The sequence below is a fragment of the Centropristis striata genome, chromosome 10 (genome assembly GCF_030273125.1).
Source record: "Centropristis striata isolate RG_2023a ecotype Rhode Island chromosome 10, C.striata_1.0, whole genome shotgun sequence".
NCBI classification, from domain to species: domain Eukaryota; kingdom Metazoa; phylum Chordata; class Actinopteri; order Perciformes; family Serranidae; genus Centropristis; species Centropristis striata.
In genome coordinates, this window is record NC_081526.1 from 31,252,819 (window position 1) to 31,396,997 (window position 144,179).

Consider the following 144,179-nt stretch of genomic DNA (forward strand, 5'->3'; position numbering starts at 1 on the left):
CTGCTGAAACATAACTTACTATTTTTACATACGGTCAAATTTTAAAATAACAAAAAAATGCTTAAAATGGGTCAATTATAGTCTGTTGATACATATTATAGCATAATATGGCCAGAAATGACAGAAAAAGACCACATTATGGGGATGTCCAAAAATGACCCCCTCAAAAAAGTAAAGTATGTTGATTTTTGTCAAAAATGGTCAAATTTTTAAAATGGCTAAAAATGCTTAAAATGGGTCAATTATAGTCTATTGATACAGATCATAATGTGGCCAGAAATGACAGGAAAACCCCATAATAATTATGTAATGTACAAAAATGACCCCCTCAAAAAAGTCATAATATAGCATGGCAATTCATCCAAATGTCAATTACAGAAAAAGTCAGAATTACAAAAACCATAAGGATGCATATTCTAGGGACCATAAACCATAAAATGCATCCAAACCAACTTGATTGATTGGCAAGCAGTGTGTTAAATCTCATGTTCCAAAAATTCAAAAATACCATTTGCCATCATTCATGAAAATGTCTCCTGAATTTGTAAAAGACAGATTAGGTCGAGACAAAGTACAGCAAGATGGAAAGGTTGCCTCTGCCAAATATTTAACAATGTATATCCTACTGTATAACAGAACACCTCATAGTGCATTATTGCCCTGATATCATTTGCACCAAACTAGAATGGCGATTATCAGCCACAATCAATTTATTTTCACAGGGTAACAATTTGTGTGTTAAGCCATAAAGCAATCCCTACTAATGTTAACCCATAAGAACCCAGACCCAGTAATCCTTAAAGGAAAACTATGGGGGATCTACCACAGACCAAGTGAACCACATAGAACACATTTATGATGTTTTAATTAAAAAAAATTCTACCCCTAAATGTCAAAGATCTGAGATATGACATATATGTTACCTTGAGCGTTTATGGAAGTTATGTTTATGATATTTCTTATTTTAAAATAAATAAACTAGACACCTTTTCTGCTTACAGAAACACAAATTTGCCTTTTTCTTTGCATCTCCACAACATATATCAAAAATGTGACAGGATAGGATCGGATTATTTTTTGTTTATATTTGGTCAAATGTACTTAGATTAGAATTTGAATTGTTAAACGGGTTTAAACTTAGCCTCGTAACAAAAAATAAGCTTTTTGAAATTAGCTACTTTTTTCACATTTCTGTTTCCAGTCACACACATATTTTGGAGAAGTCACTTCTTGTCACAGTCACACAGTCAAACAGTCTTGCTAAGGGATTTAATGAGTTAAGGTGAAGCATAAAGCTGAATATGGGAGATTCTAGAAGTGTTTGTTACACACGTGTCACCATGGGTTCTTATGGGTTAATGTTGTTGTACTGTGTTGCTTCCTGGAAAAGTATTTTAAACAGGCCTGTGCATCAATAGAGAGGACAGTTGCAAAAACTTTGCTGGGGTCAGTTTCTTCTAAGTTTCACATTTCAATAAACTTATTCCAAAGTGGGGATTTAACACTGACAGCCTGAAGGCATCATCTTTAGTGGCATGTCATTTAAGAATCAAGCACAGCTGAATTTATCCATGTACCCACCCAGTAATAAAATGCGTGCATTCCCTAAAAATAATCAGTAAATACAGTCACTTCCCACTCAATTTCATCAAATCTGCCTCTTAAGCATCTCCACCCGCTGCGCAGCCTTACTGTAGCTGTAAGGCTTATATTAATTGACTGTGGGGGCTCAGTGTCGCTGCAGTGTCCCTGGTTGAAAGAAAAATAAACTAGCATCATAACTCCTGTCCAATTCCTCAATGTCCTTGGTAAATCTTCAGGAAAAAAAAAACACAACTTACTGAGTGGCGTATTATCCATTTAAGTCTTCTTGACTGAGTGAGGTTAGAGTGGGTGGGGGGTGGTTGGGATGTAATAACCCGCAGCTGGCTTTGCTGCGATGTGCTATCACACTGGCTGCCTGAGGAAAGCTATATTTAGTGGGTGCTAAGTAACAACTAAGTACAGTGAAATGATCCAGCCACGGTAATGATACAACAAGGCGACAACCAGATATTGGGGGGGACTTAATTACGTTCGGGGCGGAAGCCAAAAGCCACAGTTGTCAGATCTCTGGTCGGTGTTTATTTGACGCTGGTGACTCGCTGTCACATTAACCCAAATCTAACAATACCTCAACACAGAGCCACTGTGCTTTGTTCCTTTCTACTGTGTTTTATCGGAGAGAACAAGAGCAAGTATATGATAGTGTAACTTCAGCATATAACTAGGAAAATAAGTCATCAATCATTGGTGAATGTCTTCATATCACCATTTTAATGTATTCTGCCTCTAACTAGAATAACATGTTTCCCATCAAAGTAAAGGGTAACAAGGAGGCCTAAAGCAACATTTGTGTAGTGTCTGAAGTACTTAAGGCTTTCACATTTCACTGACATTTAGATAGATAATGAGTAACAATCTCCCAGTCTTTAAATCCCCTTGTGGATCTTATGGCATTTAAGTCTATTTTTTTCCCTCCTGTCTTTAAATATTTGATGAGGAGGATGTTATCTAGAGCGGATATTCCTGGCATTGGCTTTGACCACTTTATCATACCTGCTCCCTCCTGCACAGTTACCAATGTATGTGTATGTTATTCAATGTCTTCTATCACCTTTGCATTTGAGACGTATAATTCAAAGGCAAGGTAAAGCATCTTTCTTTCAAACATCAGGGACAGAGGGGTAAAGATCATGACTGAACCATAGAATGTATTATAAAAAAAAAAAGTGGATGTAGCAACCGTGATGTCACCCATTGGCAGAGATGAACTGGGAACAAAGGCCATGGTAACAAAAGAGCATTCAAATCCTAGAAATAAATACATTAATGTTACCAAATGGAGCCGTTCAGTTGCATTAGAGCTGTTTGTATCGCTGTAGCATGCAGTCAGGTGTGGTGTTGTTTCTTACTGAACTTCTGAATAAGACATTCACCCCCAGGGTCTCTATCATAACTCTCCTATAGCATACATTAATACTTATTACACTATAATATTGACCAATATAACGTTTACCTGCATATGAAATGCTGTATAATTCCTTCAAAACACAATGTTATCACATTATGTTTAATGCTTGATCCTGATTGCTGATGCCAGTGTTACAGCTTATAGAATACTTATTGGAAAATGTCTATTGTTAGCCTGTTTATCAAAGATAATAGGCCTTAAATTAATTTATTTTTTATGTGGCCAAAAATGAAATATATTTTCATGCATCCTACATTATGGAACAGTTTCAGACCTTAATTCAGTTCATGAGTATAATGTTTAAATGTCAGTTTCCAGTGTAACTGTGGTGTGCAGCTGTCAGGTTGGAAATCAACACTGGGAGCACATGGAGTTGTTCAATAAATATATTAACTCTTCGCATGCCTGACTTGCAGCAACATAATTGCTTTTTGTTGTGATAATTATTCATATTCTTCATAGATATGGGAACATGATAATTTTTTTGTTGTTTTTGCTGAGTCTAATGATGCTTCAGTCGCCCTCCAGAGCCTGAAGAGGAAAGCCTGATTTAACTAAGAAAGCTGATGACCACCTTTGTGATACCACTTATCCGAGATTGCAGTCGTTAGGCTTAGTGAAGCGAGATCACGAAAAGATATCCTGAGTATGTTGAACTCGCTTCATAGTATAGGGCTCTGGAAGTCTTGCATTACTATCTCCAATCTCTACAGCACTGTATATAGGTCTGGCTGCACCATTATTGTTCAGGTGTAAAGGAAGAAAAGCTCTGCCTTGATTGTATTTCCTTCAACCAATCACACTCCTGCAAAACAGACTACGGAAGGGGAGGACAATCCCATCTGCTTCTACACTGTAAAAAAAAAAAAAAAAAGGATTTTGGAGCAGGAAAAATAAACTATCCATTCAAATTGATTAAAATGTACCTATGTCAGCTCTGCTTATGATTTAGTCATTTGTTTTATTGAAAGAAGTACTGACTAATTATTACTTATATTTATTAAGTAGATAAACAAAGGCCTATACATTTTCAACAGTTCATATTACCCATTTTTTTATGAGTAATTAGTTGTATAATATGATGACAAATTTTAGGTAGACTTTAACTGATTTCTTTTAGTTTTTCATAGCTGCTGAATTTAGGTAGTCTTTAATTAAAATTTGGAATGAAATCAACCCAAAGAAGATGAGTGCAAATTGTTACCTTAGATTTATTGGGTAAATTCTATAGGTTTTTTTTACAGTGTACATGGTCGCCCACGGTCGTTTTTTTTTTTTTTTTTACCTCTTTCCATGAAATGATTGTGACAGTGTGATTTATTCTTGACAGATAAAGTGTATACCTTCTCAAAACTTCATAAATCGATCTGAACCCACAATTAACAGAGGATTGTGTCTGAAAACTGAATTATTCCAACTTTATGGGTAGTATTTTTCTCTAAATGGGACCTACTTTCAAAAATGAACATCATGCTTTACTGCAGAAGACTTAAAAGAAGTAGGGTCATTTTCTCATAGACTTCTATACAATCAGACTTTTGAGCAGCTAGTGGAGTCGCCCCCTGCTGGTCATTGGAGAGAATTCAGGTTTAAAGCACTTCTGTGTTGGCTTCACTTCTTCTACAAAGTCTTCACGTTTACATCCACTTCTTCTACAGAGTCAGTGGACTTACCACACAGGCCAGTAATGATTTTCTATCACAGATTGCCTTTCCCATAATTTATTCAATTTCATTAATGAAATGTACATTTGGTTAATGCACATTTTATGCATTTTCTGGGTGACAATTCCACTTAAAAGCTCTGTGAAAAAACAAACAAATCCTCCAGCTCTTGCCAAAATTCGGAGCAAAACATAACAGCTCTTTGGCTGTTGCTGCTGTTTGTTACTTTTCATCAAAGAAGAAACCCTAAAGCCAGTATATATAACACGTTGTATGATAAACTAGCAAATAGTCAAATATCTGCTGATATTTGTCATGCTTCTGTTTTTGCATCTTAAGGATAAGACCTCTGTGATGGTGTAATTCTGAATTCCCCCAGGTCAGGTCTACAGTACTGTGGCAGTTCACGGCTACCTCACCAACCTTACACAGCTCACTGCTCATGGTCATCAGTGCAGCTGGTTACATATTCGATGTGACATCTCCTTCCATCTTCTAATGAATTTTTTATGTCTCTTCCTCTCCTACTTGCACGCAGACGGAGCTCGTATCAACCCCGTTCTGTAAAACTATGCTACTGTAAATGACAGCGTTGCCATTGGAATCTGTGACCCCTCTGCCCTGCTATGCTGTACATCACAATGCACAGTGTTGGCACATTCCTGAGATCATTTTCAATCATTGCATTGTTGAGATAAAAAAAAAATTGTGCATGCAAGGAAGGGCAAAACCATGCCCAACATAAATCCCCATGAAATTATTCTGCTGATAAGGAATCATGCATGTAAATCTATGCCATTATGCAAGCAACACTCCAGTAAGGTGCATTTTTCCTCATGCATCCCGTATCTGGAAATATCAATTTCTCAGAAAGACAAACTTCTGGATTTTACTGTCTACTAAACTGACAGTTTGATGCCACACTTGTGCTGTGCATATCCGTCCATGTTATAATGCACTCAGGTATTGACAGCCTCATTGATTTTCAGGGCTTCTGCAAAGGATCATTCAAAGGGGAGTAATGTGATAATCTGCACGCTCTAAACATGCTACTATTTTTACCTTGATGGAGAAATAACATATTTAATCTGCTCTTTTCATTCCTTCTTCTAAACTCCTCACACAGCTGATGATGTAGTATGTACTGTATAAAAAAATGTTTATGTCCAATATTTAGGATGGTGGATTTGAGCTGTGGACGACAATTATTGCATAACAGGAATGTGTCATCTAAACCCAAATTTTAAAAAATGAAAGATTTATGTAAAGGCTGCAGCAGCACAGTTAAATACAGAGAATACAGAGAGAGAGAGACTAAATGAACATTTTCAGCTGTGTTTTAAGAGTACTATAGCCTAATAATTTTGTCACTCGGTGAGAACTAAAACAATTACCTGATTACAATGATTGATTAATTGGTAGACTTACATAATTATAGCTATACTGATTATCAACTGATTATTTTTAGGTATTTTTTTTAAAACAGCAGTCACAAATAGTCCCTAGCTCTAACATATTGTGTGACATTAGGCTTGTGAAAGGCATTTCTCACCTTTTTTTTTTTTTTTTTTTACAGATTTGTGAAAGCAATCAATTGAGAAAATAGTTGATAATTATTGTAATTGTTAGTTAAAGCCTTACACCTAATTATGATTTCCTTTGAAGAAAGAAAAGAAATGCACCCTCCACACAGTCTCCACACCTGCACCTGGACACATTAACATTGTGGTTATTTCTGGAATGGTCCTGTCACTTCTGGATAAACATTTACTGTGTAATGAAAAACCATGTTAGAATGCTGAAAAGCCATCCCTTAACAGGTACATGAAGCCAGCAATATTCCACATGAAAAATGCACTTATTCCATGTCTGAAATTGGGAAAATTGTTAAAGAAAGTGTCAAGCCAAGAAAGCAGAGAAATCACTTTAGTTTGTATGGCAGACTGTATAAAAGAAGGTGCCAACTTGATGTCATTTATTGGTTTGTGGACTCCCATTCTAAAGACCCTTCACGGAAACATCTAACATAAATCTAGCCCTAAAACAAACCCTGCTTTATAACATATTTTTCTTTTTATGGGACAAGTCCTCAAAACCATTGACCAAGAAGGTCATTCGTTCCTGTTCCCCAATACATCCACCAGTGGTGTTTTCAAAATTTGCATCCCTAGCGAAAATCACTGACATGTCATCAAGTGGGGATCCTATGTTGATGCATCAAATTCTGAATTTGTATATTAAGTGTATATTTACAAGAAACAAAAGTGTATCAATTTGAACATTAGATATATTGTCTTCGTGCAGTTTTTAATAGATTGTATGTCAAAAAGGATTGACAAAAAAATCGCATCATCTTTGATTTACGTTTGAGACATCATTGCAAGTTTTTTTGCAATCTGGGTTGTGGGTTAAGTACTTGCTCAAGGATAGGTAAAAAAAAACCAAAACATGGTTAGGCATGACCAAAGACTGTTACAAAACTAAAATAAAATACTGGAAATGAGGTTACGCAGGAGATGTAAAGCGTAATGTTACAGTCTTACAACCGGACTACATACCAACAAGATCTGCAGCCTAAACGAGAGAACAGACCATTTGCCAATACCTTCGATAATGACACATATGACACCGGGATTCCACTGGATGCGTTACGACTCCGAAACGGGCCCATCCGCAACGACTGTGTATCTCCGCAGTCCGTCAACACACACCGGATTCGTTTGTGTCGAGCTGTTGCAGACAGCGGAGTCCCGAGGACGCACAAGATCTCGCAAATTCACGGCTAATCAAGTGATATAACCTGAAGAGAATCAACAAGCTGTTAACAAGCCGGCCGACCTCGTTAGCGGCAGTTAGCTACAGTTAGCTTTGTAGTACATTACATTACATTACATTACATGTCATTTAGCAGACGCTTTTGTCCAAAGCGACTTATAATAAGTGCATTCAACCTGATGGTACTAGACATAGACCACAGGAATCAAGTAAGTACATAACTTTAAGAGCTAACTGTCATTGCTAAGGAGTGCTATATGTTAAAGAAGAAAAGAAGAGAAAAGAAGAAGAATTTTTTTTTTTTTTTTTTTTTTTTTTTTTAAATATATATATCTGTTAGGTGACCATGACTTAACCGAGGTATTGTTGGAAGAGATAGGTCTTCAGCCTGCGGCGGAAGATGTACAGGCTGTCTGAGGTCCTGATGTCGGTGGGGAGTAGTACAGTGTGTATGTGCTGCTGCTGCAGGAGGTGTTCACTTAGCGATCTCTGTTTGTTTACAACAAGCACCGGAGTGAGCGGTGTCAGTGGGGTGAAAAGACGAGTGAAAACCTCTAGCCTGTTGACTTCAGGTCTGTCCCCGCCCATCATGACATCTTCAAGTTGTGAAATACGATCCGCCTTGAACCTGAGGTATTTTATTTTGAAAATATACCGGATGTTTTCTTTTGTGTCTGTGCACGACTTCCTGTCCCGAATGATCTGCTCTGTGCTGAATTGATGCGCCGTGCTCCATCGTCCGACAAAAATAGAAGCTCTGCGCAAATGTTGCGAGGGCTGTCGGATGGCCATGCGACGTTGGACTCACTACGCAGCAGATCTGGAGTCGGTGGAATCTCACACATTGATTATAATGAGTGCGTAAGGCTCCGGCGACGGATCTGCAGCCGTTACGCATCCAGTGGAATCCCCCTGTGAGCGTTTGTCGCAATTAGCGTTTTGCTGCTCATGGCACCGTGGAGCGTTCTAAACATAGCACACGTCAAAATTCATACATGGTTCACCGTTGTAAAAAAGGCTGCAGTTTGGTGAATTTAGGCCACAAAACACTAAGCTAGGTTTAGGGCAAAACACTTCTTCCTGGTAAGATGTTATCAAAGACAGTAAAAAGTAAGAGAGTGACATCCGCCATTTAAACTCGTAAATGCATCGCCGTCAATTATTACTACTATGTCAGCAAGATGTCAGCGTGGGACAGCCTGAAGCGTAAATATGACTCGTAAAATCCCTAACCGTAACTTCTTACCCTAACTCTTAACCCTAACTTCTTACCCTAACCCACACTCCTAACCCAAGCTCTTAACCATAACTCCTTACCCTAGCTTCTTATTCTAACCTTAACTCCTAACCCAAGCTCTTAACCCTAACCCTAACTCCTTACCCTAGCTTCTTATCCTAACCTTAACTCCTAACCCTAGCTCTTAACCCTAACTCCTTATCCCAACTCCTTACCCTAACCTTAACTCCTGACCCTAACTCTTAACCCTAGCTTTTAACCCTAACCCTAACTCCTAACCTGCCTGTACAAACACCCTATATTGTCGTTTTTGAGGGGAACAATTAGTTAACAATTCACACGAACACGGTCTCCTGGGTCAAAGTCTTGTGTTTCACTGACCCATCCACCACCCTTCCTCTTTCCACCTTTGCCTTTTCACTCTGTAACATCACGTCCATCATAATTGCTATGGCTACTTGATGTCACCACTAACTACAATTGAAACATAGTGACTGAGATAATAAACCAATTATAAAAATGTCCACTGAGGTAATAAATCAAGTGGGCCTGCTGGCCATTAGAAAGGATATAGGTATAAGGCACTTCTGCATTGGCTTCACTTTTCAAATCCAAAGGTTACCCCACGTCTTTCATGGCTTTCACAACTCTGCATGGGAATCCTCCTGCGTCCCAAACATGCTGGTTAGTGCCCATAGGCGTGAATATGAGTGTGATTTTGTTCATGTATGAGTGTTAGCCCTCTAATAGACTGCCGACCGGTCCAGGGTAGTCCCCCGCCTCTTGTCCAGTGCATACTTTGTCAGCCTGTAGCGCCCCGCCACCCTGAGCAGTGGGTTAGCAATGGTTGGATAATTTTCCTTCGGGACTTTCTTTCTCACAGTGAAGACAAGTTATTGTTCAAGCTTGTGAACATCACAAAGAAAAACCTTGAGTTTCACAGCAAAACATAAAAAAACCTTGAATCCCCCACAGCTGGCGGCCCCTGAGAATTCCCTCCATCCCTCACAGAATCTACCTTTCAGCAAGTCGCCGAGCTGACAAAAAGAACGGAGAAGTGCCGCTTCTTTGCACTGGTCTTGCTTTAACTGTATAACTGGTGTTTTCCTTCACTTCCCTGTGCAGAAGGAGGAGTGGAATGGTGATGTGCCTTTCATTCCTCAACCTGACAGTTCACCATTGATCATTTATCAAGCTGGGTGCTTGCCAGAGCCATCGATTGAGCGGGGGGGAAATAAAATAAGACTTGTGGAAGTGAAGTACGCTCCTTAGTGAACACACGGGCAACAACACTTGATGAAATCTCACATTTTGTTCCTTCTTCTCCGCTCGGTGCTGTTGATAGGGGAATGCTCAGTTTAAATGTACTGTACGTGGCAGAAGGGAATTGATTATGTGGGTGTGTGTGAGATCCTGTGAATGTGAACACATGCCTGCATGTGCCATCATGTGTTGCTGCCTTTGTGCATGTGTGGCTCTGCACATGAGTAATACTCCAACTCCAGCTGACTGAAGCCTCTTTTTCAGTGTGGCGGCAGGGTTTCTGCCAGGTCTGCAGAGGAGCATGCAGTGATATTGTGTGCCGGGTTAAGTGGCCCAGAATCTAATCACTCTAATGTCTGTGGCAGCGCTAAATCACACTCACTGGCTGGACTGCAACGCCTGCTCTGTCCTTCAGAAAAAGGGAAGCTTTTCACCACTCCTTCCATATTGTAATTATTTCAACTGGATATGAGCTATTGCACTTATTGGCTGGGGCAAGGCACCGGCTGCCTCGCCTCCCATTGGCTGCCTGGACACCTCTGTGCAGCCTCCCATTGGCTGCCTGGAGGAGAGTGGGAGGAGAGCTCACCCCATCCTCCCCCTGTGGCAGAGCGTGTAAATGTAAAGACTCTTTCTCTGCCTATTATCTGAGTGACTCGGGGTTTTGGTGTCTGCCTCCGAGCGCGTGTGTGTGTGTATGTTGGAGGGAGAAAAGAGATAAAGAGAGAGAGAGTAAGGGAGGGAGAGGCAAGCAGCGTTTCTTCTCCCCCCTTTAGCCTCCCCATCTCCCTGCTCCCTGTCACTCCATCCTTCCTCCCCTCTCCTGGACCACCCTCCAGCCCTGCTTCGAGCCGGACCGAGACCCCCCCAACCACCCAGACCACCCCGGGACCCTTTGACTCTCCTCACTTCTCCGTCCCACCAGCCGTAACCTCTGAACAGGTAAGACTCTGCTTATTTCAGGCTTTAAAAAGTACTTCCTGCCTCTTCTTCTGCTCTTGTTTTTGTTTTCTTTTCACTCTCTTCTCGGTCTCCCTCTTGCATATTTCAAGTTTTCCCTGCAGCACTTCTGTCCCTCTTAAAAAAGTGACACAGTTGCAAGAGATTATATCAGCGAGGTCACCGTCTTTTTTCTTCTTCCTCTGATATCCTGCACTGATATCAACTTCCCCCTCCCTCTCTACCTCACAATCTCTTCATCTTCTCCTCTCATGTCTTTTGCAATCTCATACCCTCGGGCTTTGTGCAAATTCTATGGGAAAGTGAGTCAAGTCGTGTACTTCTAAGTCTGCCCGGAGCACAAGTTGACAAGGACAGCATGCTGTATTTTGGTTATGGAAAATGCATCTCTAATTGATTTTTGTAAAGTGTTTATGTTAGTTGGAGATAGCTATTTATAGGTGCTGACGCGCCACGCACACGTGCTTTCGCTAGGCCACTTCCCTAATGCCGGGACAGAACACAGGACTGTCCACTGGCTCCAGAACGCATGACATTGCACAAAGTGTAATGACTTTACAAGGCAGTGACTTGCTTGATTGAATCAAGCAATCTTTCCAGCAAGAGAAGTCCAATATTAACATGGCCCATAAAGCATTCCTGGCAACAGCAGAGGAGACAAAAAAAAAACTGCTTAGTTCTCCATCCGCACATCCTGTACTTTACCAGGAAGGGGAAGTGGAGTGTGTGTGTGTGTGCATGTGTGTATTTGTGAGGGAGACAGAGATACTGCTAAAGTGCTTTAGACATCAATACTGCCAGCCTGGAGTTTTTAAAGCCACTCCATCATATCTGAAGATTGGACCTTACAACAATGTCAGCAGCTGAGGAAATGCTTCTCCTGCTGTGGTGTTTTGTTTCTTTGGAGGGTTTTTTTGTGAGGAGAGATGTTTAAATGTTTAAGTATGACTTTAAAGTAGAGAACAACTGATATGGGAGAAGATGTATTCAGTGTTTAGCAGAAGATATAGTGATTTTTTTATTGCACTGATTTGACTATGCTAAGGTATGAAGAATGCACCTTTTTTAACTTTATTTAAGAATATTTTTCACTATTATATGTAATACATACGATATATGTCAACCAATTATACAAAGGAACACTGGGAAATTAATTAAAAAAATAAAAAGATGAATAAATGTCAGGACTGTATGTTCTGTATCAGAAAACATTCTGACAATTTAAATAGAATAAATAAAAAATAAATAAATAGCAACACAATTTCTAAATAACAGAAAGCATAGTTATTTACATTATATGTTCTGCAAAAATTTTTTTTCATATTAGCGCATATCCAGAAAAATACACACCAGTATTGATGAATAGCGATATGTAATGTAAAAGGCTATTAGCTGATAATATTAGTCAAATGATTGGTCAGGCTTTATTTAAGAGAAAAATCCAATGTTTTAAATCACATATTTATATAATGTCATATTATTTGAATGTGTAAATAGCAACTACATTGCAAAGATGATCTACAAAGCTATGAGAGCTCATTTTATTCTTCCAAAGTCTTCAGATAATTACATTTAAGACATTTTATTATAATCCAATCACAGGTCAGGTGTCCTGCCTGATTTAATGCATCTTAATTTGCATGTTTATACTATTTTAAGTATGCAATCATATTGAGTTTGCCTGTGACTTTAAACTTAGAAAAAAAGACAAAAAAAACTGGCCTTCCCTATCAGACAGTTTGACCTTTCTTTCTATGATAATCATTTTCTAATTTACACAAAAAGAGCATCTGTGACAAAGCATCTTGGGAATGACAGTTCCCCAGTAGGGTCGCCTCGGGGGAGAGCAGCTTTCACTGAAAGGCTTTTATTGTGATAGTTTGTGGGTAGAAACAAAGTAAGAGAGACAGAAATTCTTGACACTTAAAATCCAACTCTGAACATCACTTTGATTTAGCATATTTATGATGTTTTTGACCATAAATATGTCAGTGAAAAGCATATTTATGATGTTGCTGGCAGCAGTCACATATTCATGCATTCAGGTGGTGGGTTGTTAGTTTCTTAGGACGTGTAAATTGGATGTCTGTATTCATGAAGAAACATGCAGGTGTTTGTCTGCACTACCCCTCAGATGCTCAGCTGGCTCTGGGCCAGATGCTAAAGCAAAGTCACAACTGCTCATCCTCCCTTTATTAACCAACACTCTAATTTCCATGTATCATCACAAAGATCCTGTTGATAGGAGGGCTTTAAACCCTAATAGAGTCCAGGCTGGTGACAAGTTCTATTCAATAGAAATACAAATGGTGAATAATGTGCATCAACAGTTAAAGTAGTTTAGCAGGAAGAACTTTTGTTCTTTACGTCAAGCACTCAGCTGAACTCTGTAAACAATGTGTTTTCATTCATAAATAACTGATAGATTATCAATGCAAAATTATCAGGGTAACTACTCTTTAAAAATATATATATTTTCAACTTAGTTACACAGGAAGAAAGCAAAAAAAAAGAAATGATAATCAAATGTCATACTGTTACAATTATTTTTGCCAGAAATAATTGCAATTAACGATATTGTCATTTTAAGACAGTTTAATATCACAGAATTAATGATAATTTGATAGCATAATAATGCAATATGTCCATTTTAAAGAGCAGTTAATTGTGTGTGTGTGTGTGTGTGTGTGTGTGCGTGAGAGAGAGAGAGAGAGAGAGAAATTGTGATAAAAGAGCAGATGAGAGAACAGTACAAGCGAGAGCAGTGCAACAAGAAATTATAACAATACAGGTCAGCATTAGGGCTTGAACTAACAACTATTTTGATAATTGATTAGTGGACCAAGCGATTCATTAATTGCACAATTACTTACTGGCTCTTCTTTAGCTATCAAGCTTTTAGATTTAGTTGGAGGTTCTTTAAAAGCAACTACCAATAAAGAATATTTATGACTTCATTATTCACAAATATGTATTTTATTAAATGGCTGCGGCGGACCCGGGTTCGAATCCGGCCTGACGTCCCTTTGCCGCATGTCCTCCCCTCTGTCTCCCACTTTCTATCACTTTCAATAAAAGCAAAAATGCCAAAAAAAATTATTAAAAAAATAAATAAAATTGCTGCTGATTTAGCTACTACTAATACAGAAAATAATAATAGAGTAATATAATAAAAATAATGAAAGTAAATAGGAAGAGATTAGGTGAAGTAATACAATTAAAAACAAGGTGAAAGCAGCTTTTAACCCTCTGATGGCAAGTCCCAATACAACTCTATAGATAGCTGACGTAGCTGAGAAGCTAATCATTTTACATGGCTGAGTCTGCGTCAGCTACAAGTCCGATGTGTCTTCTTTTCAGATGTTCGTACATGACCGAATTTTCCTGTTATATGCAAGGTCTGCTTTACAAATCTTACGGCTGATCCTCTGAAATACTGCCATACTTTTGAGTTTTGGGACGCGACGCTTCACTGTCTGGCCCAAAACTCTCAGCAAAGATAGTTGCGATGTACGATGGCTCACCCCTCAACAGCTCCGCTCCTGAAAACTACATTAGGTGCAAGAAAAGCATACTTGATGATGTAACCGACAAATAATAAACAATTAAAATAATCAAAATCTAACTTTCTCATCAATTTTTTTGAGAATGTCGACCAATAATTTCACCCTTACTCAGTATAGTATTTTTTCTGTTATTTCGGCTTTGGTGCTGTAAAAAACATGTTTCGATACTGTGCGTAAGTCTTATAATGATAGGCCAAACTCTTCTCTGGCATCTTGTTGGTGAATCTCACATAAACAAATATGCATGGAAACACTATCGTATGTAATATGGACATGACTTCCATGCTTTTGCTGAGCTTGGGAAATCGATATTGTATTTATTATGGCCGGCCTCGTCATACTTTTCCATTGTTTTTCAGTTGGTTATAAATTGTCTTGAGCAGTGATGTGCATATAAAGCTTCATGAACCATTCTTTACTTTTTAAGCACACTAAGTGGCGCTCTGTTCAACAAATGGTGGAAATTACTATTATAGCTGTTTTTTTTCTTTATATCAAGAACGCCATCTAGTGGTGCTCAGAATAATAAGGTAAATGAAGCTTCATTTACACATCACTGCTACCAAATACACACCTAGGTTTATGTATGCATTTTTATGTGTCAGGGTAAAATAGAAAATTAGAATATTTCAAGGATATTTCATAATTTCTGTGAACCAATTTTCAGATGTTTCGAGTACTTGAAAATGAGTCACAAATTTTTCCCTTGGGGACACTTGGGGAATCTTAGTATTTCAGAGAGAATCAGTCCAGCTTAAAAAACAACAACAACAACAACAAAAATAATATGTCTCTGGTTAATAATGTCACAATCCTTAACCATCTTCTCAAATCAGTTAATTTTATAAGTAACACAATACAGGTATTTTTAAGTTAATTATGAAAAAGAAAAAAATGGTCTTAATCACACAGACACAACTGCTTTTTCTCCTCACCACAGTGGCCCAGCAGCTCTCAGGCAGCCATATTTAATGCACTTACTGCACGTCAACACTCAGTGTAAGCTCTCATAAGAATGCATACATAAAATCCCTTGTAGAATGAGATATTTATGAGCCTCGGTGACGTGTTTGCACACTCCTGCCGGTGCACTTGCATGCCTTCATAAGCCACTGCTCTAAGCTTAAGTTGAGCTGTGTGCAGTTGATGCAGACAATGAGTGTGGCTCACCGTGTCAGAGCAGTTTTACACTTTCGCGTCACATAATGCCACTTGTCAGTTAGGGGCACTAGGTGTTGTGAAGGTTTTGGAATTGACTCGAGCAAAACACGCAAACGAAGAGTTGAAGTGGCAGCGTGTGAAATGTGAGTGGACAGTCTGTTGTCTTTCAAATAATGTCATTGAGAAAAGACGGGGATGAGACTGAGGACTGCTAGCTGATTGTGGACTGATCATAATTAATCAATGAGTGAATCCAAGTGGTGGAAGAAGTATTCAGATCTTTTACTTCAGTAAAAGTACTACTTCCACACTGTGACATTACTCCACTACAAGTAAACGTTTTGCATTCATAACTTATTGAAGTAAAAGTACATTTATTAGCATCAAAATGTACTTAAAGTATCAAAAGCATGGTTAGTACGGATGCTTGAATTTAAATGTTGTATTTTCAAGGTTTAAAAAGTGCTTTGATTTTGGATAAAGTGCTTCTAAATGCTTGAAATTCTTACTGTATTTTTCTTGCTATCTGACAATATCCATCTATAGACCATAGAAAATCACATGTTCCTATCTGTAGCCTATCTGAAAAATACCCTTTCTCCTAAATGTGTAATACCATCGCTGTTGGTATGGTTAAGTGAATTCTCCCCCTTTTAGTATGTAAGTACTCATCTAAAACATGCAATTTACAAAAGTGTACAAACCCTGCAAAAGTAAAAGTACTCGTTATGTAGAATGAACCCACTCAGGTTGTTTTTATATTCTAAATATATTATTAGATTATTATTATTATTATTATTGATGAGACCACCCTTTTTCTTCAATGTCTTGTTCATTTTAATGTTTGGTACAACTAAAGGTACATTTGTTTGGACAGATATAATAACAACAAAAATAGCTCATAAGAGTTTAATTTGAGAGCTGATATCTTTTCCATTTTCCATGGTTTTCTTAGTAACCATTCTGGTTATTAACAAGAAAAACATGGAAAATGTCTAGATATAGCTCTCAAATTAAACTCTTATGAGCTATTTTTGTTGTTATCATTAAATTTGTCCAAACAAATGTGCTTTTAGTTGTACCAAACATTAAAATGAGCAAGACATTGAAGAAAAAAGATGGTCTCATATTTTTGCCATGACCATGAGCAATGTTATTATTTTCTCAAGGGAGGGCTCATTTCAGCTTATTAATATACTGTTATGAAGTAATCTATTTTTTGTCTAAAATATTTATATTAAATCTCGACCTGAAAAGTGACTAAACCTATCAGCTAAATGTAGTGGAGTAAAAAGTACAATATTTGCCCCAAAATGTAGTCAAGTAGAAGTATAAAGTTACATAAAATGGAAATACTCAAGCAAAGTACAAGTACCTCAAAATTGAACGTAAGTACAGTACTTGAGTAAATGTACTAAGTTACATTGCACCACTGATGACACCTTAGTAATTATAATCCATACATTCTCCATAAACATCATCAAAATGTATTCTCAATAAGTTCCTGTTTCCACCGCTAATTTTTCATTTGGACCGAGGACAGAATAAAAAGATGATCCAGTACATTCAGTAAGCCCTGCTTCCTTCTATGTAAAGCCAATGCTCTGCAAGCAGCTGGCCCTTTGTGCCTTGGCCCTTTTGAGCCGTTCCGGATCTCCCGCTGGCCTGGCTCAGGGCACAGAGTGTGCCGGGAGTTGCCTGGGTAGGGACTGGCTCAGTGTGAAAAAGGCCACTGACACTGACTGGCTGCAGTCTTGGTGCCTGTCGCACAAAGATGGAGGGCAAATGGACGCAGACAAAAGGGATGCAGAGGAGTTAGTGTGTTTGCTCTGCTGGGTGCTGACTTCAGAGCCAATATAATGGGGCACTAACTGTATATTGACGTTTATTTTTATACAATAGGAAATACACAAGTTTCATGCTGTGTGTGAATTGAAATTTGGTGAAATGGTTTTGTTTGTTTGCTTGACACTTCTGTCACATTTCAATGGTTATGACGCTAAAAAATTACAAATTAAACATTTTGATGTGGCCATGAAAACTTGTTTCAAAAATATGTTCTGAAAAGAACCACATGCAGTTCTTTGTATTGTGTTTAACAAAGAGCATTATTCATTGCACAAGTATTTTACAGGTTGCTTATTTTTATATGATTACAAAAATCTGGGATTTTTTATTATTATTATTTGATTATAGGATCAAAACAAAAACCTGCTTTAACATTTTATTAGCTTTTTAATTATTTTATTATAAAACCATTCTGTTTGTCTTTCCAGTGAGTCATACGGCAATTTCTGCACAAGAGGCTGAGTTATTTATATATTTTAATATATTGTTATCCAATTTTGTTAATTATTATTTTATTTTTAGGTGTTGAACTCTTAACTTTAATAATTTGTAGTGACTTTTTTGTCATTTGTCCGATAACTTGACAACTGACAGGTGCTGTAGCCCCCTTTAGATGTTTTCTATATTTCTATACCCCTCCTCAGGTCTTTCAGTAAGAATCTAAAATGCAAAATACCATTAAGATTTAGATTAGGATTAAGATTTCCCACAACAGGGAGAATTTACAGGGAGAGTTACAGCAGAAAAGTGGATAGCAAAAAACAACAGTAAACAGCAGTATAAACAAGAAATATAAGAAATGTTTTCATTTCATTTTTTCATTTTATTAATTCTTCTTTTCGAACGGAAAAAAAATAAACAACATAAACTACAACAGCGTAGGCTAGATGCATATACATACTCACATAGGCACCATTAAACAGAAGTACATAAACATATAAACATTTACACACATACAGTGTATAAAGCCCTATACATATACATGCATCTGTCCCGTTTAAGTAATAAGATAGAAATAAGAACCAGTTAACTTAATATTCAATATGCATTTCCTTATATGTTTTAGCAAATAAACAAGTGAAAAAACAACAAAGTATTAACAATTTGCAACTTCACATAGTTTAACACACAAAAAAAAAAACTGTGGGAACCCTACACCCCTGAGCAGTTATCAGAACACACAGTAATGTCTCGATCACCACCTACTGAATGTTTGGCACTTTGCTCAGCATGTAACTTCAGACTGACGCAGATATAACAATGTGTCAGTCTGCCTTTCATACCGTATTCTTTTGACATGAGGAATGTCATCACCTGATTAATTACACAGGCCAGCTGGCCCAGCACGGCACAGCATATAAGGGCTATTAAATTAAAATCAAAATTAAAAGTGGTTCACCACCTGCGCTCATGGCTGGATTAAGACCTCCATGGAACCCTGGCTGTTTAAGGTCAAATGCTCCCCCCCTCCCTCCCTCCTGCGTACAACAAGCATCTCAGCAGCTTATTAGTATGAAATAATAGGAACATGTATTCCGATTAAGTTACAGGGAAAAAAGGACAATCAGAGTACCGACATATTTAGCCAAAATGAGGATTATTAGCAGGATTATGATTTTAAAATTGATTTACAATAACGGATGATATATTACCATTCACAAATCTCCCACAGCTATGGTATATATTTCCAATTCATGATCATGCAGTTAGTGTAAAAAAAGCATTTGCAGGGTGGATTTTTTTCCATTTTGTATTTAACCCCTTGGCGTTCCGATGTACTGCTCCCAGTACATTGGGCTCATCTCCCCTGAGCTCACTGGGCTATAGCCAAAGAATTGCAATTTTATAGTAATACCAATTCTATGTAGCTTTTACTGTTGACCCGCTATCTCCCCCTAAAAATCCACTGCTCTCAACCCCCCAATTCTCTATTTAAGGGGGCAGAATGATGAGGAAATAAAGTAGACAAGGTGACCAGCAACACAGTACAGTGCTGGATATACAATGATTATTAATTTCTAAATAATCTATTGGTACCAATGGAGAAAATAATCTATTGGTACCAGTGGAGAAAAAATAATAATAATACCAATGGAGAAAATAATCTATTGGCACCAGTGGATTCCTTAGATCGCCTAGTTCGATGTGATAAGTTTAAACCCATTTAACAATTCGAATCCATTAATAGGGTGTCCTGTATTGCATTTAACTTGTTCTGACCATATTTCTTGAACAAATTAAAGTCAAAATGTTGATATGTTATGGAGATGCAAAAGAAAAAGGCAAATTTGTGTCTCTGTAAGCAGAAAATGTGTCTAGTTTTTTTCCATTTTTAAAATAAGAAATATCATAAACAATAAACGCACAATGTAACGTATATGTCACATCACAGATCTTTGACATTTAGGGGTAGTATTTTTTTTTTTAAGGATAACTGGGTCTGGGTTCTTATGAGTTAAAGAAAAAAAGGCTGCAAGAAGTTCAGATAGGTAGTCCGCTGGTTGCCCACTGGAATGCTAAAGTGTTTAGATTTTGCCAATTGTAACTTCTTTATATACTGTTGGGTAGTTTCATCTACAGCAGTGCATCATATTTTATAAGATCATCATCTTGTTTGTACTGTGGCTGTCCTGTCTTGTGAGAACCACGTATCTCTTAAAAGTCAGAGAAAAGAGCTGTTTTCAGCTTTGTGACGATGCATTTTACAGCTGATCCGAGACGTTTTTTTAAAAGAGTTTATTTAGCTTAAAAAGTCAGAGAAGTTTCTCAACACTTAAAGGAACACTTCCCCTTTTTGTCTATCACAAATATTCAAAATCAGCACATCCGGAGATATATTTACAGGAAGGGGATGAAAAGATGTAATCTGAAAAGTGATTAAAGCTGTTGGACAAAAATAATGAAAAGTACAATATTTACCTCTGAGATGTAGTGGAGTACAAGTAGCATTAAATGGAAATGCTGAGACAAAGTCCAAGTATTTTAGATTTGTATTTAATTATAGTACTTGAATAAATGTAGTAGTTACTGTGCTGCTGAACACCTGATCTCTCTATCTTTACTGATTTGCATTTTCTTTTCTCCTGCTCGGTGAACACTTTCCATCTTCATTATAGGGAGAAAAACAAACCACTGGAGAGTGGTAACTGTGTGTTGGGCATCAACAATGCAACGCTAAAAATGCAGCCTGACAAGCTGTAGCAATGCAGACTGAGCAGTGAATATGTGTGTGTACAGCAAAGCACAGAAATCAAACACAGCGTCTGCACACAGCCGATCGGACGCCGACAAACAAACAATCCGTCGGGCGCTCCTGCGGCCACCTCTTGCTCCCTCCTTCACACTCACTTGATTGGTTAGCAGTTCTCTGTCACTGAGCCGGGCTGTAAACTTAAAAAACAATCTATCCTGTGTCATAATTCATAACAGAATGCGAGGGGTCGGGGTGTGAGGCATTGCCACAGGCTCAAATTAAACATTGCACCTTTTAAAAGTTGAAGCTATTGGGGAGAATTATGATCTCTGAAACCTGAGGGGCTTTTTGTCTCTGCGCGAAGCCACCGGCTGATGTAATTTAAGCCGGCGAAGGGCTGCGAGATCAATCAGAGAGGATGAAGAGTTGGGAGAAGGAAAATGGAAGCGACTGTGGGTTAGAGAAGGGAAAGGTGGAGCAGGAACAGGGCTTTAGCCTTCCCCGCTGCTTTCCTAGCATCACTCTGGGTGGTGAAGTATGGTCATAAATAGGCCTCTGCCCCCTGTGTTAGTGCTATTTTTATACCCACTAATGCAGGGGGTTTGGTGAACCAGCTCAAGTGGTTAAGTGACATGAAAATATTATTGTTGGCTTGGAGTTAATAGAGCTGTGGTGATCAAAGAACTATGCACATACCCATGGAGGAGCGTTGTGGTAGAATTAGCCTTGTGCTGTTATTATTTTTTATTAGATTAGAGCTCCAATGGGCTCATTTAGGGCTGTGGCTGGGATCCAATCTGACATGTGTTGAAGGATTTGCTCCAATTCTTGGAACAAATTCCAATATTAGGGAGAAATAAATGCTGCCATCGATATACCGGCTGATGTTCTTCTACACGGTCGCCCATAAAGTTGAAATGATTTTGTTAATTGTGGTTTCATTTTCATTGTGATATGTTTAGAAGCGATTTGTTGATAAAGTTTTGAGAAGATATGCACTTTATCTGTTAAGAATAAATCACATTGGCACAATCATTTCATGGAAGGATGTGGATGTAGAAAATATTTTATTTCAACTTTATGGGCGACCTTGCAAACGATACACTTCAAATCATATTATAACATGTAGGCACGATGGGAAAATTAGTTTATTAAAGGTCCACTGTTTTATAAAGTGAGATTCCATGCCTTTTTGATTAAAAATCAGGTCTAGGGTCTGTAAAGACACTCAATCCACAGAGAAATGGACCAAGCTGGTATTGACAGACTGTGGGCTCTTAACAAGACAATTACTAAAATGGTGCCTAAAAAAATTGCACAACTTGTCTCCTTTAAAATTGCTGTTTTATGTTCCAAAATGCAAAGATAACCTATTCAGAACATTGTGGCTCATATTTTTGTGCTGGCCTGTGTTTTATCACATTATTGTTATAGATGTTAAAGACTTAAATTAGAGGTCTAAAGTCTATACACAGGTCCATGATACTGCCTATTTTGTTCTCCTATTAGAGAGTGCAGTCAACTTTGCAGAGTATTTCTTGGTTAAAACAGCAGGAAAGGTGTGACAGGTTCCCATCAATTGTGTGAGAACAGCATGATGTTTAATATGTGTGCCCATGGAAACCAAAAAAATTCAACTGAGATTTCTCACAAGAGAAGCAATGAAATAAATGATGTGTCACCACAATCACGCAGTAGTTTGGCATTTGTATGAAACAATGGAAAGAGAAGCTGATAGAGTTCAGATAGATCTTGATCAGATGAGGAACATGAGTCCTGACCCCAAAAGATATAGGTTTCATTTTTGACCTGTGAGTAATTCTACCACCAAATAGGTTTTATTTTTCAGCATTTTTTGTGGGTTATTGAACAACCAAAACCAATCTGAGCAAAATCAATTTTGACTTTAACTTTAAATATTTTAATGTGACAGACAAGTAAAAATGGAGTTCAGCTGATGCTGTTTTGTGTAATCCAGTTTGTGATGAAGAAGCATCGTTCACACTTTAGTTGTGTGTCTGCAACATATAATGTAATTAATTATTTAAAGGTCTGCATGGGAGTGTTTTTTAAATCCTGCACCCACCTGTGCACCCAGAATTTGCGCCCACTCCCGCCCACCCCTGCAGAGATTCATCCTGTCTGCAACAATGTTTGGCAAATCTGTCTACATCATCTGAAGGGAAAATAAGACACAAGGCTCCTATAGATTCTGTGTACGGTATCTCTACATGTTTAGCCTCTTTATGTATCCTGTATCCTTTATCTATCTATCTATCTATCTATCTATCTATCTATCTATCTATCTATCTATCTATCTATCTATCCATCCATCCATCCATCCATCCATCCATCCATCCATCCATCCATCCATCCATCCATCCATCCATCCATCCATCCATCCATCCATCCATCCATCCATCCATCCATCCATCCACCCATCCATCCATCCATTATGATTATAAATACATTACATGTTGTAATTGGGAATACATTCACAGACCGATGAACACAGCACCATTGGTTCATCCCATAGAGCCATCCAGGGTTTAGTATCTTGCCCAAGGATAATTTTACATGTAGGCTGCCATGGTCAGGGATCAAAACCACCAACCTTCCGATCAGTGGACGGCCGATCTACCAACTGCGCCACAGCCGCCCATGTCAAACAAAATGATAAATATTCAATTTGACATGGTCTTACGACATAAAAAGAAAAAGAAAAAAACTCAGCAATAGGGCTGAATTAATTTTTTCTGGATCTAGACTCCACCCGCAATCACCACTGTTGCTCACACTAGGTTGACTGGTGAAAGAGCAGTGCACATCGACATGGTTAAAACATGAGGTTCAGCCATACTATTTGAACCTCCAGACTGAAATTGCTGGGCACCAAAACCGGTAACTAGCTGCTGTTCCCTATTCGTCCTGACAAGTGGAAAAACAGTTCTCTAATGACAAACCTTGGTTGCACTTGGTTATTCACACAAAAAGTGAAATAAATAGTTGTGACTAAAAGCAGAAAGCTCACAACATCGAACCCTGACTCATTTCTCAGCTCCAGTCACAAGGATGGGTAAAAATATTGGATTGCTGGTTTTAGAAAGTTACAGAAATCTGATGTGGGAAACCAATGTTGATGACCACACTGTTTTGCTTTGACAAATACCTTCATTTTGTGCTCAAAGTTGCAAAAAGATGGTTGTGCTGAAACAGAAAAAAGTCTGTGATATATGCAGTCTGTGAGTTAGCTAGGTGTTAGCTCCCCTAACTCAGTGCATTAGCTAACAGAAGGTCTTCATTTTATGTTTTAGATTCCTCCACCTGAGTTTGGTATGTTATCTTTACATTAGCCTGTGAGTGTGTAAAGAATGGGTGAAATCAACACAGTGGATTACATGAAATCCAGCAACACTCTGACAGTTTCTCACTCGCTCTCTTCACCATCTCTTCCTGCCGACCACAGCGCACCGCAGGACGGAGAGACATGAGAGCCGAGGTTAGCCGTTTGAAATGCAGTTTCAGGATGTTGTGGAGGTTTGCCAGCAGCTGTCTCTTACATACCGAAGAGGATTAGTGCCAGGTAGGAGAAAAAAATAACGAGAGGAGGAAAAAAATCATTATCCACTTAATTTCAACAAAAAGTTTAAATGACGAGAATAAAGTCAAAAGACAATGTTGAGAATAAAGTCGACTTTAAGAGTTTGGAAAAGTAAGCTACAACCTGATTTTCATCAATACGTCTAATATGGGTCAAAAAAATTAACATAAATAACATTAAAGCAGATTTTCGCAAAACAATAGTTGGCTTTACCAGGAATATCTCATTTACCGGACCAATTTGGGGTTCAGTATCTTGCTCAAGGATACTTCGACATGTAGGCTGCCATGGTCGGGGAACACCACACAGTTTCTTTCTTTACCTCGCCAATTGTGAAATGAACTGTCAAAGTGCTGAGAATCACCTGTAACACAGCTTCAGTTTCTCAAACTATACAACTGCCCATGAATGCGACTTTTGAGGGGACTTTTCAATCAACTTTTCATCAGCACTGAAGCAGATTTTTGCATGATGCTTGCAAAAAAACTATGAAATGATGGGACACTCCACACTGCATAGCCATTGTTTTTGGTAAGCAGAGGCAGAACGTAAATCAAAAGCAGACTCTGTGACAGCTGAGAAACTGCTGCTGACATAGAGTCTCATATATAGTGCAGTGGGACATTGGATTTCACCAAAACAATGTAGATTACAGTGTCATTCACGCTGAATCTGGAACCTATTTGTAGAATATGCTGAGAATCAGCGTACTATGAGGTTGTTACACTGAAAATGATGATTCACAAGAAATAAAAGCATGGAGGAAATTCACTGTGTCCTCTTTAAAGAAAAGAAGAACAGATGTGTCTGCCGCTTACAGTGAAAATGCACGTCTGGTGATGTTAGGAGAAAGTGTAACAGATATTCTAAAGCTCATCTCTTAGCCCGGGCTCTTGGCACTCACCACTGCCTCTCAGCGTTTTTGCTTGATTAAAAAAGCGCCCAGGAGTTTGTAAGCGCGTGGTAGGTGCGAGCGCACACCCTGACAGCTTAACATACTGATTATTCAAGCCTCTTAGGCTAAGCCACGGCACTCGAGTGATGAACGTCAACTCCCCTCTCTCTCTCTCTCCCTCACACGGTCTCCATTTCTCCCTCTCTTTTATTCTTCCATTTGAAAGAGTGGAAAGCCAGTGACAGCTTGCAGAAGGCAAACCTGTTGTCTGGGAGGCAGAGGGGATCAGTGACACAGTGATTCATACACTGCCGAGGCTTTATTTAGACATAATCCAGCCAGCGTAGGGTCCTCGCTCACAACTTCTTCTATGGTGCTGGCTAGCAGTAGCCAGGCTGCGTGTTGTCCTACACTGTGGACCACAGGGAAAGTCCCTCTGGTGGAGGTTAATGCGTTAATGGTTGTCTGGTACACTGTGATGGGCTCCTAGAGGGGTCAAAATATAACACATACACTACACATCTGTTTTGTCATCACAGCAATTTATGTCAAATTTACTGGCATGGATAGTGAAAACACAAAAAAAATATTTTCATCACGATTCTCTTTTGAAAGATTATGAATGAACAGGAAACTCAACCCTCATACAGCGTCTCACTGCAGATTTGACCATGCTAAACTATGCTAAAATAATTTGCAAGTGAACTCTCTTCCAATGAAAGTAACTAGCACTAGCTCCAAAAGTCACCAGATGATGTCAAATGCTTATTTGCATATTGGTGACATCACCATGCATCAGCTTAGTGCTTGTGTTGGCTGACTGCCTGTCTGTATACGGTGCACAGGAGAGGAAGAGCCCCTGCACTGTTGGCAGAATAACCATGCACTGTGTTTACTCTGAGCAGTATGCATGTGTGCATGTATTGTAATGAACTACAATAATGTATAATTTGGTGGCTGACAGTCATCGACTGACTTCACGAGTGAAACTGAAGGTGCACACACAGTTTTTACCGTGTATGTAATGTACTCGTGTCTGGTGGAGAAATTAATAAGATGGTGATTATTGTTAATGGTGGATATAGCCCCTGTAGTGGGATTTGTCTCCATATCTTTTTATCAGTTTGGGTGACTTGTGCTGACAATATCATCATCCATCGTGATGTTTTTAACTGTGGATATCATCGCCAATTTGTTAGACATTGCCCAACCCTAAGGGCCTTTTAGTTTATTTATTTGTTTGTTTATTTATTTATTATGGGCAATGAGCCACTGTTGACTGTAACTCTGAATTTACTCAAATATTAATAAATATACTGGTAGAAAGGCCCTTACAAGGAAATAGCTATTGCAAGAGAGCCCAACCTTAAATGCATGGATGAACATTACAATGGACATTTATATTAAGAAGATCACAGCATATGTTAATTATAAATTTGATTTATTCATGTCACCCTGGGTAACTATGTAACACCCCATCGGCCAGACTTTATTTTTACTCACCTATGATAAGGTGGTAAAGAAAGATCATTCTTCACATGTTTCATACTTTTTACTGTTCCTTTTGTATCCCTGTAAATGTTAACTTGTGGCATTGTAGGCATACATAAAGGCTTTTGTCTATATAAAGCTTTTAATATAAGATAAGATAAGACCATTTATTCACAGTGGGCAAATTTAGTCATCAGAGCAGCTCAACATACAGACATATAGATGTAAAAACAGAATAAAGAATTTCAAAAAGACATACATACATAATAAACATACAGTATATAACCCTTATATACATTAAATACTTACATGGTTGCTATTTGGCATTTATTAATAATATTGCACATAGGGTTTTTGTTGTTGTTTAGTTTTTTCCCAATATTATTTTGTATTTCAGATATTGCATATTACAACTTTATGTTATATGTAATATGGTATATGTCTTAATATATATATATATATATATATATATATATATATATGAAGACATATACCAAGAAAAATATATTTAAAAAATATTACAATTTTTACACCCCTTAATTTCTGTTTAACTAAACTAGATAATGGAAGTTAATTAATTAGGAGGTGTTAATTATGTAAAATGACAAACATGCTTATTTTAAAAGAAGGAAGTAGTCTCAAACAAAATAATGTTTAGAAATCCTACATTTTGATGCGTTATTAATAATCGTTTTATGACTGCATGTAAGCCCTTTGAATGGATCATAAGGGGCCCAGAGGTCCCGTGTCTATTGATGGCTCAGTGTAAAGGACTCTGTCTTCCACCACGGCTGCTCTGTTGTTACAGCATATCGGCCATATGCACTGTGTTGTGTTGGCGTTATAGTTTCTGCATCACTGCCCCTGTTCATTTACTGCAGGGAGAAAGGTTATTCTAAGTTATGTCTATTCAGACTCAAGAATGTTTGTTTCCATTTAAATGTCACTCTAGAAACATTTCCATAATGGTTACAATGAAATGCAACAAGGACATGTTATATCATATTGTGTATGATGGCTTGCACTGCAGTGGAAGCTGCCCCCTGTCACTGTGTGGGCTGTGTGCACTCTCAGCTTGCTGGCGAGGAGGTGGCTACTACCACCGAGCCACACCTGACCAACAGATTGGCCCCAGCTGGAGGCTGAGGCAGGAACAGACACAGCAGACGCTAACCGTGTGATTCAGCTCACATTGTGGACAATGGACGAGTGCAGAAAACGCCAATTTAACTGCCTTCCAAAGGTTTTGGTAGAATGATTTGGTGGCTAGAATTTAGACAACTTAACAATGTTTGTTTTTTATTGTTACATCCCATGAAAAGACCAAAGCCAACAATGCAGTTCATCCTTTATATTAGTGTATTTGTTACTACTTTTCCTGAAACAGCTTTTTTTTTTTTTTTTTTTTTAACTTTATTTGTCCTTTTTTTCACTTTCAGATCGAAAGACATCAATTTTGTTGACATCTCAAATATGTGGTCAATTCTATCATCAGTGTGTTATAATGTAATATGAGTTGACTTTCCCTTTTATATAAAATAACTTCAGGTTTGATATGGTCAGGGTCAGGGTCATGGACAGGATTACACTGAAATGCCAAAAATCCTCTGTAAACAAATGAAAACCTTCTTTTTAAACTCAAATAAATGTTATATTTCTATCATGTTTTAGGTTAATGCCTCCTGTTTAGTAATGTTCACTGAAACTATGTCATATTTTTTAAGGTCAGAGAAACATTTTAAGCAAACCTAATATGGACATTTTTTATTATAGCACACGTTGTTACTGAATGCAAGACTTTTGCTTTGTCCTCTTTTGGCTGCTTAAAAAGTTTTGGGGAGGGGGGGTCCCCTTATCCAATGCAAGGAAGGTTATTGTATGCTGCACAGATTGTGCAGCATCCCTCATGCAAATTTATGATATTAGGCTATAAAAATACATAGATAAAACTGACTTGACTACTGATACCGTGCCAGCATAAATAGTCAGGCTTCATAATCCAAGCATCCACTGTCTTTACTGTTCCGTGTTGTGTGTCCTTACGCAATCAGTGTCCTCTTCTCACACCGTGATGTTACCATTTATACATTTGTTTTTTTTATTATGTGAGAATTATTAACTTGTGGCTTGAGAGAGTGTGACAGCTGGAAGCTCTGCACAACTTATTTTCTCTATCAAGTTACATGCACTGTATGTATGTTCCCACGTAAAGCTGAGAATTACATGCACAGCTCAAATTTTACTTGCTCATGTGCACGTAGTATTTTGAGCCTTGAGCCCTGCTACTGAAGACATACAGTAAGTCTTCATAAACAGGCCAAGAATGCAGTTATAGTCATGGAAAAAATGATTAGACCATTAGTTTTCTTGATAATGATTTTGGTTATTGTAAAAAAAAAAACATGGAAAAAAGCTAGGTGTCAGCTCTTAAATTAAACTCTTATGAGCAATTTTTGTTGTTATCATCATATTTGTCCAAACAAATGTACCTTTCGTAGTACCAGACATTAAAATGAACAAGAAATTGAAAAAAAATGGTGGTCCAATCATTTTTTCCATGACCATATATATATATATATAATGCTGTAAAAAATCCCTAAACAGCTGTGCTTGTGTTTTTGTCAAACATTATTCACCCTGAATAAATAGTGTCTGTGGGGAACTATTTCCAGCCGTGAATTTGATTCACTGGTACGAAGCATTTAAAGCAGCAGGACACTGAATGTGGGAGTGACTCATAAACTGCAGGGCCTATATGCTCATGTCCGCAGAGAACAACAGAGAAATTAAATCAGGGAAAACCTGTTGATCCATTCAATATATTATATATCTTATACCGTCCTAGAAGGAAGAAAAATACACAATATTGCCAGACCTTTCCTTTAAACATGTACTCTGAAAATCAGTTTTAAAATATATTTTAAACGTGCAAGCTGTCTGTTTTCTTTTATTTAATTTTGGACAATTTACTTACAGGCAATAACACGATATTTAAGTGTCAGTAAAATAAGACATAAGCAAATCAACAAATAGCTTTGCCATCACATTTTAGCAGAGTATCACCAAGAAGAGCTAAACTTAGCAGAAAAATTATTAAGCAAGTGAAACAGCAGAACTGGGGTTCAGCATATTGAGATCTTATTTCCGGGCAACAAGTCGCTGAACCTCCTAATGTTGCATGTGTTTTTATTTCCACATGTTCATTCTCTCTCATCTGCCTCTTCTTTCTAATTCCCCCTCCTATCTCAGAGGAGAAAGAATGGTGTAGCTGTGCTTTCTGTTTCCCTGACACACTTTTCCTGAACGCCGTCTTTATTTCTTTATTTTTACACTCCTTTTTTTTTGTGCGCAGCTCCCTGAGCATCGTGCAGGAGAGGCTGCTAAGTCAGCGAGAACTCAGCCGAGTGTGCTTAAGCAGATGTAGAAAAGGAGGCGAGTGCTTCAGGAGCTTGAGAAAACACTTCCCCGGGTTGCTGCCGCCGGCATGTGCTCAGCGTCTTAGGTAGTGGGTTTGATGGGGTGGCGTGTGCGTGTGTGTGTGTGTGTGTGTGTGGATGGTGGGGGGGCAGACGTAATGAAATGGGGCAGGTCTGAAAAAAGGAGAGCTTAAAATCCCATTAGCCTGCGCTGTGCTTTTCCACCTCCCCATATGTACAACCTAATTCATTAATCACTAAAAATTTCAGAGACCCCCTCAGGGGACACATTTATGAATTCCATCATGTACTATTAGCAGGAACATTTGGATAACTGGATGCACCAAAATAATGCTAAAAAGCGTGCATTAACTTGTGTTAAACTAACTGTCAGGAGAGCGTCACCTCACAGCCGGGCCTCGTGTGTGCTCCTTTCTCTCCTGGCTTTCTTTGCTTTCCACATTAGGAAAGAGGAAATGCTCTTAACCCTCCCTTCTTCCTCTATTATTCATTTAATGGAATACTGAAACTGTGTCAGTGCAACTGCTCCGATATTGTAGCAGTCCTGGTGTGCAACAGTGGCTCTCCCTCCCTCCCTGCTGCCTCTTCGCTTTCTTGTTTGCACGACATTACCTCGTTCTCTTATCTCCTCTCTGGTGTTTATTATCACCCGATGACATTAGAGACGTGACATTTCTGCAGGCCAGAATCGAGACACGCCATCTGGTCCAACAATGTCCTCTTGCTGAAAGCTCCAATCAGGTGTAAAGACACAAAACTTTCATGTTAATTCTACATGCATCGTCTGTGTATTGACACCAAGTGTTAACTTGAAGAACATCCTCTTGATTTTTTTTGACATTTTGCAGAGCTGAGCTGCAATCTGTTTCCCTGCAGGCGAATCGAAAAGTGGAAGCAGATTATTTAACCAGCATGGTGTGATCTCCACGCACGCAGATTTGATGGAACTTGATCCATCGGCTAATTCGCTTTTGTCGTTCTGCGAGAGGGAGAGCCGTGTGACATCATGATTACCCCCCGCCATCGTTTCACCACACACAGCCATATTGCTGTTGTCATGAAGAAACCTTGGAAGTCCCAATAGTTTGGGAGGGGGGGATTGCAATGTGTTTACTTGCTTGGATCTCCTAAATTGAGTGAATTCTTTGAAATATCAGGATAATTCACAAATGCATGGATTTCAAGCTACAAAAGCACTTTATGCATGTCTCTATACATGTCAAAAATATGTGTGTGTCTGTGTGTACAATGTGCAGAGAGTGGAACACTACAAAAACGACATTAAAATGTAGGAGGTTCTTAATTCTTTCCCCCCTCTTTGGGATTAAGTGGTTAAAGACTCTGGAACATCAAAGAGTTTCAGTGTCGTCTCCATGTTAAAGAACGGCTCTGTGATGAAGGTGTGAAGACGTCAAACGCTGCTTAACCATGCAGGATATTAGGCTTCCCCTGACACACACACACACACACACACTAAGATACAAGCACACACACAGCTTATACATCATATATGATTGGATCTTTCCATTGAGTGGTATAGTAGCTCCCTGCAGAGTTTTCCACATGCATATAAGCACATGGACATTGAAAACACTGCACAAACTACAGTATTTGTAAATCTACATATCAACCTCCTAATATCTGCTCATTGGTGTGACGAGCGGCATGAAGGTTTTGGGGATTTGGACTATTTTACCTTTGATGTGCGGCTCCATTCATTTGCATGTACATCAGAGCGGCAGTGCTGTTAAAAGGTCTTCTTAGCCGCTGACCTCATTAATGTGGTTAGATCAAACAGTCTTTTATCATCTTCTATCTACCATTTAGCAATGTGCTTCTCAGCTGCAGGGTCAGGACGCCATAGGGGGGCTGCAAGACCATTTTGCGGGTTGTGCCTTTATTTATGGGTTGTCGCGAATGCTTTGCATTTGCTTTCGGTGAAATATGAAAATAAAATCATGTGAATTATTTGGGGTTGATGTGTCTGAACTATTAGCTCATGGCATACTGCTATATGTCTTTTGTTAGAGGTGCACTGTGGAGCTTTTGACCTCTATCAGTGCCAAGGATGGAGCAATGGTTTTACCTATAGTGTAAGGCTCCAAAACCACTTGGTTAGGGTTAGGGCAAAATAAGCCTGAGTGCTTGTTTCCTGTTTTAATCCTTGACAATTGTAAGGTGCTTATATGGAGTCATCCATCCATCCATCCATCCATCCATCCATCCATCCATCCATCCATCCATCCATCCATCATCCATCCATCCATCCATCCATCCATCCATCCATCCATCCATCCATCCGTTGTTTAGGTTGGCTTTTACATTACATGACTTAATCAACGGACAAAACCCCTTAAACATTAAAGATCAACTTATCTGTGGTTTTCAAACATTTTTTTTGGTGACTGTGAAAGTTTATTAAAAGAAAGTCAGTATCAGAGTAATTTTAGTTCAATATCCTTGTGTTTTCTCTTCCTTTAAAACCAAGGTAACTAAATGTTTCATGACTCATCCTGCACTCCAATCAGATGATATGTTGGGCGACTAGCAACACCGATACTTGACATTTGTGGACTGTAGTCATGGTCACAGGAGCTAACAGGGCAACATGGAGACAGATGGGAGGTTTCAATGTCAATGGACTAAAACACCTATACTTAAAGATCTGGGGGCTTTTGATGGACTCTGTGGTGCTGTGTACATGTGGATATTGCTGGTGGGTGAGTGGGGCTTCTAGGGAACAGGAAGCCGGGTTCTGGGACTTTAAGGGCCCCTTATAGAATTCTTGCTTTATGTCACATGCTTATATAAAACTTCAGCCAATATTATATACATCAGTGAGGATTAATGCCTGACAAGGTATCCCTTATTGAATTACAGGATCTAATTGCCAATGGTGAGGCCAGAACCATCCTCTACCAGAACTACTTATCATTAGAGTCCGACAAATTTGGGGATTTTTGAGACCGATACCAATTGTCAAGCCAAAAATTGAGCAAGAAAATATAAATATGGGTGCATATTGGTACAAAATATATGCAGATACTAATAAATATAAATATCCATTTTATAGGCCAAATATCAGTCAAAGGATATATCTGTGTTAGAGTCCAATGTCAGGACACCCTGCAGCCAATCAGAATTGAGTATCCACCCAGATCATGGGTCTTTTTAACTTAATAATACCTGTACTGGCCCTCAAAATTCCACTGCACTTGGGATTTCCCTTTGTCTTTGAATCTGTGTTGATCTAGCCATATTTTGAATGGCTCAAACATGACAATCCTAAAACAAGGCTGTTTTTCATCGTCTCTAAAAGTTGACCATTTGGAGTCACAAGGTTTTTAGTGGATGTTGTGCTGCTGTTTGCATCTTATGATTGCATTAGTTTGTTTTAAGACAAGCAGCAGAGGTGAACGACCTACCGTATCACAGTGTATTAACATGTCAGTCGCTCTGTAATTGTTAGTCAAGCTTGTCTATGAACCTGTAATCATAGCTATTAATGTGACTATTCTGAAACAATGGCTCCTTTGTGTGCAGCTGTTTACGTGTGTGTGAGTCAGACACTGAGAGGGGAGAGAAACTGAACACCGGCTGTCTTCACTGGAGGAAGAAGAAGAAAAAAAAAGCTGAGTTAGTTCAACATCATTAAATCTGTAACTTAGCACCTTGGGGAGCAATCAGGCTCTATTTGCAGTACGTCTTGATAAGAAGTAGAAAATCAGGTAATACACCCTGTCAGAAAAATTGACTGGTCAACAGTTTGCCACTGGTAATTTATCAGATTTATTAAAGCTGGCACTTTTTATCTGCAGAAAAATTGTACTAGTAAGGGGAAAAACAGCTGTGCAATTTCCATGCACATAAGGGGGGCATGTCTCATGATGCATGAAACTCATTTGGCTGACTGTGTGTATAGAAATGGGATATGTCACACAAGGCACGTTATAGAATTCCACTTCTCTTTCATCAGAAATATATGAAAGGGAGATATGAATACTTGGGCCGGACATTAGTAGAACAATCAGGACCTCTTTTCTTCGGGAGATGTATGCAGGATTAATAAGGCATTACGTTAATGTTACTCATCTGGCAATGAGGAAAAAGCTGAACTATAATTAGAGTGATATAATGGGGGAGGGCAGTGATACATTTCCTTTTTAAAGATTTACATTCATTTGTGGCTTTGTCTTTATTGAGGACAAGAAAAACTCTCTTTCATATCCTATGAAACAATCAGAATTGAGAAACAGATGGTTGGTGATGAAATAACACCCCAAATGATAGAAACACAACAAATAAAATAAAAAATTCCAATGAAGAATGTGTTCCAAAACAGAGTGTCGTGCTTGCAGGATACATACGGGTTAGAAACAGGCTTGTTGTGACTGTAAATCCAACAAACGCTCATAAAATTGATTTAGCAGGCCGTGATTGAGTGCCGATCTTGGAATAAATTGGTGGTGAAATTGTATTTATTGAATGAGTTGCTTGTCACAGCTGATAACACAAAATTCCTGTGTGCAGCTCGTAGAAAACAATAAGCTGTGGGTGACCCCCAACTGTTGGCAGGGGATACTGCACTCACTGTTAGAAACAGACTGAGCTGAGAAATGTGAAGGTGTGAGGATGAACCCAAAGCTCTTTATCATTTAAGTTAGTTTCATACTGTACAGTACATTATGAAGACACATTGATAACCAAAGACATATTACAAAAAGACATGGTAGTTGCAAGTACTGTTCATTCATTCACTCACCCTAGACAGGTCTCCAGACTATCACAGGGCTGACACATAGAGACAGACAATCACATTCAGACAATCACATTCTCATTCACACCTACGGGCAATTTAGAGTCACCAATTAAACCTAAGTGCACCCCGGCGACCCTTTTTCTATGAAATGATTGCGACAATGTGATTTATTCGTGGAAGATAAAGTGTATATCTTATCAAAACTTTATTAATTGTGGTTACATTTTCATTGTGATATGTTTGGAAGAGACTGTGTCTGAAAACAAAATTATTCCAACTTTATATTATGTGTTTATGAGTATACATATTTAATATACACACTACCAGTCAAAAGTTTGGGCACACCTTCACACCATTTTTTATTATTATTATTTTCAACATTGTAGAGTAATACTGAAGACACACTATGAAAGAACACATTTGGAATTTCTGAAATATGTATTTATAAATATATTATATATTCTGATATTCTCTCAGTCAGATTCATGAACTGCTCACCTGGATGGTTTCCAGTTCACAGGTGTGTGAAGACTACTGTACATATTTCCATTTTGTGTAGCAAATATTGTACTTTTTAAAAACAAGATCTGTTTAAAATTATTACACATTCTTATAAATTAAACCACATAAAAGTATACTAAGTAATTAAAATGATCCCTACCTTGACAACATTAAAAATGTTGCTTGCATATATGTATCAATACTAATAATAACCCAATAATACATTTTGGAATATATAAAACAATCTTAGTGGGGCCATTCTGCATAACAAGTACTTTGATACTTTAAGTACATTTTGATGCTGATACTTTTACTTCAATAAGGACTTTTACCTGTTATGGAGTAATTTCACAGTGTTATATTAGTACTTTTTCTTCAGTATCTGGATACTTGTTCCACAGCTGTATAGTTGTCTTTGACCTGATTCGATCAAACTGATGAGATAGGTGTCAGAGGAATACAAACAAAATAATATTCATCATTTGTACAGAAATGTGTGATTTGTATTCAAAGCTCTGGGTCCCAGTACTCATTCACACAGATGTCACAAAGGATGAACTGATTTGAATAACCAGTGTGAAATGTAATTTATCAGACGCTGCAACGTAACGGCCCATAAAATTATCCTGACAGGCCTCAGTTTGCTCGTATATTTATCTCTGCATTGCTCCTTTGCTCAGTTTCACTTTGTTCAGTGGACATTCAAGTCACATTTGCACATTTCTCAGAGTTAAGCATCCGCAATGTAGAGATTATTGTAGTATAAAAACTAATTGTTAAGAATCAATCATTACAGAGCAGCTGAACAGCCTGTTTTAGCTTGAACACACACCCTTCTTCAGTTAAATACAATGTTTTTATACTCATTTTGTGAAATCAAAGAGTTGAAATGGGAGCAGGTTAAATATATAGTGTAATACAGTCAGGGGTGAAAAAAAAGGATTTAGATCCTTTACTTAAGTAAAAGTACTAATATCACACTGTGAAATTACTCCACTACAAGTAAAAGTCCAAAAATATCAAGTATCAAAAGTAAAAGTACTCATTATGCGGAGTGGACCACTTTACAGTGTTATATTCTACATATTCCAAATATATTATTGGATTATTATTGATGCATTTGAATTTTCTCAAGGTTTGGGCTTATTTTAACTTCTGAATATACTGTTATGAGGTTTAATTATAAGGAATTGTCTAATCATTTTAAATTTATGATGTGATGAAAAAGTCCAACATTTGCCTCTAAATGTGATGAAGTAGAAGCATGAAATTACACAGAAATGGAAATACTCAAGTAAAGTACAAGTACCTCAAAATTGTACTTAAGTACAGTATCTGAATAGATGTACTTTGTTACATTCCACCACTGAATACACAACAAAAAGCATTTATTTAAGTTCTGAATTTAAAGTCAGAATTCACATGTGAAAAATGTGTGTTCTGACATTATTATTATTATTATTATTATTATTATCATTATTATACAGAATGAGACGACTTGCGAATCAGTTTGGACTTTTAATTAATTGAACTGATAAACTAAATAAATAAAAAATATATTTTTTTTTTGTGAAAATCATTCTGAATTGGATGCATTCTGTTTTTAATTTACATTTTAGACTTTTTTTACTTAGAACTTGGAGACATTTTCACATCTGGCACTAATCCTCTTCCACAGTATTTTGTTTCTGGTATATATCTGAATAAATATGGTGTACTTGTTTGACTTGCTTCGTAAATTCTATTTTTTTTCTCTAAGTAAAACTCAAATTTTCATTCATTCATGTTACCATGTGACCAAATATTTCAGCATGCACCAGTCATGTAAATACATGAAACACAAGCAAATTGAGAAAACATCTTCATCAATTTGACAACACAAGCGCAACATTTAGAAAACACGCTGCAAAGACCACAACACAACAGAAGTGTTTCCAGAGGACACTAAAAAGTGATGCACACGGCTAGCCAGCAATCGATAGTATGCTAACGTTAGTCGACGATCGATAGCATGCTAACATTAGCAGGCCAGCAAGACCAAGACCAACTTGGTGCCGTTGAGAGAGACTAACTAAAACATGTATCATTCATTTATTTGATATGTTTAACTGCAATGTAATTGATACGGGCTAGCGGGCTAACGCTATACATAACGTTATGACATGAAAATATCATTATCATGAAATCATGTGATAATTTCACGTCATACCGTTATAATGTGAAATTATGATTATCTTGAAATAACATGATAATATCAAATTTGTCCAGACATGTGCATCACCTTTAAGTGTCCTCTGGAAACACTTCTGTTGTGTTGTGGTCTATTTGCAGCACTTTTTATTATTGAGTTGTGTTGTGGTCTTTGCAACGTTTACTTAATGATGCGCTAGTGTTGTCAAATTGATGAAAATGTTTTCTCAATTTGCTTGTGTTTTGTGTATTTGCATGTGTTTTCTTAAGTTGCACCGCTGTGAGCGCTCAGGGCCACCGTACAATGGCCACATTATGTTAAGAAAGTCTATATGTAGTTAAAAATCTTTCTCAGTTTTTGGTTGCTCACAGTCATAACATACTGCCTGTTATTGTCTGTTTGGTGCTAAATGGAGTTGAAATGTCTTTGTTACTGATGCCCTAAGAGGCAAGTGAGAAAAAAAAAAAAGGGGTGATCCATTTTATCAGGCAGTTTTGCCAGAATATTATTTTTTAAGTTCCCTGTTTTGTTTTGTTTTTTTTGGCAGATACTTTTTATTAGGATCATTTTCCTAACTTACTCTTACTATTTTGGCCTAAAGACCTTATGACCTCCATGTTCCAGGTGAGTTTTAAATTATCCATATTAAACATATGGAGAAATGAAAACTCACCTGGAACATGGAGTAGTGGAGCACTTCAGCCTCTTGTGGGCAAGATTGATACTACAACAACACACACACACACACACACACACACAAACACACAACAAACATTTTTCACCTGGCAAAAAAAAAAAAAGAATATATAAAATATAAAAGAACAAAACCTTTTCATTACCACCTAATCCACAGATAAAAAAACATGAAGGAACCTAGAAAGATTATCCTGCAAAATCTTTTTTAAATCTGTTCTAAAGTCATAAACAAATTAAATGCAATTTATATCAGACTTAGAAAATAGATCAGTAGAACTTCTCAGTTGTTTTTCAGGGGCTTCTGTATTGTCAGTGATTGATACTTTTATTTATTTATCTGTTGACTACATTGTGTGAGGGCAGTGCTGACTCACTGTGTACTGTTAGAGGTTTAAAGATCAGGATCAGATGGCTAAGGGACAGGTTTCCATCTTCTCCTATTGGCAGGTGAGAGTTGATAGCCCGGCCAGTATATATTTTATTTATACCATTAAAAAGTCCTCCTTCCCTTGCAGAGTATATCATAATGTGCAAACTATTTACACCCTGAACTAGTGTATTTAGGCTGTAAATACATGCTTTGAAAACACTGGTACACTGATTATCATAATTGGAATTTCTTATGAATGACACACTTGTAACTCTCAGTGTCTTCTCTCTCTGCATGTACAGGTCAGAAGCTCACACACATAACAGGCATACAGAAAGAGGCATACACACACAGTATGCACATGTACAAGGTTTTGTATTATCAACACTTGCACACGGCACAAACAGAGCGTGCACGCTCACAGTTCAGCAGCCGACAGCGGCGGTGATGAGCAGGCAGAAAGGACAGCCGCTCTGGGCATAAATATGTCCAGCGTCAAGATATACAACTGGCAATTCCATCTGCAGTTGAAGCCTCGCCGATTGCTTTTTGCTGCTGCCCTGCTACTCATGCAGGCGTGCAGTACACACTGGCCAAAACACGCCTATGCACGTGTGCATGCACGAACCATAATACACACACAATGAGGCCGGTCAAAGAAGGGATATCTAAACTAAATGAAAATTACCGCCCAGTTTAATTGAGGTTCATGCAAACACATCCATCATACACTGATGCTGTGTGCAGCGGAGCAGCAACCTCCCACTCCTCACACTGTATGTGTGGACGGTCAGGGCCAGGGCCAGGCTCCTCTGTGATCACTTTGAGTAGATATCATTAGAAATTTTTCCATTTACAAATTAGATTAGATTAGATTAGATTCAACTTTATTGTCATTGAACAGAGTACAAGTACTAGGACAACGAAATGTAGTTTAGCATCTAACCAGAAGTGCAGAGTAGTAAAGTGCAGGGTATTTACATATGAACACAGAGTATAAATATAGTGCAGGTATGAATTGAATATGCTATAGGATATATACAGTTATAGAAATATATACAGTAGAGATATGTACAGTAAGCAGCAGTGCAGGTAGATGAATGGATGGTAATAAATAGTCATAAATAGTCAAAAACATTCGTTAATGTGGGCAGATACAGGACAGTAGGTGGGTCACCTCTGTGTAGTGTTCAAGAGGGTGACGGCTGAGGGGAAAAAACTGTTCCTGAACCTGCTGGTTCTGGAGCGCAGGGAGCTGTAGCGCCTCCTGGAGGGGAGGAGGGTAAACAGTTTGTGTCCAGGGTGGGAGCTGTCCTTGGCAATGCTGCGTGCCCTCCGCAGACACCGCTTGGTGTGGACAGCTTCGATGGAGGGGAGTGGTGAACCGGTGATGCGCTGGGCAGTTTTTACCACCCTCTGCAGCGCCTTCCGGTCTGCGACGGAGCAGTTACCATACCAGACTGTGATGCAGCTGGTAAGGATGCTCTCAATGGTGCAGTGGTAAAAGTTCACCAGGATTTGAGGAGACAGATGGGCTTTCTTAATTTTCCTCAAAAAGAATAGCCGCTGGTGAGCCTTCTTTATGAGGACGGAGGTGTTCAGAGCCCAGGAAAGATCATCGGAGAGGTGGACCCCCAGGAACTTGAAGCTGGAGACACGCTCGACCTCAGCTCCGTAGATCTGGATGGGAGTGTGTGTGCCTCTGTTGGTTCTCCTGAAGTCCACGATGATCTCCTTGGTCTTTTTGGTGTTTATGGCTAGGTTGTTATTAGTGCACCAGGTCGCCAGGTGCTGGACCTCTTCCCTGTAGACTGTCTCATCGTTGTTGGTGATGAGACCGATCACAGTTGTGTCGTCTGCGAACTTGGTGATGATGTTGGTGCCATGCACTGGTTCACAGTCGTGGGTGAAGAGGGAGTAGAGGAGAGGGCTCAGCACACAGCCCTGTGGGACACCAGTGTTCAGGATGAGTGTGGAGGAGGTGTGGTTGTCTAACCTGACAGACTGAGGTCTGTTGGTCAGAAAGTCCAGAATCCAGTTGCAGAGAGAGGAGCTAATGCCGAGGTTGCACAGCTTGGTGATGAGACTGGAGGGGATGATGGTGTTGAATGCTGAACTAAAGTCAATGAACAGCATTCTCACATAGGTGTTTTTATTGTCCAGGTGGGAGAGGGCGGAGTGAAGTGCAATGGAGACGGCGTCATCAGTACTCCTATTCTGGCGGTAGGCGAACTGGAAAGGGTCCAGGGTGGGTGGTAGGCTGGTTTTGAGGTGAGCCAGGATCAGTCTCTCGAAGCACTTGTGTTCCTGTACATCAAATGTGACACATTTATTTCTGTGTAATTTTGACAGTTCAGATGGTATTGAAAATCAGCTATGAATCTAAAATGTAGTGTAAACAAATACAAAATGTAGTGTTGACTCCTCAGGGAAAAATGGAAGTATTAGAAAATAATAAAACTAATACTGCGAAACCAAATAACAGTGGTGGAAAGTAACTAAGTACATTTATCAAGTACTGTTATCAACTACATGAGGTCTGGACCCAAATGCACGACTCAGAATGCAGGTTACAGTGCAACCACAGCCTTTTATTGATATTAGAGGAGGGAATGTGCGGGTGGAGGGTTGGAGTGTCTTCCCAGGATCCAACGGTGCACTTACACACAAAAGAAGCCGAGGTGGGTGACGAAAACAATCTGGCAACAAGTGAAGAAAAGACTAGGGTTTTATAATATAAGGGTTGATTGCTGGATCAGGTTCACCTGGTCCTGCCTTTGAACAAAGCCACGCCGATGCACGCACACACACACACAGAAGGCAGACAGGGGAGGAGACACAGGAGGATCAGACAAACAGGGAAAGACAACAACAGCAAACAAATGGGGAAGGACTTATTGCAGCTTTTGCCATTTTAAAATTGCATTTTTATTACATCACTATGTGTAGCCTATTAACAACATTTATTTCTGGCCCAAAACTTAATCCGTATTTTTTGTTGTCATTTTTCAGAGAGCAGGACACAGGAAGTTGGAGAAACTTTAAATGCTATGAAGGCATAAAGCAGCTTTACTATTGTGTGATATTTGTAGCTTTTGCTTGATGCTGAAGTTTTCATATGTTGTTCTTTTAGGGTGTCAGTGTTCAGCAACTCTGACAAAAACACCTCAGAAGCAGAAATCCCTTAAAAAAAACAAAACCCTCAGCAGTCAAGAAAGCTGATTCACACTCTCCAATAAACATAGCATGACTAATCCCTCCTCACAAATGACAAGGCCCAGTCATCTCACACACAATGAGTGGTCTGCCTCTAAATGACTTCAAAGCGTTTGCCACGACACAGACTTGAGTGATGGAACTACATTCCTGTCAGCGGTGCACAGGGTTAACTAAACAAGCTATTTGAGTGTGGCAGCATTTGCTAAAAAGCTCGATGGGGCCGGCTAAGCTCCTGTGATTGGCCTTTGTGTGTGAAAGTGACCACTTAAGTGCTGTGCAGCCCCTCCTGAGTGTGTTTGGAGGCATAAGCACTTCCTGACTTTCTGCCTGCTCGCACTCTGTGTTTGGTTTCTGTGTGTCCTTCAGAATGTATTGCTGTGTGTGTGTGTGTGTGTGTGTGTGTGTGTGTGTGTGTATGTGTGTGTGTGTGTGTGTGTGTGTGTGTGTGTGTGTGGGTGTACATGCTCACTGGTGCATTTGGGGTTGTTTTGCTGTGTGTGCATGTGTGTGCGAAAGAATACATGTGTGGTTTTAAATATCCTGCTTCATTGTGGTGCTGTTTCATATGTTTTTCTTAACATAAAGCAGATTTTAATGCACTGTGTAAAGAAAATACTGCAGTTAAGCTGCTTTTAAAAACAAGAATATTCACTGAAACAAAGCACTGAATCAGTCATGTCAGTTTAAAAGGATAGGTTATGTTCTTATTTAAAGAAGGTACACTTTGGATTTTTTTAGTTCATCGCTATTATCACATTACCTTTAAACTGTCAATTTATCCTGATCCTATTTAGACCGGATGCAACAGAATAGAGATGGACCGCAAACTGTCACTCTCCATTGATTTTGTATTGAAAGAAGGAGCCTCATGGACAATTTCGACCACTAGAGAAAAACAGAAATATGAATAAAGCTGTTGTGTGGTAAAATGTACCACACAAGTTAAAGAAACCAGAACAAAATTTTAAAAACCTGATGAACCTGATACTTTTACAACCCAAAGTGTAGTCTGCTTTATGCTGGACTTACACCAAAAGATTTTCACAGTCCCAGTCTAACGAAAGTCTTTAGTAGATCTAGGAATTGCAGTGCTCCCATCATCTTAAGTTTAAGGTAATAATCTGCACTGTTTCATATCAGTCTTTTAGTCTTGGGTTTGGATCATATTAAACATGTTTGATATTATCGCAAGTCGCAGTGACGTAACACAATCAACAACCAATAGATGAGCGGGGGAAAGGTCCCTGGTTCCAGACCGGCCAGTAAAACCACTTCCATAGGAAAAAGGAACATCAGAATAATGCTCGTAAGCTCAGTCCTAAATAAAAAAAATATTTTTATGGCCACAAGCGGGATTTTTGGGGGCGCAGTTAGAGAGAAAGAGAACTCTAAGGAGACAAGTTAAAATTTATAAATAAATGTATACATAAATAAGTAATAAATAATCAATGATTAATGTATGGTTAACTAAATGAAAGTTGATATAGCTGATAAATATAATTATTCAATTAAACAAATTATAATTAAACTGGACATAAATGTATATCATGAATTCATTTCTAAATTTTCCTTTCCTTTATTCTTCCTTATATCTGTTTTTACTGCAAAATAATCAACTTTTCATGTCAGAAAAACAGAAACCCTTTGTCAGCTTTGTGAGGGCATTTTGTGGTGTCTCTTCTTCTTCTTCTTCTTCTTCTTCTTCCTTTTTTTTCCCCAACACAAAACCACTGCACACACTAGAGCAGCTGGAGCCAAAAGCTGCTTCTCCTCCGAGAAAAAGTGACATGGTAGGAAAAAAATGCTAAAAGAATCTAGTTGTAGTTGGTTACCCTGCGTTGACAGTCTGTCTAAAATCTCAGTGTGAGACTAGGCTGGGACTAAAAACTCTAAACACTTGTCTTTAGATGTGAGCAGGTGTGAGCCTATCGTTTTCCTGGAGTCTTTTCCAAATATTTTCAAAGTCTTCTGATGTATAGGTAGCATAAATCGAACTCTGGTGCGGTTAAATCCTTGTTACGGTTGGTTTGGTTGCTTGTGAATGCTCCAATCGTACTCTAGTGCATCAAAACAACTGCTACCTACCACTTGCAGAGAGGGTCTTGGTCTGATTCCAAACGGACCCTAGTGTGGTTCAATTCACTGTAAACGTAATCTGACCAGAATCTGACCCAATTAAAGGAAATTAACCAAAACACAGTGGATTGTAGGCGACCTGCGTGGGCATTTTGTGAGATGTACACAGATAATATTTATTTAATATTTATATTATTTAATATAAAATATATAAGATGACATCCGTGTCCTTCAGGTTCACTCTGTAGGCTACCTCTGAGCTAAAGCTAATTTGTCATTGCAGAATTATCAACATATTGCTCAAAATAGCAGACCGTGGTAGGAGCATCAAGGACTCGCCTTCTCTGATTATACAGCTGTCTGATCGCAGCAACAGGAGTTCGTTCTGAGCGTTTCTCTCCACATTAGTTTGGTCAGAACACCAGAGCAGATTATGACGGGTATAATTAAAGATACTCGGTTCCACGTTGTTTTGTTTTCATTTTTCACCGCCAACTTTTCAAATAAGAAATAATAGTGCGAGTAGATTTCCAGCCCTCCACCTACGTACAACCCCCTCATCAAAACTTTTTGTTTTGTCTCATAAGCTTATATTTCTGCACTGTAAAAAGAAAACCAGACTAAATACAGAATGAACCGAATGTTTCAATTCCACTTTGATTCGGACAAACCAAATGGACTTGGGTTGTAAAAGCGACCTAAAAGGACAAAAGTGTATATTAGCTAACAGTAGCTTGCTAACATATAGCTAACATTAGCTTGCTAACAGCCGACTTCCGTCCTTTCTGGTCGACATAGAGTTCTAAAATAATCATGTGGTATGTTAAAATCGAATAGTTTTAGATAGAAACAGACATTTTGTCAGCGTTTCAGCCCATTGTTGTCTAAAAGTTGTCTAAAACGATTAATTAAATATGTATATATATATATATATATATATATATATAGTGGTAAATATATATAGTGGTAAATATATATATATATATATATATATATATATATATTTACCACTGCACTACAACAAGCTAGATTAGGGTTGGTCGATAGTTCCTATTTTCATATTGTTTTGATGAATTTCAACACAAATGGATTCAAATCAAATAAACCTGTCTGTTCCTCACAATAACATCTTTAAAAAAGCGAAATTGGTAAAATCTCATCTTGTCTTTTCAGTTGTCTTTTCAACAAAATTCATTGCAAACAATATAAACTGTTCCTATACTATTATTATTATTATTTATTTTTATTTCAGCAGTTCCTAAAGTGATTTTTGCAATAAAGACTCACCCCTACTATTCAATTCACATGTTCATTTTGAGCGTATCCAGACATTTTAAGCCACTGTAGTATCAACATACACTTAGTGCAGCAGATGAATGTGGGCTGAGCATCTAATTTAAAAATGCCATGTGACTGACAGAATGTCTGCTGGCAAACAGTGATAAATAAGGCGATGTTATGCACAGGGGGATTCCAGGGAAAGCTGCTCACACAGCACGTACGCCCAATAAGCTTCACCTGCTTCCTTTAAATCACTCAAACACATTAGTGTCTTTGGAACAAAATGAATGCTTGACATTGATCTTGGTGTTTTTCAATAAATATTAGATCCAGTGTTCAAACTGTGATAAGTCAGTTTTTGCTGAATGTGTGTGATGTTACCTTTTGAGTCTTTTTCCTGTTTCTGTAATCAACCCTCTGGAGACACTGAAAATATTTGGCATTACATTTCCATAACGCCACGTCATAAAAAAGCCACAGCTTCCCTACTGTCTTAAAACTTTATGCCAATTTTGTTTGATGATGATAGGCCAAGTAAAACCAGAGATAAGGTCAAATATATTAGTATAAAAATATAAAACTAGCGGTTATCCTCATTTAACCTCTTATATGCTATATTCATAAGGAAAAAAATCAGATTTTATGTTGTTTTTTGTTTCTTTTGGGTGCACAAGTGATGTTTAAATCACATTGTTTATTTTGTTTTCACATGGCACATGAACAGCTTTCTCCTGGGGGAAAGTCCTGAGTTTGTTCGACCCGTCCACCAAACAAACAAATCCAATGAGAATAATCAAAACAACAACAGCAATAGTCAAAACAGAAGCTATAATGTGAACACAACATGTCCGAAAAGGAGTAGGATGAAGCATATGCTTATTTAAACCTTCTCCACTACTTAATTAACATTTTTTTCCCTAAACATACATATTTACATAAGACATATTTACAAAAAAATAGAAAATAAATAGATTAAATAAACAAATACATAAGTGATTTATCATTTGTGAAAACACCCGGTTTTTAAAGCCTGTACCTGGTGAAAACCATGTGTTTGTACTGCTTTTTAGACTGGATCATGCTTGGACATTGCTTGGTCTGTTCCACAGACTCATTCCACAAACTGAAGGACAAAAACTTTTTAATGTTAAAAACATCCAAGACAAAGAATTAACAAGAAATTCTTCTGGGAGCCGGTACGGCAAGTTACCATGTGAGGTACAGCGACGAACTGGCAGAGACTGGAAGGGTGAACCGGAGTTAAATACTGCAGGAGGTTGATTAGATGATGAGAGGCAGGTGTGGAAGCTGAACAGGTGAGGATCAATGAGGGAGTGGTTGCAGAAGTAGGTCAGCCACGCCCAGCCTGCACAGACAGGGAAGACGAAGGGCAGGAAACACCAGGAAAACACATGGTAATAGACTAAGATGGCACATCCTAACAGCTAAATTCATTTACTCAAGTATTGTACTTACAGTTTTGAGGTACCTGTACTTTACTTGAGTATTTCCACATTTGTAACCTTATACTTCTACTTCACTACATTTTGAGGCAAATATTGTACATATTACTCTACTACATTTAGCTGACAGCTTTAATTACTTTTCAGGTGGAGATTTAATATTAAAAACATGATACATTTAAATTGATTAGACATTTATTTTATTTTTAAACTAAACCTCATAACAGTATATTAAGTAGTTAAAATGAGCCCTGTCTTGATAAAATGAAAACTCTGCTTACATAAATGCATCACCTATATTATATTTATAATATATAAAACAATCTGAGTCGGTCCATTCTGCATGACAGGTCCTTTTACTTTTGATACATTTTGAGGCTGATTCTTTTGTACTTCTACTTCAGTACATTTTGAATGCAGGACTTTTACTTGTAGTGGAGTAATTGCACAGTGTGGTATTAGTATTTTTACCTAAGTAAGGGATCTGAATACTTCTTCCACCACTGGTAGTTTTGTGCTGTTGTACAAATGAGCTATGCGGTCGTTTTTGAAGGAAGAGCAACCTGGGTGAGGTTATGCTGAAAAAAATGATACAAACATGGCATGGCAAACATTCTTAGCCCAAGACTCCAAAGGGCTAATGCATAATGTTTCCTGTCCTCACTGCGATCCAAGATGGTGCACAGTTTCCTCCTCACTCACACATTACAATGCTCAGTGCTGCCACTGGTGCCTGGAGTGACGTCCCACCGTGGGCCCATTATTATTTTATGATTCCCCAAGCTAGAACACAAAACACTTATAGCATTATAAACATATACATAGCCAGAATTATTATACATTTGTATACACTCTGTATAAACTATAAATATGATTTCCTTAGTGCAAACAAGGCGTCGTTTTATTCCAATATATGGGGCTCTGCTGCCTCCCCCCTTACAAATCTTAAATGCTCCGTTAATCTCGTGTGCGTGTGTGTGTGTGAGTGTGTGAGTGTGAGAAAGAGAGATATGTGTTCAGCGTGAGTGAAGGGCGAGTCCTTCAGCAGACGGGGTCAGTGCTCTAATCTGAGGAGGTGATGATATTGTGAGGATATTTAATGAGAGGATAAAAGGGAAAAGGGGGAGGATGAGTATTAGCCTTTTTAGATATCATTAAACATTAATACTGTCAGGGGGCTGGAGCACACTGGGGTCCTTTTCATTGACTTTCATGCTGCGTGCTAATAGACTTTCACCTCTGGGGACCTCCACACCCCCACCCAGCCCTCACTGCAGCTCTAAAGCCAAGAGGAGATCAGATCGCCACCCCGCTTCTGAGGATAAGCTTAGTGTGTGTGTGTGTGTGTGTGTGTGTGTGTGTGTGTAGATTACGTGAGGTCATGCACTCTGTCTTGCTCCCCTTTCTGTCTTTTGCTCATGATGTAGGATGTATTAGAACTATTCTTAAACTATTAAAGGAGACTAGCATATTTTAACACAGCAGTTAATCCTGAGAAGCACTTCAAATACTTTTCTACATAATGTTATTTTTGTGTATTATTCTTCAAGTCTTTGCTCTTATTTTAAGTTTTACTTTCTGACATGTAAGAAGTGTCTTTCTCACACTAGTTTTACTCACTCTGATTATTTATCAGTGCAGGAATTGGCTCATTTGTCTGTTGTTTTGCATGGATTGGCTGCAGCGATAATTTTTATGATCAATTAATTTGCTGATTTTGTTTCTGTTTTCTGGCATTTCAAAGACAAAACTAATTGAGAGAACTGCCTACCACAGTATCCTAAAGACCATTAAACTGCATGTTTACCTCAACCAGCATGCCAAATATTCTATTTTCTAATGAACAGGACATATCATGTAAATGCAGAAAATCCTCACAATTAAGGAGCTGGATCTTGGGGATTTTTGTCATTTTTGCAAATAAAATGATAAATTATCACAATGTTTGCCTTTTTTTCTGTAGATCATCAAATTGATCTATAGACTAATGCAGCTTTACTCAAGATGTTTGAATTACAGTTTTGCAGTTGCATGTTACTGCAAACATCAACCATTTTAAGAAACTTTAAGAAAGGCAAAAATGATATATATCATTATTATCGTTCTTTTTAAAAAAAAAAATGTTGTGCTCCTTGTTTGTTTACTTGATTGCTTCTCTCTAGTTTGTCGTTTTCTTTCCTTAAATTAATATTATTTATTTAAATAAATAAATATAATTAAAAAATATATTTTTTTGTCTTAATTTCCAATATAATGGTACCTGTTTTGCTTTATGTTTGTGCTATTTATTGTGCAATATAGCATCATTTCAACTATTGTTGAACAGTCCATCCTTCATTTTTGTAACAAAACTTAGAGGTTCATTTGCAAAATCAAATACCTTTTTTAATTTTTTCAAAATTTTCAAAATTCTAATATATATATATATATATATATATATATTCACATATATTTTTACAATTTCATAATTTTTATTGTACACTTGAAGGCTTCTCAATAAAACTGGTTTTGATTTATTTATTATTTTATTTAATTGACTATATTCTGAAAAGTGTTTTGTATATACATATATTTATATATATATATTTTTGCTTGTTCCAGTAAATAAAAGAATAATTTATTGCTTTTTTCGCTTTCGCTATTTATTGCTTCTCTTATTATTCTTATACTTTTTCTAAATGGTATTCTTAAATTAACTTGTGTTGGATATTTTATCAAAGCTCCTTTTGAATGAACAGTGTTTGCCATGTGAAGCACCAATAGAGGGCAGTAGACCCCTTTGAAAGAAAACAGGCTCGGCAGCGCAAGCATACTCAAACCCTGTGTGTGTGTGTGTGTACTGAGTGTACTGAGTGTACAGCTGGGTGTGGCTATGAGTGAATGAGACTCAGCGGTGTATGGGCAGATGGCAGTGGAAGGAGCTGTTACTGTACAAACCTTCAGTAACACTGACACTAACATTAAATAAATGAATCTCATTCACAGGAATTCCTCTCCTGTCCTCTCCTCGAGCTCCTGTCTGTCAACAACTCAGCTGCACAATGTAAGAAACACTCACACCACACTGATGATGAATCATTCAGTCAGTCATTTTGCCAATACTCAAAACTGAAGCCTTTACACCTTCCCTTCCCACAGTATGATAATGTAATAATTCATTCAAACAGCAGATGAGTGCATGGTGCGCTTTCACACATTCAGTATTTTCTTTTCTCCAACAGATCCGCTGAATCCACTTCCACAATTCATTTGATCTTAATAAGTTCTGCTGGGCTGGCACAGCAAAGTAAGTAGTGGTGTTGAATTTGATTCTGAAGATTTCGCATATTTTGGAAGAGCTCTACAGCATTGATAACAATCCGCCTGTATCACTTTTACGCTCTTCACACTCGGCTTGTACTTCCTATATATTTCAATGCAAATGCAGGCCCTCTGAATTATTGAACACGTTTATCTAAAGTGAATATAAAAAGTCTTTTTTTTTTTAAAACTACACCCTGAATCTGTAGAAGCTGCCCAAGCAATACTTTGTGGAAGCACCTATTGAATTTATTAGAGGAAACCCTTCGTGAATAAGTCTCTATTAACTTTGCACATCCAGACTTTGGATTTGTATGCCATGCTCTACTTTGTGGAAAAAGTTCTACTTGCCTGAAATCGCGAGTGGATCTAAGGTGTGCAGGTCTCTTCCGCTCATTCCACATGTTTACGATGGGATTGAGGCCTGTGCTCTTTCATTTTCTGAATCCATGCCTGGGTCCCCCTGGCTGTGTGCTTTAGGTAATTATCATGTTGGAATGTGAAATTCCTCTTGAACTTCAGCTCTAAGTCACAGACCGGCAGGGTTTGTGCCAAAATTCAGAGCTATTCATCATAGGTTGGACTGATATGGGATTCCTGAGAATGATACAGATGTTAGAGTGAAAAAAATATCACAGATTACCAATATGGTGTCCAACATTTTTAATTTTTGAGCTGGAATTAAAATAGGCATTTTCAATGTGGATTACACATTGATATGACTATGCAAAGCTTCTCTGAAGGCTGTTTTCTTTCAGAGTATTTTATTTTATCTTATTATGAAGTGGTGTGTTCTAATTTTCCCCTTATCTTGTTATTTAAAATGTTCATAATAATAAAACTTGTTTGTTTGTTGGAAGATGACACTAATTATGGAACAAGTCTGACATTTACATTGTTGTTATTTCTGTCTTTACATTTCAAAAACAGGCAGAGAAATAGAGTGGTATTACATAACAAAGGTTCCAGGGCTAGAATCAGACCCAAGATGCAGTTATATAGCATGTGGATACCACTCAGCTACCAAGCTGGTCCACAGCATCTTATTTTTATCTGTTTTATCTATTTTATCTGCTGGATCCCCAATATTAAAGTCTTCTCCTTTTTGTTTTGTTTTAGGTGCATCGGTCAGGCATCTAGTCTCCCTATTCTGCTGGAAGGCTGTCAGCCACAGGTCACATGACCTGGAAGAAAAAACCTGGGAGACTTCTGGGATCTCTCTTTGGTCAGACATGCCTTCTTATTGTTATTGCTTGCACACACTATGAGCAACATAACTGACGGGTTGCACTAGTCTGATACAATGCCTTGGTTGGAAAGTATTGGTTTGCTTCAAATATATATTAATCCTGTGCAGAAACACAACATTATACTGAGGAAAAACAACCAGTGCATTGATAATGTGTACGTCAATGGAGTTGACGGAAGACATTTCTTATCCTCCGTTGCAACCTTTCGTTTTATGTTTCATATTATTTTTCTTTGGGTTTTAGCATGGGCTGATTATCAACCTGAAGGGAAGTCCAAAGGCTGATGAACTGATCTGTGTCTGTGAGAGACCACATTGCTCTGGTGTCCTGTATGCCCTGGGAACACAACACCCAGCGCAAATCTGGTGAGTAACACTCATTTGATCTGTTAATGCTAAACTGATGGTATTTACTCGCTTCCATTACAGAGAGGTTTAAGCAAGCAGGTGTCCACGCTTTGAAGTTTTAGACTGGAGGATGTTTGATGGAGACTGTGTCACTGGTGTCAGATGATTTTGAATTAGCCTTTGCTGTTCAATCAAAGTAATATGTATGGTTTGAAGGCAATGCTAACTATTAATGATACAATGTGGAAAATATGTGTAGTGCCGATAAATAGGAGAGGTGTCTATGACTACACATCCAATATTTCTCTTTATTTTGCATAAGCTGCTACCTATTCTTTATCTTCCTCTTCTCTGCCTGTTTCAGTCAGCCCAAATACCTGTCTCAATTTTCTGTCCTGTTAGATAAAGTAACAAGGCATATACTCCTGTCACTCTAAACTTCATCTCATTTCCGTTCCACTATTCTCTCTAACACGGTGTCATTTCACACAGGCTTAAACAAAATCTCCCATGAGCTTCGGGGTCTTAGGGTTCTTTCTTGCTGGCAGCTCGGACTTGACTGCGCTCGTGGTTTGTAGAAACATTAGGAATGTGAAGGCTTATTCCAAAACTTGGATGAAGCCCAAGAAATCATAACCCAACCAACCTGGCATGAATGGTGTGTGAGCTGATTTCTTAGTTATGATATATTGTTTGTGTAGCAGCTGGCAGATAGCCATGGTTTGTTTTAGGCTCTGGTGGTATAGCAGGGTATGTAGAAATCTTGATGGTAGGATATTCAGTACCGTCAAAAATACATGCTGCTCTTTCAGTCTATGTATGAATCCAATCATACCCCTTCTCGACCAAGGCAGTTCCAGGGCCAATCTCGCTCTCGGCAAGGAAAACTGGTTCCAGAGCAGCACCAACTCATTGCTGGTCTTAAACCACGAACCAACACGTCAGGGGCTGGGGGCAGGGTTATCATGACCAATTAGACCAACTATAGGATATCTGCAGGGTCTTAAAATGTCTAAAATCCAATAATTTTAATTTATGGCCGTAAAATGTCTAAAATTATCTTAAAATGTCTTAAATTATTCAAAACAAAAACATAAACTTCAGACTCGCTTTTCAATGTTTGGATTTTTGAGGACGCTATAACATAACTACAAAACGGAACTAAGCCCCTGTGTAGCCCGGTCACAATTTAAACAATCATAATTTAAAGTTTTAAACAAATATTAGTTCACAATACAGAGGCTTCTGGTGTTTTGAGTTAGGTTATGAATTTTCTTTATTCCAATGTGAAAGAGCTGTGAATAAATATACTTTGCAAGAAATTCCAGGCCTCCAATTTTCCTTCATGTCCTTGTACTTTTTTGCCAGTATGGATGTGAAATGGGTCCTAAATTGTATTCATTATGGTAAAAATATAAATAAATTTGACTTGTTGAAACCTGCGGACACCCTAAACTACAACTTGTATCATCCATTTGTTTGTTTAACTGCAATGTGATTGTTAGCTTACAACAAAGGCTAACATTAACATCTGACGTTCTGTGTTAATAAGAACTCCATCATTCAAGACGAGCAGCACTAATGTGTTGCACCAGTCATGTTTGGATGCTGATCTAAGCTTGCAAAGCCAAAAGCAACATTTGTAGTCCGCCATTGTTGTTATTATAGTCATGGAGAGCATTTCTGGATGTATACAGTGACGTAGTGATGTGGCTCTCGAGTCTGTGGAAAATTGAACAGGTTCTGAGACGGTTTGAACCAGTACCAGCACTAGCACCAGCCCAGCAAAATAACTTGGTTCAAGTTAGTCGAAAAGGGGTAAAAGTCAGGTTCTTTGATGTGTAGTGCACAGAAGGTGCCACCAGAGGTCAGCCTCTAAGCAGCTTAGGTCAGAAACATGGCGACTTATAGGACTATAGTAGTGATGTGCCAGTGAAGCCTCATGAACCATTTTCATTATTTTCTTCACTAGATAATGATCTCTGTTCAACAAAGAGCTGAAAGCACACTCAATTATCATTGCTCAAGCCTTTTTCTTTAAACCAATAGCACCATCTAGTGGGCTCAGAAAATAATGACAGTGGTTCATGAGGCTTCATTGGCACATCACTAGACTATAGGATACAACTAGAAATACTCGTATTTATTTAAGTAGTATTTTGGGTTCAATCTTGATGATAAAAGTCGGCCAGTCAACACAGACCAAGCAGTTTTTGGGCTCATTGAAGTTTAACAGACTGCCTAAGTATAAAGACAGAGCTGTTGCGGTGCTGTTTGGCGGACAGTTCCTGTTTCCTGTTTCCCCAGTCCCTGTTTCACAAGAAACATAATTACTCCCACATAGGAGGGCATGCGTACGGCACTAAAGTGGAAGAAGGTGACTGCAACAGAAATGAGTAGCACTGAGAAAGGGGGGACTTCATTCATTCAGTTAGACTGCAAGCAGACATCTCTCCTGCAGCTGACGGAGGTTCATCTAAAAAGTATTTTCAGCCCTTCCATCAAAGTGTCCAAAATTATTGGATGGTTGAAAAAGTTGCATGCATGAATTACATGCATAGACCAATAGATTCATGACGTAAAATAATTTCAGGACATGTCATTGTGACGTTGTTCAACAGATTGGACTGTAAAAGTAAAAGTCAACTTTTTACTGTGAAGTGTGGGGAATTATTCCTTCAGGCAGATTTTACCCTTTGTCAATGTGACAGCTTTTGAGATCTTACCAGGGTTCAGAGTTTATCAAGAAATGACACCGTCAGGTTTGAAAATAACACTTCACCATCAAGTCCTGATAAATACACACAAAGCCCTGAGGTAAAACGAAAAAAAAACCCCGTACTATTTCTTAGAGAAACACCTATTCTCTACATGTTAAGATTGTTAAGATGGAGATATTAACAGTGATTGAATCCATCTTTGTTATACCTTAATTAACTCACCTAAACGAGACGGTGTAGACTTGCAGAAGACTTGATCTCTCTTAAAGTCAAATATTTTTACTTTCACTCAAACATCCAACACACCATCCATTAAGGTGTTTCACTTCAACACTTGACAGACCAATAGTGAACTAATAGCAATGTGAAATAAATAGTGGAATTTTAACCTTGGTGGTGGATTTTCATTGTTCCAATTTATGTCGTGATTTACGACAAAGACCTGGTTAATATGTTCACATCATGTTTCCAACGTTCAAGTGAAATCACCATTTGACAAACACACTGCACTGTGTGTGGATTGAGGGATACCATGAGTTGTCGGGGACACACCTTCCTCTTTGGGCGAAAAGAAAGCAATATATTTCAGCCGTATTTGCTGGAGCCATCGGGGCAGCACCGCCTTGTCGCTCATAATGACACATTCAGCCTTGATATGTGGATTTTTAAAGAGGAAACCCCTGAACTGGAACAAAGTTTATTCTTATCTTCTCTGAGGGACTTATCTATGTGACTCAAATGTTAAGTCAATTAACTCTGCAGTTGCAACAGGGAGCTGCACAGTTACATCTGAAGCTGTCAATAAAGCTCTTTTTATTCTCCAACAGTACTGACTGTACTTCCTGCATCCGACTCCTATCACCAAACTCTCTTCTAAACCACACTGTTGCAATTCAAGGGACAAAAATGAATTCAAGATGACAAAACATACAGCATTTGTTAAGGCCCAAATGCACTGAAAGCCTCAATCATCACTGGTAAACAGCTAAATAAATAATGTTTAAATCTGTTTTAATATCTGAATTGTTTTATTCCCTAACTGAGGGTTTTCACGACGCGTCATCAGGTTGTCATCAGACCGCCAGTCGCCATATTGGAGGTACTCTGCACAGGCACTGACGTTAGATCCTGAACATCATCAAGGAAAAATGGTGAATTATCGCCGTGTTTTAGGTTGTACCAATAGGTCAGAATATTATCATTATTTAAAACTAGGGAGAGGAATGCCAGAAGTTATCAGAGGAAAGGAGGCGCTTGTGGTTGGCAAAGCTCACTTACTCTTGTCAGGTAAGTGAAATGTTGATTGAAGCGGCTCATAACAATTTTCTTGTGTAACGATAATAATATTTTTAATTGTAAATAGTAAAAACTATTATTGCTTTTATTGTTTTTACTGTTTGCTTATTGCACTGTAAAACACTTTGGTAGGACACTGGCTATTTTAAATGTGCTATATAAATAAATTAATATATTTCATATGAAGCTACCGCATGTGGCATTAATGACTTAATACGTTATTCTGATCATTCTTAAAATGTAGAGCTATGTGCTGTATTTCATGGATCCAGTAAGAGGGAGCTAACTCGTATGGATCTGAACCGCAAATAAACCATCATTTCTTGAAATATCGCACCTTTTCCTGTGGTCCTAGTCTTCCCTATATGCCTTTGTACCTTGGACACGTTTTGATGAGCTTTTATGTTCTTTAGACTTGGCTAAATTCACTTAAAGTATCCAAAGTGCACAATTCTCCATTGTACTCCGTTCAGTTGTTAACACCGAGTGCATCCAAAATGGCCGTGCATCCAGGTTACCATCCAGAATGTGACGTCGGTGAAAACCCTCTATATCAGTATTAGCATGAGGCCCAAAAATCCATTGGTAGGGCTCTATTTCTAACATTCATCAGAGACTTAAAGTTCAGGAGAAAACATGTAGAATGGGAATGGTGGAAGGGAAGAAAGTCTGTTTGCATGTTTTTAAGTGAAAAATACTCAGAAGAGTTGCCCACTACAGACAGTATACTTTAAGTACTATTACATATTGCATTGGTTCCCTTGATTTCCCACATCACAGGGGAGCCCGAAACTGTGACTGGTATTGCTTGGCTTCAACTTTGTCTTTTGAAAAGTTGATATAAGCTTTCTGTCCACCAGCATTGCTTCATCTGAGAGCAAAAACATCAACACAGTAAGGGGGAGGATAGGAAATAAAAGTGCACAAGTCTCCTTTTAAGTTTTTCTGCGTGCATATGTTAGTCCGTCCTTCTGCTTGTTTGTATTGAAAGCCTTTGAGCATGTTTGTACATGATTGCACACACACATGTATGTGTGCTTTGACTTACTTGCAGCAAAGCTTTATAGATTGATCCTCAGAAAAAAACATATCCAAGCTGGCTCCCACTACAGAGCACTGCTGTGGACTGATAGGAATTAACTCAGCAGATACTGGCTTTCTTTCATAACCCTATAGGGGAGAACACTGCCGCTGCTACCTCTGACTGTAATATGGAGTCTGTAGAATACACCATACAGAAAGATTAAGACACAAACACTTTTCAAAAATGGTTCAGACAACTTTACTTTTTAACACCCACTGTGCAAACCGCATGGGCAAATTTAAGATGACATCATAACAACACCAGTGTTTCCTCTAGGTTTTTTTTCAGCAGCGGGGGTAATCGTTTTTTGTACCCTGGATGGTGTGTGCGTTTAAAAAAAATCAATCAGCAAATTAATACGTTTATATATGAAAACAGTTCATGATGTGAGATTTCAGAAGGCATATTTTGTGTGGCAATATTATATTGATTCAGGGCCACCAACTACTGATATTTAGCTGGTTGGGTTCACTTTAAAGGAATATATTGGAGTCACATGGAACTAGAAGATCTAAGGAATCTATAGGCACTATGTGTTGATGCTGTCGAAATAATGCTGCAAAGTTAGGTTTTTTTTATGTTTTATGATGATTTTCAAGTGCTCATGTGCCCTCTGACGTTGTGCTATTTCAATAAAAAATAGGCTCTCTGTGTTTTTTCCATGGATACAGCCATATCTAAGCTATACAGAGCAGTGAAGCTTAAAGTTTTTGAAAAGTACTCTCATTGTGGAGAAATAAAAATACTGAAGTGAGATCAATACAATCAGAATTTTCTCTTATTTGACAAACCAATTCTTGATTTAATTTAATTTTGTGGACAGAAAAATGCAGTTAAACAATTAAATCGCCATATATTGTATCACAATACTCACCATATCGCAAAATGCCTAAAAAAAATCCCCAATAATATCATATCGTGACTCAAGTATTGGGATTAAATGGTATCGTGGGGTCTCTGCTGATTTACACCTCTAATACTCAGAAAAAAAATACTTTCCCAGTCATATTTCATGGCTCTTTTGCTCTCAGTTGTCAAATAAATACTGGAAACAGCTTTCAGTAGGTCATGTTGTTTTCACATTACAACTTAAAGCTCATAAAAACACACAAAGATGGTATACCGATTCTCTAAATATGTCCATCTGACGAACATATGAACGCTGGCCTTGATGGAGGTCTGTGCTCTCTGACCGCCACTGTTTTTAAGAGCAGGATAGTTTTTGTTTTGCCTCATCTCAGAAAATCACTACAGTATTCTGAGCACAGTAAGATCTCTTTAGGGGCTGACAGCTCATTGACTTAACCCACAACAAGATTAGATCAGATAAATAATAGGATTAGTCTGAACCGATGCCATTAAGTGCAGTACATCAAACTAAAACATGTGCTGGTTGTGCAGAAAAACAAAAGCATTTACCCACCGCATTATAAAATGCATCTTTGGGCACATAAACTCTTTTTCAGCAATTTCATGCTTCTAGGGATGCACGGTAATTACCTACTTTTCATGGCCAATGCTGATTAGATAACTGATAATTTCACATTTTTATATTAAAAAAAAAAGAGGTTGATTAGCTGCAGTTTATGCACACCTGATGGTAAGAAAGGCTGACATGTTGTGAGCAAAGATGTATGATTTAATATTTCATAGCTCTGACCAAAGTCAAACTGTCATCACTATTGTTGAGACAACAAAAGCAAAGAGCATTTTAGGCTCTTCAAATGTTCATTCATTTTTTTCTGGTAAAGAACATAAAAATCTTGAAAGCAGACTTTCACTTTTACAGAGCATTTTTGCCAAATAATTCAGATTAAATGCTTCTACAAGCTGTTAAATGTCATTGTATTTAATACAAGACTCTTCTCTGTAGTTCCAAACTCCATCCAATTTGTTAAGTCCCTCTCAACCTTTAAGAAGAGACTTAAGACCCAGCTCTTTACTGAACACCTTCACACATAATCAACAAACACAAAAACAAGCACTATTTGCACTGTTGTTATGCAATACCTAATAGCACTTAATGGACTCAATCTGAACCCATGGACCTCACTCATGTGTTTTTTTCTTTTGACCTGATCTTTGCATGTGTTGTATGAACTCTCTAATGTACGTCGCTTTGGATAAAATCATCTGCTAAATGACATTGTAGAACTGTAATGTAACTGGTGGAGGCGACTCTGCGATATGTAACTGAAGAAGCCCAGACCAGATCTCTTTTGGAGGTGATCCCTGTTTATTCTGACAGATACAGTAAACAACAATACTCAAGTCACTCCTGGCCTCAACTTCAGCTCCTACGCAAAGGTACAGAAAGTATATCATAGTATATTTCAGTATAACGATCAATAAAGGTTAGCGAACATACAGAAAACAGTGCAGCTTAAATCTCCAATGAAACACAGTGACAAAAGGGGAGAAGCTTGTGTGACGGCAGACACACAAAAATTACCCTGGGTTACACAACTTAATATAAAAAGGTCCGATATGCGGACTCAGGAGGATAAACATCTCAGGTAGGCGTGTTTCCATCGAGTACTTTTTGATTATGGAGTTCAAAATGCGACAGTAGCAGTGTTGCCAACTTAGTGACAGTGTCGCCATATTTAGCGACTATTCAGACCCTGCTAGCGACTTTTTTTCAAAAAATCGACTATCAACAAATCTAGCGACTTTTTCTGGTGTTATAGGAGAGTTTTGGAGAGTCGTTCCTAGTCTTCTTAACGAGTAACAGGCGCCGCCCCAAAGCACTCCCAGTCCTCCCGCAGCAGTCTCTCCCAACTGCAGTCAGCAGAGCAGGAGACGTTAACCACTCAGCGTCCAGTTTGCACCAGTCTGCAAATAAATCACACGTGCAAAATCGCCACCTCAGCCGTATCCAATCAGCGTTGACTAGTTGGGCAGATCTTGGGTGGATCCTTTCTCCCAAGTCACACCCATGGCGGCTCACTAGAGGGAAAAGTACCCAATGGAAACCTTAGATGTACAGATTTTGGGTAATTATAATACAATGAATCACAACTAAATATTTAACTCTCTTATTTGCATTACTGCTATACAATTAGCCTTATTACAGTAATACAAAAATGAAAAAAAAAGTATATGGCTGCTTAGTCTGCAAATAACAAACAATGATACAAGACATAGTAGACTGTTGTGCTAAATAGAGGGTGACACGGCATACAGTAGACTGTGTTCTGTCTCTTCCTCTGTTACCCTAAATGTCTTTACAAAAGGACATCAAAACATCAAAACACACACATTGGCCAGGGATCCTAATACTTTTTCTAATGAGGGCCAGCTGCTCGATCTCTGTTTCTAACACTTTTGGAGGGCGGATGTCTGTCTGTGGGATTCATTTAAACGGACCTATAATTCCCAGCTGACATTGGGCCTTGGATAAGTGGTTACGGATAATGAATGAATGACCTATTAATATTATCCCTGTCCCGCTTCCCTGTCCTGTCCCATTGACAAGATATATTATAAAATGGACTCCCATCCCACAGGAATCCCATGACCCAAAGGGTTTGTAAAAAAAAAAAAAGTCATCATCTAGCGCTTATTGTAGAAATGGAGAAGGGTTGGGGGACAGCTGTGCAAAGCCAATGAAAGCAGTTTGGCTTCGTATTATTGGCTCCATTTGTCAGCTATAATTTAATGATTAGAATAATACATGAAAATATTAATTTCCCATTATCTCAGAATGTAATGGCCTGATGCTGCCTTCCAACATGCTCACTTTGACGCTCACTTTGAAACCTTAAGTGGCCAGCACAACTGCTGTGGTCAGTTGGCAGTTCTACAACCACTGGGAAATAAATGGCATAGATAACGACACAGAGAACGTTTTTGTAGGTCTAACTGATGGAGGGGAGGGTTATGCAAACTTTTATTTGTCTTTTCATAGACTTGTAATTGGCACAGAATCATAAAACTTTCAATCCCATGAAGATTTCATTATCAATCAGGTAAAAACATCCAAGTATATGGAAGTATATCAGAAGGGTGTACAATGAAGGAACCAGTTAAGGAGAATGCAACACACACACACACACACACACACACACACACACACACACACACACACACACAGAGCGAGAGAAAGAGAGAGACTACACTGAGACCTGATTAATGCACCCTGTACAGTGGCAGTTGCAGTTGTTAAACAACTTCTTCTGCAGTAAAATATACTGCAGCTCTGCCTTCATTATACTGCTATTGGTTAAGCCCTCTCCAGCACTATCCCTAAACTGGCCAAGGAGGAGCAGTAAAGCAATGCAATGAAGTGAAATATTAATGAGCTTGTTGAAATTTGCTTTCATGACATGATCCTGGAGGCTCATTATGTAACTCCCAAATCTTGCAGGGGGCGCCAAATGCCAGTTTACTGAATACTCCTGCGCCTGAATGTATTTAGCATTCTGCTTTTCAATTAGTTATGTTGCAGTTAGAGGCATCTGTCCATGCACCATAAGGTAGTTTACATTATAAATATGCTTTGTGTCATTAAAAATACACAGTCATTTCTAATCACAGTTTCAGTCTGTCTGATAAATCTTTGTCAACAAAAGGACAGACATACAGATTGACTTCACACTTGGCGGGTGTATTGCGGAGCAATCAGTGGATTGCTGTGTTAACTGCAAGCTCTTGAGTCCTACAAGACATATTTATTAGCAGTGGGTTATGTATAAACTGTCTAGTATATTGAGAGGGGTCCCCTATTTATAGTTACATCGCAGAAGGGCATGCTGGGTACTGCTCACTTTTTGTTGCTCCCTACAGTGCTTTCAAGAACAGATAAAGACAGACATTGTAGCTTTTGTTCCTGGAAGTAGTCTGGTCCTAAACAGTCATCTGACAATAATTTAGCCTGTTGGGGAAAGGGCTGATGTTTTTCATGTTCCGGTGTAGCCAGTGGGATAACAGACTGGACATGGATTTAAGAGACAACATCTTTGATTGTTTCACAAGTAGCCAACTTAGCCAAGCTGGGTAATAAGGGTAATAACAAGCTAAGTCATCGTCAGGAAATAGCCAATAAGTTAGGAGATTTCATTTCAGCCTGTGTATTCTGCCTCTTTTGTTCTCCACATGGACTTTTTACCTGCAGTCAACCAAAGCCTGCTGAAAAGCGATTGGTCAAGACTATTCAGACAACAAATGTAAACCAGAAAGCTTCTGATACTAATATATGGTCCTGTCATCCAGATTCTGCATTCACATGCAAAATGTGTTTACAGACATTAGGTCCCAAATAAGTGGTTGTTAGCAAATGGCGCAAATACTCTAGCATTGCATTGCCATGACAGGTGTATTGTTCAGGACCCAAATAAGCCCAGTGTCAAGTTTAAAGTTGTTTGGATGATCTGTTAAGCCCTTCACATACTTCACAAGAACAGAGACATTTGTTTTTGTTCTCGAGGTGGCAATAACAAGAAAAAAGTTCCCTCTGGCCAGGACATTTAATACTTCACCAGAAACCACAGCAGAACTCCTGGTAAGTCGTCATAGGGCCCTCCCACTGCAGCACACTGCTCATTCAAATTCAAACTTCTGACCAATCAAACAACAGTTCTTGGACACCACACGAGAACAAAGTTCTGCCCAGATGATGTGTGAAGAACAAAAAAATTTCTCTCCCATGGCTGCAAGAACAGTATGACATCATTCTGTTCTTGCAGCCCTGGGAAGGAGAACAAATTTCTCTGTTCTTTTGAACAGGCACCACACCACTAACAATCAACTATTAGTTATGCATTCTATAACTGTACGAAACATTTTCACTTACACGATGACATTTTAAGCTGATAACACAGCAAACTTTTAATTGAGTATCTTTTGTAAATCTTATCTAGATTTGATGTGTTTACGTCGACTTAAAGGCCACTTTTTTGTCTTGATCAGACTAAAGTTCCACCCACGTCAGCTGCTTAATTATCATGTGTCAAATGACGCCCATTGCCCAGACTGCATGTGTCATCAAGACAAAAGAAGTAGTCATGGTACAGTAGCAGGGATATGCCAATCTAGAGAGCAAGTGATGAATTTGTTGCTTCGGTTGAAAGCTGACAGATGTCACTGCAGATGAAGAAGAATGAAGTCTCCAACGGCTTTCATGGAAAATGGATGCAGATGTTTTTGTAGCTGTCATGGTGTGTTTTGCCCTAATTATCTAACAAGGAGCCATGTTTGCCCTATAAATGTACAGGAACCCCGCCAGGCCGAAATAAAAACTTTATCAGCTTTTCTAAATAAGTCTTGTGTGGTTGATGTCCTCTTTGCTGATGTGAAGAGTGGTCCATGTAGATCACAAAAGTAAAAAAAAAATTATTTGGAAAGTAACTGATAATGTTTTTTTTTTTTTTTTTTTTAACTTTGTTTATTACGTTTTTTCACAATAAAACACAGACATACAGGAACACGCAGAACAGAATCCCCACCCCAGAAAGCGAAAACAAATATATAGATAGATAAACAACAATAATAATAATGATCAATAGATGACTCAATCTAAGACAATATAAGTTAAGTATGTTGTAAAAGAGGATATCTATAAACATTAAAAAGGAGAGAATTTTACAGGAAAACAAAACAAAAAAAACAAGCAAAAAACATTAGAAAAGTACAGTACATACTGAATAGTATTTAAGCGGGTTGTCATCTCAGCACAATGAAATCTGTGGCTGTCCTAATTAACTTGAGTCATGCAGCTCTGATTTCTCTTCCACATATTTCAGAAAAGGTTGCCAAATCTTATTGAATTTGCCAGCTGAACCTTGTAACTGATAATGTTAAATATTTTAAAGAAACTTTAAAGAGGACAGGATTTGGTGTGGTATAGATGGTAGACTGAATGACTCTGGCTTTGTGAAGACATCAGTCAACATATTGTGGATTTTGTGGAGTTGCATCTGATCTGCACGACTACTTTTTATCAGCACACTCCATCACTCACGGTCGCATGGGTACACAAGGATTCACTTAAGTAAGAGTCTTTTGTCCTGACAAATTAGATTTTCAGTCTTGGCTAATCATTTTGAGCAGAATAAACATCCCTTATTTGTAGTCAAGCTGTTTCTTTTTCTCTCCATGTGTTGCCTTTTTTGTTTTTGTCTGTCTTAAACTGTGATTGTCAGACCGCAGCTGTCACACAGAGAGACACAATGACAGAATGTGTTGGTCCACAACTGGACAAGGCGTACTAAAAGACGGAGCACAGCCTGGACTGCTGCTGACAGCTTGGCTTCGGTCAGATAGAGCTGTAGACTACACAAGACCTGCTTTAATTAAACTTTTTCCCCCCCATCTATTCAGATTTGCTGCTGCATGAAATGGCCACATTTGATTGCTTGATATTACCATTTTTTAAATTAGACGATAACAGCCTTAACACATCAGCAAATGAGGCCCACTATAATCACACGATTATCAGAAATTAAATTCAGGAACAGGGGTATGTACACTTGCCCAAAATGATGATCTCAACTGAATATTTAATAAACTTTCATTTTATTAGGAAATGCTGCATCCAGGGAAATCTACACTTTTTTTGCGCCTCATTTCTTCATTTTAGTTTCCTTATACATCAAAAATGACAGAGTTGGACTGTGATGTGACATGATTCTGGATTTTGAAGTGAAAATGTTTCAAACTTCTATGTACTGCTGCCATTCGGAGCTGCCAGCATAGCTTTAAAATGGATTTTGAAAAGGGCAGAGGCTGTCTCTTCCTTGGTTATTTGAGTATTTTATCACCAAAAAGCAGCATTTTCTTTAATGTATCATTAGAAAGAAAAAAATGAAAGATGAATCTACAAATGCAAACAAACATTAATGCATGTTTCTGCTAATATACCACATCCACAGGCTACATATCTCTCTATGGCTTACTTAGGTCAATGAGTTAATAACCTTAGAAATATGCAATAAATAAAGCTACATAATGAGATGCTATAATTGAGCATGCTCTTTAATGTCTCTATTTATGGCGATGATGGTGATGTGTGTGTTGTGTTTGTGTGTGTGGATAGGGATAGAGATGGATGTGTGTGAAAATGGTTTAATATTCATCCAACAGTGTTAGCCTTTAACTAGTATCTGATTGCTTCACATCACTTTCAGGAGTCACGCTTCACTGGTAAATCTTTCAGTCAAATAAAATCAATAAGTTAAGCTGATCAACTTTGGAGGTTTGAATCAGATACCCTGTGAAAAGGCAGCTGAAGGGAATCCAGCCATCATTCATTTTATTATTAACCTATTTACTTGTGATTTTTCCTGCTAAGAAATGTAAAAATATCTTCTGTAGGAGATTACTTATTTATATTTTTAGTGATGCTGCAAGGTACATGTCCTGTGTCCTGTGTTCGTGATGCATTAAAATCCTAAAGACTGCAGTAAACCCACCATGGACACTCACTTTAAACATTATCATGCAATTGAATGGGCATTATCAGCGGGTATCACTCCCATAAGTAGGGGCTGCTGCACCTGCTGGCAGGTTGAGAAGGTTGTTATCAGCCCATTCAATGGCTGCTTGCTGAAAACAAAGCAGTAATGTTTGGTTAAAAGGCTGCCGTGGTGTATACGCTACTAAACAGCTTCTCTAAGGTTAGGGTAAAAGACTTGCTGGTTAAGCATTATAAAAGATAGTTTTAATAGATGCACGTAAATGCTTGAAGTTGATACAAGAACAATGTCAGCACCGTAAGTAACATAGTTCATTCGGTGTGTAAAAATGTGATGCAGGGACATTAAATGAAGTTACTTTAAATAACATTGTCAACTTGGGTTTTCAAACAAGTGGGCAGCCTGTGGCCTAGAGGTTAGGAATCGGGCTTGTAACTGGAGGATCGCCGAAGCAGTAATGTGCAGCCCACTGCTCCTTGCATGGTGAGTTCACTTGTGTTTAAAAAAAAAAAGTAGGTTGAATTGAATTTCCCTATAGTGGGATGAATAAAGGATGAATCTTAGTCTTAAATCTCAAACGGGACAGAAACGCTGTTCTCCTGGCTGAAAGTCCTGGATTTGTTTGACCCATCCACCCTGAAAGTAACCTTTCAATCTTTATACTTCGTCACTTCTGCCTTTGTATCGTCCATAATTGCTACAGTCCCTAAAGTGCGCCGCTAAACACGTTAATATAGCAGCCTATTCAATGGGCTGTAACAACCAACTAGCCCTGCTAGCAGGTGGAGGTAGCCCCTACTCGCCCATACTTAAGGGATGATAACTGCTGATAACACCCATGGGCTGCCATTGTTGCACATAGGGGATTCAACCTACTTTTGTGAACAAACAATCCAATAGGGAGCAGAGCTAGACAGTTTGTCAGCTGAGCAAGAGCTACTGTGGTCACGAAAACCTTTGCTGAAAAGCTGTGACTACATTGAAAGGATACTCAAACAATGTGTTTTGATTCAATAGGTATAAGGCTTGTGGAGGTGAGACATGATTAGAGAGTTCAGACATTGCTGTGGGAATTAGAGCTAAAAAGGATTTTGCTTTCGGGGGAAAGTCGGTTATTTTGACCTCAACACGTGCAATGTGTTTGTCTTTGTTCATCCTGCTGATATGATTCACTATTTGTTAACTCACCATTTAATTTCTGTGATTAATCTTGCAGTGATGAAAAAAGGTATCATTGCGAATGAAATTAGATTCACAGCCTGAAGGTCGTTTGATATCCACTGAACAATACCTTGAGTGAATTGTCCCAGTTAATTGTAGAGCCATATCACATCTGATAAAAACAACTCGTGTTCAGTTGTAATAGACTCTTCTTTCTGCTATGGACATGGATCCATCATCTGGATCCATGTGCGGACAAATTATGAGCTTTGTATGATTGATGCATTCTTGATCACACTTCAGAAAAAAATACAATCTTATGTACAGAAATAGATACATGTAAGATTAAAGTGACCCCTGTGCCCCTCTTTTTCTTACCCAACCCTCTGCCCTGGCTTTCAATATAACACATTGTTAAAATGGACTTTGTTTTTGTGGGAGGGAAAATCCCTGGACGTATCTCACTGTGATTATTATTACACTTGACCTTTTCATCCTCTCTGAAGGTTCAGATGGATACTGTTCTCACCGTATATGAAAAGATAATAGCTTTAACCCCAGAGGCTACTAGAGTGGGGACCATATAGCTTACATTAGGAACTACTAGAGCATGAAGCAGAAACAAATGGTTGTGTTTGTTGATAGCTGTGATATTATACTGGTTCAAGCTTAGTACACAAATATTTAAGCCTTTTTACACTCTGACAATGATTCACTTCATGACAAAGACAATCTGTGACATAAACACCAAGAGATATAAAGGCCTCGACACAACAAACTGACATTCGAACGTCTCCCGCCGCCTATGTCCGGGCCTGAAAAATTCCACTTGAACACACTGCACCTGCAAATAACTCTCCACACCAGTAGGTGGCAGTAGTCTTTATTTGTCATTCAAAAAGGAAAGACCACTTGATCGGCATGACATTTCTCTGTAATGTCAAACAGAGTAGGCCTCCTGAATCATGCGGATCAGTTGGTCTCAGTTGCTTCATTCCAAGATGGCCATGTCGGAATTATCACTTGAGATGAAGATGAAAAATGGGAAGATACTTCTGTTCATGACCTCTTGACTTTAGTTGTTTGTTTCGGTTAGTTTAGTTTAGTTTTGGTTTTGTGTATGGATTCATTAAAGTTGAACAGCCAATCAGAGTGATTTCTCTGATTGACTGGCTAATTTGGCATGGGCTGAAAAGCTGGGCTATTGCTAAAGATGTAGAACTAACCGCAAAACCTCATTTGGTAGAGCGATCACCCGCTGAGAGGAAGGTTGGTGGTTCGATCCCTGACCACGGCAGTCTAAATCCTCATAGTATCATTGGGCAAGATACTGAACCCCAAAATACTCTTAATGCTGTTCATCGGTATGTGAATGAATTCCTGATCGTGGCAGGCCTCGGCCACCAGTACGAATGTGCGTGAATGGGTGAATGAACGCATTCTGTAGTGTAAAGCGCTTTGACTGGTTGCAAAGACTAGAAAAGCGCTATATAAGTACAGTCCATTTACCATTTACCAACTGCCCAGCATTGGGCGACGGCCGTCTGGTGGCAGCCCGCAAAATATGCTGGAATTTTACCTAGCTATAAACCACAAACATGTTGATCAATAAGGTTTTTTTTAATCTAATGATGAAGAAATATGATATTAAAAGCCATGTAGGTCATAGGGTCGGTGAGACACTAACCTATCCAGGACTGTATCCTACTGTTGGAAGTCTTGTCCGGTAGTGTTTTGTGTCCAGTTGTTGGAAGTTTTGTCTAGAATTTGTGCATTTCCAGCTTGGAGATCCAGACACACACTCCAGACAGGAAGCTAATAAATGTATTTCTGCAGCAAAACAAAGGCCGACCCAAAAGATGTTTTACCCTTTTATGTGTATGCTGCATTTAGAATATGTGTGCACCAATTTTTGTTGCTATCCACATTCGTTCCATTTGGCACTATGTTTTCTCAACTGTAAAACTTCCATGTTCCAACGCATAAGCGCACTAATATGCTTTGCCAGTTCACCTGTTTAGGTAAGAATGCGGTGGAGTTCTACGGCAGATAATGCATTCACTGCAGGTAACTACCTCATACAACCTCACTTAAAAAAAATCCAAAATATACCTTTAAGAAAGTGCTAGGATATACTGTCGTGCCCTGGTCACAGTTACATTTACTTTGCTCCACAGTAAACATACACAAGCAGGTGCTGTAGCATCTTAAATAAGTAAGTAATTCATTGTTTGGTAATGTTTCTCTGGTTAATAGAAGCAGTTAGTTAGCTGTTAGAGAAGCAGTGTGGTTATGGTTTAGTGAAACAAAATGTTTTATACACACACAGCAGTTTTCTCTCACTACCCGGTTTTACTGAGAGCAAAGGGGTTGTTATTCATCAGGTTAACAGTGCCAGAAATTGCTAAAAAAGCCCACAAGCAAGGGCATAAAGGTGTGAAAAGAGAAGTCACTTTCTGTGTTTTGAATATTCATTTCTTATACAACTGCAGAAAGAAGTTGTAATTCTAAACCATGCAGACAAAACACTAAACGACCAGTTCTGTCAAATGGTTTCACATTTAAGACATGGCACAGTTCCACATGAGGCATCAGGCCCATTTCCCTGAGTTTTGTGTGGTTGTACGAGGTTTCAGGGAACACTTAAATCACAAAGTGACCTCATTTTCTTAGACAGACCACTTCAGCCCAAAGCATTACAATTTCATTTTCTCAACTTGTGACCCTCATGCAACACTGCTTTGGGATCCTAATTATTTTCTTAATATTCTCAAACCCTCAAGACCAACCGTGGATAGATAAAACATATTGGTAATGCTTTACTACATCCACTTTATTCTTTATTCTTTTTCCAAGATGTTTAAGCTGTATTAGATCTTATCTTTAGAACCATTTGTTTAGTTTTTTTCCCTCTTTAACATATATATAATTATTCTAGATCCCAACAGCATGGGCTAAATATATTTTATATATGGATATATGCGATATCCAATAATCTCCTAAATAAATAAACAAGCTTTTAATACTCATGTTCATGGATCAGATTTTAGTAAACACACACAAAAAAGTAATTTATAGTCTTACCTTGGAGATACCTTCTTGGACAAACTCACTCATAAATCACACACACACACACACACACACACACACACACACACACACACACACACACATAAATAAACAACGACTTATTTTGCATGCAGGGTCCCCACCAGGATGGTTTCAACACAAGACATATCTATGACGTACAGACACTGACAGGAGCCAGTGCTATCCGGATGGTGGGAAATTAATAAAACAAACATAAAAGCGGCACAATAAGATAAGAATAAGGTTTGCAAGTGTCATTATTGACCTGGAAAGTAATTGCAAATGTGCTATCAGTCAATCACAAGTCGGGGACAGAGTCTTTAGGCAGAGAAATGGAATGATTCAGTTTCATAGCTTATTAGCACTTGTTCTGTTTTGCTTGCATGTGCCATAAGAATCTGCATACAGATGTATGGTTATTTGTATGTAGCAAGAAAAAGACAGCATGTTGTTTTCAGTGGTTTTACCAATAATATTTCAGTCTGTGGGTAGCTGAATTCAACGCCAAGTGAAAAGATGCATATGTGAACCATGGAAATGGAGATTTACGCGTCATATCACCAATGCAACGTGAAATACACAGACAGGCAGGCAGTCAGGAAGCCGATTGAAGCACCAAGCCGACAGTAGCATTGAGCTAACATCGCATCGCTGACATGTCATTCAGAATATCCAGGCACCCATTTCAATTGTTTCCAACCTCCAACCCCCCTTAGACCCCAAGGGGCATCCTAATCTGGGGCACCCATCACGTCTTGTGCCCATGTGAAGGAGAACACTTGCCCATGCAATGGTCAAAGCATGACGGAATGGCTAGACCGGCTCTAGCGATTGTCTCAAAACTGGGGAGTATTTTCGGGTTACACGCCACAGGTGACGTCTTGAGTTGTGACGCGTCGCCCACATGACTCCCATGTCTTGGCCAATGACTTGCAAGTATTTCTTTTTGTCTTAGTGATAGGGGGATATAACATTTCAATTCCATTTTTGCTAATCTTTTGTTAAGAGCTGAAGTGGCGGTCAGCTGTTTGGAGCTACGTCAAGGTAAATCCTTTCTGAATAATTATAAATGATGTCACAGATGAGCATTGGACATTTCTGCGGTCAGATGTTGTAATTCTCGTAGTATATATCTTATCCCAGGGTCCTTCCGCTTGCCGACTATTTCTACGTACATGCAGTGTGACACCTTGGCGGTAAAATAAGCAGAACAGAGCAAAAAAAAAGTGTTTTTCCAGTGAATCGCCCTATGGCTTCTTCATTCAATAGATACAAAAGCGAGACCAAGCAATAGGGTTCCATCATGAAATCCTTTCACTTAACATAAAACTATTACATTACTTGCTTAAATGACTTGCATAATGCTGGCAGTTATGTTTGCTGAGTTTTCAAGTGTGGGTGTGTGCTGCAGAGTGGCACATTTGCTGTGAATGATGATTCTTATACTGTCTGGAAAATGATTTCAGTACATGATGCAACTGAAAAACTGAAGATTTTCTATTTACAGGGGAAACAGGGAAGACACTTTACTGTTAACTGTGTCTATATCATTATTTTATGAAATCAGGATGGGATATATCAGCAATTATGGACAGCATGAAAAAAATAGCTTCGCATTTTCATTGGATTTTTCCTGCTCAGGCTGAAGAAAAGAGGGAACAGCTTGCATGGCTTATTAGCAGATACGCATCAATACACTATGTTAGCCCTGCAAGCTAATGGTGGGTGACAGAGGGACAATGCAAGGGGCCGTCAGTTTGTGATTGTAATTTAGGCTGAGATGTCAACCAGGCCAAGTGATTGGAGATGACAGCTCTATAGCCCGCTTTTTGGGGCAAATGGGTCTGGCCGCTAGCAGACTGGAAGAGCTGCAACAAAAGGCTCCTCGACATGTCTATCTATCTGGGGATATATTCAACCTCCCCTTTCTGCTTGCCTTCATCTCATTTTCCCCAAACATGTCTGTTGATGGCTGAGAGACCATTTTGAAAATCTTAGAGAGTGCTCGGGAATGTACTAATAGGACACAGAGCTAGAAGGTGATGTTTAACCCAAACAAAAGGACACTCTAAGGGTTCAGGGTTATCATCTCAAAGATGTTCCTGGCAAGCAATGGCACTTAATTGGTCCTTGGCTATATTTAGAACCACAGCATGCTCTGATGATTTGAACTACAGGAGGCAGGGAAGCCAGTTGCTTGCTGTAATACTTTGTGTCAATTTGAGTGTCATTTTAAAGTACATTTTATTTTTTTTTAAATGCCACTACACCTGCTCATTAGCGCAGGCTTCATGAGTAAGCAGCACATATCAAGAGATCAGATAAGCAGCACATTGTACAATATCACAGGTAAAAAAAAAACACAGTTTTGGGCTAGGAACAAGGGAAGGGTTAAAAAATGAGAAATTTTAAAAAGGAACATGATCAAACTTGCATGGGTAAGATGGAGAGTTTCATTAATGGCGGACACTTTTCATCTGCTATCTGAGCGGGACTCTGTGATGGTGCATTAGTGACTGAGAGTAGTAATGCTCCCTTTATATGTGCAGCCATGTGCAGTGTTTTAACTGAGTGCAAAAGGAAGTTCTTGACAGCCAGCTCTCCATAGAAATAAGGATCAAAAACAGATTGGGCTTTATAGAGCCAATACAATCTGTCATGTGTTTGACGGTTTTCATTATGCAGTGCTGTTGGGCATTTTGCAGACTGTAAATGCGAGTGTGACATTTCTTACAGTGTGGTATTTCTTTTAACAAGAAACAATACAATAACTTTCTATCTCTTGAACAGGCAAATGTTTTCAATGAGCTATAGTAAAATGTATGCAGCAGATTCAACTAGACCACATTGCACTATAATTATGTAGCTTTTGTCATGTGGGGTTTTCTGACTTCACTGGTTAAGCTTTATGTTGCTGCTGTTATGCCTTCATTGTATGTCAAAGGATAATTGCATCCCTAAAGCACTGGTTGTCCTTGGAAACACCATCAATGCGAAATTGGAATAATGAATGGGACATTTAATATTCAATCTGGAAAAAAAAAGCTTTTCAAACATATTGACATCAGGGTTTTCTGTACCATTATAAGTGTTTTTGCCCACCACCAAAGCCAAATGAATGAGAAATATGGAAAAAAAATCTCCCCTCGGGCTGATTTTGCACATCTACCTTCCTATCGTTGAAGTGGTAACTTGGCCAATTAGACTCGAGTATTCTGGGATTTTCAATCATGCATCTGAAAAGCTCTCTCTGCTGCATTTAGAGGTTTTCTGGGGACTGAGCCGGAGGTAAGATAAGCTGTCTCCCAAAGAGCCAGAGGGCCATTTATTAACTTGGTTTGAAGATCTCTATTGTCTACAACATTGTTCTGCACGTGTGTCAGTTAATTTACAACAGCAAACTTCATTGGACATTTGGTTTTAAAATGAGTCTCGGCCGATCAGATGAGACACTTCTCCGTTTACACCTGTGTGTATCAAGTGTCTCCAAGGCTGTCCAGCTGACCACTTTTGTTGAGATTTCATTACTACACACATTACTTCCACTAGAAGGTTAAATTGCTCCACACACATTTATTACTTCGGAAAACAACAACTCTCTAGTTCATATCTTGCTAGTAAAACCCTCGACTCAGAAGGCAGATTACAGTGCAACCACAGTCTTTTATCGATATTAGCTGAGGTAACGTGCAGGGGGAGGGGTGGAGTGTCTTCCCAGGATCCAACGGTTGCAGGTGAGGTGATGAGTGCTCAGGAACAGGAAACAAAGTCTTTTGTTTGCAGTCCACCATATGAAAATGGCCAACAAGTTCTCCAACACAAGCGGCAGAAGAGGTTGTGTGTCAGTACGTCAAATTACGGCACACAGAGACATATTGCTGATCGCATATCACAGCACATATGTACGTATCCCGCATCTCGGCTTGCAGCACAATGGCACATTCTAAAGTTAACACACACGTATGGTCCGTGGTAGACGAAAAGGCTGCAGTTTCTGTGGATTTATGTTGTAAAACCACTGACCTAGGTTTAGGGCAAAAAAACTTCCGGTAAGGCGTTATAAAAGGCAGTTTAAACAGTAAATAAATGTACGTAAATGTCCGAAGTGACTGCTGCAAGTTACATAAAAAACACAACTTAAGTTAAAAATGGTTCACTTTTGTTTTCACATGGGACATGAACCCTGCTCTCCTGGGTGAAAGTCTACCACTTGTTCAATCCTTCCACCATACAGAGACATAGCTGTTTTTTTGCTGCCTGTAAACTGTAATAAATTATTTTGTAATAATTTCATTTTACTTAAAATATTTGATAAAATGTATTAAATATAAATGCGTCCTTGATTTTGAGGCAGTTGTTTAAATAACTTTAATATAAAAATGTTTTGGATAGAATCCACTTATTTTGACCACATTAAATATAATCTTTATGCGCATGTAATTCTAAATCAATGGAATTTTGAATCTTGAATCTGTTTTTAATTGACAGGCACTTCCTGTTAAGTTATTAACTCAACTTGTAACGTAGTTAGATGAAATAAATAATATTTTGTGCAATCTGTTGCCTCAATTGTATTGAGTAGCTATTGTTTATCTTTTTTTTTACAGTGTATAGACTAGCTATATTGACATTTTTGACGGGAGAACAGGCTGTAATGGTGATGCTGCCTCAGTACATTGGGAGAATGGATCTTGCAGCATAACACACACAACTGAGGAGCACATGGTAGCAAGCGACAGACAGGAACACAGACAGGCAATGGAGCATGAGACACAGTGATCTTGAGCAATGCAGAAAAACACAGTAGTGATTAGCACAAAAGCTAACAAACACCTGGAGATATCTAACACACTAAAGGGTACAAGGATCTACTACGCTCAGTTACAAAACGATCTGGCAGCAAGTGAAGAGTAGACCGGGGGTTTTATACTGTGAGGGTTGATTGCTGGATCAGGTTCACCTGGTCCTGCCTGTGAAACAAAGACACGCCCATACACTCACACACACAGAACAGACGGACAGGGGAGGAGACACAGAAGGATCAGACAAACAGGCAAAGACATCAACAAGCAAAAGGGGAAGGAGGAGCTGCCAGGCACAGATCCTGACACTCACTCTTGTCTGATCAATATGCTTGACATACCTAGATCTAACACAGTGTTCAAAGGTTTCTCCAAAAGTAAAAAGACAGAGTCAGAGCATCAAGTCAGGCTCTGACCTTAAACACTGTGGGAACAAGGACACATCTTTCAAACAGCTAGGAGAAATGCATAAATCCTGTTATAATCATTCGGTGCATCAGAAGCTGCAGCAGCAAGAAGCAGACTGTGACAAAAAATTAAATAAGAAAATCATAATGCAGCGATAAGACTCGGTAAACAATAATCAGCACACAGGATATGAGGCCAGGCTCCCTTGCACCACAACCCAAGGTAAACCCACAAACAAATGCTTCAAACAAGGTCAACATAAATATTTGAGCAATTTTTGTCTTTAAAAGTTTAGTGAAGTGAGCACATCGATGGGTGGACAGGGCCCTGGTTATCTGACACATGAGCTTGTTAGCACCTTTGAGTGTTGCACACATCCTGCTGTCTGCCACCTTTAAACAAACATGCCAAGGTCATTAGCGCTGGAGCAAGTATAACACGTATGAATCGGTTTTTTGGCCTTCTTTTTCAGTAAGTCAGGAAGTTTTCACTGCTCTCTAGGTGTTGCTAGTGGGAAAAAAAAGAGAAAAGAAACATCACAGGAGGTGCAAAAAGCACAAAGCCACTCAGCTGGCAGTTTTGTTTGTGAGTAATTTGTTTTGACACCATCATCATCACTTTGCAGTTACCAAATTAATTTGAATAAAATGTCAACTTTGGAGTTGGTATGGGACACCCTACTTCCTGCCAAATACCATTGGAATAAATAAATAAAATAATAATTTTCTCAATTCACTGCCACTTTATTATATTTGCATTACTAGTTTTTAGTTTGGTTTTTATTGTTTGTATTTTAGTTTTGTACTATTTATTTATTTATTTATCTTTACTCTATTTCATTTTTATGATTCTATTCTATTATTCTTGTTTTACTCTGTACTTGTGCTGCTGCAACCCCATAATTTCCCCCATGGGGGATCAATAAATCTTATCTTATGTTATTAATGTCTTCCAAAATGTGAAACAACTATACAGTTTAAGGAAATCAGAAAAGGACTACAAAGGTCACACAAATATCAGCCATGACAAATATCAAAGTGGACAGATAAAACAGTAATACGTATACTGTTAAAACATAAAGCAGTGACTTGAAGTATTTAAAGAGCCAAACATCTCCATGTTGTGTTTCAACCTACAACAAGTTGTGTGTTCAGAGATGGTCGTCTGCATATCTTGGTTGTAACGAGTGGTTATTTATGTTACTGTTGCCTTTTTATCATCTGGAACCATTTTGCACATTCTCCTCTGACCTTTGGCATCAACAAGACATCAAGGCTCACTGGATATTTTCTCTGACCATTTTGTGTAAATGAAATGGTTGTGTGTGAATATCCCACTAGATCAGAAGATTGTGAAATACTCTGACCAACAACCATGCCATGTTCAAAGTCACTTAAATCTCCTTTCTTCTCCATTCTGATGCTCACTTTGAACTCCAACAGCTCGTCTGCACCATGTCTGCATGTCTTAAAGCATTGGGTTAGCCACGTGATTGGCTCATTAGATATTTGCCTTAATAAGCAGTTGAACAGGTGCAGATAATAAAGTGGCCAGTGAGTTTGACCCGCACCAGTTGGTCGAGCATTTTACTTACATGTGGGAGCATGGGCTTCGTGTAGTAGTATTATAGTAGTAGTAGTACATAATAGTATAACTGTAATGTGTTACTGCCATAGACTGTATATAAATAATGGACGTAGTCACCGTGACGTCACCCATTGGTTTGTGGACTGTCAGTTGGAATCATTGAGTTCAGCGTTACACTCGTCACCATCTTGCATCGCCATCTTGTTTCCGATACGGGGAGCAGACCATATTTGGACTGTGGAGGAGGAGAGGGATCTGATCACTGACTACAGCCTCTCTACACCTCAACCTGACTGATAGAAGTCGCTGCTAATTCATGTTAGCATTAACTGGAGCATTTGCTGGGATGTTCATTTTGGCTAGCAAGAAACAAAAACAAAATTTACGTTACTTACCAAAAAAAAAATGAACAGCGACTCCTTGGAGTGTCTGTTAAGCTTGATTTCCACCGGGCGTGTTACAGCCACGGAACGACTTCCACCGGGCGCGCTGCGGAGCGTCTCAGCAGCGTCCCAGCCGCGGCTCTCCGCTCCGCTGCGTTAGCATTCCGTAGCATTCCTGCTAAACCTTGTAAATCTCAACAGAGCAGATCGCACCAGACAGGAAATCCGACTCAGAATCAACATAATACACTTCCACCCCATTTCAAACTAAAACACAATAGCCTACGCAGTTCATGCAGCCTAAACTACTTCCCATCGACATTTCGTCTTGACCGGGGGCAACAGATCAGCAATCGATCAATCAAAGGGTCTCAGAAGATCAGTGACACGGACAACAAGAGACTGATTGTTGACGTGGAACAGCATACAATCATTTATGACATTACACATTTTTATAAAGATAGATGGTCAGGTCAACAGATCTTCCACGTCAGAGAAGCAAAGTAAGCTGTTGGTTGTTGTTGTTGTTTACTTTATACACACAGTTTATCACGGGATCTCGCGGTCTCCCATATGTTCAGGATTATCGCGTGTTCTCGTTATCTCGGGTGTATACGGCTGGCTTGCTACAGTGCTGTTCCGCGGCCGTAACGCGGCCGGTGTGAATTGATGCCGGGCAGAAGACGGAGCAAAACCGCGGCGGAGCCGTTCCGCGCCCGATGGAAATCCAGTTAGTCCAACCAAACGCTGAACAAGACATTTTTAATTAACAAAACATTTTTAATTAACAAAACATTCAAATAAACTGTCATTAAGTGAAAACACAGTGTGACAGGGTCAAAGATATGAGACCAAACTGGTAAATGTCCTTTTTTATATCTATATAACGTTATATATAACTTTGTTGACATGTTGCCATGGATACACATTGTTCTGCTTCTCTCCTGATGACGGCTCGCCTTGTTCGTGACTAGTCAATCAAAGGTAGCCCCGCCCCAAATCATACGATTCTTTATCTTCTATTTTCTTCTAACTTTCTTCTATCATTATTTGAACTATTAACATCAAATTGTCTTTGATAAGATTTTTTTTTCACAAGCGATTGAGACTATATTGTTGTCCTAAAAAAGAATTCAGAGGTAATAAATCAAGTGAGAAGTTTTCAAATTTTTTATTGAAATTAATGGACGGAAATGTTTTTTTTGCAGCCACATTTAGCACCCCTACTGGAATTTTTGGTAGAGTGCAGCTTATGGCACTTCCTGTTTTGCCTCCCTGCTCAGACCCGGAGGTTGCCAACTGGTTACTACCCAACAGACACCAGGTGGTATTAAGGTTGTCATTTTTACAGACACATTTGCATAGTGATAGTAGAAATTTACATGGCATTTAAATCCAACCTTCACATCGAGGCTGTGCATGTAGCAAATACTTTACATCATGCCTTGACTGACAGGCCTACCAGCATTCCTCCTGTGATTATGCTTTGCATATAATGTTTATAATCATGGTATAGGAGTCCAAAACCAAGACAGGCAACTACCAGACCCTACATATTGACAGCAAACAGTCACAAGTCATACATAGTGAAATGATTCAGTACAGGGACTCAGGTGCAGAAGAATGTGGCTGAGGCCAGGACTGGTGTACAAAAAAAATCTAACTTTTGATTATAGATCCAACTGGAAAACAATATAAAAAGGCATAACAGTAAGTCAGAGACACAAGAATAGTAAGTCGAGAAACAATCGTGAAACAAGCAGGCAAATTATAGAGATGTGCTCAGAGGGGAGACAAAGACAATCTGACAAGAAGCAGGAGGAAACACAGGGTATAACAAGGGGAAGCCTAATTACAAATCAGTGTGCTTTTGCAAGCAAGCACACAATATGAGACACAGTTGTGAGGGGAAAAACAGACACAACATACAAGACCCAAAACTACAAAATAAAACAGGAAGTGCTAACACAAGACAAGCAGACCATTATACATAAGCCCAGTCCTCAGTGGGAAAAAAGGCTCATTCACAACTCCAGCATCCAGGCAAACAACACACCTTTAGCCTGTCTAAAGTCAGGCACTTGATTAAGCTATAATATCATCACTAGGCGTTCCTTTTCCAACTTGCTGTGTTGTACTGTACCACAGGCTTCTTTTCACATTTTTTTCCCACAGTTCTCTGTTCCCATTCACAGTTTTACATTGGCAACATCTCTTTGATAAGTATTTAACTGAAGGAGACAGCTTAACCTGGCTCAGTCTGTGGTAGAGACCGCTGTTACCGTCCAGCAGGGGCGGATTACGAACTAATGGTTCCCTGGGCACAGCCAGTAAATAGGCCCCACCACCTCTCCTACACATAGACATTTCTATTGTTGTTTTGTGTCTCTTTGTAGTCATTAGGTTTATATTTGTGGTCATTTTTTGTCCTTTTGTAATTGTTTTGCATCTATTTGTGGTTGTTTTTCCTCTTTTCATGGTGGTTTTGAGTTCCTTTATGTTTCCATTGTGTCGCTTTCTAGTAATTTTGTGTCTGGTTGATTTTCCTGTGTTCATAGTCCTGAGACTCTTTGCAGCTTTTTTGTTGCTCTTGTTGATGTTGTTACATGTTTTTGGAGATGTTGTGTTCTCTTCGAAGTTGTTTTACATTTCTTTTTGTGTCATTTTGAGTCTCTTCCTGATTGGTTTTGTGTCGATGAGGATCCTTTGGGCCCCTGGGCCTGTGTGTGTGTGTGTGTGTGTGTCCGTGCATGACTGTGTGTGTGTCCGTGTGTGTGTATAGGCTTTTTTTTGCCAAAAATTTCGATTGATTTATACATTTTAAAAAGTCCAAACACTGCCTGAAGTCTATATATTTGAGACACAGAGAGGGTGAGTTTTTCTCTTTTATGAACACAAAAACAACAATAGCCTAAGGTTATGTCTGGCTGAAAATTAGAATTTGCTAGTGGACGTGAATCTGTAGCCAAACAAACACAATAAATATCAGAAGTGCCCAACTTCAGTCTACAGAGTCGGAGATTGGTGGGAATTCCTCGGGGCGATTGAATATCTCTTGGAAAAAAAGTCAGCTTTGTGCAGGTAATGATAAACAGAAGAAAGAAAACAGTGCTGATGAGGGGATTAATATTTGGATCAGACTGTGTGTAATGAAAATGGCCATATGGTTAGAGAACAACTCTTTGACTGAAGGGACAGCAAGCAGCTGGAGATTTTATAAAAGGAGTGAATTCAGTTTTTATTTCATCTGGCAGACAGCAGATATTTAAATTCACTGCAGGGAAAAAATATACCTTATGAAATAACTTTTAAGTATATGCAACTTTATATCACTATTCTAAGAAAAGTTTAGCATGCTGTTCTTAAAGAGAAAATGTCTGGTATTAATATTCTCATAAAAACAAATCACAATAATTTAGTGATTCTTGCGATAAGGTACATAACAGGTTTTGATTTTACAAATAATATTTGGATAATTTCCTCAATATAATAATACATTTTTGTAGTTATATATTCTCTATCCAAACATTTTTGGTTCAAACTCCCAGTTGAAGATTTAGCGTGATCACGCAATCTCTTCACAATATCAGACCTTATATCTACACTGTTTAACCCAAGTCGACATCTATGCACAGTCCCACTATGTTTTACAGACATTTGTAGTCAACTTAGAAGGTAAAACATGTTGTTTATGCTGCATTTTTTTTCAGGCACTTCCCTCAAAACAGCCTAATTAAACCTAAAAAAAAAGTTTATCTAATTCGTTATCACGAGAAAATGATCTTTGTTATATCAAGCTAATGAGATAATAAGGCATTATCATAAGATAACAGTGCATAAAAAATAAGAAAAATCCATGGTACTGTACTGTATACTGTGTAAATGTACTGTAAATGAGGGAAACCTCAGTGCCATACCAGTTTAAATAAAGTGTGCAGTCATGTAAAAAAAAACATTAGACCACTTTTTTTCCTTCAATTTCTTGTTCATTTTAATGCCTGGTACAACTAAAGGTACATTTGTTTGGACAAATACAACAATAACAACAAAAATAGCTAATAAGAGTTTAATTTAAGAGCTGATATGTAGTTTTTTTTACATGGTTTTACTGATAATAACCAAATTTAATATCAAGAAAACCATGGAAAATGTCTAGATATCAGCTCTTAAATTAAACTCTTATGAGCTATTTTTGTTGTTATCATTATGTTGGTCCAAACAAATGTACTTTTAGTTGTAGCAGGCGTTGAAATTAACAATAAATTGAAGAAAACAAGGGTGGTCTAATAACTTTTTCCATGACTCTAAGTATATGGCTTAGCAAGAGAAAAGAATACAGTGAATGGAATTAATGGGTTAATTTCTGTGAATTTATCCTACACAAAAAGTAGCTTCCCCTTTTTGGCAGAGCCATCCATGCATACACACTGTCCTGTTTGCCTTTTGCCTTAGCAGCAAAGGCAAAGGGGAGCAAAGTAATTTTGACTGACTGTAATGAGGGCACTGAAGGAAAACTTTAATGTCTGACTCACAGGAAAAAACCTTTTACCGGTGAAGGCTTTGCCACTAAGGATTCTGCAAGTCATCGTCCTGCACACTTTCATCATTACACAGAGATATTAATTTTTGGAAGTTTAGTCGATGCAATTATTGTTGTCATTTAGTTTTATCTCCAGCACAGTCCCTTTGTGACAAATGAGTTCTCACCCCGAGTTGCTCTTACATTTACCATGTAAAAGGTTAGCCAAATTGCTCTCTCTTGTGATGTGAACTGTGGTGTCCAATTAAAAACAAAACACGCTGGTTCCATTTTTTACTATTATTATTTTTTAGTTTTAAATGAAGGAATACTTAGGGGAGTTTGAGTCTAATTACATTTGGTTATCTTGGGAAGTTCTTTGCACATTTATGTCTCATTCATGGAACAAATATTGTGTGAGGACGTCATAAAAAGCGATGCCGACTGTGCTGCACATGCAGACTCCCTGCTACAGTGTTTTATTTTTAGACCACATTTTTGGCTAAATCTGATAATGCAGCTTGGCATGTGTGCTGACCTGTAAGGTTCCTAAAATACAAGTGTGGAAAAGACAAGTTATCTTAAGGAATTTGTGTAAAATACATTTCTAGTAACAAGCACACAAATCTATCATTTATATTCTGTCGAAGTCTATGAATATATTTGTATATATAATGTGTTTTTGTGTGATTCTGTGTGTGGCAGGTGACCGGCTGGCTGGAACACCCTACCCCTTCTCCTTCTGAGGACATCCCATTCCACGACAGTGCTTTGGTCTCACTTCTCCCCAGCATGGAGCCCACCAAAGTGCAGTCAGAGGGTGGCCTCAATGTCACCCTCACCATCCGCCTCCTCATGCATGGAAAAGTAAGTAGGCACTGACTTTAAAACTGGCTCTGGCAATAAAAGGCAGATATGTATGGGAACTTGTTTCTTTATTAAAGCTTATTTATGATCTTTATAGCAACAAGTTGGCCTCAATAAATAATTAAAATGTTACTGCGATGGACAAGAATGTTGTTGACTTTGTTTAATACTTTTTAAATGTTTCTACAGATGCATCTCAATACATTAGAATATCCATTTCCAGTAGTTCAAGTCAAATAGCACCAACCAAGTATTGAGTCCATATAGATGGACATACTTTTCAGTGGACAACATTTCCATATTAAACATACTTTTAAAAATTGGTCTTTTGTAATATTCAATTTTTTTGAGACACTGAATTTTAGGTCTTCATTAAATTGAAGCCATCATCATTATAATTAGAAGAACTTAAATAAATTTTCATTCTGTGTGTAATGGATCTATATAATGTGTTATTTCAACTTTTAGAATTGAATTTCTGACATAAATACACTTCTCTATGATATTCTAATTTATTGAGATGCACCTGTGCGTTGGATATTAATTGCTATTTTTTTGCACTTGAACAAAAATTCACATTGACATTCACAGCCCATCCTCACCTCACCTGGTCTTTCCTGAGGCTACATTTCCTCCTTAATAATGATGTGCGGGTTTTTTAATAACATCCATCCTTCCTCTTATGAGAGCCAATCCCCAAAATCAAACATCCACCAGATCTGAAGCACAGACTGCTCACTTTATGCATTATAGTAGCACAATTGTCAGGACTGAGATTTGACACGGGGCTTCTGAATGAGTAAGCCATCAGTCCAACTACCAGTCATGTCCATTTCTACTCAGCCCGTTAAAGCATTTGTAAGACATAATGTCTTCTGTGGCATGATCATCTTCTGTTTACTCCACTTGGACTTGGACCAACTGGTTCTCACAGAGATGATGGCATGGAGCTTAAAAGATGTTTGCATTAACCAGGCAGGGAGAGTCTGATGAAAATATGCTCCTGGTTGCATTATAGGAATTATATATGGATCTTGCAGTTTTTTAAGTTTGACCCATACTCGACTAAAAGCCTCTGCTGCTGACCATTCTTTTCCAAATCTGCCGTGGTAATCACTGAAGTGCCTTTTTATGTCAGGTTAACCTCAGCTGCACTCAAGATCGAGTTAAAATGATTATACTACAAATGTTTTGCTTTTCTGCAACAGTCCAGTAAGTTAAGTCCATTAGTTTATCTCACAGATCCATATTCACATTAAAGCCTCCCACCAGATCTACATCTGTACGTCTACTCTCATTCTGAAACATCAACATGACAAATGAGACTTTTGCATAGCTAGCCCAAGCAGCATTCTCTGGGCCTGACAAATGAAGCCAGCATTGAAATGCCAAAAACTGCAGGTGATTGAATGGCCACTTGAGGCTGGCTCTTAAAGCAGGTCAATCCCCATGGACCAATATGTTAAAACGCCCACCTTAACAATAGAAATAAACATATTTACTGCTAATTTCCCTCTTCATAACTGTAGGGGCCTGATTTTTTTTTTCAAAACACACCGTTTACGTTACAGTAAGGCTGAATGGTATGCATAATTAAGGGTGTGGCCACTTTGAGTGACAAGAGGGTGCTGTCACAGAAGACGTTATTCAGCAAACTTATTTAGCCCACCTAAGCTTTAACAATCTCCACCTTTTCGCCTATTTTGCATGTTAGCTGGGAGTTAAGAAGAACTGATTTAAAACACTGAACTTCACAATAGGCCCCTTTCATAGTGCAAATATCCCACTATATTGCCGGAAAGATCTGTGCTGGCTTCTCACCTTCGGACTTCATATTGATCATATTGGAAGGCGTGATATTCTGCCCTTCATAGAACGAGATGGGAGGAGACGATAGTGACGTGCGACAGAGTAGCAGCAGTGCTGCACAGTTAGCACAGTGCTAATAGGCTGCACAGTTAACTCTGTAGCAGTGTGTGTGTGCTGCAGCAGTGTGTTCAGTTAGCAACCTCTGTTGTTTACAACAAGTACCGGACACTCTGTGGACGGTAAGCAATGCCGGTTTGTTTACAATGAGTGGCGGATGCTATGCACAGTTAGCAACGGCGGCCGCAGTTGTGCAGCTGCTCACGCGCGATGTCAAATATTCCACTTTGTCAGGATGGCCCGTTCATAGTGGTACCGCTTCCACAGTCCAACCAATTTTCCGCCTCTGTGACTACCTCTGAACGCATAAAATTTGTGGGTTTTTATAGTGTAATCGAGACCTTACAGAGCCGGAAATGTCCTGGCGTGAAACAGCACTATGAAAGAGGATAATGGCTTTTATGAAACCCATGAGTGACATCACAGAGCCTACGTCCGTGTTTTCTACAGTAGAGATGGCGTCATCTCATCTCCTTGCCGTGACACTGCACCAGACTCACCATGACAGCAGGTTCTCCGCAGTGTGACATCCGCCTGGGGATAATAAAACACGACCTTTAGTGTAGAATGAAGGTGCTGAGCTTTGATTAAAGCTCTGCTGATCCCACTATAGTTTGTATCTTCCTCAGCCCTTATATAATGTGACAGAGTTGAAACAGAGGTCGGACACATGCCGCTCTCCACTCCCCCGATCATCGTTTCTCAGCGTAAGAACATGGTGGCTGGGCGGCAGCTGTCTTTTGTCTTGCAGTGCCACTGTCCAGCTCACTAGCTTGACCTCACTCCAGTATATTATGTCATCCTGAGCCTCTGGGATCAAGATTGTTGATTGGCCATCCACTCCACTTCCAGACTTAAAGAGTGACAGGCTTCTACCGACTCTGCTCAGTGTGTTCTTGTCTGCCTTTAGTGTTTTCAGGTTTCCCAGGGCACAGTGTAAGTGGGCACCAACATTTTTCAGGCACTTATGTGTAGTGTGCTCTCCCTAGCCTCTCCTCCTCTTGTGTATATGTGTGTTGGTCCGCTAGTTAAGATCCATCATGCTCACTTAACTTGGCCTTTGCTTTTCTGCCTCTGCTGCAGTATAGTGCTAAAGCTGTTCAGCAATCACTAATAGCTGCCAGCAACTGCCTTCACTTACTTTAAGTCTGCAGAGTTCTTAAAGGGCAATGTGTTTGAATGAGCGTTTTAATAGCTAAGTCTTAAGGGAGGTCTGCTGGCCACTGGATAATTGGAAAACCCACACTTCACGTCTCCACTACGTTGTTGGGATATGCGCCACAAAGATTAGAGGCGAAATCTTCCCCATGTTTTGTGTGCCAAGCAGCCTGCAGCTCAATAATGCACCTGCTCTATGGCTGCCCATGCAGGATGTCCAGACTCAAATGACCCAGTGATAGTTTAAATAACCCTGCAGGCCCCAGAGCCTACCGGAAGATACGGGGGAGGACATTGGCAGCATTACCCCAGCCTGGCTCTGCCCACGGCCACAGAAGGGTCATTCCTTTAAAGAGAGGAGCCATTTGGCTGGCTTGTGTGAGCTGTTGGAGAGCATTGTCAGCATGGTGTATCAGGTGCTGCTTGAAGTGCTTAGCAATGACACTCCCATTCCTCCACAGTGAGACTTTGTGATGGACACAAATGTCCTGAAGGTGGAGTATGTACTGTCCTGGATGAGCAGAACTGATTAGCGCAGGGCATAGCTGTTGTTGGGGCAGGAATGTGTTGATTCTTCAGTTTCCATGTTGCTATTTCTTATTGCAGCTTATTTGTCATACTAGTAGACCGATCACCCTTTTGTACATTTTCAACTGTCTGCTTCAGTATCTCTCATGGTTGCAGTTTTTCATAATTTTCCGATAAACCTGTTTTAGTGACTGTTTTATATCGTCACTAGCTATTTCCATCAATAAATTTCGAGGCACATTTTGAAGATTCACATGAGAAAAGTTTGATGGAAACAAAAAAAATTGAAAAAAAAACTTTTGAAAATGAAATAAAGTTTTTAAAATCACTTTTTTGTTGTCTTTTTTGAAAATTAGTCAATGCACTAAACTGGGGATGTTCTGACCAAAGTGTTTACGCAGCTTTGTTTATTTGCTCTAAACCAGTTGATGGAACAGCCCTAATTCGTAATTTCTTTTGTGCAATATTTGCTCCAAAATTCGATGTGACTTTAATGGAAACACAGCTATTGAATGCTGACTTGTCACTCCTCAGGCTGGTAGTGTCCACAAGTAAACAACAACAGCTTCAGTTACATAGCGAGGGCATTTCGGGCAATTTTTCATTCACTCAATCATTATCCTTGATTGAACCCCTTATCTGAACAAGGGACGTGGGTGGCTGGAGCTGTTCAGGCTGACATTGGGCGAGAGGTGGAGTACACCCTGGACAGGTGCCCAGACTATCATAGGGCTGACAAATATTCACCTTTTTGACCAACGCAAACCTTTTAGTGCCTTCTTAGAACCTGTTTGCTTTTCCACAGGCTAGAGAGCAGAGCCATAACACCACTGTATACGTCTGTATATGTCTCAGATTTGCTGGAAACGCTACCGTCAACTTCAAGCAAATAACAACAATGGCTGACTACATCGTCTGCTAGGAGACAATTTGCTTCTTCCACGGACCACTGCTGTGATTTTGTCTATAGTCTTAAAAAATGGCAGTCACAACGTTGTCGTTGGTCTTGTTGGTCACAATAATCCCGTCCCCAGCGGCTGACATACGCAGTTAGAATCAGTTCTGCTGGCCGAGAGCTGGTTCTTTGGCTGTCACAACCCAAGGAACTGGTTCAAGATAAGGCACCGACTCCGAACCGGCCTATGCAGCACGATTTAACCCCTGCATTTCACTTCAGCACCCCACAAGTTTTACTGCAGATTTGAGATTAACATCACATTTGAGTTCATTCATGCAACTCATTGTCATCAGCTGTGGTTGAAATAACCACTATTGCTGCTTTGTCCCAGAACTGGAATAACTCTGCTGTGATAATGTTGCCGAACGCAACGACAGTAACAACCCATAACACACACACACACACACACACACACACACACACACACACACACAAATAAATAATAATACCGATTTAAATGAAAAAAAGGCCAGGAGAGCAGCAACATGTGGTGAAGGAATTATAATTAATTGATTCTAGCAAGGAACAAAAGTAGCACTGGGAATTCTTAAAAGTGTCAACTATTTTTTTCAAATTAAGTAGTATATAAGTCTGATTTAAAAGAAAAAAATGTTTAAAATAAATGATATGCAAATCACTATTATTCTGCATGACTATTTATAGGGCTTGAGGATGAATATGGCCCTGTGCAGCTTTAACAATGGATGTAACCCTGACAGATACTCAGGAGAGAGAATGTTGACGCTTGCAGCCAACTATTTCCCACATGTGCCACACCAAGCTCATTAGAGTGATTACATGCATATGGAAGTGTGGCACTCAACATTGCCATGCAGCTGTGAAACCTCTGCATGCCCCTGGACTGTGTGCACCTTGTCCAGGAACAGCAACAGCCAAGCAGCTTTAGTCCTGTACATTTATCCAGAACCGTCTTTAATGTGCCATGTTTTTTTCTCTTTATTGTTTTTCATTGCAGGAGGTTGGAAGTATAATTGGAAAGGTAGGTTGTCTTCATTAGACAGCATATTTTTTAGTCATAGAAATATAAATAATCTAAAAAATTTTTCAATTTTGTATTTTATTTTTTACAGAAAGGTGAAACAGTAAAAAAGATGCGAGAAGAGGTGGGTTTCAGATTAAAAATAAATAAATAATTAAATTGTAAAAATACTTAAAGGTGAATAGATTTATTTCCAGTCGCACGTCATCCATATTGATCCCATTCACTCTATTTTTGTGTTGTTTTTCCAGAGCGGAGCACGGATCAATATTTCTGAAGGCAACTGTCCAGAGAGGATTGTTACCATCACTGGACCAACAGACACCATCTTCAAGGCTTTCGCTATGATTGCCTACAAATTTGAGGAGGTATGAAAATATTGTGGTAGTCGTGTTTCAAAGTAAATTATGCACAGATTACTGAGCACATGCACTAATAAAGTCCAATGGGAGTTCAAGGCTCTTCTCCTATTTAAGCCGTTACCTGCCTGTCTGGAGGTTATTAGTGTCATTTTATATTAGTGTTTTCATCCCTTATTGTAAAATGTGACATGTCTACATAAACAATGATGAAGTGCATACAGCCTGTATTTCAATGACTTGTCAAGACTTCCATACGGTTGTGATGTCACAACTTTATTATGTATCAATAGAAAGTGCTGCTAGAGTGCTGCCAAAATACGTGGTGGAAAGTAACCAAATACATTTACTCAAGTACTCAGTATTTTTAGGCGATTATTGTACTTTTTACTCCACAACATTTAGCTGACAGCTTTAAAACATGATAGATTTAAAGTGATTTGACATTTGTTGAAGTTGAACCTCATAACAGTATATTAAGAAGATAAAAATTAATCCTACCTTGAGAAAATGAAAATGCTGCTTACATAAAAGCATAAATAATAAGAACTAGAACATATTAAACAATATAATATAATATAACACATATAACATATATAAGTGGATCCATTCTGCATAACGAGTACTTTTGCTTTTCAAACTTTAAGTACATTTTGGTGCTGATACTTTTGTTGTTTCTTAAGTAACTTTTGAATAAAATTCTGCAGTGTGGTATTGGTACTTTTACTCAAGTAAGGAATCTGAATACTTCTTCCACCACTGGCCAAAATACATGGGACACGGACGTGGTGCAATCGGAACACAGCATGCCTATTATAATCAACTGAAAGTGATAGTTGGGTATTTTGGACGTTAAGTTGTATGAAATACTTGCCAGTAGTGTAGTTGCTGCAAAGCTAGTAGAATAGATCTGGCACGCTGTCAGCGTCACAAAATTACAAGGTTTAATGCACAAAACTACATGTATACTAAAACAATAATCTGATAGGAACTGGCCAGAACTCTGACAGCGAAGCCCGGCAAGTAAGCTAATATCTCTGCATCCACTACACTTGTGGCAAGTACAAAAGCTAATCACCAGACCAGCTGTTTTGTTTTTGTTTTTCCTACAGGTAAAAATGATGAAAAGTGTGTAAAAAATGTGTACAACACGTTTAAAAAAATGATTAAAATAAAGACCTCATTGTACCAAAGGCAATGCGAAGCAGCAGAGTAACCTTATGGCTGTTTAGCTGATTCAAATCAATCAGTCGAATGAATATGTATCAATGGTCCTGTAGTTAAAGCGATCCAGTTAGTTAATTCAATGCCTACGCTTCCAAAAGAGTCTGTGTTGCAGGTAAAATAGCCTATCATATATGATGCATTACGTCTGTGTCCCATGTATTTCGGCTGTTACAGTTATTCCCCGGCTGCTATGAGGGTGCAGAGATGCCCCAGATGTGGAAGACCTGCATAGGCTGACCAATCAGAGCAAAATTGGCTTTTTGTGGAGGGGCTCTTAAAGCGACAGTCACTAAAATTAACTGTTTCAGATGAAGGGTAACTACAGGAATATTCAGACAGACATACGGAAATTAAAAGCATGTAAATGTGTTCTAGTACAAATACAGAAATACAAAAATGAACCTGAGATTGAGCATCATGTGTCTCCTTGAAGATCTTCTTTCATTCCAACACTCTTTCCGGAACTCAGGTGCCATATTTCAATTTGGAACAGCTAGAACAGAAGTCTGCTTGGATCTTAGTGAACCCCAACTTGTATGTTATTTCCATTTTACTTATGAAAAATCAATCTCAAATAAAACCTAAACACTTTTCTGATGAGACACATATACAGCAGATGTGTGTTTCACTGTGATATTTGTATTTCATGGCTGTGAATTAAAGGTGAATTTAAATCGTCTCCTTTCAACGACCTTTTCCTCAGATCCTGTATCCGATGCCATTCATCTAATTTATATACTTAATCCCTGTGACTGGAACTTGTAAGAGGAGACACACTGCTGTGTCCTAACTGACCAATGCAAAATTTGATCCTCCTTATTTACTGACAAAGCCAAAGAGCAGAAAAGCTGTGAAAGAATGACATATGTGTTTTTGCAGCTCATTTGCACTGACATTTTAAGTGTGTGAACTGATTGACATGGATGGTCATTACCAACAAAAACATCATTGATTTCTTTGAGTCACACTAAAAATATCCCTGCTGCAAAATGAAATATCTTTTCTGGTTTTCTAGGACATAATCAATTCCATGAGCAACAGCCCAGCAACCAGCAAGCCCCCTGTCACCTTAAGGCTCGTAGTGCCAGCCAGCCAGTGTGGCTCCCTCATAGGTAAAGGAGGCTCCAAAATAAAAGAAATGAGAGAGGTATGATGCAATTTCTATGGATAACCTCATTTTTGTTATAGTCAGGCCTTTGACATGTTGCTTTATGATTCAGTGGTTAATTATTTGGTTACATTTTCCTAACTTTCTTCAATGTTTGTTTTCATTTGATGTGTGAATGTAATAATTCAATAACAATTACTCTTAGGGCACATTCCTGACCCTGTAACTACAATAACAACATCATTGCTCCACTTTAATGAGCACAGACAGAGAACGCACCATACCAGGCTTTTACCATTCAAATCCTGATAGCAGCACAGTGACTGTTCATCCAATCAGCACAGACTTAACAACAAACAGACTAGAACATGTACATTAAAGGGATTCAGTGGATTTTTTCAGTCAGGGATCCCTTACAAGAAAGAGCATATATTGCACACATTTATTTATTTATTTTTTGCTCTAAACCTAGCTCAGTGATTTATAGCATAAATTCACAGAAACTGCAGCTCTTTTTACTACCACAACTGTATGTGTATGTATAATGACATGTGTGCTATTTTTAGATCACTCCGCTCTGTACCGTGCACTGCAAATCGCTCATATAGGTAATTTTGACAAACGCTCATATGTGTCGTTATGGATGGTAATGACAAACGGTAGTCTGTTAGTTAGGTTGGAGGTGTTGTTGTTATTGGCATTATATCATCACCAGAGATATTCATCTGCTGCTCACACAACTAAATAAATGCAAAACAGATAAGTATTTGAATAATGGACCTTGAATTAAATAATTTATTGGAATTAAAAATTTCTCATATCGACCCTTCTTTGCAATTTGTCAACCCACATTAAAACAGGTAAAGTAGTAAAGCCTCTTGCCTGATTGGACTTGACAAGCAGTTCGACAATGTGCCAAAAGCTGATAATATTTTATTTTTTATGCATGTCTCAAAAGCCACTAGATAAACATGACCATGCGGTGAAGCTCACACCAGCCAAGATGTATCAAAGGAAAACAATCTTTTCGCTGCCAACACAAGCAAAGAATCTGTGTGATCGCCTCCTCAACGCTCAAACATAACTGCCTTTAACTACACGTATGCAAATGCCAACGCATGACATCAGCTTTGCCTATCCTGCAGTGGTTTGGAGCGTTGGTTGTGCACATCCTCAGAGCGCTACATACCTGTGAGCTAGGAGGAGTGTAGGGTTGTATGTACCGGTACGTCCATGCACGGCAGAAATTTAAGGAAAACGACGGTGGCCCTGAAGTGCAAATCACAACGACAAATCAGAAAACACAACAACAAATCAAAAAACACAACGACAAATCATCGTCACTGATTGGACTGGTGGTCCGTAGTCACCAGTTCAATCAGTGACGACTCATGTCGCCCAAGGGTACCTAACTTTTGCAGTTTGGTTAATGGCGTTGTCGTTTCTGATTTGCTGTTGTGTTTTCTGATTTGTCGTTGTGTTTTTTGATTTGTCGTTGTGATTTGCACTTCAGGGCCATCGTAAAGAGTGGGGGCAGTGCCAGCAACTTGTTTTGTCCACCAGTCATCACCAGTTTTATTTGAGCCCTTATGCAGTGTTCCCTCTACAGGATTCCTCAAGTAACACTTGTTGTAAAGACGCCATGATATGTTCACGAAGCAGCCTATTGTTTGTGCGTACACATGGTTCAAAAGCAAGTTTATCTAAACCTTAAAGGTCTAGAGCCATGCTAGTAGCTCTGTGTGGCTGTACTTAATGCTACTGTCTTCCTGCTAACAATGTTAAAATAACTGCCCCCAATCTAGACTAATTCTACCTGTGCTGCCAACTAGTGGTTGCAACATGTTTTTTCCACTCCCTGTGCAGCAGTGATAAACAACAGACCGGATCATACCCAGCTTTGATACCGGATCTTGTCAGAGGTTCTAAAAACGTTCAATATATGGCACCAGTGCAGCTATGTTTGTACTCACCAAAATCCTCCAGCACATCCTGTGCCACTTAGAACTAAATCCTGTCAACATTTTCCAGTGCCTCAAAGTCCCTTACTCTACTCCAGTCCACAGGAGCCCAGGTTCAAGTAGCAGGGGACATGCTGCCCAACTCCACAGAACGTGCAGTGACAATCTCCGGAACCCCAGAAGCCATCATCCAGTGTGTCAAACAGATCTGTGTGGTCATGCTGGAGGTATGTCAAGATTTAACAAAACAGCTTCAATTCAAGAATTTGATTAGGGAATGAAATTATGTATTATAACAGAACAGTTTAAGATAGAAGTTGCTTTGCATTTCTGGCAAGAACCTCATGCACCGTGTTGACATAAGTACTTATTTTCCCTGCATGTGGTGATAAAACACATTTTCTCTGGAATTGATTTTTGAATGGGACTCAAGGTTTTGGATTTGCTTCACAGGGAGAAAGATAAGATGAGATAAGAGTTAGGCTGTCGGGGTCAGAAACACCTGGTTATTGTTGCCCATATATGTCAACTTGACAAGCAATCTGTTTGCATCATTGAGGCCCCCGAGAGGGCAATTTGTATCTAACTATGTACTTTCCATTTTGTTGCAGACAGGTATTAAAAATTCAAAAAATAATTTGTGGTTAGGGTTAGCTACTTTAAGAATACTGAATAAAATGATGCCATGCCATGACAGTTAAGAAGTCTGTAATTACCATTTAAACATTTTTACCTATAACTACCTAGATGAACCCAATGTAACATTAAAAACACAGTTGCTGATTCTTCATGTTGTATTTAAAGCACATATCTAAGTGGATGGATGCTCCTTACTCTCCAGCACGGCAGTTACAGAGACAATCTGATTAAGCCCTCCCCACTGTCTTGAGCAGCTGTGTTCCTGCGGCACAGCATGAATCAATAACTCTGTATCATTATAGTAAGTTCACAAACAGGAACTCCCCTGCCTTCTTACTAAAATCACCTCCCCGCTGTCAAGCAAAAACATTTGCAAGAAAAGTCGTGGTGATGCATTGAATGTGGGATCACCAGGTATCACACGTGCCAAGTCTTTGTGTTTTTCTAATCTCCATGAATAGAGACTTCTAATTCCTCGGAGCTCCACGCCTCCTTTGTGTTTTCATGAACAACATATTTCAGCTGTTTTCAAAAGCTGCCAGCAAATTAAAACATTTCTCACAGTAAGAGCATCAAATTACCAGGACACAGACTAAGGGGGATTTCTCAGTTTGAGAAATATGCTTATCTAGGGTATGAATACATGTAATTTATCAAGTGAATGAATGAATGCTTTTGCCTTGAGGACTATTGAAGGCGAATCATGGTTTTCACAATCAATGTCCTGTTTAAATTTATTAAATTACACACACACACACACACACACACACACACACACACACACACACACACAGATATTAAAACGAACAAGACTACTAGTACTAGTAGTATTTTGAATAAATAGTTAATCCTAAAGTTGCTTCTGAGCAAAAATTCCAAAAGTACCTGCAGGGTGCAGCATTTCACTCTGTGCAGGAAATGCATGAAATAGTAAGGATTAAGATTATGTAAAGTTTCAGTTAGTCACTTGCCTGGCTAACACCAGACTAATCACAAATGAAATTAGTCTGGACACCAGAAATTCATTTTCCGTAGAGGAGGCATGGTTTATTGGGCGCTACGAATGTCTATCAAAAGCGTCTGTACATAGCTCTTAGCCAATCGTATCAGTAGTACCAGATGACATATATAGAGCGACAGAAATTGATGTTTATGCAGCCAGACTGCAGCCATCTCTACTTTGAGCCTAAAATGCTCAATTCTGCTTCTGAAACGTTTTTCTGCAGCATGTTCTGAGTGTTGCTTGCTGCTTTGTTTCTCCAGTTCTCGCTTTCTGCAAGATTATTTATTTTTACGCCTTATTTCCCCCTCATGTCATTCAGTCACACACATCCACTGATTTTATGGGCAATAGACGAGCTGCTGCGGGTCTCTCGGCGGCTCAGCTGTCCCCCAGCTCGCTGCGAGATCACCAGCGTTACAGCAGTGAGCGGTAGCGGGGCTAGTTGGTAGATTAGGCTTTTGCCAAATCCTGTCGGAAGCAAGGCTAAAACATCCTTTTTCGTGGTGAAACAGGAGTGTAAAGTCAAACGTTTTTCCTCTTTTAAAATAAAGAGAGCTTCGCGTCTGCTGCAGCCATGCAGCAGACGCGATGCATTGCAACAGTGTCTTAATCACAGAATCTCAGTTGAGGTGTAGGTCTTTATTTTGCTTTCAGGACTAAAGCTGCTTACCGCTGTATTGCTAACAGTGTAGCTGCATCTGTGTGTGGCAGCAGTACTTCTCTATCCTCTTAAGTTGGAGAACAGACTATAGTGACTCACTACCGCCTCTCTACAAGTGGTATCAAATGTCAGTTAGCTTAACTCAGCACAATAAAAATTAGGGGGAATAAAAAGAGCTTGCAATGTCCAAGGCTAACAACAACAGTAACAACATCTGCCACCCCCCCCCCCCCCCCCCCCCCCCCCCCATCTCTAGCATAATAACGAACATGAGATCATGTCCAAGAAATCAAGTGTTTTGTATGGATTTAACAAACAAGATGTGACATGCTACACTGTGAACTTTAGAGGTGATTCTAGGTGAATTTTTATGCTAAGCTAAGCTAACATATTTGGCATATACAGTATATGTGAGCTGTTATCTAACTTTCAGCAAGAAAGTGAATAAGCATATTTCCGAAAATGTTGAATGAGCATTTGCCTTTTTCAAATAAAAAAAGAACATGCTGACTTTTTACTTGTCATTTTTCTTCCTTTTCTCTCAGTCTCCACCAAAAGGTGCCACCATCCCTTATCGCCCAAAGCCCGCCTCCACACCGGTCATTTTTTCTGGTGGCCAGGTAAGAGCTGAGCTAGTTAGCTTGTTAATTTGTGCCTAAAGCCAAGCTGAGAGTTTAATGCAGCATCAGCTGCAGTTTGTTCCTGCAAGCCTTTTCACTTCTCGTATGCACATGTATATGCCACCACAACCCTTTTACATGGAAGACTGTCCTTGTTAGAAGAATTACAACATTGGTTGTTTGTTCAGACACTGTTTACATTTTCTTGACAAACTTGCAGCCATGCAAATAAATCTTTGCACCTCATTAACAATGGCAGAAATAGTGTGAAATAATTCAAATGCAAAACTGCTTCAAAAACCCTTTGGGGAGTGGGCTGGGCTTGGTTTGATGTGTGTATAAAACATGTGACTTTAGTACTAGAGTATGCAGTCCTTGTGCTGTCTCCTACCGACATTCATCTTTGGTTTGGTGTAATTTGAGCCAGAGAGGACGCTGTAAGTGGCACATAATGTTTGATTCAGTAACAATGGCATTACTGTCAGTAAAATTGCACAGCAAATATTTATGTCCAGCTAATTTACATTATTTTTTTTGTAGATCTGGGCTAAAAGGTGTTGGATGCATTTGAAAATGTAGCAAACAAATGCTAAATTTGAGAGTCACTTCACATAACTACTTGTAATGACTCCAATTTGGTGGCTTTTCTTTTGTCTGGAAATTATACCCAGTGGACATTAAAGGGAGCATAAGACACAATTGAAGCCTTTAGACATAAATAGACCAGCCTGTTTTGAGAAAATGGGAAACATGAACTCACACAGGGCGACAAAGAAACACACAAACACCTGTGCAACATAACTCAGAACATTCAGTTCTGGCGAGACAGTGTTCAATGTGTTCATTAATCATTATGGTTAGTTGAGAAGCTGTAGTTTTTAATGGTTTACTGGCTTTGGATGGCATCACTTTGTGCACACAAATTTAATCTATAGATTCTAGAAACCGAAAAAAAGGAGTCATCTGAGACCTGAGACTATCCTATTTATTTTATAGAACTGAATGTATGAATAAAAAATGAAAGAGGAGAACCAAAGACAAAGCAATTCTGTATTTTTATGACAGTATCCATACCAATTCTATTTTTATGCCTTTGTGCCAGCGACAAACAGCGAAGGCACATGTGTCCATTTAGACTCAAAGATGTACTGATACAATTTTGGAGGACAAAGGTCAAAGGTCGAGGTCACTGTGACCTCATGCCTGTCCCTTTCTTGTGAATGTGATTATTCAGGACCATCTTGAGGGAATTTTTACAAAATTCGCACAGTGGAGGTCAAAGGTCAAGATCACTGTGACTTTACTCGAAAATTCTTTTGGCCGTAATTCATGAATTCATTGGCTATTCATGTCAGATTTGATGAAGTAATGCCATTTTATATCCAGAAGGTTAAAGGTTTACTTCACTGTGACATCATTATGTTTTGCAAAAACACTTTTCTGGCCATTATTCAACGCCATAACACAGAAACAGAAGAGGAGACATTTGGTCATATCCTGAATTCAATAATTCATTCATTATGATTAACCACTTATCAGAACTCGGGTAGGTGTATTTTACACTGATGATTTTACTTCTTTCAATTTGGTATTGATGAGGATGATAAAGGAGATTTTCTTTTCTGTAATATCACTTACTGTTTTTGAGGGGGGGAAATGCAATTGACACTTTCCCCTTGTTTTATTGTAAGTGAGATGCTAAAATCTGCTATCTGTTATGTTTTTCCTCTCTCCAGGCCTACACAATTCAGGGACAGTATGCCATACCACACCCAGATGTGAGTTGTTGGTCTCTTTCTAATTCAATCAAGAATCTTACCTGTATCTTAATTATCAGACTGTTCTCATTCCCAGGTCAAATAGCGTTGCTTTCTCACAGCCCTCGTTGTCTCATAGTGACGCACATGCACCTCTTAACTTCTGTATAAAACGCACTGGGCTTTTAACTAACTCCAATTCAAACCCATTAGTGACCATATTTGATGTTCAGAGCAAGTGCTCAGTGAGTCAGGTGAGTGAGAAAGTCATTGTGGACACATGGGTCTCAAACATTGATAATGCTGTAAAAATGCTTCAGTTTAGGCACCAAAATAACTTACTTAAGGTTATGAAAAAAGAACAGGGTAAGGATTGTTGAACACTTAGTACCTACATACTGTGCATTACTTTCTGTCGGAATCAATATGAACCACTTATTCAGCCTTTAAGTTGACGATCTAACTTACATAGGTTACGAAACGTAATTTCCATAACAAACATGTTTATATTAATCCAAACCATGATCTTATCCTAAACCTAACCAAGTAATTTTGTTACACAAACAACTGATTTTAAAATTCAATTTAACCACATGCCTAAACTCCTACTATAGTGAGAGTATAGTCATAGTTTGACTTGAAGGCTTATCCAGTGTGCAAAAAAGTGATGTCAAGGGGTTCTAATTAAGCACCTCTTATGTGACGAGTTGATAATGAGGAGGAGTTGCAATTACATATAAATAAAAATACAAGCAGACATTTTATTACATCGACACACCAGCTCTTTGAAGATATTATTTAAATTCAAGTCATAAATCACAACTTCAAAACTCTCTGTCCTTGAGGTTTAAGGGTGGACTACAGCACAACCACCGGAAAGAGCTCTTGCCAGATGTGGTTGATAATAAACCATTGCTGTGGATAATAAAAAAGGCAAAGACAATAATGGTAGTTTGATGTAGACACCCATTTAATTCCAATGGACCATATAGTCTCCATTAATAATCTGCCTTCATCTGTCCTTGTCGTAAGAGCATCTCAAGACCTACCTTGTGTCAGATCCACTAATTCAAAGTTGGGCAGTGATTGATGCTACTGGAGGTGGTGGTTGACGGTACAATCACTCAAGTACTGGCTTGACACCCTCTTCCACCCTCATTAAAACGCCTCTTAAAAGGAGAAGAAGGCTTGAAAGCATCCGTCTTCTCCCATTCCTGATGGAAATGATCCACAGCAGGGGGTGGACGGCCTGTGACCATGTCGGAGTGGAGAGGTTGCTCCGATGGGCATGTTAAACCAAAGGTTTGAGGGGCAAATGGAAATTATTTCCTGCATTTAGTTAATGTGCCCGTGAGTGGAGTGGTCTTAAAAAATCACATTGACATATGTGAAATTACAATAAAGTAGGAAATTACAGTGGCCCCGAGAGCTCACAACACATGCATAACAAAACACAAGCAAATTGAGAAATCATCTTCATCAATTTGACAACACAAGCGCAGCATTTAGAAAAAGCGCTGCAAAGACCACAACACAACACAATAAGAAAATGCGCTGCACGCAACACAATAAGAAAAAGTGCTGCAAATTGACCACAACACAACAAAAGTGTTTCCAGAGGACACTTAAAAGTGATGCACATGCGGGCTAGTGCGAGAGTGCTAATGTTAGCGGCCGATCATAGCATGCTAACGTTAGTGGGCTAGCGTTAGCGGGTTAGCAAGACCAAGACCAACTAGGTGCAGTTAAGAGAGATGTGTATCATTTCATTTATTTGATTTGTTTAACTGCAATGTGATTGATACGGGCTAGCAGGTAAACGTTATATATCACGCTATAACATGAAAATATCATTATCTTGAAATACCGCGATTATATCAGAAGCGTGGCCAGACGTGTGCATCACTTTTAAGTGTCCTCTGGAAACACTTCTGTTGTGTTGTGGTCTTTGCAGCGCATTTTCTAAATGCTGCGCTTCTGTTGTCAAATTGATGAAGACGTTTTCTCAATTTGCTTGTGTTTTGTGTATTTGCATGTGTTTTCTTAAGTTGCAGCGCTGTGAGCTCTCAGGGCCACCGTAGGAAATCAAGAAGAATTAAAAAACCTAGATATTTACAACTCCATGACAAACAATCACTCTCTCTCTGTATCTCTTTTCTCTTACTTTTTTGTCCTCCACCACCCTGTGTCATGGCCTCCTTCTCCTCACCGTTTCTTCACTCTAGTTTTGGTTGCCTTCATTTCTTGGTGTGACCTGTGTAACAGTAACCTCTTAGTTCTACTTTCCCTCCTAACCCTTCAGCAGTTGACCAAGCTCCACCAGTTGGCTATGCAGCAAACCCCCTTTACCCCTCTTGGACAGACCACCCCTGCTTTCCCTGGTACGTACCCACAAGGCCCTTTAGATACTTCCTTCTCTTTGCATCCAGAGAAACATTTTTCTCTTTCCCTACCTTCCACCTTATCTCTCTTTTGGCACAGCATGACATGACCCCTGTGGTTTCTCTCTTTCTTTGATTTGTCTTCATGTATATATTTTCTCTTGGCTCTGGGCTTCCTTTTTCAAACAATGTATTTAGAATTGCATTATAACTTGGCAACAGGATACATCCGTCCCACACGTTTCAGGTTGTTTAACTTTCCATTACAGATGAAAACTTCTTGGCCACTTTGTACCATAATAACCAACGGAATTTTCCCCCACATCCGAATTCAACTGTTTCACATGAAATATATTCTTCTTCCTGTATCATTTCTTGCATGTGTACTTGCAAAAGACCAACTTAAGATCTCATGAGTAAATATGTGTGATTAGTTGTTTTCACCACTCTCATCTAAGAGGATGTGGCAATTACCAATATATATGGAATTATTTATCGAATCAACAAAAAATGCCCTTATTTAAATGCGTTTGCTGGCTTTTCACAAATCCTATCAAACCACACACACACACACACACACACACACACACACACACACAAACACACACATTACTTAATAAAGATAAATATGATCAAGGAAAAAAATACAAGAAAGGGTCCACTGAGAGATAACCTTTCATACTTCAAAGATCAGTTTGCTATTTTGGGAAATACACAGTAATGTGCAAATGAAGCTTCATGAACTGTAAAATAAAAAAGTGGGGAGTTAGCAGAGGGGATCAACACTAATCATCATATCTGTATTTTTAATTTCAAGACAGGAAACTGTTGGCTTAGCTTCTTGCTGGTAGGCAGATATCACCTTTAGACAGAGCCAGCCAACGTTTTCTCCGTTTCCAGTCTTTGTGGAGTCTTTGTGTTTCGCTAAGCTAATCTGATGCTGGCTGTAGCTCTTAAATGTGAAGCTACAGACAGCAGCCCTTAGCCTAGCTTGGCACAGAGAATGAAACAGTGGAAAAATAACTAGACTAGCTAGATTGGCTAGCTATAAAAAATCTGACCTTTAAAGCTCAGTGTTAGCTTGAGAGGATCGACAGCATCTCTTATATCTGAACATTAAATGTGAAGCTGTTAGTTTAGCTCTGCTTTCTTGCTGGTGGGAAAAAAATGTCACCTTTGGACAGAGCCAGGCAAGCAGTTTCCAATTATTTCCATTCTCTGTGCTAACCAAAGTTTGATTCTTGCTGGCTGTTGCTTTTAAATATGAAGTTTAAGCCAGCAGCCTTTAGCACATTTTTTTATGGATTAAACAGGCGAGATATCACAAGATGATTTGTCTTTATTAGTGCTTGTAGGTGGATTTTGAAACCTTTGGACAGAGCTTTGCTCCCTTTTCTCCTTGTTAACAGACTCCCTGCTGTTCTTAAACTTCATATCTACTGTGGTTCTCATATAAATTTTGGCAAATAAGTGTATTTCCCAAAATGTAAAAAAAAAAAAAAAGCCCTTTAAAAGGTTAAAGTGACCTTTTAAAGTCAAGTCTTCTTTCTTTTCCCATTGCTCCCCAATTCAGGTCTGGATGCCAGTCCACCAGCCAGCACCCATGAACTCACCATTCCAAATGATGTGAGTAAAACTTTCTCAAGACGGCTGACTGAAAATTCTGTACTTTTCGTAATGTGTTTCTTTCAGTTCACATACTTTGACATTTAAATTATGTTGAGAAGATGTCAGTTGTGCAAAAAATGTTGTTTATGTAATCTTGTATAGTAACTAAAATGATTAAGACTTTTGTCCACTCTAATTAACTGAAATTAAGAGAGTGGATGGCAGCTTAATTGTTAATTAACTGATAAGGAAAACATTAGCAAATAGCAGAGTAAACTGAGATAATCCTGTGCTTTCAAATGTACAAATGCCATAAGAATAAATTGCTGACAACATTACCAACAATGATCCTGCAAACTTCCCCAATCAGCTGATCTACTTGCCATACTACCATTAATCAAACTTAAGCTAATGAGGGGATTTAAATTAAACCAAGTCTATTTCATAACCCATTAAACATCCTTTTTAACGTCAAATACATTCCGAATAAATTAAGACACCACAGACGTTTCCTTGCTTCATGTTCACTGACTTCTGTTTTTCCCCCCAGCTAATAGGCTGCATCATTGGACGCCAAGGAACCAAAATAAATGAGATTCGACAGATGTCTGGAGCGCAGATCAAAATTGCGAACGCCATGGAGGGCTCTTCAGAGCGCCAGATCACTATCACAGGGACTCCTGCTAACATCAGCCTGGCCCAGTATCTCATCAATGCCAGGTAACCTTTTAACTTTTACTGCTGGGTTCCAGCACAATCTGAGGGATAAAAAGCACCTGAATGACCATGCTTACAGTGAAGATCCAAGGAGACTCATATCTAAGATTGTGCTGTTTGAAATGATAAATAAAAAAATAGTGCACTAGTTTAGCGCTGACATCCATGACACTGATACTTTGATGAGTTGCCAGAAAAAGCTTGCTATCTGTCAGGTTTTGACAAGCGACAGATAAGTCCATGAATAATGTTGCTATTCATGTTATATTCTTCCTTTCTACTTTTGTTCTGGTTTCCACCCAAGTGCAGGCATTAAAATGCATTAAGTTGCAGCAAATACACTCTTTGCAAGTAAGTGGCTCATGGGAGCGAGGCCAACTACTGAGACAAGTGAGCTGTGTCTTTGAACAGAACCTGCAGATTAGTAAATTAGTCAATAAATGAATCATCAAATGTTCAGTGCCTGCCTCAGTTTGGAAAGTCCATGGCAAAAATAGTCAGTAATATAGCTGTAAAACAACACAAAAAGTATTCAGCCTCAACCAGGCTAATACACCAGATATAACTAGGATAACTGCTGTATTTACACATAAGTCATGTATGTTATTCATTTAAAAGCAACTAACTCAAAGACAAAATCTTTTGAGCCCCAGAACTAGATAAGCAGGGTCTGGACAGTAAGATACTGCACATACCAGAGAAATAGAGGAGCTGAGTTTTTAGTTTTTCCTGCCATGCTCCAGTACCCTGTCTCTTTTCCACCTCTATCCACTGAAAGCACTAATTCATTATCAACAGAGAAAATAAATGTGTTGTCCGCAACTCGGAGAAAACGAAACCTGACTCATGTCCACAGGCAACCTGCACCTCAAAGTCAAATGTTATCAGCGTCAGAGCAGGAGAAGCCACATACAAACGAACAAACAGGACTTTATGTCATTGACTTCTGAAGGGGATTTCAAAAACCCTCGGCTGAGAAACTAATGGCTATTGCTTTCCCACAATTCCAATGGCAGGTTCAGGGACGTGGCTGCCATGTGGAATGACCCCTCATCCATGACTACATCCTGAAGTCACCCCCAATCTGCTTCTGTTTGCAGAAGCTAACATCAACACCACCGCTTCACAATTAACCTCTATGTGTTGTCCCATGGAACTTTCCCATAGACTCCCATGGTTTTGCTTAACATATAAGCTTTAGCCCCCAGGAGACCTATAGTAAAAGTCAGACTAACATCACTGGTATTTGTTTTTAATGGATGTAGCCATTATATTGTTAAGAATAGTTTGGCATTTTGGGATATTCAGATATTATTGTTATTTTGCTTAGAGTTAGATAGGAAGATTGATACCACTATTAACTGTCAGTTAATATGGAGACTGTTAGCTCAGCTTAGCAAAGGCAAACAGCTAGTCTGAGTCTGTTCAAAGGTGACAAAATCTGCATTCCAGATATTCCAGAATATCTAATGTCCTGTCTACATAATATCTTAGAGATTTTCCTAAACCTCCTGGCCACTCAAGTTTTGAGATTTTCAAAAACGCCTCCACAAGCAAAAGCACAACTTTAAATCTTGTGTTTACCACAGATGTTCATATACGTTTCTAAGTGATTTAACATGAAAAGAGCCTAAAAACAACCCTGAATGACTTATGGATGAAAGAAATCTTCGTCAACTAAGAGCAAATCAATTAATGACGGGGCAGCCCTAAAATAAATACAGGTGCATCTCAATAAATAAGAATATCATAGAATTGTCAGTAACGTTATTTATGTTAGTAATTCAATTCAAAAAGTGGAAATAACACATTGTCTAGCTCCATTACACACAGTATGAAACATTTCATGTTTTAATTTATTCCATTTTTTTCAAATTATAATGATCATGGCTTGCATTTAATGAAGACTTAAAATTCAGCGTCCCAAACATTTTGAATATTTTAAAAGACCAATTTTAAACAGTATGTTTAATATGGAAATGTTGTCCACTGAAAATTATGCCCATCTATATGCACTCAATACTTGGTTGGGGCTATTTGACTTCAACTACTGGAAATTGACTTTTCCATCATATTCTAATGTATTGAGATGCACCTGTAAGTATCAAATATTACCAAATATCTTATAAATAAACAGATATTTGGTTAATATTGTTTATTTTGGGTGCTGCACGGTGGTGTAGTGGTTAGCACAGCATGAGGGTCGCCAGTTTGACTCCGGGCTGCGACTCTTCTGTGTGGAGTTTTCATGTTCTCCCCGTGTCAGCGTGCCTTCTTACCAGGTACTCAGGCTTCCTCCCACAGTCCAAAAACATGCACTTAGGTTTAATTGGTGACTCTAAATTGCCCTTAATTGTGAATGAGAGCGTGATTGTCTGTCTCTGTGTGTCAGCCCTGTGATAGTCTGGAGACCTGTCCAGGGTCTACCCCGTCTCTTGCTCAATGTCAGCTGGGATTGGCTCCTGCGACCCGAGTGCGGATAAGCGAATAAGGACAATGAATGAATGAAAGTTTATTCTGGAAGAGAAGCTCACTACATGTTTAGAATCTTCTCTAAACTTCTCTGGTATCTAGTGTACAATTGACATTGCCTTTATCATCACCTACTGGCCCAGCAAGTGTTTGGAGTTGTTTTCGTGTTTTAGTGTTGACGGAGGTGTTTTCTGAAAGTTGAAAATTGTGTGAACAGATTTATTTGTAAACAAAATATCCATATACATGTAGGCAGGGCCTAAAGCTAATTCATCATCGTGATGGTTTCCTGGCAACTGCTTTTACCAAAGACACATACCCCCCCTTATAAACCTTCATTTTTCATTTTTACACTTCAGTTCTCCTTTGCGTTTAGATTAGTCACTTTTAAAGATGCCAGTAGGCAAAAAATGCTACCTTAAGACAGAGCTAGAGTGTTTAAGAAAAGTGATATTGATCTTCTGGTCCTACTGCAAAAAATAGGATATAAGCATATTTCCCAAAAAGTCAAACTATTCCTTTAAAGGCATACAATGCAGGGATTCCATCTTACTCTTTGTCTCTTCTCGGTTTTGCTCGAGTGAAAGCAAACCCTCAGATTCACTCTGGTTTTGGAAGGAGCTTTGTCCCCTTATTATATTTGTGATTTTTTTTGGCACTGTGTCTGCCACTTTTTTTGGCTTTGTAATGCCCAGGAACATATTGAACACAACAAAATGAAAGTAAAAGAAAAACAGCAAAAGGGCAGGCTCTCTGCAGATACTGCCACACACTTATATTGGATTCTATTAGTCATGAGGGATTCATTATGTCTGTATATTGTTATTTATTTATTGTTTTTTTAAGGAAAATCCTGCATAGTATACCTTTAAGTATTTATATAGCATGCCTCATTCCAAGAGTTATATTGTTCTTTTTGTCATCACTATATTAGATAACCTATTATTATAATTACATTTGCCTATTAAGTCCTATTGTGTCACTGTCTGGAAAGAGCAAAATTAATAAAAAAATGTAAAATGAACAAAAAAGCAAAGAAAAAAATAAGGCAAACACGTGACTGCCACTTGAGCAATGCTGTTAGAAAGAAGAGTGATGTGATGCCTCTGTCAGGGAACACTACAGCAGTTTCTACACATTTCATGACGCTGCATTCTTTTCTGTCCACTGCATGGCTTCATGAGGGGGTCAGTAGTGCATGGTTATCTTACCATATTTTTACAGGTTAAGATGTTTTCTGTGAAAGGGTGTGATGAAAATATGGTATTAAGCCAGCAAAAAAACTGGTGTACAAAGCCAGCCATTGCAGCATAACTTTCACTTCCAAGCGAAAGTTCTTCTTTTCACAGCTGTTTTTATTTTCTCTGTCTGCCTCCCCTCCCCCCGCTCCCCCGCCTTCCCTCAACTGTTCTAGGCTGACGTCTGAAGTCACTGGAATGGGCACACTCTAATTTCTACCCATCTTCCCTCAGTGCATCACATGACCTTTGAGCAAATGGCATTGCACCTAGTATATTTATTTCTCTGTACTTGACTGTCCTGATATTTAAGTGACTTTAACTTTTTATGTTTTTTTTAGTATTTACTGTAAACATGTGTATCTGCACTGTCACTAGGATTCCTCACACCTATCCGAAACCCTGTTGTTTCTGTTTGTGAAAGGTCGCTTTACTTTTTTGACACTCTAGTACCTTTCATGGCATCTCACGCACTGCACCGCTTTGTTTTACCTCATGTTTTAACACGTCACTGTGCTTTTTCTTTCTCGCACTGCAGGCACCTGAAAGTAAATGCAAAGTAGAGATTGGTAGAGCAATTTAAAAACAAGTTTGTCCCTTCTTTACCTACCCCACATTCTAATATATTGTCATTTTTATGCCATATTTAAAGCAACTACAAGGGATTTTGGGTTGATTTTGGCGACCCCTGTGGACAAAAGCGGTATCGTTTTCATTAGGCCTTTTGTCGTAAAGATCTTGATCTGGCTGTCGTGCAAATTTGTTTCAGAAGCAAGTGAAAGAAAAGACGCTACTTATTTTTGAAATATTTTTTCTCCTTTAAACGCTGCTGTTTGTGGGATGCATAGTGATGAGGTAGTGTGTCTATCTGTGGCTGTGTAAGATTATTAACTGTCGTACAACAAAGGTGAAACAAAGTCAACTTTGTTTTAGCCACCACAAAAAAAGCATTTCTTGATTAAAAAAAACATGTCTCACAATGTGTTTCATAAATCAAAAAGACATGTTACATACCTGCCTAGGAGGAAGACGGACAATTCAGGATCAGTTTTGAGTCCTTTAAAATCCAGCAAATCTCTCCATCTGTTGAATGAGCAACCAAGGCTGACTTGTGTTTTCACCCGTGCTCAGTCACTGTCCCTTTTGGCTTTCTTTTGTTCTTCAGTAAAATATTTTCCATTTCTCTTTGCTGATCCTGCCACAGTATCAGCCATAACCACAAAATATAACATCAGAAATAAAATATTCTAAAGAAAAGTCCTCTCCTGCTTCCTTTTCACTGGCTATGGTAATACTCACTGCTAAACTGAGTAAAATGTAAACATAGAAATGTAAAATATCATGTTGCGGGGAATTGGACTCAATGACAGGCATTAAAGGGGACATATTATGTTCAATTTAAAGTTCATACTTGTAGTTTGGGTTTCTACTAGAACATATCTGCATGCCTCACTGTAAAAAAACAACATTATTTTCCTCAAACTGTCTGTCTGAATATACCTGCAATCACCCTTTGTCTAAAACATGCCGTTTTAGTGCCTGTCTCTTTAAGCCTTGCATGTGACATAGGAAGTGGAGCCAAATATGACTGGCTTGTTGAACCACATCATCTTGACAAAAAAAACTGACACTTGTTTCACAGTTTTGAGTTTTTCATGATATGTCCCCTTTAAGATTAACTATGTTAAAATAGCCAGTCTTTTTGCTGATGCTCTCATTTGCTGATAGTCATGAAAAAAAATTATTAAACCGTTGTTTTCTTCAATTTCTTGTTCATTTTAATGGCTGGTACAACTTAAGGTACAAAAAAAGCTGATATGTAGCCTTTTTTAAATAATAACCAAATTCATTATCAAGAAAACCATGGAAAATGTCTAGATATCAGCTCTTAAATGAAACTCTTATGAGCTATTTTTGTTGTTATCATTATATTTGTCCAAACAAATGTACCTTTAGTTGTACCAGGCATTAAAATTAACAAGAAATTGAAGAAAACAAGGGTGGTCTAATATTTTTTTCCATGACTGTATACTGTAAGTCATATAGAGGCATCAGACTATTTCATTTCCCTATTCAAAACTCATTGTAATTGCTTTAAACAACAACAGTACCTGCATCAATGCATCACCAAACACAAATGTTCAATAAACAACACTGAATCGGATTATTTATTCCAGTGTGCCTGTAGACATTGCCTGCTTGTCATAGTGCTGTATGTACACTATAGATTGATCTGCATGACGCACAAAGCCTACGGCATTTCCAATTTATTTAAAAATCAAACAGATAGAAAGGAAGACTGAACGGTGAAAGGGAATGGAGCGAGCCCTGAACAGTCTATTTATGATCTGAATGTGTCACTTTGACTCCAATTTAAAATGACCTCATTGGTACAGGCCAATAAACATCCGCTGTAGTGCACTAATATCCGTCTTTCCGAGTTCCATGCGAGACCAAATGACTGCAGTGAAGAATGATGTCCAAACGCATGCTACGAATAAACAACACCTTTATTCACCGAGTTCATAGTTCAGCAACATAATATAACGTAATCATTTTATTCATGCTGCCATCTCATAACAACTATGTATAAGAGGCATGGGCCGTATAGAAAGGTCTGAGAATTGTCCAGTGTGTATTTACACTCACATGTAGCTCATTTAAGGTTTCAGTGTATGCCAAACAGCTGTTTGGTAGGCAACAAACCATTCCAGAAAATATAGTGCGTTTCTAGTCTAACATGTATGAGACATCGGTCACAAATATGTTACATATGTATCTACCTGTCATTGGTTATGAAGGTTACGTCAGTCAATCAAGCTACATAAGAACACGGCTTATATAAACATTTATGTATGACCCTGTTGCACTATTCAGGATCTCCTTGGTAACATCACGTTGTATATTTGTTTCAGCTCGTCTTACTAACAGACCACAGCCTGTGTTCCTGTCAAACTAAAGCTGAATGTATTTCAAAATGTGTTAACTGATGTCAATTACACGTCATACTCGATTAAAACACCATTAAGGGTGTCTTTTTTTAATCAGGCGCACAAACTATTACATGAGAATATGATGCAGAATGATCAAAAAGTTTATAGAGTTTGACAGGTAATCTGGACATTATGTTTTACAGATGTTTTATTTAACATTGTTATCTAATCTAATTGTGATCTATTATTGTAGATAAAGCAAGAGTTTCTCTATGTTCAGCAAACATAATGAATTGATGGTCTTATATGTATCTACAGCTCTCTTTTCAAAGTGAAGGCTATAAGAATATAGATCTGTAGCCATGACTTCACAGTCATGACAGTCCGACAAGTTATATGATGTTTATCTGGGTTCAACATATTCTCATGAACAGGTTCGTAAGATTTTGTACGAAACCTTTTGCAACAAGATTCATATGACATCCAAGGAAATTATGGTCAGTTTTTAAACACGTCACAGATAAGCTTTTAATGATCTGTCAGTGGTTTTAAACACAGTTACATAGGGATATGGAACTACTTAAGTTTAGGCAAGAAAACCAATTATTTAAGGTTAGGAAAGGGGAACAGAGTTAGATGTAAAATAACTGCTTGTGTGCAAAACTACTGGATGTATGTGAGGAAGAACACAAGTAAATATATCTAAAACGGGACACAAACACAGGTCTTCTGGGTCAAAGTCCTACACATTTCATGGGATTGTACAAAATGTGGCGCTTTACTTTTTGTAGGAAAATAACTACGGACTGTTTATAAGAAAGGCCTGCTGTGTTTTACTGGTTGCAGGTGTACTATTCTATAATCCACATCTATCTTAAACACATTTTGTTGTCACAGATCAGAGAGGGACCTACATGCAGAGTCACAGGCTGAGGTAGGAGAAAGGCAAAAACAGGGTTTACTGAACAAAACAGTATATATACAGAACAGTCTGTTCCAAAAAAGGAAAACACAGATCCAGGCAAAGGTACAGAGACATCAGGCAAGATCCACAACAGGTGAAGGTCAAAAATCCTAAAACAGATGAGTACTAAACAGGCACACTGTAAAACCCAATGTTGCTTGTTTGTTATTATAACTGTTTTTTCCTTTTCAGTACAACAAAGATTTGTGCAAAAAGTAATTTTAACCTAAAATATTGAGTCCAATGTCTTTGTTGTTGTGACATAAAATTCTTCGCAGCATTGACACTCAAATATTTAAGTTGAAACAACAAGCTGGGTTTTACAGTGCAGGAGCACAAATTAAGATCTGGCAAATGACACGTGACAAACTAAAAGGCTTAAGTACTGAGGAAATAATGAGCAGAATGAGCTTCAGGTGTGTGTCACAATGAGCAGGGGGGCGGGGAGTTAAGAGGAGCAGGAAGTTTCCACAGAGTCCATGACATTTGATACATTACTCCAATTATTTCATTACAAGCCTAAAGTAATGGACATAGTATAAAGAGCGCAAAAGTCCACTCTGGATGTGCCGGAGTGAAGTTGGATACATCAGACCAGTGTTTGTGTCCCGTGTGAAAGTAAGAGTCATTGTTGTGACTTGAAGTCATCCTGCATCGTCAAGTGGTTTCCTGTAAACACAGAAGTTTGTTCTGAAAGCCCTGTAGAACCTGATAATGTGATAAATTCCCGATAATGTCATAAAAATCTGCACTCGAGTCCATTGAAAATGTAATAAACCTGATAATGTAATAACGTCCTGATAATGTAATAAAGTGCATTACCCAATAATGTAATACACTTTTTACCAATAATGTAATAAAGTATAACACCAAGCACCTTTAGATTTCAAGAAGCTGTTGAATGCATTCGTGTGTCATGGATACCTCGTTTGTGTAAAACGGATGAACGGGTCAAAAGTTAATAAACATTCAACTTTGCCCTGTTGGTGGCGCTAGAGCTCTTGAGCTAGAGTTGCCTTCACAGTGTTACCACTTGAACCCAAGTAATGGGTGGTCTGCTGTTAAATTATTACAATATTGGGGAGTTATTACATTATCAGGACTTGCGAAATAAATGAAGGCTAACCTGATAATGTAATAACCTCCCATTAATGTTATACTTTATTAAATTACTGGTAAAAAGTGTATTACATTATTGGGAAATGCACTTTGTTACATTATCGGGAAGTTACTACATTATCAGGTTTTATTACATTTTCAATGGACTCAAGTGCAGATTTTTATTACATTATTGGGGTTATTACATTATCGGGAATTTATTACATTATCAGGTTCTACAAGCCCCTATGCACATAAATAGCTGAAAGTAACGCAGCGTCCCGGTCATGTCCAAAACAGAGCAGGTGGAAGCCTTGTGCGTCAGTATCAGACGCCCAGGATCCTGAGAAAGTATTTGACAAGTTGGGATATAATTACTTGATCATTTCCCAGTTGCAGTTTGTGCTCAGGTACTTTTGGTTAGAATTGATTATACGTCGGTTTTAAGTCAGTGATACAATGTTGTTGCTGCAACAAGGCTGCTTTACATGAATACATTTACATTTCACATGTACACATTGCTTCACATTTACATTACGAATGTAAATCTGTACATTAGCACTCATCTGGCTGCATCCAGATGTGTTCAAGTAGAACAAACTGAGGAGGAGCTGATTGAGGGCTTTTAATGTGTCATTTCAAACCTTCAGTTCCAAATCTTCTATAAAATGCACATTAATGGTTTAAGGTGTCTGTTGGTAGTGTGCCAGCCAAGATGCTACTTCACAGTATGATCGATTTGCAAATGTCTCAGTTGCCTTTTTTAATGTCATATCTTTCGTAACCATGGCATCGCTCATGTGCTCATCAGTCCACAATGCTGTGTGAGTCAATACACCTCTTTTTGTGTTGCTTTTGCCATTTTCCCAAAACATTAACACTTTTTTGTTTCTGTGCTAGAGCAGCAAAAAAATAAAGGCTAGCACTATAGGATGCTGTTTGAGGAAATGTGTCTGATCATGTTTCAGTTTGATCATTTGCCTTTTGAAAGTCTGTATTGGATTTATTATTTGTTGAGGTTGATTCTGAAATGTTTTGTAAAAAGAAGAGAATAAAGTTTGTGTTTTTCCCTTCACTTGGACCTTTCTCATCTTTCTCAAGTTCTTGTTAAATGTGTTGGAAATGTGTGTTGACATTATTACAAAATCTTAATGTATTTAATTGGTTAGTGGAATGCCAACACCACTTGTTTTGAAATAGACTTGTGAGATATTAAATGTAAGCTTGACAACACTAAATATCAAACATTTATCAATGGTGTACACATAGTGTTGTGTTTATTCTTAATAATAAGCATTAGATTGATAATAGGAATTACTCCTCTCTTCCTGCCAGTAGAGGGCAAGTTGGATCACCTTCAGTTTATTTGTGGCGCAACATCACTCAAGTCTCCATAAATCAGACACAAATATTGGCATACACACACACAAACAGGCCTATATTTCCAAGGGTGGACTATTATGCTGCACCAACCAAGTGTGGACCTCAAAAATGAAAACAGAATTGAAAGTTCACTTTTATGGTCTTTTCCCATAATATTATGAAGATGTGCTTTTTACATTTGATTTTTAAGAAACTGCCAAGGGGGGAGTTCCATCATTGATTTATGTCTTCAGAGCCGGCCTAAGCCTCCATGGGGCCCTAAGCAAAATTAAATTTCGGGGCCCTCTATTTCTGCCAATAATATTGATTGTTGATCATTCACACGCCTACTACAAACTCATTGCGGCTCTGGCAGTGTTGTTTACATTATACTATTGTCAGCCTGATTTGTCTTCACACATTTAAGGAGGTGTCCCAGTTAATTACATGAATAATACCAATGCAATAATGATACAAATGATACCAATGAATGAATGATGTCCAGGGTGTCACGTGTGTTTTTTAATCTAAAAATGTATCACATTCAACTATAGAGTGACTTGGGGTTGATTTACACAACAATCCAAATGGTAAAGCATTATTTTTACTGTAAAAGTGTCATCTGATTTATTATTTTTTTAAAACGTGAAAACATTCCTTTATCTTGGCGTTGTTGACATAAAATTGTATTTTTGTACAATATCTTTGATCTTATAGAAAGCGTCACTCATACATGCAAAATATTAAACAAAATATGTACAAATTTTTTGTTAATTGCTCTTGGGGGCCCCCTAGTGGCCACGGGGCCCTAAGCAGTCGCATAGTTCGCTTATGCCTTGGGCCGGCTCTGTGTCTTCCTATCAAAGAGGTAACCTCTGTGGCCTGCACTATGGACATTTATGAGGTATGTTTTTAAAATTTTCATTCATTCAAGCACAATGCAGATCTTGTCTGCCATTCTTAGCCAGGACTGGACTGACAGAGACTGTATGATACAGTCAACTCTTAACAATCCTAATGATGTAAATCACCATCACATGAGTTTACCGTTTCTCTGGGGTTTTTTTTCTTGAAAGTAAAGTTAAAATATACTTTTTTGGGCCAACTTTTTAATAAGAACTCAATTCTTGGAACTGACTGCAACAATTCTTGCAATTAATGAGTGTTTTTTTGTTTCTTTCTAAAACTGATAATAATATTTAATCTGCAAATCAGATGGAACTTGGCTGCATGCACCAATCCCAATGACTGCAATATTGGCAACAAAATGTATTTTAATTTTTAATTTAATATATATATAATGACAAAATCTTGAAGATTTATTACACCAGATAATTTTAATTTTATATTTGAGGAATTCTTCTGTTTTATTGTTTGCCATTTTTATGTGTGGAATAGTGGAGTGTGCATTTTAAAGAGGTCTCCCTTCATCCTTTAGATTATAGTTTTATTTTTGTAATTACTCTTAATAAAAAGGGGGAACTTGGTAGCAAAGGCTTGACCACAAAGAGTTTTATGGCTTTAGTTCCTCTCCACTTGAATTTGTGTCTTATTATAACTTTTTTAATTTCTCAGTGTAGTTCAATATGTTTTATTATATTTTTAAATTCTGCTCTGTTTAAACAGCCTGCAGATCAGTCCAAGTTTGAATGGTTTAAATGGGTTATTGCTGGCAAATATGTAAAAGAGACATGTGAATAAAGTTACTTTTATAAAATGTCACTATTTTAAGATTTGGTTATTTTTTTCCTTACACAAGCATGTGTCAAAAGATAAGATAAGACTTTTTTCATCCCTCAGTGGGGAAATTCATCACAGCAGTTTAAGATCCAGATGGCAGAGTTTACAAAGACATAACAATAAAAATAAGACATTATATACATACATTAATATTCACACATTAGTTACATAAAATACTTACATGGCTGCTATTGAACATTATATTAATATTGCACATAAGGGTTTTTCCTGCGGGATTGCTAAATAGATTACTGTATGCAGTGGTGGAAAGTAACTAAGTACATTTACTCAAGTACTGTACTTAAGGTACTTGTTCTTTACTTGAGTATTTGCTTTTTATGTCACTTTATACTTCTACTCGACTACATTTTGAGGCAAATATTATACTTTTTACTGCACTACATTTAGCTGACAGCTTTAGTTATTTTCCAGGTCGAGATTTAACATAAAAAAACATGATTTATTTGAAGTGATGAGACATTCTTTTAAATTAAACATCATAACAGTAAATTAACTAGTTAAATAAGCCCTACCTTGACAAAATTCAAACTCTCTCTCTGCTTACATAAATGCATCAATAATAATAATAATCTAATAATCAAACTGTCTGAGTGTGTTCATTCTGCTTCATGAGTACTTTTACTTTTGATACTGTAAGTACATTTTGAAGCTGATACTTTTGTACTTTTACTTCAGTAAGTTTTGGATGCAGGACTTTTACTTGTAGTGGAGTAATTTCACAGTGTGGTGTTAACACTTTAAATTATAAGTTAAGACTATATAAAAATATAAACACGTATGGTGTATATTGGTGATTTTTACATGGTGATTTTTCTTTAAAAATAAAACATGCCTTTGCTTGTGGGGTGCAGAGGGTCTCAGGCAGACAGATGATTAGTTTTCACTTGTATTGGTAGCTTATACAAAGGCAACTAAGTTTTAGATATAATCTGTTGTAAGTGATAGGCCACGTTGCAATGTAATACTCAATTCTAGTCATTAAAGCACCTACAGATAGATAAAATGGGATGTGAATAAAGAAGAAAGTTTCGGTACCATTCATGATGTGCGGCTAACAAGTTGCAGCGGAGAGGGATTAAAACCCCTCAGAGTAACATTCAAATCCATGCCGGAAGTACAGTAGGTGATTCACTCTGATCCCCACTGCGTTTATCTAACCCCTGCCACAGGGAGCGTCACATCCAGCCACAGTCGTAGTCGTACCCTTACATTTGCTCAAGGACACGTCAGCAGGGTGGCATCACATGGGCAGCGCACACTGTTTGAAGGGAAGTGTTTTTTCTTAATAAATCCCACCACCACCGCCCCCAATGAGTACATCTTGGATATTCCAAATAAAAACAGAATAAACCTGCATGAGGCCAGATAGTTAATACCTATGCACAACTTAATGGCCATAAAGTGGAGAAAATAGCAACTTTAAATCACTGAAATGCAAGTTACAGACAAGCTTTATGGCAATTAAAAAGGTAACTTAGCTTCATTCACCTTAATAATGTGTGATGGACTGATGCACATAAAAGCATTGGTTTCCCACAGTGCCGAATGTTCACACGATGAAAGTTAGTTAAAACTAATCGGGAAGGTATTTTCATGATGTGTTTCACCTTATTATTGTCAAGGCAATAACGGTTTTTAGTTTGTGCTCTTTTCTGTAAATTAACCATAGTGTTTTGACCAAAACTTGTTTGTATCTGTTTTCATTTCAGAAGCTCAGAATCTTTAACAACAGACAGGAATGTCTAGGGGGTGGACACAATACCAGGGACACCTTGCAACATGATGCAATCAACTGCAATTGTAGGAATGCTACATTCGTATAGGTAATAATGTTCAGTTGTTCTTGAAACTGTCAGTGAGATGCTGATTGAACTTCATGGAAATGTTTGAGGTATGTTTTTTTATGGCATTTGAGCATATGCTGATCTTGCCTGCCATTCTCAGCCCAGACTGTAATGGACTAAAATAGACCTTATGACACGGTTAACTCTTAATAATCATAATAATATAAAACAACAATCACATGAGTTTATCTTCTCTCTGGCTTTTTTTATTCTTGAAAGACCCCATAGTTCACATTATACTGTTTTTGTGCCGACTTTTTAATAGTAACTCAATTCTCAAAATGAACCACAGAATGGATGAAAAGGCTCTTTCGTGTCTCCCATTGTAACTATTGGTTTCATCTAATAGAGTCACTGCTGTTAATTGGACATAGCTATGTTGTGGCCTGACATTCAGCCGGAGTGTATACACAAGAGACAGGGCCACTGGGGACGTCTTTGTCCACAGGCATGTTGCAAATTAACACTGCCACTCTGCGGGGGCAACAAGAGGTCACCTTGTATACAGCTCGACCATCAGTCCTCGCCAGATCTGTCATGGCTGTTAAATATGCCCAGTTTCAAGCAGCTCCTGATTGTAGTCCCAAAGTCCCTAATTGCATTTAGTAACACATTCACCAAGTCCAAACAAGGAGAGATAATCCCCATGCTAAACAATTGACAACCTTGCCAGATAAAAAAGGAAGCTCCAAATAATGAACTTCATTGTCTTTTTGTAACATTCAATAACTTCATTATGACCTCGTTCATTGACATTTCCTGTCAGTTATGTTAACCGTCTTTTTAAGATGACTGAAGATATTGTAGGTAAGGTGTGAAATATAATATTATACTAAAATATAATAAAACTTTTTAAATTGTTGTATTTATTGTACAATAAACTCCACAAATCTAGTAATGTTATGCAGGTTAAAGAACACGTTGCAGAATATATCATAAACATATGATATAACATATGATTATCCAAGCCAAGCTTTAATAATTAAAATAAAAGGAAAATTAACAGCTTTATACTTTGCAAATTCCTTTTTACATCAGTTTGTTATAAGGGATAGTTCAAAAGTTTAGACATTAAGGTGTATGAAATACTACAGTAGTGTAGTGGATGCAGATCTATTAGCTTACTTTCCGAGTTCTGGCCGGTTCTGATCGTAGAATAGATAGTTCTGGAAAGCTGGCAGGGTCACCAAACTGCAGAAACCAACTTCACACTTCACTTGGTACTATTTTGATCCTTGAAAAAGCCAGTAAATACAATGACAGTAATATAACCTTTTAGTTTCGTTACCCTACCAGCTTGCCGGTGTAGGTACCAGATCGTCTCGGCTGCCAGATCGGTTGGTGTCCTTCGCCTGTTGATTACGTCACACAAATATGATTGGCTGTACGCTTAAATGGGAGTACAATGTACAACGGACAGTTGTGATTGGCTGTATGTCACACAGCAGTGATTGGCTGTACGTCGTGGCAATGGCTGTAGTCATAGCAACACTTGCCTGTGGCGAAACCAACGTTCAAGCTTTGTGTGTTTGTGTGCTTTGTGTTTTTAACTATAAGGGTGTAGTGTGTGGACTCCTGTAAATGTACATAAAATATGAGAATACATGTGTTTCTGTTGGATATTTGTGTGTGTATATATAGATAAATACACACACAGACAAGTGAAAAATAGCTTAAAAGTATATATTTGTGTGTGTGTGTGTGTGTGTGTATATATATATATATATATATATATATATTATATATATACACACATATCTGTCCGTCTGTCTGTTTATCTATCTGTCTATCCATCTATCCATCTATCTAAAAGTCGAAGCTACTTAGTTTGTCCGAGGCGCCTTGCTGTAGCGTTTTGTGTGACGTAATCAGCAGCAGACGAAGGACCCCGAGCCGATCTGGCAGGCCGAGCCAATCTGGTACCTACACCGGAACTATCTATTCTACGATCGGAACCGGCCAGAACCCTGAAACCAGAGATCGTAAAGTAAGCTAACAGCTTTGCATCCTCTTCACTACTGGCAACTATTTCATATCCACAACTTAACTATCCCTTTAACACATAGAATAATAAACATTACCCACATAAATGTCAAGGACAACACACTAAAGATCAAGACTTAATTTCATTGTGGTACTTGATGATGATGTCATGAAGAATGGTGATAGCATGCTAACTTTTTTAGCATTAACATGCTAAAGGGGGAAACGCTTGAAGGGAGGTGATAACCAAGGTTATAATAGTTTGGGATTTCTTATAAGTTTAAGTTTTAATTTTGTTGTGAATTTTTGTTTTCAAATTCAGTTATTTTTAATTCGTTTTTAAACTGAGTTTGCAATTTTTTTAAATTAGTTTTTATTTTTTGGAAAATGCTTAGTTTTAGTTTAGTTTTTATTAGTTTTAGTGTTAGATTTGGATTTTTTGTAATGGGGATTTTTGTTGGTGGCCAGATTCAAAAAGGTCAAAATAAATTGTGCCTTTATGTCCTTTGCCTTATCCATCTTAGCCCCAATAAGGTTATTAACTCATAAAACCAGATAGATGAAATTGATTTCATATCAACCAAAAACGTATATGTATGAAAAAAGTTGACAAAGATGAAAACAAAGGACATTTTCACTATGATTTTAGTTAGTTATAATTAGTTTTGTAAGCACACAATACAGTTTCAATTAAATGTTTTTTCAATTCTAGTTATTCATTATTTCTTTAATAACCTTGGTGATTACAAGACAGGGACTGTCTGATCTGGCCCCAAGTGCTGTTTTGTTTTCGGCTTGACCATAACAAACAGAATTTCGGAGCAGAGGGTTGTTCAAAAGTCTACTCGGTACCAGAACCCTCTAGGCTATAAATGGGTGAGGGAGGATGTCAAGCTGAAGAAGGAGGCCTTTTTGGGCTTGTCTGGCCCAGGGGTTGCCTGAAGCAGCAGATGGATACTGTGCGGCCAGAAGGGCTGCAGCTGTGGCAGACCCTGGCATGGAGGAGTTACGGGGAAAGAAAGACTTCTGGTTGGCATCAAACAAGTTTGGTGAACCACTATAAGACTCGGTAATGTACAGCTGGGCTTGGCTGAGTAGAAAAAAACTAGTATACCTTATGTTGTTCTTATTATATTAGTATTATTATCCCTTTCGGGCGTCTATTAACTATGCATGCCAGTCTGGTGGTTAGGAATGTTTTGCTTCCAAATATAAATAATGGACAACACTCAGGACACCAGAAACTAATCATGGAGGATTATTTGAGACTTTAATATATTCTATAATTAACAGCTTATGTGACACAATCTGCTTTGCTCTGGTGTGTTGGGTCCCATCCATCTGGTACTCGATGTGGGGTAAAAGAACCTCTCTGCTGAGGTTTTGTAGCTTAGTGAAATCAGATGGCCTAGTGTTTGGAAGGAATGAAAACCATCATCAGCTGTCTGCTGCATATTGATTAAGACAAATTCATTTAGTCACCGCTGACAGGCTACAGATAAACACTCCAAACCTCTGTCTACTGATATCAATACCAAAGCAGAAATGAACCCTTGTAACGTATGGAGCTTTGCAGGTAGAGAATGCTTTCATGGATAATTTCTCATAGCTGTGGCAACCTTACTGCATTCTGCCAGCGGCCTGAGATACATTCCTATGTTACTATAATCACAGTCTGAGACCTCTGTCTGCCCGATGCTTGGAGTGTACTGGCTTATACAAATTCCATGACCAAAGCTAATTAATTTATTACTTTGGCTTCATTTTAAAATATCTTGGATATTCATAGTGGACATGGTATTTTCAAAGGACTATCTTGTTTTTTACTGAGGTTTCCTTGAAACATATATTAACCCTCCTATTATGTTGCGGGTCAAATTGACCCATTTCAAAGTTTAAAATATATATATTTTTAAATAATAATTAGAAGTATTTTTTTTTTTTGATGAAATTTCTTCTGTTTGTTTAATGAGTTTTTATTTTGTTATTTGTTATATAAGAAAAAATGTTAAAATGTGAAATATTAAAAAAAAAATCAATGTGATGTTAAACCATTGTATTTTATATGTAGGTATTTCCAATGTACATAAAAAAAAGTTTGAACATGCATTTTTATGAAAAACGAGTGACTGACCCTCATTGAACCATGATCTGTGAGAGGGAAAGAATACCATTGCATTTAATATGGATTGAAATGGTTAATAATGGAGTTATTAATGAAATACAAACAATGTTTATTGTGATATTTTTGTTTCTGACACTTTTGGATGATTACACATAGCATAACAGGAGGGTTAAATCAAGTGCTACACAGGCGGCAACCTCCGGGTCTGAGCAGGGAGGCAAACCAGGAAGTGCCTTAAGCTGCATTCTACCAAAACATTCCAGCAGGGGGCGCTATGTTTGGCTGCAAAAAAATTCTGTCCATTCATTTCAATGCAAAATGAGGACACTTCTCACTTGATTTATTACCTCAGAACATTTTTTTAGGACAACACTATGGTCTCAATCATTAGTAAAAAATCTTCTTCAAGACAATTTGATGTTAATAGTTCATATAATGGCCCCATTTAGAAGAAAAACAGAAGATAAAGAATCATTTGATTTGGGGCGTGGCTAGCTTTGATTGACAGGTCACTGACAAGGCGAGCCGTCATCAGGAGAGAAGCAGAGCAATGCGTATCCACGGCAACGTGTCAATAGAGTTATATATAACGTTATATAGAAACAAAAAAGGACATTTAGCGGTTTGGTCTCATAACTTTGACCCTTTCACCGTATTTTCACTTAATGACAGTTTATTTGTATGTTTTGTTCAGTAAAATGTCTTGTTCAGCGTTTGGTTGGATTAACAGTCACTCCAAGGAGTCACTATTAATTTTTCTCAGGTGAGTAACGTACATTTTGTTTTGGTTTTTTGGTAGCCAAAAACATCCCAGTTAATGCTCCAGTTAATGCTAACATGAATTAGCAGCAGCTTCTCTCAGTCAGGTTGAGGTGTAGAGAGGCTGTAGTCAGTGATCAGATCCCTCTCCTCCTCCACAGTCCAATTATGGTCTGCTCCGCGTATCGGAAACAAGATGGCGATGAGTTCAATACGGAACTCCTTTCCAACGGGCAGTCCACAAACCAATGGGTGACGTCACGGTGACTACGTCCATTATTTATATACAGATATTTTCATGCTCTTCCTGTGTCAGTGTGGGATCTCTCTGGGTACTCTCTTTTCCTCAGTCCAAAAACATGCAGCTTAGGTTTAATTGGTGACTCTAAATTGTCCGTAGGAGCCAAAATGAGCATGAATGGTTGTCTGTCTCTATGTGTCTACCCTGTGATAGTCTGGTGACCTGTCCAGGGTGTACCCCGCCTCTCAACTATTGTCAGATGGGATTATTGTCAGTTTGGATAAGCGGTTAAAGAGAATAAATTAATAGATATATCAAATCAGCATTTGGCCATTTCGGTACAGTGAAAAAAGCGTATGAAAAAGCATTCATTTGGAATTCCAATTGTCTAACTTGATAAATATAAATCCAATATTTACTCTAATTTAATTCATTTTTTTCAATGTTAAAAATCTGCCCCAATCTTACACATTACACCTTTAAATTCAAACATGAATGCTCTCACCATATCTTCCTCGTGCATATCTGAAGCTGATCACCAATTTCCATTAACATTTGAGGGCTTTTCTTATAAATCCATTTATAATTAAAAACATACACTGAAATCAATATCTCTACCTAGCTTAGCTTAAAGGCTGGTGACAGCGTCATCACTGCAGGGCTTCAGTACAACAACAGGTCAGAGATAAGGTGAGATGAGCCTGTCATTGGACAGAGGGTGATGTTGAGCATGTCATTTATTTTTTTTATTATTTATGCAGAGTAATATTAAGACATCTCAGTGTCTTCCATCTGTTGTAGTGCATTATGAGTGCGATATGCGATATTTCAGGGTCAAACTGTGAAATGACTCCTCTCATTAAGACAGATTTTCTTTCATCACATCACTTTTTTTTCCCTCTTTGCCATTTGCCTTCTGTCCCTTAAAGGAGAAACAGTTCTCCTGAGTACTCTCAGAGCAAATTGCAAAGCATGCTGGGTAGGACATGAATCCACCCTTGGGTTTAGATTAGTTCTTACAAAAAAAAGTTTTTTAATGTTTGTTAAAACTGTGTATATGGAAAAAAAATCAGGAAATTTACCTTATGAATCATTCATGCTCTTCTATTGGGGCTTTGGGGCAACTGAAGTTTGTTTACACACTTTTTTATTGTGTATGTACAAAGCGATGATGCTGAGTCATTAACGTTTACAACTAATTAAACTTAATAGAACCAGAACATTTATATTACCATACAAACAATCTAATTACTTGTGCTACAACTTGCAAATTAGTTGGAAATATTACAACCAACCATTAATTAAATAATGAATAATTAATCAGTCATTGAATACTTTTTTTGAAGTTTGTATGGTATATAAATGATAGATTAATGCAATATTCTTCAGAACATACCCACCTCATCCTGCTGCATCAGTGTTGCTCATCCTCAGCTCAGTGTCAGCACTTTATCTGACACAAATGGCCGACAGTCTGACTCTTCTGTGCCCAAAGATGCTGAAATAATGACCATCTAATTCTGAAGGATTGACTGGACATCTTGGTGCTGATGTCAGTCTAAACTTGTTTCTCAGCCTTGTTTTACTTTAAGCCTATATTTTGGCAAATATCTGACAACACCATTTGATTTGGTTACGCAACAACAACTCCTCTATGCATTGAACAGAAATATCTGATATTAATCAGAATCAGAGAACCCTGTAATTGCCAAGTATTTCAAAAGTATAACTTGTCTACAACAAAGAAACACAACTGACAGAAGGCTTTCTGTATCTGTTTTTGTTTCATAGAAAACACTTTAATATGTGTTATACAACTCCAAACATTCTTTTAATCTAAACTTTTAAGTTTTAAAGATGAAGATAGGCCTAGTCGTTTGTTGAAAATCTTCATCTTTTATTTGGCATTTTTTGCAAGCCTGTAACATTTTAGCCTTTCCCTACGTGGTCCATTAGAAAGGAATCGAACCTTACCTATTTTACCTGACCACCATTATCGGTCTTCGCAACCAGCTCTCTACCCTAACCCAAACCTTAACTTCTATCCCTAACATCTTACCCTAACCCTTACCTCTAATCCTAACCTCTAACCTTAACCTCTTACCCTAACCCTAAACCAGTAGTTCTCAACCTTTTTGAGTCGCGACCCCCAATTTAACTTGCATGTTGTCTGCGACCCCCGCTCACTGAACAGAATCTCACACGCACAGTTCAGATCATACAAACTCAGTTGATAGGACGAATTTTGAACAAATAATGAAGCAGACAACAACTAAAACACCTCTCTGTTTGTGCATTTATATATTATATTTTATTTATTTATAGATTTTATGACACAAAATGATCAGAAAAAGACACAAAATGACCACAAAAAGACACAAATTGACCAAAAAAGACACAAAATGGCCCAAAAAAAACAACAAAATGACTCAAAAAAAAAAGACACAAAAGGACCAAAAAAGACACAAAATGACCCAAAAAGACACAAAATGACAAAACAAAACACAAAATGACCAAAAAAAGACATTAAATGACCAAAAAGACTAAAACGCATTAACACATGAACACAAATCATCTTGCGACCCCAATTGGGGTCCCGACCCCAAGACTGAGAATAGCTGCCCTAAACCTTAATAGCCTTTATTAAAGAAAACCCCTCTCTTTTAAGGAATTATAAATCTATATGGTCCTCCTGTGCTTGTGCCTTCCACAGCACTCTTTAAGAGTGCTACGTTTTAACCCAAACCTAACCCTAACCTCTAACCCTGGTTGTGTGTTCAGAGTCATTGTCCTGTTGGAAGGTAAATCCCAGTCTAAGGTCCTAAGTGATCAGGATTCTGCTTCTTTCAGCCCTCTCTCAACCCTGACCGGTCCCCGGGTCCCTGCCACAGCATGATGCTGCCAGCACTATGTTTCAATTCTACAGTTCCTATTGTAATGGTATCATGCAGATTATGAGCGGTGAATAGTTTCCTACAGACCTACAGACGCTTAGTTCCAGCTTATTTCTCACAGAATGGGAATCCCTTAGGTGCTTTTTTAACAATCTCCAAGAAAGATTTATTGTGTCTGTCACTGAAGAGAGGCTTCTGTCCGGCCATGCTGTTCTCATAAAAAGTGATGCACTGAAATTCGTAGGCATCTCACAAAATCTTGTCGGCTGACGAAGCAGTAATGTTTAAAGCCACATGGGTCGCCTATCAGGCAGGCAGGAGGGAAGGTGGCTGGCTCAAATGAACCCAGGACTTTCAAACAGAAGACCGCTTTTCGTGTACTATTGTTGGAAATGATATTCGTAAGTCATGTTTTTTAAGCTGAATAAGCTGTTTCAGCATGTGTTAGAAACTGCCATCCTGGCGTTTAAGCAGGGGCCTTCATGTGTTAGAAACATGTTGAGAGCACACTTGTCTTGGTTATATTTTGTAGAAAATCATATGAACCTTTTATGAATTACAGGTTGTGTAGTGATGGCTGTTCTTCTGTTTCTCAATGGGTCTCAGTATTGCTCTTGGCCACCTTACCTGACCCTTCTCCCCTGCTCAGTTTGGCCAGGTGGCCAGCAAGTAAACAAGTCCTGGTTCATCTGAACCTTTTTAAAATAATGATGGAGGCCACTGTGCTCTTGGGAACCTTCACTGCAGCAGAATGTTTTTGTAGCCTGTGCTTCAACACCATGCTCTGATGTCTCTGAGCTCTGCATGCAGGCAGTTTCTTTGACCTCATCGCTCGAGTTCTGTTCTGATATGCATTGTCAGCTGTGTGTGGGTCTGAATACTTATGTTAAAGTGATATTATAGTTTAAACTTCTAACATCCCGTTTGTCATAATTTGTGACTGAGCGTAGCTTGATGAGGGGAAAAAAATCCATAACAAAATGTGAAAAAGTGATACTTTCTGAACTCCTTGTATATACAGAAAAATATGTTTTTGTGGTATGGTATACGTACATGTGTTCAGCATTATTCATAACTACGAATAACACCAAACAATGTCAGATGATAAATCATTGTTCTGCCGATTTGCTTTGTGCCATGCATGAGTACAAGGTGTGTTTTATTACATGTCATTCCTGTCCCACACAAACAGCCCTGGATGTAATACAGCAGCTAATCAGACAGTTACACCCCACCTCCCCGCCTGTGGATGTTATTAGCAGCTAATGCTCTGCTCCCCTGGACACTGCTACACTCACTACGTAATTGTGATGAATAGTTCGAAACTAACGGCTCCACTCATCAGTATCTTGACCCCCTTCAAAAGAGATGAATTTACTTTGTCAGAGAAAATCCAAAGTGATACACTTCGATAAGTAAGTAGGCGACAAGAGGTTGAATGGACTGGAGGCAGCCGACACGGGTAATTTGTCTCTTCTTAAGGCATTTGGAGATCATTAAGGGGCAGGTGAGCAGGCAGATGAAGGGAAAAGGCCCTCTGGTGACAACTGGACCTGTGGCTTTTGCCTGCTGAGTAAATTCTTCCCTGCTAGCACACACACACACACACACACACACACACACTTCAGTCCTTTATCTTCAATGTCACAACCAACCGGTCATACATCAGCCGGCCATCTCCCCTGGCTCTTGCCGGTGTTGGATGAATGTGTTTTGTGTGTGGAGCTGTTATTAGTTGTCCCAGTGGCAATTACAGGCAGTTTGTCCTAAAGTGTGCATAATATAAATAGATGGTGATCATTAGAAACACTTCACCGCGGTGTTAATCACGAGACAAATGTAGAGTAATGCCATCTTATTCACAGTACAGTATCCCACTGAACCAGCCCCATAAAAAAGGGAAAAAAAGGAAGTGTTTCGTGAAATCCTGACATAGAGGAAATTCTACTGGGACTACATTAATCACAATAAATTGATATGGAGGTAAATGTAGTGCTGTTGTTCATCTAGATGAATAGCTGCTTACTCGCACCTCCTCCAACCCTGCCGTTTCTCTGCCTGGTCCCTTGAATTGATTGAGGTTAGCACAAGTCGCTGACGTGGAAAACCTGCTGCATCTCTCTGGCAGCATATGCGTGGTATTTCTGCTGCTTCCGAAACAGCTGCGCTCCAAATTCCTGACCTTGGCTTTCTTATATCTCACTGTCACAGTCCACACATTTCCTGCCTTAGTAGGTGTCTGTTTTGGCAGAAGGAAACCACCAGTGATCCCTATTATGACCTTTTATCTAGCCAGACAATGGGTGAAATTTGTGTCTGAATGTCTGTGTACTCTTGTGTGTGAGAATCATCAAGCTCAGCAGATATATCTCAAGATAAAATCCTTCCTCCAGCTGCTTGTGTTGTCTGTGAGCAAGGCTTTTGTATTCAACTTAAACATCTTTGGGCTTATTCATTCTAATTTAGCATAATATTTACATCTGCTGAAGCCCTCCTTTGTTGGGTCTAAGTGAATGATGGATTGGTGATGATTAGCGGCCGTGTGTTATATAAAGGAGAAAACAGATTTTAAAAAATGCTGTGTGCCATTCAGAGCCAGTTAACTCTGAATGGGAGCGATTTATCCAGATTGCTTGGAGCTACCCTGCCCACCAGTCTGTGAGCGTTGTTTTAAGTCTAGACTGCACCTCAAGTGGTTTGAGCATTACTGCCGCAAAATATATTTTATTGGCCCTTTACCTGAAAGCTTTAAGCCACTTTTACAGTGATGCATCATAACTTCTGGATATAATGCCTCACAGGTCAAAATCAAATGGCAATCTCCAGGCCTGAAAAGTGAAGCCAGTGCAGAAGTGGTTAAAACCTCTATTCTTTCTAATCACCAGCAAGGGGCAACTCCACTGGTTGCAAAAAGAAGTCAGATTGTATGAAACTTGATAGGAAAATGAACCTACTTCTCACTTGATTTATAACCCAGTAAACATTTTCAGATTAAGCTTCTGATATCAATTGTTAGTTTCAAGTCTTCTACAAAACAGCATGATGTTCATTTTGTACATTTTGGTCCCATTTATAGTACAATGGATGGTACAGCAAGGTATGTGTATCCGTCAGTGATGTCCAAATGAAGCTTCATGAACCATTTTCTGAGCCCCATATAGATGGTCTTCTTGGTTTTAAGAAAAAGGTCTCAAGCTTTGACCCTTCCAGGGTGTATATTCAGTTCATCAAAGTTAATTGTTTGCATTTTGGTCACTTAAAAATATCAGCGTTCAGGAGTTTTGTTTTCAACACAGGACTCTGCCTTTCATTTAAAATAACTGATGCCCCTTGCTGACCAACCTAGCTAGCTAGCTAGTGCTGGCATTAGATGATAACATAGTGCCCTTTTGGCTCACAATCTGCTCAGTTTATGCACTATACTTGCAAAAAATGTTAGCCAAGAACCAAGATGGTGATGGCCAACATGCTGAACTTGCTGCTTCCAAACCGGAGTCCACAAAACAATTTTTACACAATGGGTTGATGATAAATGGGTTTTTAGGGACTAAACCTCCTGAGATCATGCATTTTCGGCCCATAAACTGAAAGTAAAGCATCGCATTAATCATGATCTTAATTCTGCTCAGTGCTTGACAATCAGGCCTTACCTCTGCTCTATACAGCAGAGGTAAATTAACCAATTCACACCCTCTTATCAAAAGTCTTGCATTCTCACTCACAACAACATGGCTGCCACTGCAAAATACAAAGAATGGGGGGAAAACACATCAATTGACAACTTACTGAGGAAATACTGCCAGAGGCTGACTTCTCGCTGATTGATTTGAATGTCTGAGTCACAAAATGTCACAGTCTGAAAACTCAATAGAGATATTTCATGAAAAGGCAAGCTGTTATCATCAGATCTTACATCTAAATCAGGATCAAATTTTATTTTTTTAACATTTGGATACCATTTGCACAGGACAGACTCTGTAGTGGACTTCCACGACATCAGCTGTGACACCCTCATATTGGATTGGTGTGTGAAGGCCTTTAGTGTTTTATGGTGCCATTGAAAGCTGCATTTTTCTCTTCACCTGCCTTTTGAGCTAATAGAATTCCCCAGATGAAGACAGTAAATCATGGAGCAGCTGAAACCGGACCCAAAATCCTGCCTGTTTATTTATTGCAGAACTAATAGTGAAAGTCAAAGCACGCTGTGGCCTGGTCACCTTGGAAATATGATGTTCACTTTTTAACCTCCAAAAGAAGTTGGCCTCATACACCATGTCTTTGTGTGTTGTTATCTAATCTAATTAAATCTTTCTAATAAAGATTTTCCTTTTTCGCAATAGAACCAGAACTCAGTCAGTTCATGAACCCTAGATTTAATTAGATTTTTGCCACCGGGGGCAGTGCAGCAAGCTGAAAATGCAACATTGAAAATCATTATTCTTACAGTGTCGATATGGTAAATGGCTATTTACACGTCCAACAAATAAAGCTCATCTTTGGGATACATTTGGGGCACCATACCAAGCCGCCATGTCAATCTAAATCCACTAATCACTTTCCTTTTGGCTCTGGTTTTGGTTTCCACCAACTCTTGAGGGAAATGTCTGGCTGTTTAACTACTTACCAAGTCCGCCAGCTTGTAACTAACTTTGTTTGTTTACTGTTTGGTGCTAAACAGATAGTGTATCAGAGATATTTTTAACAACTGGAAAAAGCTGTTAGAACTATGGGTGGGGAAAAGGATTAGAGAACAGTGGGACTCTCATTGGGAATTCAAATTCAGCATGCTTTCAACCCTACGTCGAACTGAGAGCACCACCTTGTGGGCTCAGAAAATAAAGAAAATGGTTCATGACACTTTATTGGGCCACCACTACCCCTAATTCAATACATGTCCGCATGAAGGGTTCCTATGATATCCAATTAAATATGACAGTTGCGTTTAACATTGTGAATAGTTGCACTCATCGCTGTTTTAAACATGTGAGATTTTACCATTTTAAACATGTGGTTAACGTTGTAAAACGGGAGTATATAATTAAGTTTAGACAACAACAACAAAAGATCAGGGTTGGCAGTTACATAGTCAGATATCTGGCATAGACAGTGACCAAGAACATCACATATTTACAGATGGAAATTCATTTACAAGTTAAACTTAACAATGTTGACTTTTGAATTGGCAGGGTACATGAACACAGCCCATCCACTACCACTGTTACCAACCTTCAATGGACCTTCTCTGTCTTTATCTTACATCGCCTCACTTCCTCATTTCTCTCACATAGATGTGCCACTTGAAGTCATCCCTTTACAACAAATGTCAATATGAGTCATAATAAACTGCGCCTCCTGGCTCACCATTACATGGATTATCTACAGATTAGACTGCATCTCTTCTCATTGGTATAACTACGAACAGTGAATGAGAACAGCCTGTCTAAAATGCATTAGGGTTTACCATCCTACACCGGGTTCAAGGAGTTCAGTACTGCCACATATAGCACAATTCATCATGCCAGCTGGAACACTGTGGGTTTGAGACTGTGGGAGGACCGGCCCCATGAAGAACCTGCACTCCTCCGTAGCTTAAATGACACCTGGAACATTGGGACCAGCTGACCTACATTTGAATCACATGGGGAAGCAAATGGAATTGAAGTGGTTGGTTAAACTCACTTTTCTAAGCCCATATTTGCTGTTTTTTGTGTTCTTGTCAAGGTTATCTGTAAGATTGAAACAACAGTGTTTTTATAACCTGCACTAAATTTTAACAACTGTGAGATAAAGGCCTGGTGTCAGACCCAAAAATAGCGCTTTATTTTTTTTTTTTCCATTTTTCGAGTCTCACTAATTCATGAAACAAAAAACAACAATGCTGAGTGCTTCACTGCATGTGCGGTCGTGTACAGTCAATCTGTCGAGGTCACATTAGATGTGACCTTATTTACCATACTGATTCAAATTGTACTCATGTTGACACTCCTCCAGTTTCTATAAATAAGTGCCGGTACATGTTAAATATGTTGCATAACAATCTCTTCAATAGCTTAGAGAGTATTCGTATTGGCCATTATTTGTTGCGGACATGCATGGTGCGTTATTCAGTCATAGAGAGTCACAGCATTATAGCCTACTTTGCATGCAGTGTGTGTGTGAAATAACTTCCACAGTTTTAATAGGGCAATTACCACCAGAATACAGTGCAGACCTCCAAGCTCACATCTCCTAATTCCCTAACATCCCGTCTGTTTGATACAGCACTTGGGGTGATTAAAATAATCAATACATCACAGTTCAGTGTGAATGGGCAAGGTCCTGAGGTGAGGTGTTATACAAGAAAATTGATTCCAAAAATACCTCTTTGACTCTTTAATAGTGACTTTGTCACTGCATTATATACTGTGGGACTTGTAGTGGTTAACTAATTGATATCACCATGACACTTCTTCAGTTGATTACTTACATGAAGATGTATTCTGAAAATGTATATGTGTAAATATGCAGATGAGGCATTCACTTGTGTAAATATGTGCCAATATGCATAAATGTCCAGAACAGAACTCAGAAAACTGGAAAAGACCAGTTTCAAAATTATTGTTTCATTTTTTTTTTTCACTTTTACAGAGGGAAACCTTTTATTTTTCCTATAACCAGAAAATACTGTTAACAGCCATGAAAATCGATTTTCTCTGTTTTTTGGAATAAAATATGAACAAACCCCTTGGTAAAACATTCAGATTATAGTTATGTAAGTGTTTTTAAAGTGGCAGCCCAGTCCCCGGCAAACTATTTTTGTATCGAACGTTTCTGCAAACAACAGAAATGGATAATGAGGAAATATGAATATAGAAAACCATGTAGGGCCGGCATCAGGCGGATGGTTGCAGTGAATGACACCAACCAACCCAAGATTTTCAACCGGGAGACTGGTGTTTGTGTCCGACTGTTGGAATTTTTGAAATCAGTATACAGCATAGTATTGCGATATTTTGCGTAGCGATATTATATTGATTCATGGCCGCCAAGTATCGATATTTAGCGTTCAAATGGCCGGTGTGCTGTTGCGGGCTCAGTTTTAGGAATATACTGGAGATACTGGTATCATATGAAACTAGGAGATCAAAGGAATATATAAGCACCATGTGCAGCATGGTGCTTATAGATGGCTTTTTATGTTTCATTCAAAAAAAATGTCAGAGCAGTGAAGCTTTTTGAAAGGTTGATAAAATGCTGCAGTTGTTGTCGTCCATACATGTTTGATATCAGTTCAGTTCAGTTTGACTGAATACTTTGTTGGTCAGTCTGTGGGTTTGGCTCTCATTGTGGAGAAATAAAAAGACTGAAGTGAGATGAACAGGCTGAGAATTTTCTCTTATTTGACAAAACAATTCTTGATTGAATTAGTGGACACAATGCAGTTAAACAGTTAAATCGCAATATATTGTATCGCAATACTCACCATATCGCAAAATGCTTAAAAAATAATATTGTATCGGGACTCAAGTGGTTTTGGTTCCTAAACTTAACCAAAGTGTTTTTGGTTTTCAAAACAGCTCTCGTCACATTTTTACAATGTACAATGCGGTTGTTTGTAGAGTGTTTAAAGCCATCACATGTCACAATTCAGCTGGGATTCAGCAGTGTGAGAGAAAAAACAAATTTTGAGAAAACAGCCTTGAGAGATTTGTATTGTAAAATTCTTGTCACAAAAGATAAGGGTAAAAAATTTAACGAATAAATATCACTTTGAAATGTACCCAGTTGATTTCTTACATCAAGACAATTCTTTTTTGGAGTACACATTTTCTGAAATGTTGACCCAGGTGTTGTCTTACTTGATTTAATCCTCTGGTGTCTGTGATTGCACCAGCGTGATCAGATCATGCAACGTTTTGAGCGCCATAAAAAAAAAAAACGAGGTCACATGGAGCGCTGTTGTCAACTTCACTCCAAATTACAGACTTGAAACTTTCATCAATTTTTTGTTTGATGCTCCTCGGTCATGAAAAACCAAAGATATGATAGCACAAAAATATTTATTCAAAAGTAGGATGGGACGAGGCAGGCAGTGCATTTTACAAAATGGAAAAAAGTGGTTGAATCAGCTCACACTATCCCTATAAATATACATGTTTTTATGGAAATGTATTGTATATAGCTGTATTACATTTGAATTTCATCTTTATATGTTCATATTTGCAACCTACGTTTACATTTACAGGTCCAAAACAGTTCATTGAGCATATTTTAATTAATAGTATAATTTTATTTCAGATTTCATGTTTTTTTTTTGTATTTTTGTGCTCAATGTGTTAATAAAGTAGGTTAAAGTGAAAAAAAGTCAGATCATGGTGAAGTTGTGCTGAAAAAATGTATACCAAACATCGTCATAGTCAACATTCTGTATGTGGTATTTAAAGGGCAAATAGGCACAGACCACAGAGGGTTAAGACATAAAAGTTATTTTTTATCACCGAAATACTTGTGATAAATGTTTTTTCTTTTGTTTTGCATGTGGATTTTTTTTTTTTTTCTAAAGATTTGGTGTCCTTATTTGTGGTTAACTGAGGAGAGAGACGAAGGGGACGTTGTGGAGGCAGAGCAGAGGGGAGGGGCAGGCAGGGCAGCCAGGGAGGAGGACAAACAAACAGACAGACAGACAGGAGGGGGACTGGAGGAGGAGGAGGAGAAGTGCCAGCAGAGCAGCAGTCCGATCCACGCGCTGCCATACCGGACGGGACTCCTTCTGGCGCCGCGCACGCGTAAAATGCGCACGCCGTTTAGAGAGAGTGGTGCGTGATAAGTCGGGACCGGTGCGGCTCCTGTAGACCTCGCCTGAACACCACCACCACCACCTCCATCAACAAGTGTGACTGTCGTGTTGTGTTTCACGAGAAGACACAAAAGAGCAGGAGATATGATTCAATCCACTCGGAGATTTCATAACTTCTTCCGCGCGTGCCGTTTTGGAACTTTACCGTTTTCCTCCGTATTCCCTCGCGGACATGTGAACGCTAGCTGACTGTACTTTTTTGAAATCTAATTTCTTTTTTCTTTTTTTTTTGAAAGAATGTTTTGTGTTCTGCCTTCTTCTGACGATGATACAGATGTGATATGAACTACAGCTGCACTACCGCTCATATCTCTGCTTACCTTTTCCTGCCACAGACTGGATTAAAAAAAAAAAGTAGCTATTAATGCATTCCAGGATCCAACTCTGGTAAGTCGGCCTGTATACCTCCACAACAAGTGCACTTGGTAATTAAGTCATTAGTATGTGTATATTTAGTAATGTTTAAACCGCATGTTAATGTGATTAAAATCCGCAATATTACAAAACGCCGTGAGACTGCTCACGCTGCATTTAGGCAGCATTACCCTGATTAAACTGTAATCTATGCCAAAGGTATTCTTTCATACAGCTTCAACTAATATCCTTATTTATGTTTCTTTTACTTCCTCTGTAGCTGTCAAGTTGTTTAAGTGAAATAATGTATTTGCTTGCAAAAAAATACACATGTTGCCTATTTTATTTGCCATCTGATTTTATTTTAAGAGAAAAAAAACATGTTGCAGGAAACAAAATATCAGAAGCTGTAGCACAAAATGCACACTAGGACACTATGCATCATTAAGTAAAATAGTGCATATAACATAAATGCAGGGTGTTTTAACCGCCCTTGTGTGTGCAGATATCCACATCTTGTTCACACCTCCTGCTGATCAGACTGATGAGAGGGGTTATTTAAGATGAGGATGCATGTGTGAGAAAGAGCAAGTGTGTGTGTGTGGCTTCAAGCGATAAGGCCCTTGCCAATGACAAATGGAAAAAATCTGAGAAAAAAAGAGAAGAAGACACCGGCTCCATGGGGCGGATGACCTCGAACACAGCAAGGGGCTCATTGTGAGATCAGTTTAGCCCACCAGAGGGTGCGCAGTCCTAAAGTGATGATCCTCCTGCAGGACAGATGGAGTCATTTTAGAGCCCTCAGCTATTCTTATCATGTGTGTGTGTGAATGGGAGACAGCAGCGCTTGAAATGAGGGAGCTGTGCAAAAAGATCCCCCTCATTGTTGAAGTCAAAGGGAGATAAGCTGTTTCATTGTTGTGATTTTTCCTTTTTGTCCAGCTGTGACATAATGTCATTAATATTGATATGCGCTGAAGTGCTCTATAGCATCAGAGAATCATTTCATGTAACGTTTATAGGAGACAATGCAGAACAAAATTAGGTTTTCTTAATTGAATGAGAAAATGCTGGCGATGACCCATGAGTGTGCCGCCTGCTTTATGAGATTTGCTGAAGTGAAATGGATTTCTTTCTATAATCACATTATACATTTTGTAAACATTGTGGGAATAGCATTTACTCAGCTCAATTTGGGAAGACAAAAGCACTTGCCAGTGCACTTAGAAAATAAGTTATCCAAGCAGTAGTCACTGTCTGGGTGTTTTTTTTTAAATGTAAACTGACAGCAGCTATATTTCAATGAAGAGCTAAAAAAATTTTTAGAATGAGACTGTCCTCCCCACAATAAACCACCTCGTGTGTCATTTGTACAGTATTGCATAGTAAGACCTATCTCCACAGTCCTGTGTCAGAGAAAGGTTGAGCTGTGGCTATATATCATTCAGGGCTAACAATTTGGCTTGTTTGTATTTCTTTAAACCAATCACAAACGTCTAAGTCCCGACTGTGGTGATGGTGTCCCCTGCAAAATAGGCAGCAGAAGGGGAAGGAAAACTCCATCTGAAATAGCTGAAATAGACTCTTTGTACAGCAGCTGAAAACTTGTAAGTTTGTAGTTAGAAGGCGCCTTCTAGTGGAAAAGCAAAGGCGAAACTTTGACCCAGGAGACTGGTGGTCGTTTCCCGTCTGACACCAAAAGTCAAGTTTCAAGTTATATAACTTAACTTCTATGTATAGCTATAATCACACCTGCGTCACGCTTTTACGTCACCTACCTGACTTCTGATAGTTACGTCCATTTATTTTACTTTTCTAACCATCCTTTCCTACGCCTAACCGCATACTATTTCCCTAACCTTAAACAAGTAGTTTTGTTACCTAAACCTAACTAAACTATAAAAATGTGTTTAAAATGGTGATCGTTTTGCTTAGGTAGAACAATGTGTTGATGTCCTGCAACCGCTGAGGTTGGTATGTCGAAGCTATGATTGCTTTAGCCTGACAGGACTGGTGGGAGGTCGCTGCTGAATGTCTATGACATGTCTACATCACACTTTTACCTCCCCTCTCCTCAACTACACCGATAGATACTACTTCCCTAACCTTAAATGTTTGAACGGCAACTGTTTCATTAAGGCAGGGGTGTCAAACTCAAATACACAATGGGCCAAAATTTAAAACTTGAATAAAATCGCGGGCCAACATTGAACAAATAAACCTTTTAAAATATACCAAACATGTTTTGCTTTAACATTGAATATGGAACCAGCAATGCTAATAAACATACAATATATAACTAAATAGTGCAGACATGCAAATCAAATTTCAAATAAAAAGCACATCAATGTCATTAATTTATTAAATAAAAATCGTATGCCTCTTTTCTATTTGCATCCTTCTGATTTAAATATCAAAATAAACTTTTTCAACAGGTTAACAAATTCTGCCTTTCTTTTCGGGAATTTTTGGGAAGGGGTAGCTCGGAGACAGCTGTAGCTTGAGGTTGCTATGACGACTGTCACAGAGGAGCGCGTTTCTGGGTCCTGTCCTGATTGACGCGCCAAAACAACAGCAGGGCATTGTGGGATTTGTAGTATTAGCGGTAAATGCGCCGTATAATACCGGCGGGTCAGCTTTTATAGTACAATAATTATATAATATTTTGGTATTGCCTCGCGGGCCAGAGTTTGACACCCCTGCATTAAGGTATGACAATGTGTTGATGCCCTGTAACCGGTAAGGGTGATATGTCTACCGTATATATTTTTTCTGTATTGTTTCTACCACAATATTGGCCAAAACTGCATTACGGCAGGATTAAAGTAATTTGGATGATGCTTTATGTTTGCATTCTTGCACTTATGAGTGAAGCTGGAGAAAACTATAAAGGTGCTGTTTTGCTAACAGGGAATATACAAAAATAGGCCTCACCATGTGATTACTTCATTTAGGCTATTTATTTATAGAATAATCAGAAAACATGCTATATCGTGACATTTACATTATCGAGACATGAAATGACAGAAATTGAAATAGAGGATTTTGGCCGTGCCACCTTGCCCTATAGGGCACTATTTTGGAAATGCTCCTGTGGGTCGTATTTGAGGGGATAAACAAATGATAAATGTTGTTGATGTATAGTTCAGAGGACTTGTGAAGAATAACACTATTCTCTTTGTTTCTTTCAGTTCACATCACGACATGTTGATTCCAATGTCTCTTACCCTTCTCCGAACTCTGAATTTTTCAACGTCATCACAATAAAACCGAGATTACATTTCCCTGCTGGAATATGCTCAGTGAGCAGCTCGATTTTTCAAATGAGCTCTTTTGAAATCTGTTTAAAAAAATAATATAAAACAGATAAACTTTGAAGAACTATCTCAAGATAAGTCCTCATGCTGGTGTAAATAAACTTATAATTCTGGCATTTTGCAAGCTAATGAAGCGGCAATCATCATTAAATGCCAATAAACAGGTGGAACTATGATTGCTTTTGCCTGACAGGACTTGTGGGAGGTTGCTGCTGAATATGCAGGGCTTAGCGGCACCTGATATGCCCAGGAAATTCCCTATCTTTGATGGCTTTGCCCTCTTATGGGGCTTGCTCTTTGGATTATTCATTGCAAGTGCACCAGTGAAGGCTTGTCCCGCCAGTTGTCACTGTATCGAGAAGAGTGGTATGACCGTGGTCCAGTGTATGTCTCGCAACTTGGAGCACATCCCACCAGATCTTCCAAGAGATACTGTTGTCCTTCTTTTGGCATCCAACCACATCACCCACATCCCCAACCACGCCTTCAAAGAACTGCACTACCTTCAAGAGCTGGACCTGTCTAACAATGACATTGAAACTGTGGACCTCGGAGCTTTTCAGGGGGTCACAGACAGCCTCCTTGTCCTGGATCTATCAAACAATCGCATCCAAAGTGTCCCCAAAGAGGCGTTTGCGCGTCTACGAGCAAAAATCAGCCTCTCGAACAACCCGTGGCACTGTGAGTGCACGCTGCAGGAGGTCCTGAGGGAGCTGCGGCTGGACCCCGAGACGGTGAACGAGGTGATCTGCCACACAGCAGTGCAGGAGGAATATGCAGGCAAACCGGTAATCCAGGTGCTGGACTCAGGGATCAACTTCTGCAACTTTCACCACAAGACCACCGACGTAGCCATGTTCGTCACCATGTTCGGCTGGTTCACCATGGTGATCGCATACGTCATTTACTATGTAAGACACAATCAGGAGGATGCTAGGAGGCACCTGGAGTACCTCAAGTCACTGCCAAGCAGCTCTCAGATCAGCAAGGACTTTGACACCATCAGCACTGTTCTTTAGCAGGGCCATATGTGGACTCATGTGGTGTGTGTGTATGTGTGTGTGTGTGTGTGTCTGTAAATATGTGAGTAAATGTGTCTTTATGTATAAAATGACTAGAAAGCTGTTGCAACACATAATCACCACTGTTTCTGAGCACATGATTTAAGGTCTTTAACTGACTAAATGGGTAATTTTCGATTTTTAAACCCCGTAGGTGATAACTTTTTTTATATATTATTCCAAAAGAATTATTTCAGTGTTATGAAATATGACTAAATCTGGCTCTACAACCAGAAACAAGGAAACAGTGATAGCACAAAATAAACACAATAGTCGTAGAACTCATATTTCCATGAGTGATGATGGTCTAGACCGTAGAGATAAATGTTCCCACTCTGGTGTCGATCCACAGTGTGATTGAATTTGGACTGAGATAAATGAGGAGGACGACTGTGTCCCCCAGTTACTTTGTATTGATTGATCTATGTTCTTCATGCCACACTGTCAAGGTAAAGGCCGTTTTACGAGACGCAGAAATAGGACATGGTATTAAAATTCAGTTTGCATAACAGCCCTGCCTCCAGTAAACCTGACACAAGAAACTGACCCAGGAAATAAGATTACTTTGTGCAAACTGTGTCACGGACCATACATGTGCAGCTCTGATGTAAGGATGTCCGTGCTTAAAATGATTTTTTTCTCTATCCTGAGATAATGAACTCATCATTGCGAGAAAACAAGCTTTGTTTTATCGAGAAAACAAGCTGTCTCCTCAGGATAATGAAATGATTAGCTTATTTTCTTGAGAGATTTCAAACATTTCATCATCTTATGTCAAGGTAATGAAAAAAATGAAACGTGTTTATTTTAGTGGCATTTTGCTGCATTGAAGGCTTTAGGTTGAAATGTATTTTACACAGGGTAACAGACTGCTTATTGTAATATGTGATATAGAGGTGTGAGGATGAACATGGCAAAGTACAGTTTTTTTCCAATTTGGTACACTAAAAATTGTCATATCTCTAAAAATAGGAACTCTTATTTTTTCTGAAGATTTTTGGATCAATTATCGCTTTTTAATTAGTGATGGTAAGTAAACAACTTTCTGTTGCAAACATGCATTCATGTCTAATGTTCACGAGCTGTTTCATTGTGCTTTGGTCTCCACAAACTCCTGAGAACAAAATGTCTCACTGGATGTTCAACTTTCCTTAATTACCTGTGTGTGTGTGTGTGTGTGTGGTTTAGGTAGTGCAGTGTGTTTATTCAAGCTCATTACTGACAACAGCTTAATGCTGCTGGTGAAAGGGGTTTGGTAAGAGCAACACAGTTAAACTGGAATCATGCATCTTTGAAAATAAACATAAACTCATAAGTGTTAAGTGATCACAGGGGGTGACACAGGAGCTGACGCACACAACTTCCAAATCGCAGAACTGTTCATGTGGACCTGTGCGTCAAGCAAGTTGATTCATCACGCATTAGGAGGTCGAGATGTAAAAACGTGAATGTTACACAAGCCATTCGAACAAGCTTTATTCATGTTCGCCTACATGCAGCCTGGAGAAGCATACTTCCAGTTACAAAGTGTGGGCCATAAAAAACTAATTAATGAGCTATAAAACAGGCTGTAAAGCTCACAGTTCAGAGATAACGTTCTGTGATCCCTTTCACATTACAAAGTCTTTTGATTCAATATTAAAGCTTGATATGAGACCCTGATACAAAAGTGGTGACCTCTGAGGAAGGTTAGAAATGGCGACTGTAGTCTTGTGAAAAACATGTATCATAACAAGACAACATATTCTCATCAACAGGTTTGTATGATTTCTTTATGAAAACCTTTGCACCGCAGTTCGAATGATATCCTACGAAATAACGGCTGATAGTCACATTGGTAATGTGACACTGAATATGAATATGATATGGTTAGGCAACAAAACCACTTGTTTACGTTTAGGGAAAAAAAGAACTTAACTAAAATCTCTGAACTACTGGATGCAGGTACACTGGTGACCAACAACAGGACACGGACACTGCCACCCACCTACCCTCCCGCCAACTCTAAATACGTCTGCAGTCTGAATTTAACACAAACCTACAAAACTTTGGATACCCAAAATTCAGTGCTTTACTTTTTGTAGTAATACAGTACGAATTGTTTGGGCTGCCTCAAAGGAGGAAGTCACTCAGATGGATTAATGAAAATACAGGAATAAGCCAGGGAACTGCTGTTTGTATCCTCTGCTAACTAATGTAAGTAACTTGGTTATGTTTAATAAAAGATCATGGTTTGGGTTAAAATAAGTAGTTTTGTTGGATAAACCTTACCAAGTAGTTCAAATGAACCTATTTTAACCGAAACCACAAACTTAACAGAAGGCATGTTCATGTTGTGTGTGGATGCTTGTATAGTAGGTCAACATGATTGATTTTTCGTAATCAAGGAATTTAAAGTACTGATCATTTTCAGAGCAATCTTTTATGGCCAAAATGACTATGTATGAATGTATTCATGTTGAATGTCAGCATTCAGAAGTGTTAAACTCCACATCATTTCTGTTATTTGTTCACTACAGCAGCAAGTCACAAACAGCCCATTAGCATGCCGTAACTACCACTGATATTTTGTCCGAACAAACTAACAAACAAACAAGGAGTTGATTGTGTCCAAGTGCCTACTCTCTGGGACTCCTACACCATAGCACTGTGCACTAAATAGAGAGCAAACAAAATGACGTATTTTTGTCGGCGGACCCGAAGTAGCATCATCGCGGGAATTCTCCTGTGGGATTTTTGCATTGGATTTCTGATCATTACAGAAAATAAGCTCTGTGGTGAACACGTTTCTGATGCTGAAGTGTTCTGTTCGGCTGGATAATCTTCACGAATGAAGACCACTTTTAATATGTTTGATGTTAATGCAGCCAACGAAAGTAAGACGCTAACGTTATGCTATTGCGAAGTACACCACGGTCATATAACTTAAAATGTCACAGTCGTTATCCTTCAGACAATCTCCAACAAGCTAAGCAGCGCTTTGGACAGGCTAGTGCATCTGTAGCATAATAAATCGTTTAATTGCATAATTTGCAATCTACAAGAGTCTGTAAGTGCACTGAAAAACATGACTGGAGGCTGTAAGAGCCATCCATGTCCGGTGTGCAGTCTCATTTAGCCACTTGTTAGCAACTTTTTAAGGACACGTAAAAACTCCAAAATTCACAAGTTCCGGTCAAAACGCGAACATCTGTTCAGCTTGTGTTAACCACAGACCTTATTTCAGGCATCTAAACAAAAAAACATTCAAAATCCTCATTGAGTTTGAGACCCCAGGACACTAAAAGGCTAACTTCCTGTGGTGCCCTATTGGACAACTGAGTGTCAAGTCCTCTCCCTGTCCACCCTTGCCATTGCAGAACTCAGTCAGCTGTGACTTTAACAGAAAAGTTCTTTGAAAGTTAATGTGATGTGCTTTTCTGTGATTGACACCTTACTGTACCTGTCCTCATGTGGTGATTCCCACTCATCTAGTAGTTCAAGCAGGTTCAAATAAACACAACAAGTAACTTGCATTTAATACTTGACCTACTCTAGGTAGAGACTTGTTTTTAATGTTGCATACTGTATTTGCATCTTCTTTTATACTACTTGAGGTCTGTTTGTTACAGTCTGTCTGTGCAGTTTTTGAACTGTCATATAACAATGTTTGTGCTGGCCAATGTGTACACAACTTTTACAATCTAAAGGCATGCATATGCCATCTGTGTTGTTATTTTGTAAAATATGTCAAAACCACGTCAGAGTGTTTGGATGTCTTCAAGAACGTGTATTTGTTCAGTGTCTCTTCTTCATCTGTAGAAAAACTGGTCTCTGAGCTGAGTATTTCTGTGATGGAAATGAAAGGGCTCCAATAATATTGTTTGTTTGTGATAATCATATCAATTTTCTATCGGTTTCAGTAATTATGGTGTGTTTCTTTTATTTCATGGATTTTAATGGACACCTTACCAGCATTTGGAAATAAAAATTATTTTCCAGGACACTTCAATCTCTTCACATTTTTATTTTGGCTCTACATAAAATAGATGGCCAAGTATTTTCTGAAGAAAGCCAGCTTTCACCATCACACAGTGTATTAGTTGGACCCCCTCTCATTGAGATTATTTCCTTGGCCTTCTCAGTTAATTAATTTTCACTCCATGGGTTCAGAAAAACAGTTTAGCTGCAGAAAAAAGGAGGTGATTTGTGGCATCTTTTGATATCAGCTATATCATTATTTCCTGATGCTGCAAAATGTCAATGAAATTAATTTCTATTTGAAAATGTGGGAAAAACATCACAGTGTTCAAATAGGGGTTGTGATCATTACTTAAAGTCCCCCACCAGACATGTTTTAAAGTATTTAAAAATACTATTTTTGTTTTAACATGGCTTTCACACAAAAAATAAAGAAAGGGGCTTGAAACAAATCTACACTTTCTCCCTTACATCTAGATATGGCCTACGCCCGGCTCTCCATCACTGCTTGCGTGCTAGGTTGACCGGTGACAGAGCAGTGAAAGCTTGCCAGGGTGCCAAACATTGCACAGATACAAGTCAATATTCTCAAGGTCAGACATTTTAGGGGACACAAACATGAGAAAAACACTCTGGTGGAGTGGAGGGGTGCTGGAAGAAACAGTAGAAATACAACAGTGTTACATGTCTTTTATTTAAAATTTCACCAAATTGAAAGTATCAAAGCTTATTAAAAAGCTATATTTAAAGGCATATTATACAGACACTAATATTACAAATGTATCTCCTCCTCCCCAGCTAAACAGAAGTGGGAGCAAACTTCAGATTCACTGTTTTCAAATGAGCTTTGTCCACTTGGCATATCTACTTCTCCTTATTTTGCACTGTATTGTATTGTTATACTTCTGTGCCAAAGGATGATGCCCAGAAACCTCTTGAACACTGGGAAAGTAAAATAAATTAGAAATTACAGGCAGAGGGCAAGATTGGGAGGTTTTATTTTGGTATGAGTCTATATGTCGTTTCAAAAGAAAATCTTGCATAATATACCTTTAAACATACCCATTATGCAGAATTCAGAATAATAAAATAAGAGTTCAGAATAATATATATTTTTATATGTTATGAATATTTTAAGCATCACTTGAATGTTGCAGCTGGTAAAGGTGGGTCTGATGATCTTCATACTGCTGCATAACTTACAGTCTATCATAGTATAAAGCAGCAAAAATGAAAACACTTAAGTAGAAGTATCTCAAAACTGTACTTAAGTACTTGAGAAAATGTACGTAGTTACATTCCACCAGAAAAAGATGAATTTGTTGCTGTGATTAATCAGCAGTCGAGGATTTTGGCTAATTTCTTTGTTATGAGGAGGTTTCATGATGGAACAGAGTGAGCTGGCATTACTATGATGCAAAACTGATTTTTGATGCTCCAGGCATTGGTACCTCACAGTGCAGGGTGTCCAGAGAAGCCTGTTCTGTAACGAGTAGGCACACTTTTGGTTTATCCAGCCAGCTGTGTGAGTGCAGAGTGTGGAGATCGATCAAAGACTCATTACTGAGAGGAACATGTGCCTGCTGCATCACTTTTAAAGGCCAATGTCACTACAAGTTCTGTCACTTACTGTGGCAATTATCTGAATTGGTGTTTCCTCAACCCTTTCGCACTGCCTTGTTTATTGTTGTGGCTTTTTTTCCTGCTAGACATTGTTGTATCATGTAACTTCTACTTTGGCAGTGATGCAGATTTTGTCTAATGAATGTGAGAGGCAAATATTGGCAGTAATCTCATTACAACAGAGTGTGAGTGCTCTGTCTGGACCTGACATAAGAATAAAACTTACCAGCAATGACTCAACAAAAGTGGCCAATCCATTTAGTCTTATAATGATGTTATCTTCAGAGCTATACTTAGTCATCTCAATTTATTATGCAAATGTAGAGACAAGCGTTCAAAGTCAAAGTTTGACCTTCCATTTATTCACCTATCTTCCTCTGCTTATCGGTTTTCCTCAGTTCCTCAGTTACTGTAAGAGTGTACTGTAAGACAAGAGTGTCCGCATTGGGTGATTCAGCAAAATCCTGGATTCTGTCCAATGTTTTTAAAACTCTTCCATTTTACAATATCCGTGCATGGCATCTACAGTGTAGTCAAGGTTAAGGAAAGACTGTGGCCATTAAAGAATAACGTAAAGCATGGTTAAAGGCACAATGAGCAAGATTCGTCCATTGCAGTTTGTAAAGACAACATTATAGTTGGCCTTCGCTTATCAGCGTTTGAAAGCCAGTCTCAGATTCACTCTCATATTGGAACAAACGTTGTTCACTGTGTAATTTGTGCTTGTTTAAAAAGAATCAGCAGCTCAGCGGGTGATTGCTGCCTCCTGAATTTTTGGACCTGGCTCTATGAGTGTTGTCAAAATAACCAGATCAATCAAAATCTATCAATGCAACTAAAACTCTTGGTTAAGGTTAAGGTTTAGGGATAGGTCATGGTTATGGTTGATAAAAAGGCAAACATGAAGTGCAGGTCCATCACTGGAGGCAAACTCTTAATTGTCCTCCATCTGTTGGTTTCACACTCTATCATAACCTTTGTTGTCAGCAAGACCCAGAAATACATCACGACTGGGGGCGGCAACTTGCTCCCGACCAGAAGGAGGCAATAATTTTTTAACACAGCACCATGGCCTCAGAGTGTTCCCCTCATCCCAATTCCCCCCAGTGTTAGGGAGTTGTCAGAAGTGCCAATCAGGTTTTTATATGTTGTTGTTGTTTTTTTTTTTTTTGTCTCACTCCTCTGGCTGATTATTTTCTTGGCATGCTACATCCCTATCCTCCATGGAGAACATAATCTATTCTTCTCTTGTGGTGATTAACATGTAGAACGACACACTTGGCTGGAATGTGACCCACTCGTACACCTTGCTGTGTTTGTTCATCCTGGCTGTTTGCCCTTTGCGCCATCTGTTCATTGAAATATCATTAACATTTTAATCAAAGACCCTGACGATTCTTATAAGGAAGACAAGACGAAGCGGACGTCATTCCATTCATGTTCTGAAGCCCTTGAGTTTAACTGCCAAAAACTTCCCACTGCATTCCCACTGGACCCAGAATGGCTTGTTGTCTTCAATGTAACTGATGAAGCTTACTATTCCTAATTGCATCCAACAGAATAGATTATTATAGGGGAACATATACTTTGACTTGACTTTGTATAATTATGCAAAGTTTAATATGGTGGTGCAATTTTCTTAATGACAAAGTTTTTAGTTATTACAAACTTTAATGACCCACTGGTGGATCAGTCGGTACAATCACACGTCGTGCAGCAAAACTTTGATTAAGCCCACAAGAATACATGTTTTTTTATTCTAGTGAAAAGTTGTAAAAAAATAAAGAGTCTAATATTTCTCTTAAACAACACATATAATACTGATGATGCTTTCAGACACTGAAGAATAATATGA

At 38.5% G+C, this 144,179-nt stretch overlaps 2 protein-coding genes across 5 annotated transcripts; both read left to right on the forward strand.

The window, feature by feature from the left end:
• The first annotated feature begins 10,623 nt into the window (after positions 1-10,623).
• LOC131978736 (poly(rC)-binding protein 3) lies at positions 10,624-109,782 on the forward strand. 4 transcript variants are annotated; one of them, XM_059342462.1, is made up of 17 exons: positions 10,624-10,894; positions 49,646-49,703; positions 49,882-49,946; positions 51,080-51,185; positions 51,454-51,575; positions 81,727-81,888; positions 87,435-87,458; positions 87,550-87,582; positions 87,710-87,826; positions 90,060-90,191; positions 92,212-92,340; positions 94,962-95,036; positions 96,773-96,814; positions 99,096-99,174; positions 100,748-100,800; positions 101,333-101,502; positions 102,516-109,782. In XM_059342462.1, the coding sequence occupies exons 6-17, from the start codon at positions 81,814-81,816 to the stop codon at positions 102,568-102,570; spliced, it is 984 nt and encodes a 327-aa protein (XP_059198445.1). In that variant the 5' UTR covers positions 10,624-10,894; positions 49,646-49,703; positions 49,882-49,946; positions 51,080-51,185; positions 51,454-51,575; positions 81,727-81,813; the 3' UTR covers positions 102,571-109,782. The 4 variants fall into 4 exon arrangements, with proteins under 4 accessions (XP_059198445.1, XP_059198446.1, XP_059198447.1 ...); XM_059342463.1 differs by having other exon boundaries at positions 99,099-99,174; XM_059342464.1 differs by having other exon boundaries at positions 10,629-10,894; positions 105,386-109,782.
• A 21,991-nt stretch (positions 109,783-131,773) lies between these two features.
• LOC131979598 (leucine-rich repeat-containing protein 3-like) lies at positions 131,774-137,911 on the forward strand. The gene is made up of 2 exons (XM_059343638.1): positions 131,774-132,396; positions 135,555-137,911. The coding sequence occupies exon 2, from the start codon at positions 135,899-135,901 to the stop codon at positions 136,697-136,699; it is 801 nt and encodes a 266-aa protein (XP_059199621.1). The 5' UTR covers positions 131,774-132,396; positions 135,555-135,898; the 3' UTR covers positions 136,700-137,911.
• The last annotated feature ends 6,268 nt before the right edge of the window (positions 137,912-144,179 follow it).

Excerpts from the sequence above, each read along its gene's own strand:
- LOC131978736 (XM_059342462.1), top strand. The coding sequence starts at position 81,814 with ATGGAGCCCACCAAAGTGCAGTCAGAGGGTGGCCTCAATGTCACCCTC. Across the intron at positions 87,459-87,549 it reads TTGGAAGTATAATTGGAAAG|AAAGGTGAAACAGTAAAAAA; the intron begins GTAGGTTGTCTT and ends TATTTTTTACAG. Across the intron at positions 95,037-96,772 it reads TCATTTTTTCTGGTGGCCAG|GCCTACACAATTCAGGGACA; the intron begins GTAAGAGCTGAG and ends TCCTCTCTCCAG.
- LOC131979598 (XM_059343638.1), top strand. The coding sequence starts at position 135,899 with ATGCAGGGCTTAGCGGCACCTGATATGCCCAGGAAATTCCCTATCTTT.